At 50.5% G+C, this 121,896-nt stretch overlaps 3 protein-coding genes across 6 annotated transcripts; all 3 read left to right on the forward strand.

Moving 5' to 3' along the window:
- Positions 1 to 790: 790 nt before the first annotated feature.
- On the forward strand, positions 791 to 19,262 carry CARD10 (caspase recruitment domain family member 10). 2 transcript variants are annotated; one of them, XM_068942698.1, is made up of 21 exons: positions 791 to 1,098; positions 3,343 to 3,561; positions 3,924 to 4,061; positions 4,397 to 4,722; positions 7,009 to 7,191; positions 8,165 to 8,320; positions 8,449 to 8,574; positions 8,725 to 8,919; positions 9,018 to 9,140; positions 9,900 to 10,015; positions 10,244 to 10,284; positions 11,015 to 11,135; positions 11,622 to 11,802; positions 12,615 to 12,738; positions 13,105 to 13,345; positions 13,658 to 13,727; positions 14,072 to 14,171; positions 14,671 to 14,829; positions 17,215 to 17,336; positions 17,976 to 18,091; positions 18,341 to 19,262. In XM_068942698.1, exons 3-21 carry the CDS (start codon positions 3,932 to 3,934, stop codon positions 18,546 to 18,548), a joined length of 2,838 nt encoding a protein of 945 aa, XP_068798799.1. In that variant the 5' UTR covers positions 791 to 1,098; positions 3,343 to 3,561; positions 3,924 to 3,931; the 3' UTR covers positions 18,549 to 19,262. The 2 variants fall into 2 exon arrangements, with proteins under 2 accessions (XP_068798799.1, XP_068798790.1); XM_068942689.1 differs by lacking the exon at positions 791 to 1,098 and adding an exon at positions 1,156 to 1,317.
- Positions 19,263 to 24,566: 5,304 nt separating this feature from the next.
- MFNG (MFNG O-fucosylpeptide 3-beta-N-acetylglucosaminyltransferase) lies at positions 24,567 to 42,337 on the forward strand. Of its 2 annotated transcripts, none has more exons than XM_009665192.2 (8): positions 24,567 to 25,542; positions 31,759 to 31,807; positions 32,635 to 32,737; positions 33,030 to 33,183; positions 33,838 to 33,923; positions 35,303 to 35,468; positions 36,001 to 36,086; positions 36,912 to 39,754. In XM_009665192.2, the coding sequence occupies exons 1-8, from the start codon at positions 25,198 to 25,200 to the stop codon at positions 36,979 to 36,981; spliced, it is 1,059 nt and encodes a 352-aa protein (XP_009663487.2). In that variant the 5' UTR covers positions 24,567 to 25,197; the 3' UTR covers positions 36,982 to 39,754. The 2 variants fall into 2 exon arrangements, with proteins under 2 accessions (XP_009663487.2, XP_009663488.2); XM_009665193.2 differs by having other exon boundaries at positions 24,577 to 25,542; positions 36,915 to 42,337.
- A 17,392-nt stretch (positions 42,338 to 59,729) lies between these two features.
- ELFN2 (extracellular leucine rich repeat and fibronectin type III domain containing 2) lies at positions 59,730 to 120,094 on the forward strand. 2 transcript variants are annotated; one of them, XM_068942741.1, is made up of 4 exons: positions 59,730 to 60,214; positions 77,158 to 77,338; positions 99,063 to 99,191; positions 111,138 to 120,094. In XM_068942741.1, the coding sequence occupies exon 4, from the start codon at positions 111,802 to 111,804 to the stop codon at positions 114,205 to 114,207; it is 2,406 nt and encodes an 801-aa protein (XP_068798842.1). In that variant the 5' UTR covers positions 59,730 to 60,214; positions 77,158 to 77,338; positions 99,063 to 99,191; positions 111,138 to 111,801; the 3' UTR covers positions 114,208 to 120,094. The 2 variants fall into 2 exon arrangements, with proteins under 2 accessions (XP_068798842.1, XP_068798831.1); XM_068942730.1 differs by lacking the exon at positions 99,063 to 99,191.
- The last annotated feature ends 1,802 nt before the right edge of the window (positions 120,095 to 121,896 follow it).

The following is a 121,896-nucleotide window of genomic DNA, read 5'->3' on the forward strand; positions in this document are numbered from 1 at the left end:
TCCTAGGCATGGGGGCACACCTGTGAGATCTGAGATGTAATGAGGTTGTAAGTGATGAAATGAGAGTGAAATGGGTTTGCTAGAGGAAACGAATAAAGCCTAAGTCTTGCAGGGGGGAGCATGTGATGATACAGGGACTGAGGCATTGCGTCCAGTATAGCCCTCCATCTCTCCCAGACATCTCGTAGTCTCAGTGGCAGAGCACAGGTTTGGGCAGCCTGGTACATAGCAAGGGTGGAGCTTATCCTATGCGGGCTCTTATAGGATGCTGTGTGGATGCAAATCTGCTGCTGGGATTGCAGTGGCTGCTCAGGCCGAGGGAGAAGGAAAGCTTCCCTGCATCTGCCCCTGGCCCCAGGAACTCTGTGCTCCATCAGGTGGGCACAAGCCCCTGCACGCCTTGGGGTGGTCAGGCAGGAGACTTCTGCCGGGGGAGGGGGGGAGGGGGATGCCTCCACACCCAGCTCCACCCACAGACACTACTGAGGGCCAAAATTAAGACTGTCGGACCTCTTCTTGGCCTGGATCGGGCCTCTTGCAACCAAATCCCCACTCAGGCTCCACTTTCTCCCCTTACTCAAAACTCCCTCCCTCCAGAACCAGCCCCACACCAGGGGCGGCCAGGCCACCACTTGTGGAGCCCTTAAACCAAAGGCCCCCACTACTCCCATCCACCTCTCCTCCCCCTCACAGAGCTGCTCCCTGCCAGGTGCCGAGGTGCTGAACCCCCTGCCCGGGGGGCGGGGAGCTCGGGAGCTGAGTCAGGCCGGGCCCCCGCTTCCCCCCCACCGCTCTGTGGGAAGGTGAAGCCGGGTGCGTTTCAGAGGAGAAGTTGCCGGCGAGCCACATCCTTCCGGAGAGCAGCTGCAGGCCGGGCGGGGAGGGGGATAGGTGGGGGCAGAGAGTAGACAAAAAGCTTTCCCTCGGCTCGCCCAGGTGAAACGCAGCCGGAGGCGCTCGGAGACCGGGCAGGGTTGGGGTGCCACGGGCGGGGGCTGTGCCCCCCCCCCCCCCCGCTTTGCTCGGCTCCCGCCACCCCTCTGCTCCTGGGGTATAGCTCGCCTCCTCGGGGCCGGGGCCCAGGGGTCGGGCCCGCCGGTGAGTGCCGCCCGGGACCCCCCGGCTGCGGGGCGGGGGGAGCAGCGGGGCGGGGGCGATGGGCTGGACCGCGCCGCGCCGGCTCGCTTTGCCCCGGGGCTGCCGGCTCCCTCCCCTCGCAGCCAGGCGGAGGGAGGGAAGGAAGGAAGGAGGTAAAGGTGCAGCGGGGTGGGAAGAGCGTTTCAGACACACCTGGCGAGGCGGCCGCGGGCATGGCAGGTAAGGCGGGGAGCCCCGCGCCCAGGCCCGGGGGCAGCCGGCTTTGTCCCCCGTTGTGTCCGTCCCTTTGGGGCCCCGCTCCTCGCGGAGCCGCGGGCCGGGCCCTCGGGGGCGGCTCGCACCGTCCCCCCTCGCCCCCGGCTGCTGCCCAGCTTTTGCGTCGCCCCGGGGCAGCGGGGAGGAGGCGGCACTGGCACTGCATGTTTTTTGCACGGGCTCTGAATCTTGTCGGGGGAAGAGTAGTCCTTCTTCTTCTGCTCCTCTTTCCCAAGCTACTGCCTGCTCCTCAGGGCTGGCGTCCGGGTTGTCTTTCCCCGGAGTCAGGCTGTGCCTTCAGGCTTGCCAAAAGGGGAAGCGAACGGGCAGAGAAACACACCGCCTTCTCTTGCGCCCCTGGTGCCAGGACCCAGGCCTGGAGGGGCCACACGGGGTAGGAGGCAGCGGCACTGTCTCCCAGACCCCTCTGCCCCCCCCCCTCTCTGCCAAGCCTGCCCTGCCAAGAAGCTGGGTGCTGTTTGCACAGTTCTCCCTGCCCACTTGGGTTTTTTGGAGAAACACTTTGATTTAAAGACATAAATCTGCTGCCAAGGAGCAGAGCTCAAAACAAGAGGCAAAGCAGTTTGGAAACTAGCACACCTTCCTTTACCTGCTGTTGCATCCTCCCTTTGCGTACTTGTGCCCCCCTAGCAAATGAGTCTATCCCAGATGAGAGAGAACAGCTTCTGCAAGAAATGTGGTTTCCTTTCTTTTTTTCAACCTCCTTATCCATAGGACGGTCCAGATCTGTACCAATATTTAGGCTCCTAAGGCCTTTGGTGCTGAGAATCAGACACCTGAGTATCTTTTGTGGACTCAGCAGTTCTCTCTTCCTTTTATCCTGCATGCCACAGACCCTGAGCTATCCATCTCTCTACTTGGAGGATTAACTTCTGCACAGCTCTCTCAGCCATCCTCCTTGCCATGCTAGTTGGCTGTCTTAAAATAACATGGTATTATTCTCACCACAGGGAGGGTGGGAGGAGAAAGGAAAAAAGAGCGGGATATTTCCTTCTCTTTGCCTTCATGCAACAAGAATGTGTACACTGCCTCAGAGGCTGTTTGTGTGGCTGGGGTAGTAAAGCTGGACTTGATGCCAGCACCAGAGAGGGGAGGTAATGGTGCGCACATGGGAGGAAAAATGACTTCCAGGTCTCAAGAGAGCTTTGCTGTGCTTTGGCTTGTGAGCTATAAGGATTTGTGCTGGCCTGTGAAGCAGGCTTTATTTCTTGAGTGAAAATTGATATGATGGTTGAGTTGATACCCAGCTGGGAAAAGAACTCCTTGTTTGATCACAGCCTGCATGACTTAATGGAGCAGGTTCACCACTGCTGTAAGGTATTGTTGATCCATTGGCTTCAGGGGGTTTCTGTCTGTTTTAGTTTACAGAGAGATTGCCTTGTTGCTATTTCCAGTGCCCCAGAGTGATGTGTGGAAGATACAGGGAGCTCGCATTGGGAATTCCCCTTTGGCTCCAGTACCTTGAGCCAAGCTGCTCTGTGGCACGCTGCCCTTGAGAACTTCAGTTTGGTTACCAGTTCTTGAGGCACGCACAGAGGAAACGGATCCCCAGAGAAACCCACCTGTCTGTCCAACACCAGTATGAGAGAGCATGTCCTAGGCCATAAAAACTCTTGTTCCTGAAGAAGGGATGGGGAAAAAGGGAAGATGTGTGATGGTCTGGGGGAATTTCAGAATGTCTCAGGGGAGAGGATGGCCTTTTTCCTAGGCTTCCTGTAGGCAGAACTCCTGTAGGCACCGCTGCATTCTGCCTGCTGTGTATCTAAGGCCCCAGGCCGACATGCCAGGATTCAACCAGACAGGCTGGTAATGTAAATGGCTTCAGATGTATTTGGGTCCTGTGGCAGAAGAACCAAAGCATTCATGGAACCGTACCTTGATTAATGTTGTCCCATACCTGTGCATGCCTTTTTCCCTGTGCTCCTCCGTCGGTCTTCAGACTTTCTCCCTTTCCTTTTCTCCTTCAAGCCCTGGAGAATGGCCCTGTCCAGACCTCCAGTCTCTCAGAGCAGGAAGAGGAAGAAGACACCCTCTGGGAGAAAATTGAGAGTGCACGGCACCAGCTGACCCGCTCCCTAAACCCTGCAAAGCTCACCCCGTACCTGCGCCAGTGCCGTGTGATAGATGAGCAGGATGAGGAAGAGGTTCTGAATTCATGCCGATTCCCTTGCAAGAGCAACCGGACAGGTGGGAGAAAACAGACTTGTACAGAGTTGAGCCTGGTTTTGGGGAGAACCTATTTTTGAGAAACAGTGGTTACTCTTCAGTATGTGGTGTTCTGGTCTTACGGCTCCCTCCCACTGCAGTATTACTTGGCTTTATTGTTGACTGAGGTGCTCTGCAGCCAGACCTCCTCCTCATCCCCTCTGGTGACTCCCCCTGTGTGCATATGAATGCAGACGGCGCTCCTACCCCAGTCCCTTCTCCAACCTGTCCTTCTTGAAGAGAGAAGTAGACTTGGTGGAGATGCTATTTTGTATCATGAGGTTGGGCTATGCTGTTCTTTGGTTTGCAGGGAATTCATGCTACCTCTTTATCCCTTCTTCTAGGTTACCTGATGGATATCCTTCGGCGCCGTGGGAAACGAGGCTACGAAGCCTTTCTGGAGTCCTTAGAGTTTTATTACCCGGAGCACTACACCCGGCTAACAGGGAAGGAGCCAGCCCAGCGCTGCTCTATGATCCTGGGTAGGGGCAGATGCTCTGTTCTCCTTTTAGCTGCCAGTTGCATGGGAAACACCAGAAATCTGTGTATGTGCACGTCTGTGCGTAAAACCCTGGCATGTGCTACCTGCTTTCAAGGAACCCTGACAGCCCTGCGATCTGAATTTTGCAGGAAGGGGGCCATATGTATGTGTATGTGGGACTGGGGTGCCATAAGCACCAGGGTGAGGAAGGCTGCACATATCAGAAGGCTGTGTCACCCCTTGATGGAGAAAGAGTGCTGGGCAAATCTGTGGACGTTTTTTCGGGGTTGCCCCTGTCTGAGCAGCCAGGACCTGATTCTCCTTCCTCTCTCCCAGATGAGGAAGGCCCTGAGGGACTAACGCAGTTCCTGATGATGGAGGTGAAGAAGGTGAGGGCTCAGCGGAAGGAGCACCTGCTAAAGGAGCACCAGCTCCAGGTGAAAAACCAGGCCTTGGAGCAAGAACAGACACGGCTGGAGCAGCGGCTGCAGGAACTCCTGAAGGTGCAAGAGCGTTGTCAGCGGCTGAGAGAGGAGTGGGACTCCAACAGCATGGAGCTGCTGAGGCTGAAGGATGAGAACTACATGATGGCCATGCGCTATGCTCAGCTCTGTGAGGAAAAGAATTTGGCTGTACTGCGGAGCCGGGACCTGCAACTGGTGGTATGGCACTGAGGGTGCTGGGACATGTCTTATCAGCAAGGGAGGCAGGAGGCTAGGGATTTGACCGTTGCTGAGGGAATGAATGCAGTGGTGCAGCTGAGAAGAAGGCATGTGGATGTCTGTGCAGGTGGCGCTTGAGCATGAAGAAGCTGACCCACTGTACAGCCGAACATGTGTCAGGGTGCATGGATGCGCCTTGGCTGGCATCTGCTCTTGAGGGGGAGTGTGCCCCAAGCATGGTAGAGTGGCCAAGTCATGGGCATGGCATGTGAGACTTGTGCAGTTGGCTTTCACCTTGTGCTTTCAAGTTTTTGGTGTGTTTGTGCAGCATTGCACCCTGGCCTCACGTGTGCTGGGGGCAGCCAGTTAGCCTGAACTGTGGTCTCCTCACGGTTGTGCCTGGTGGCATGGGCCCCAGAACAGGAAAGAGGCAGTGATGCCGTGCTGTGACTGGAGATGTCATGTAGAGAGAAGCCTGAAACAACTGCTCAGAAGAGCTGTCAGGGTGACACCCTCCCCAGCGGTGGCTTTGTGGTCTTTCAGTCAGGCCACTGGTACCACGAGATGCCCTGTCAGCTTCTGCATGTATTTTCTGCCCTGTTAGCCTATGCTCCATGCTCCACCAGTGGGCGCCTGTGCTGTGTCTCATCAGCACAGATGTGCGGGGACAGCTAATTCTGTCAGGTTGCATCTTTTGGTGACTATGTTTACTACTTCCCCAAGAAAGGGCTTGCGTTCGCTTCTTTCTAATGATGATCGTGGCTGTGCATCTGCCTGCGCACAAGGCTCTAGGGACGTGCATGCTGCGTGGAGCTGCTCAGAACTCCTTGCTGTCCATAGGAGTGTTTTGTCCCAGAGTCCATCCCCCCACTCCGCACCGCTTCCTCATCGCTCTGATGATGTTTCAGAGACTCATGCTGCATACCTGGAGGAATTCATGACACTGCACTCCAGCTGCCAAGCTCTCACCTCCAGCAAACGCACCCATTTCCTGTCTGGGCAAGGACAGCCGTACTTTGAGCCTATTTATAAACCTGCTTCACCCTTCCTCTGCTGCCTTGTGGTATTCCGCCTGCCAGTCTGGGCCTGGGCTTCTTGCACAGCCCTGCAGCTACCTTTCATTCCTTCTCCCGGTGTGCCAGTGCTGGGATCCTCCCCTACCTTTTTTCCAGTATTCCTGCCAATACCGACTCTCCCGGGTCCCTTCTGTGCAGAGAGGTGAATTCCCTGTGGGTAACTATAGTGTGGAGAAATCCCACAAGGTCCCAGCCTTCCTTCCCCTCCTGGCTGCTGCCACTCGAGGGCCCAGAAGTGATTGGTTCTGGAAGCTCATTCTAGGTTCCTTGGCACAGATGTAGAAATAATCCAGTCCCTGAATTCCTTCTTGGCAATTCTGATAGCGCTTCTTAGTGCTCAGTGGCTTTAATATGTCCCTACCCCATATGCTCTCAAAGCCCACCTGGCTGTGAAACTCTTGTTTCCTGATTAACCTTGTCAGCCATTTCAGGTCTGTGAGGATCCCCCCTTAATCCTAAAAATAAGCAGTCTCCATATCCTGTGTCTAAGAAATGTCTAACCAATGAGCTTGGGCTCACGCCTCCTCCTGATTCCAGCCCCTGGGCTTCTGATCGTGGGTTGGACATGTGCTAAGGAGTCAGAGGGTTGACGTAAGAGTGGTCAGACAAGGCCAGCGTGAACTTCCATGTCACCCGGCACCCTGTCTCTAGTGACATGCTAATGGAAGAGTGTGAGAGCAGGCAAGTGTGGGATGATGCATCTGTGAAATCTTGCAGCCTGCAGTGATTTGATGCTCAAACACTTCTCAGGCCAGAGGTGTCCTCCCTGCTCTGAATAGCCTTCAGTGGATTTTTCTGCTGTGAGTTTTTCTCAGCTGTTCTAGTTTTTGAGAGACTGTCACAGTTGCTGGCCTTGGCAGCACATCAGAGGTCCCTGCTCCACCTGGGGTCAGGGTCAGCTGCGCTGTGGGTGCTCCAAGGTAGCAAGAAAGTTGTTGCACAAAGAGGGGCCCCTGAAACTGTGTGCACTTACAGAAAAACTTGGTGCAAGTGCATCTTCCTCCTCTGTCCTGCAGTGAAAACCTTGTATGTGCAGCTGTGTTAACTGTGCCTCAGCTGTAGGATACTCCTCCTTCACTTGGATTCCCAGCCTTCACATTTCTTGCCTCCAGACCACTTTTCTGCCTAGCTTCCTCTTTGTTTCACTCTCCTCTACCAAAGCGGTGCTTGTGGAGGAGGTGTCAGACTATATTTCTTCTCTGGGTTGCAGGTGGACCAGCTGAAAGGCAAAGTCTCCAGCCTAGAGGAGGAATGCAGCCTGCTGAGGAAACAGGCATCTGCACTGCCCCAGCGAGAGGCGGAGGAGCTAAGCCACACTGACACAGTGTCCGAGCTGTGGGCTGAGAACCAGCGGCTTACAGCATCGCTGCAGGAGCTGCAGGGCATGTTAAAGGTACCTGAGGGGGCAGAGCGGGCTACAGGCCACCTCCTTCCCTGATTGCACTTACAGTGCTGGTGACATGGGTGAATCCCCCCTGGAAAGAAGGGGGAAATCGCTGTCCCAGCCTAGCTGGTCCCTTCCTCTGGGCAGATTGCTTGCCTGTGGTGGCTGCTGTTGCCTCTGGGTCCGGGACAGTGATTGGTCCTTGTCTGCAGCTCTGTGACTCTTGCACGTGCTCACACATGTGACTTAGCACCTCTCCCTGTGGACACTAGGGTCAACCTTATATACTGAGAGGAAACAGGATAAGAGAGGCTGAAGCTGCAGCCTTCGTGCAGACGCTGCTACCTGGGGTCGGCCCTCATAGGGGCAGGCTGTATTTCGGTGATGGGGCTGGAAGGACCCAGCCCATGTTAAGCCTCTCTGCAGCACCTGGGAGGCCTGACCTCACGGTAGTCCCCACAGCTGGGTGCCATGGAGCCCAGAACAATGGAGGTGCCTTGTAAATCTCCATGTGGTGGGCAGCCTCACTGTCTGGTCCTTCACTTGATGACCCGTGGCAGAGCAGACCTTTCCCTGCTCTGTTCTGGGAAGAGACTTCAGAGAGATAATCCCTCTCCATTGCCCAGGGCCACTTGTGATTTTATAGATCTTGCTCATATTTCTCTCAACTGCTGCTTGGCAGCAGTTGCTCTCGACTTGGCACAGCCCAGCCTACTCATCTGTTCCCTGTAGGGGAACCCCTCCATACTCTGACCTCTCATCTTGCCTGGATCTTTTCCAGTTCTCCCGTCTCCTTTGAGGAGGTGGGAGGACTGGACCTGCACGCTGCAGTCAGTCTGTGAGTGCACAATAGATTTATACAGTAATGATGACTGTAGTAATGCCAGCCTGCCTGTTGTTCACCTGCTGAGCCAGGCGCTTACCCTGGTTTGGTGATCCCATGGTGCTTGTGTTGAAATGATGGTACTGTCTTGCCTCCTAGATGCCAGGTGAGGGCCCAGTGCCAGGCTCTGAGCAGATCTTGCTGGACATCCTGGAGCACGACTGGAAGGAAGCCCAAGATGACCGTCAGGATCTCTGCCAGAAACTCCACTCTGTGCAGAATGAGCTGCAGTGGGCTGAAGAGCTGAGAGATAAGGTAATGGATCCCTCACCACTCCCATCCCTGCACACAGAGCAGGGCATGGAAGAGAGGGGATGGAGTGGGCTGGGAAGCCACACCACTCACTTCTGGGAGGGCTAATGCTCGCTGATCGCTCTTGCTAGTACCTCCAGGAGGTGGAAGATCTGCAACTGAAATATCGGACGCTACAGAAGGACTGTGATCTCTACAAGCATCGGATGAACACGGTGCTGCTGCAGCTGGAAGAGATCGAGAAAGAGCGGGACCAGGTGAATTGTCTCTACCCTGGCTCTCCACCTCCCAGCAGGATCAGGACTTTTGTCTCTGCCCCCTCCTTCCCCAGTAGATCTTCAGCCATGCCAGGATGGGAGAGGGGATTACTGTTGCAATCCTCTTACTCACAGCCTGTCTCCTTGCAGGCTATCCAGAGCCGAGATGGGGTGCAGCTACAGTACTCCCAGAGCCTGATCGAGAAGGATCAGTATCGCAAACGTGTGCGGGCCCTGGAAGAGGAGAGGGATGAGCTCCTAAGCAAACTGAGCCAGGCAGAGGGACTGAACAGCACGCTGGAGGCCCAGCTACAGCGGTGCCAAGGCAACCGCAGCCTGGGCAAGGTGAGGGGGGGCTAAAAGGAAAGGGGAATGGAGAAGGCGGAGGGACCAGGGCTGTTTCTTGGGGGTTGCAATGGGATGATGGGACCCTTCTCTCCTAGATGTGCAGCTCTTCCTACTCCCTCTGCTCCAATCTCAGCAGCACCTGGAGCCTCATAGACAACCCTTCCAGCCTGACGAAAGGACTTGTGGAGGCACTGTCGGTTTCTGCCATTCAGAGCATGGTAAGTGCTTGACTATGGGATGCTGGCCCTGAGCTGAGGGCAGCAGTGACCAACACTGCTCTGGAAGGACACAGAGGCATTGAACTGGTCTGTGACTTGCTGGAAGATACGGAGTGGGACGATGTCTTCATGTGGGAGCAAAACCGAGGTGCGAAGCTTTGTCCGTAATAAAACAGCCAGCTCTGCACTGAGGTGTGCAGCACTTAGCTAGATGCCAAATAGGGGGGGAGTAAGACTTCCTTTACCCCATGTGACGCTCCAGAAATCGACAGTCCCATGTAAGCTGCTGACCTTTATAAAAAGCTATTTTATCTACATGTGCCAGGGGAGAAATCCTAGATCTTGTGAATCCTGTAGCAAACAATCTTATTGTCTTTAATGGAGTCATGTTCTTGCTAAAGTCCCTTTGACTCTTTGAATCCTCATCATACAGCACCCTAAAGTGGTTAGTCCTGAAGATTACTCTTGCCTCTGGGTGTGCCATAGCTAAGAGTGAGATATAAGAACCGGGAGAATCTGATCCCTTCATCTGATACTAGTCCTATTGCTTGTTCTTTGCAAAAAGGCAGGGATTCAGTGGCCTGCATCTTCATCCCTTTTCTCTCCTCTGGGATGGCAATGTACCTCTGGGTACTGGGAGGAATGTGGATGATCCCTGAAGAGGTATTGCAGGAGCTATTTGCAACCTAGCCCAAAGAAGAGGGAAGGGAAGTGCTGGGCGCTGATATTAGCAGGCATCTCTCTTTCACTCTGCTCAAGGGTGTAACGCCTGACAGTGAGAAGGATATCAATCGCCTTTCCACTTTCCCCTTCCCACCTTGCATCGGCTCCATCCTCCGGCGGCAGCGGGAAGATAGGTGCATGCCCTACAAAAGGTGACTTCTGGGGGCTGCTTGAGGCTCTGAGTATCCTCTGCTGGGATTGTGGGGGCCTGAGAGGCCTGGATGGCAGGGGAGGGGGAAAGCTGACTGGGAGCTACATCCTGGCTGGGAGGTGCTTTTGTGTCAGGGTGAGGAAGACGCGTGGGGAGGGGGTTGAGGATGGGATGCAAACAGGCTTTGGAAAAGCTGGTGCCTCACAGCTCACCTTTGTGTCCTTTCTAGCTTATCCTGTGGCTCCTTTAGCAGCATTGAAGATACAACAGGTACCATAGCTGGGGCTTTCCCAAAAGGGCTTAGCTAGAAGAAAGTTGTGGTTGTGGGAAGAGGAGGGTGGACAGCTGACTCTCGCTCATACCTTTGGTCTGTGTGGCTCACTGTGAGGGCTCTGTGCACAGAGTGGGGTGCCATGGGCACACACGTCCCATACTAGACTCTGCGAAGTACAGCAGCTGGAAAAGCTGGCTTCTCCCCTTCAGAATGTATAGCTATTCACATCTGATTTATTTAATTTGTGGAGAACTTTTGTTGATGGAGAACTCCATTTGGAGTTGGGGGAGTAGGAGCCAGAGGAGAGAAATGCCTGCGTTATTGGTGATGGGCTGTAAATCTCCTGCAGTGGATCTCTTGGTGCTGGCACATCCTGAGGGAGGTGCTGGTGGCTGAGCTCCGTGGGGCACATCTGGGTGGTCCTGGCTTCTGCTGTGACACAGCTTGTGATCAAAATGCTGAGAGAGGGATAAAGAATTGTTTATTCTCAGGAGACGTGGGAAAACAGTCCTAACCCCTCCTCTCCCTCCCAGAGAGGAAGGGAAGAAAGAGATTTCCAGGAGGATGACTGTTCAAGCCCTCTCTCCAGCCTCAATTTCCTAGTCAGATGCTGGAAAAAGCAGAGAAGGGAGGTGACAGACCTCAGCCACCCTGAGAATGTAGGCTCCCTGCAGTGCTCGGAGAGATGATGTGCCCTCTCTCTCTCCCTCTTACTCTCTTTCCTAGGCAGTGGTTTTGCTAGTGTGTCGCTTGGGGCCTTCTCCTCTTCTTCCAACAGCACCTACGCCAGGGTGAAGTCGGAGATCTGCTTGTCCACACTTCCCAGCTGCAAGGAGGTCACCAGGAGGTGACTGCTGCTCTCTGAAATAGGCACTCTGAGTCTGCTGCTTGGGGGGATGTTTCATGCTGCTGGGGGAGCATGCTTGGAAGGCCATTTCTTTCTGCCTTTCTCCTGTGGGCCATTTTCTGCTAGCAGGAGAGGAGAGAAATAAAGTTTCTATAGTCCTTGCTTCCCAGCAGGGCCCCAGTTATCTGGCCTGTTCCATGTGTTCTGGCAGCGATAGGAATGGTGCCCTGGACTTGGACACAAATCTATCTGATTTGGAACAGGACCAGGAAAGCCTGCATTGGGGCTGGTGGGGTGGTCGGGTGGAATGGGCCTTGGGTGTTCATAAGCTGTGTGCGTGTGCCCTGGTGATGACTGAATTGTGAGCTCCATACCTCATGGAACTCCATGAAAGAAACACCTTGTGGCTGGACACCAGGCATGGGGATTGGTTCCTAGGAAAGGCAGCAAACTTCACTGGTTGGACTTGGTGTTTCTCCTTGCTAGATCCCTGGTGGTGCAACTGTCTAGCATGGGGCACCCCAGCAACCCCTCACTCCAAGAGAAGAGGCTTGGAGCAGATATCTCCATCCTTGGAGGGAACAGGACAGGGATTTATGTCCAGTGGGTCAAGCCAGGCTCACAGGTCGAGAGTGCAGGACTCAGGGAAGGCTGCCGGCTCATTGAGGTAAGTCTGGGAATGGGGTCACTTTGTGGGATTGCAATGCACCTGGGACACAAGGAGTGTGAAACAAGCTCCGGTGCAAACTGTCCTCTGCCTGACTTGAGGTCCACCTCCGTTTCTCTTGTTTCCAGGGACTGCTCCCTGCCTACAGCTCTGTGCAGCATGAACAGGCATCCAGGTTGCTTTGCAGGCAAGCGTACCAGTGCATGTAAAAATGCTGAGTTGTCTTGAAACACTTCTTTCATCTGTGGGAGGGAAAAAAACAACAAGGAGATGCACAAATTAAGACAGTGATATGACTGTGTGTCCCTGGAGTTGTCTCTCACCTTGTAGTATTTCAGAGCAGTTTGCACACTGCATCCTGTACACGCCTGTTGCAAAGCAATCAATTCTGGAGTGAAATATCGCAGGCCTTCATGACCCTCCCAAGCTATAGAGAATAAATGCTCTGGAGAAAGCTCCTGGAGCGGGTAAGAGCATTTGTTTTGGCAAGAATTACACCATTTGAAATGCAGCTAAGGTACTTGAATTAATATCCACCTGTGACTGAAAATAAACCAACCTCCTCCTCCCCACAACATACACATATGTGCGCACACACGTTCGCTTCCATAACAGCCCAGCATCCAGCTCTGGCAGTCGCTGGCAGCAGGTATTTCAGAGGCAGAGCAGGGAACAAGGATGCCTTGTCCTCAGGTACAGCTTTCCCTGGGCCTGCCTTGGTCTATCTCGCATAACTTTGATGGGTGAGGAGCTGGTGGCGGTGGAGCCTGCTCTTCTAGCCCCTAGGTCTAATGCCATTCAATTCTTGCTAGCTGAGAGTCCCATCACTGAAAGAAGAGGTGCTTTCTCTGGAAAACTGCACCCGAGAGGTCGCCTACCTGAGCCTGCTGCATTGGGATGAACCCTCTAATCTTATCTTCCAGCTGGACCTGCAAGGTAAGGCCCTGGCAGCTGGGTCTCCCTTGAGCTTGGGCTCTCTGCCTCCCTTTCCAGGCCCTCCACCCAGTCCTGGAGCTAAATCTCTGTTCTCAGTCGTTCTCACTCCTCTCCTGTTTGGTCCTTGGCCACCACATGTGACACAGGGCTTGGCCATAGTTCTGGTTGTTTGCCATGCATACTGTGATATGTGCAACCCCTGAGTTACAGGATGGAGATACGGACCCTCTGTCTGTTTGCCTCCTCTGAACTCCTATCTGTAGCATCACTGCTGTGCTAGAGACTTGGCTATCTTGGCAGATTGTCTTGTTGGTGATGGTTGTCTCTTGTGTCCCTGCCTGTGGTGACCTATATGTTTTGCTCCAGGATACCAGCCTCTACGTGAAGCCTTGGAGGAAGGGAAGAAGATTTCTGGAGACTCGTTCTATGTACGCACCAATCTATCCCTCACAGAACAGTCAGATCCTTATGCACTGTGTGTCAAGTGTCGAGAAATCCTCCACATCACAGACACTATGCACAAAGGGCGGCTGGAGTGGTACTGTTCCCGTGTTGATCCCTTGACCATGCGGGACCTGGACAAGGGGACGGTGCCCAACTACAACAGGTAACAGGGTGAGGAGAAAGGCAAGGGGTCCCTGGGGTACCTGCCCCATTTTTCTGTGATAAGCATCCACTAGGAGTCCTGAAGAGTGTGGTTTGGCCTTTTCTCCTCATAACAGTGTGAGCTGTCCAAGCCTTGTATCAGGGACCAGTGCAGTGGTGTATAGGTGCCCTTGAGAGAATGGGTGCTTGAGTGAGAGATCTTTTATGCTTACCCTTCAGCAGCTCTCTATGAGGGTTGCAGAATAGGATCACAGCAGGCTAGGGTCCCTGAGGGCTCTAGAGTTGCTTGAGAGCAACCTCTCTGTCTTTTCAGGGCCCACCAGCTTTTGAAGATCCAGGAGAAGGGTCAGATGCCTGGGCAGCAGAGGGGCCACAGAAATAATGTAAGCCGGAGAAACCAGCCAGGAGAGCCGTGTGTGTGCGCCTACATTCACCCCTACACCTCGGCACGCAGTCTGCCCTGCTCTGTCAGTAGACCAACTCTTATGGAGGCGGCAGCTTGGCTAGCAAGCAGAGCAGGCTCTTACATCCCAGACAGCATATTTGCTCTGTGACTGTTCTCCTACCCTCTCCCTGTTTCCCAGCCTGAACTTGATGGTGGGCAGGCCTGGTTCCTTTCCATATGTGCCCTCCACCCCCTTTGCTGGGGAATGCTCTGCAGTCAGCTGTGTGTGTATGTGTGGAAAAGATTGTGCTTTCAGCCTTCGTGCCCTCACTTTCTCCTCAGCTAAAGAAACGGGCCTTGGACCAACTACGCCTGGTAAAATCTAAGCCACAGGGGAGCCCGGGACAGCCTCCTCAGCAGTTGTGGCTGGACCCCTGCTCAGGTGAGCTCTCACTCCTACATCTGCCCCATCAGCCTTGGAGACCCAGTTGTCTTCTGGGGGCACTGAAGGCACATGGGCACCTAGGATGCCTCAGTCTCTCTAGCTAGAATCCCTCATATTGCACTGCTGATGGTTTTCTGGGAAGCCTGAGCATATTTAAACCTTCTGTTCCTTCTCTCAGGCTTTCTGGGGCTCTCCATCATTGCTGCTATGGTTCTTGGGGTCACAAGCACATTATGGAGAGAAAGGAGAATAAAGTGATGTGTAACTCCAGTGAGTCCCTAGATGATGGGCAAGGGGTGGTTGCAGCTGAGACATCTGCCTATCAGGGGAGTGATGTAACCAGTGGAAGATCTCTCCTGGGATATGGGGTTGGTAGATTCATCCATGAGTCAGGACTAGGGGATGGTGTAGGGAGAACTGCAGGGAGTCTGGGCTGGTGGCAGCCCTATCTCCCATGTTCTCACCTTTTAACTTTTTCTTCATTCCTGTCTTCCAGACCCAAACAGGAGCCTGAAGCCTTACAACCTGGTGCACCCTGTGGTGGTCCAGACACCCCGTCCTGTGGTGCTGTCGCCTGATTGCATTGCACCACGGCTCATCAGGAACTTGCTGGACTTGCCCACCTCCCGCCTCGACTTTCATGTGTGCCCGGCAGGTAGGTGGCAATGAACAGTTAACTTGTCCAAGGATGTTTTCAGAGCCTGTGGCTGAGTGAAGTGAAGTACACAGGTGTCCTGCTTTTCAAGGTTGTCTTCCCATTTTTACCTCCTGCCATTTTTTCTTCTGTGGAGGTCCTGGTGAGTCCAGTTCAGGGAAGAGGTGCCATTAGCCTGGGAAAGCTGAGACATGGTCTCACGGGGCTTGGAGAGGACATGAGGCCTCAACAGCTAAATTGTGAGGGTCTTACAGTCTTCCCAGACGATACCTGTTGTCAGGTCACCTTTCAGCCATTTGGAATAAATATCTCCAAAGAGTTCCCTCCTCTTCTTAACTGTGACCTGACCCTTTGGCCCACAGGGAAGCCAGACCTCTCTTCTGGTCTTCTGAGGCACAAGGGTCTTCTGTCTTCCCTTGAGTGGGTGGTGATGGCATTGCCTTGCTACTCCAGGTGCCTCTTCCCAGAGATGAAGCCCCTGCCCAAGATGGGATCTGCAGGTTGACTTCATACTTGACCTGCCTCAAACAGGATGAGAGCATCCAGCCTTGGTTATGCCCTGCACTTCCTTCTGCCAGCAATGTGAGGTTGGCGCACAGCTGCAGACGCTGCTGGGGAGAAGATTTTTCTCCCACAGGGAATTTTTACGGAGGACAAATCTCTGTTTCTTCCCTTCTTCCTCCATTTTTCCCTATCCCTCCCTTCCACTGTATTTAGAATTCTTCCTTTGCCAAATGCAGAAATGAAAAAAGTCAGTGTTTTCTTTTGCGGAGGTGGTGGTGGTGAAAAATCTTTGCTTTTCTGAAAAGGGAAGGCTCTGCAAAAATAAATTTCTTCCACTGGGCTTGTTAGCCAAGTGACTTTGCCATATATCCTGTCCTACTAGGCCCTCTGCAGGGTCCCCCTCACATTGCATTGGGACATGCTTCAGAAGCTATTTACTGCAGCTGGGGACTTTGCGTTGAGGGCACAAACTCTATTCACTCCTGTCTGCTTTGCCTGTTCCATGGGAAAGAAGGTGATCTCCGGAGTCCTGAGCCATTTTGCTTTTCTGAATTGCCTGCATTTTACCTCAGAGAAATCCCCAGCCAGTGCAGAGTTAGTATAAGCCAGGTGATCTTCACTAGGAACTTGCTGCCCCTAAAGGAAACAGATGGCTTTATGGGAGCCAGCTTTACCAGGGAACTACCTGCGTGGCCAGGCAGAGTTAGCAGAGGATACCCAGGCGGCCTTGGGCTCAGGAGAAGTGGAGAGTGGAACGCGCTCTGGACCTGATCCCAAACATGCGTTACCCTGAATAGATTACATTATTTCTGCTTTAGAGGCAAAGGCAGCTCTTAAGAGCAGGGAGCCCTAACAAATCTTTTGTTATGTTTATTCATTCTGGGGATAGGCAGTATGGGCGATTGGCTAGGTCAGCAGGGTCAGCAAGTAGATCCCAGTGCCTGCTTCAGCCATGCTGCTGCTCCTAAGTGATGTTTGTATGTGCATGCGCGTATGTTGTCTTATCTTTTGATGAATCATTGCTTTGACCCTGTCAGACCCTGCTGTCCTGGTTGCCTCCAAGGCTCTGCCCTCAGTTTTCTATCTCAGTTTCACCTTTTTGCTGCCCTCCTGCCTGGTGTTGGGTAACCTAGGCCCACACTGTCTCTGGGAGAAGCATAGCTCTATTTTCCCATGTGGGATGAGAAACTTTGAGGCGGCTCTGCTTGGCCACTAGCAACACTTAAGTGCCTTGTGAGCTGAGCGCACCAGGACTCCTTGAGAGCCTGCAAAACATTTGCAGGCCCTGCAGCTCAGTTGCCATGTGCTGTCTCTCCAGACCCACCTGTGAGCACTGGGAGATAGTTCTGGCTGCCACCAACAAAAGGAGGTTCAGCTTGTCCCCCATCTCCCTCCTCCTCTCCCATGCAGAGATCACACTCCCACTGCTTCCCCAGCCCTGCAGCTTGCTGAAGCCATCTGTGATCCCATGCAGCTCACTAACCCTGCAGAAACCTTACCTGGCAAAATAAAGTGATTAGTTTTCTGCTGGATTCTGTCTGGGAGCAGTTGCAAGGAGGAGACAGGACAGTGAGGAAGGAGGGGATCAGGGCTGTGAGCTGGCTTAGGCTGCTGTGGTACTGCCACACAAGAGCTGCTTTTGCCCTGAGAGGTGTCCTCGCCTCTGATATGTTGCTTGTTCTGTAAGCAGAAAGCTACAGGAGATCTATGCCAACATGTAACACTGTATAATTAGACTCGCTCTCCAGAATCCATAAACACTGAACTCGATAAGTATCAGCACAGCAGCAAATATGCAGGATCTGAGGAAGAATGTATGTGCAAGACGGATAAGTGGCTGGTGTGTCTCTTTTCAAATCTCCCTTTTCTCTTGGATTTCAGAGAAGCTGGCAGAAGGGCATCCCAACACTACCCATGCTAAGGACGACCCGGTGTCTAGAAGTTCCCTGCAGGACCAGAGGGAGCCTGGGCGAATCCGCATGATACGGGAGGCGATGGAGAAGGTGCTGAGCTCTTTGGTGTGGAGAGAGAGGACAAGGATGAGGCGTCCCCTTTTAGATCCTAGGAGAAGAGAGGACAACAGAAGGGGAGGGAAAGGGGAGAAGAGTGGTGAGAGAAAAGGAGTTGCTTATTTGGCCATGTGACTTGGAGGGCATTTTGGATCCAGGTGCTGTGGGGCAGTGAAGCAACAAATATGGGCCTTCTCCTGAGTCTCTGTCCACTCTGCTGAAAGAAATGGTGACTGGGGATATGTGGGGGAGGTAATGGGAGATGCATTATGCTGAAGCTGCCTCCCGGCTCTTGCATTCCTCATTTTCAGCAAAGTGGCTGTGGCTCTGCTCATGGCAGACAGAGAAGATGTGGGCCTGTGGGTAACAACGGAGGAAGGGACGTGAAGACAGACTGACTGAGCAAAGGGTCTGGTGGGCTCTTGGGTCAGGTTGGCTGTGATATAGTGGATGACCCTGCTCTTCAATTCTTTGCTTCCCCCTCGGCCCTGGCTGTAAATCCCACATTTAATGGAATTACTATCGGAAAAGCAATGATATTTCACAGTATGAGGTTTGATTTAACGTAACTGTCGGGAACTGGGGTTATTTCTTCTCCATTTAAATCAGTAAATCTCTTCGATTTCTTTCCAGAATAAACACTGCCTGCTAGAGCTTGGAGTTCAGAGTGTGAGGGATCTAATTAGAAGTGAAATATATCCCATTGTTATCCATGTCGAGGTCACGGAAAAGAACATTAGAGGACTCAGGTAAGAAGAGACCACGCAGTGTGGACGGAGTGTATTACCGGGTAAAAGAGAAACCCTTGTCTCTATTCAAAGGAAAATACAAAAGACCTTTATGGAAGTAATAGCTGTGTGTGTGCACCAGGTGGGAAAAAGAGCAGGAAAAGCAACTTTGTATGTGTGAATTTCTGTAGGGATCAAGGTGGGAGCACTGGCATTTTTACGAACCCATTTCTCTACATGGGGGTAATATGTGTCCCTCTGTTTCCCCAGGAGCTTGCTGGGGAAGCCGGGCCAGCGGGACTCGGAGGTGCTGAAGGTGTGCCGTGGTGTGGAGCAGGCGCTTCATGCGCTGCCATGCTCCTGGGCTCGTGTGGATCCTCAGGCCTGGAGCCATGCGGAAGAGCTGGCCAAGGTGGTTCGGGGCTGCATCTTTCAGGAACAAACCCGCCCGCTGTGGATTGAGGAAGGTGATGACTGAGCCAGGACCTAGCAGAGCTGGCACTGTGCTGCCAGCTACCTTCCCCGAGAGCTATTCTCAGAGGCCCCTGCCACCCTGAACTCCTTTGGCAATGTGTCCTTTCTCCTGGAGGGGATGCCATCAGCAGAGGCCTCTGGGGTAGCCTTTCAGGTCCCCTTGAGGCCACACAGAGGTGGGAAGTAACATGCTAACTCCCTCGCCTGAGTTTTCCATGTTTTATTGGAGAGACGTCTTCCACCTTTATGCTGGAAACCACCCTTGTAGCTTATTCCCCATCACTTTGGCCTTACCCTTGGCTCTGGTACCTGGTTAGGTTGCCAGATTGAACACTTGAGGGAACTGTTGAAATCAGGGTGTATCGGAGTGGATCATACACACATGTGAGTGCGCACACACACATGTGCGCATGTCCATCCTTATCTTTTGGTACCTCTGAGGCCCTTTTCTCATCACCTCTGTCTTCCCTTGCCTGCAGCACTGTGTGCTGTAGGTCCTCTACCCCCACTTTCTCTGTCTACCTCACCTCCTGCCCAGAAGAGCGGGAAGCAGTGCTTGGTTCAAACACACCACCATGGCTGGAGTGACACTAAGCGGGTTTTGTGACACATCCTCAAATTTTATGGGAACTGTACTCGTTATTGCTTGTAAATTATTAATGGACCCATTTAATGGCACCTCACATATAAAGGAGAATTAAATACCATTTATAATGGGAATAGGTGGTGGGTTGTGGGTTTGTGTGTTAATGGAAAGGCTGGCTGATACATGATTTTTCTCCTTTTGCTGAGGCGACTCTGCACAGTTGTCTAGGGGAGAGAGGGAGCACTGCTTTTGCTGTTGTTGGGCAGCAAATGTGCTGCGAGAGGATGGGCTAGAGCAGGCCACAGATCAAGCTCCCTCCTGTCTCTGTGAGCCCACCTTTTTTTTGGCCCCTTTCTCCTCGCTCTCCCCAGTGCTGATGCTGGCAGGCAGCTGTGCTCTGGGAAAAGCTTGCTTGACGCGCCTGGCTGAGGTCCCCAGAGCTCTACGTTGCCTGTGCCCCGGTTACTGTGGAGTGACAAGCCGGCTGCCTCCACCGCCTGGGGAATGACATGCTACCAGGAGCCAGGGGTCCCCTTACCCCTCTGGCGGGGCCAGTTTTCACCCACACCTGAGACTGACCATGGCTTCAGGCTGACAGAGGGAAGATGTGAGGGGCTTGGGAAACAGCCTCTGTACTCACCCATTGCAGCACGCTCCTGGCTCCTTACCAATCGCTGTTATCAGCAGTCCTATGGGAAAGGGGTACCAGGATACTCCTGCCATGGAGAGGTGGTGGCTGGTCGTAGGTCTTTCCTGTGCAAGAGAGAGAAGGGGACAGTGGCACTGGGAGGCCCCATGGGGCGGGAAGCTGGGCAGAGGGCTGAGCCCACTGCTCTTGGGGCAATGGGAGAAGATGGGCTACCACCGCTAGAGAGTCAAGTCCTCCCTGTGTCCTCCTTGCCCCTGTGATTAGGGCACTGCTTGTGCCATGCACTTCTGAAGCTCGGAGCAAAGATTAACTTGCTGATCTTCATGGGTCCCCTGTGAGGTGTTATTTCAGGCTCTAAACCAGTTGCCTGTGTCTTTTATGAGGATGGGAGTGGGGGGAGGGAAAAAAGAAAAAGATTTTAACCTGCAGTCACTCAAATGTAGAGCAATGTCCCAGAGCTGCCCTGGAGCAATGCAGCTATGCTCCCAGGGAAGGGGGGACTGGAGCAACACACAGCTCTAGATGAAAGCTCCCAAATGACATACACTCTATGCCCCCCCCCGCCCCGGCATCCCAGCACAGCCAGCCCTGTGGGAGGGTTGTTGCCCTGCAGGCAAACAAAGCAGGACTCTTGTTGATCTGAGGAGAAGACAAGTCCCCAGGCAAGCTCCCCTCCACTGGGGCATGCATTTGCAGGGGATGGAGGGTAAAGGGATTAGAGCCTGCATGTTTTTAAGGGAAAAAAGTAGTGCTTGAGTACTTAGGGAAGACTCTCCCTGTGAGGCTCACTGATTCAGAGCTAGGCAGCTCTGTATCACCCCTCCTGGCACTGGAAGACATCACCAAGGTACCCCTTTTGGGCCAGGCTGAGTGTCGTAAAACAACAAGCCCCGCTTCTGGATGGACTGGCTTTGTCCACTGCGCCAGAGGGCCAGCAGCCTGCTCGGTGGCTGCTCAGCGCCTGTGTAACAGCCCTCCCCAAGCACTTCCCCGGGCCGTCAGCGTTGTCATCGAGAGGGAAACTGAGGCGAAGAAAGGTTGAGTTGGGGAGCAACCCACTTGGGGCAAGCTTGGCACTTCCCATCTCTCTAACCACCAGGCGGCACTCACTACCTAGCCCTCTTCCAGCTTTCTTCCAGGCCTGCTTTTTATCCATGTTGTCTCTCCAGAGACCTTTCAAAAATCCTGCTTCGACCAGTTCTGGCCGTGGATGAGAAATGGGGCAGAGGGCTCAGAGACAAACACAAATGACCCCCCCTGCCCTGCACGCCCCAGCCCACCTTATTTGTATCCCTGGCGGGGGTGGCTGCCTGCTCGGAGGAATGAGTCACGGGTTAGGTAACAGGCAGAATGCAATTAGCAGCCCTGGGCACCAATTACCAGCTGTAACAGCCGTGTACAAGCCCCTGTAAAGAGTCATTGAGAGCAAATTTTCTCCCTTCAGGGAGGGGACCGGCAAGGCGGCATGCGTGTGTCACTGTGGGAAGCTGCTAGCCCTTTCCATGCTGCCCCCCGCTGCTCCTGGCAGAGCTGTAGCAACATGGGGTCTCTTGTCTCCCGTGCCCTACTGGCAATGCGTGGGTCAGCCCCACTGTGGGGCAGGGCTGGGCACCGGAGGGTCTCTGCCCCCCGGAAACAGCTCTAGCAGAGCAGGCTCGTGGCTGTAAAGTGGGTGAGCAGAGTGCCATTTCCACCAGGGCAGTGACAAATGGCCCCGCAACCCAGGCACTGCAGAAGAAAGAGGGGTGTCTTAGCCCAAGAGGGTGGCTGTGCTCACTTTTAGCTTCAGGCATGTTTTGGTTTGTACATGGTTGGGTCTGACTCTTTCCCCTGCCCAATTCCCTGCTGTATTTGAATTTGAATTACATTTGCAGCCCCCAAAGGTTTCTTCTGGGGGCATTATTACGGATGCTCTGCCTGTGTCTCCCTTCCTCTCTCAAATGATGTCCTGGGCCAAGGCTGGGAGGTGCTGCAGGATGCCTGGGAGCTATGGAAGCTGGTCTGGCTGAGAAGCAGCGACTAGCCAGGGGAGCAATCACAATATTTAGCACAGAGACAGTGGATCAGCCATGCTAGCTTCACATCCCCACAGTAATGTAAGGCTTGAAGGTGAATGACATGCCTACCCACCCCAAATCAGTGTACGAAAGCATCGCTATTCAAAGGGATCAAAAAATAAAATCTGCAGGGACCCTACAAAGGGACATGGGAGATGCTCGGGAGATGTTCTTGCTTCAAGGGAAGGCCAGGAGCCTTAGAGCCTCGGAGACTCAGGAAGTACATGGGAGGAGGGAGAAGTGTATTCAGTGGTTTCTTCCTTACAAAAGAGAAAGTTGTAGTCAAGGACAGGGCTGGGGTGAAAGTGTGGATGAGGCCTGGGGAAACTGAGCACCTGTCTTTAGTCCTAGAGGGAGATCTTCCCTGCACTCCCATAACATGCCTGTTTTTGGACACATAGCGAGAGTGTGGGACAGAGGGACCCTGATCCCTGCCCTGACCCTCTTTTCTAAGTTCGCATGATCTGGCATGTGCATGTATGTGCATGTGCGAGTGATGAGCAGCCGAGAGATGGGAGGGCCTTTGTCACATGGCATATCCTGGGAGCCATGTCCTTCTCCTTTCCCAGTCCCCCTTTTTTTTTTTTCAGCATGCTCAGATTTGAAGCCCACAGCTAGTAGCTCCCTAAGGAAGCGCTCCGGTTTCAGCAGCTTATGTGGAGCATTATCATTGCGCTATTCCCCGTGCATGTCATCCCAGCCATGGGCTGGTTATCTCTGTACCGCCAACTGCTCTCTGAAGGGTCCTAAAGGTAACATGAAGGAATGGCAAGGGATCCTAGCAGTCACCCACCCTAATTCTGGCTGAACATCACACAGCAATCTGTGGTGCTGACCCCAAGATTTCCCATCTGCAATGGTCCTTGCCTTGGAAGGGCTCTCATATATCCCTGACATCCCCCTCCCTAGGGACAGCATGCTCCATGCAGGGCTTGCTCAGCTGTCATGCCCCTTGGCGCAGCCCCACACTAACCTTGTGACTGTGTGGGCAGCTGGTGGGCTGAAGTGAAGGTGACACCAGGGAGATGCATGACCCTACCTGGCTGTGGTATGGGGGGGAAAGAGATGGCTGTGCCAGTTTCCTACTCTGCCCATGGGACTGGTCAGGGATTCTCTGTAGGGGGAGAGGAGACCAAGCTTGCTCAGGGAAGGGGAAAAGGGAAAAACATCTTGGAAAGCACAAGAGCTGAAAAGGACAAGCTGCCGAACTGAAACCTGCTGGAGGGCACTGAGAGGCTCAGAGCACCAGACTGCAGCATGGTTTGGAGATGAGACAGGGACACGTGTGTCAGGGAAAATGGATATGACAATCCCAGAACCTGAGTGCATGGACTCCAGGAAAGCCCAGGTTGCAAAGAGTTTCCCGCTCCTGTAAAGTACCTTCTGTTTCTCTTGCACACAGTGTGTGCAGATCAGTGTCTGCTTCTGTGGTGAGTGTGTCCCTAGGACATCCTCCCCCCCCCCCCCCCACTTAATCCTCTGCTTAAGGAATGGCATTCAGGATGCTGGCAAACTGCTCCTTTCTGGGACATGCAATGGTGTGGCCTTAAGCGTGTCTTCTCTCCTTCTCCTTCCCCCCACTACAGACCTATCCCCATCCCATGAGCCAGAGTCCCTTTCCCAGCGCCTGCCCTGACTGACACAGGCTGACAGTCAAAGCAGCTGCTGAGTTCTCAACCCTCCTTCCCATGCTTCACACTTGGACAGCCCTGCTTCCCTGTCTGCCTGGTGGATCAGGGTCTCCAGGGGAGGCAGGGGACAGGTAGTGAAAGCACAGCTAGACTTGGCCAGCAGGGTAAAATGGGGCTGGAAGAGATCAGTCTTCCCAGTGGGTGCAGAAGCTAAAAGGGGGTGAGGCCCTGGGTGGGATATAAACCCAGCAGTGATGCTGAGGCACAGACACCAAAAGGGAGGCCCCAGGCCTCCCCTCGGTTTTGCTGGTGCTCCTGTGCCTATTTCTGTGAGCGTCACTGCCTCTGCAGCCACCTGGGCAGCAGACTGCCTTTGGGCTGGAGTCAGGCCTCCTGGATGGGGGGGTGTAATATGGGGGGGTTGGGCCAGGGGCAGAGGGAAAGGGACCTTCAAAAGTGACAGGTTTGGGGTCATGGTTTGGGGAAATAGGGGTTTCAGAAGCAGGGGTGAGATCCTAGTCTGAGCCTCCAGGGTATATGTGGAGGGGGCAGCAGGGGACATGTAGTCCTGATTTGGGGAGGCAGGGTAAGGTAAAAGGGCAAGGAAAGTAATTCAGAGCAGTGCCCATGGGAAAAGTTCAGGGGCATGCATGGAGAAACATGTTTCCTCCCAAGAACGTTTTAGGACCTCACGCCTTAACTTCACTTGCTTTGCTCCCTTCTGCCCCTCAGCCAGCATTTGGCTCCACTCCCCCGTTCTCCCCCACCAGCAGAGGGCTGAGCAGGGCTTGCACCCACGTCCTGCCTCCCCGATAAGGCAGGAAACCCCTCTTGCATGCAGAAACCGCGCCAGATTTTTGCTGAGTGGGGAAAACAATCAAGCAACAGGTTTGTCCTTGCAGATCAGCTGCTTTGTCACACGGGAGAGGTCCCAGCCTGGGGATGGCTGCTCTGGCACTGCAGATGTGACAAGCCCACTTTCAGGCTCAGGGCTCCCCCCTGTTCTTCCTCCATCCTCTCTTCTCCATCCTCTTCCTCCCCCCCCCCCCCCCACCGGGGGCTGGCGCCCCGCCCCGAGGCGGGACCAGGGCCGAGGCCGGGGCTGGCAGGGAGCAAGGGCAGGCTGCACGCAGGGAGCAGGTGGTGAGACAGCTCCGCAGCCCACCACACGCATGGCACCCGGCCCCTGCCCTGCAGCCCCGCTCCGGCCGTTTGCCTCCGCCCCACAGCCCCTGGCTTGGATGTGCGGGCTGGTGTCTGCTGGGGACCTGACGGCTTCGGTCCAAACGTCTCACTGATGGAGTCGGTCTCTTTTGCTTCTGCTTTCTACCCCTAGCCTGGGACTCTCAGCTTCTCCAGCGGGAGTGGGGATGCTTGCTTCCCATATGGCAGGCTGTGCCAGCCAGCTGCCAGTCGCCTTGGAGTATTTCCTGTCTCCTGTCCCTGCCTCGCTGGGTAATCAACTCTCCTTGGTCTGTAGAAATTCCCCTCTTCACCTCTGTGCCCTGGGGCTGTTGTCTCTTTGGCTTGGCCCTTGGGTCTCTGTGAATCTTCTTTTTTGCGTTCTGGTCCACACCCATCCCACTCCTTGGCCACATCCTATTCGGACCTCACTCTCAGCTTGTCCTGTCGGAGGCTTAAAGAAGAATGGACGGATTCACGTGGAGGTAGAAGCAGAAATTGTCCTTGTCTGATAGGCTTCTGGCAGCAGCAGGAACATTTCGGGAGCCATGGGCCGCCGGCTCATCCGTGGTCTCTCTGGAGCCACTATTTTCCTTATCGGCATGGCTCTCCTTTCTGTAAGGCATCGTGGGGCTCAAGAAACAGCCCCATACCCGGGGCTCGGAGAAGGGATGTCGGAGAATCCAGAGCAACAGGCCAAAGTGAGCCCAAAGGATGGTGGAGGTGATTGCAGGAGGCAGAAAGACCTGCAGGCCCATCCCCAGGATGAATACAGGACTGGGGGAGGCCTGAAGCTTCGGGACATTTTCATAGCTGTGAAGACGACCAAGAGATTTCACCAGAGCAGGATGGAGCTGCTCTTGGACACGTGGATATCCCGGGCAAGAGAGCAAGTGAGTGTGTGGGTTTGGACTAGTGCGGGGGGGGGGGTGGTGGCAGGGCAGGGATAGGATATCTGTGAGGAGGGATAAAGGCCAAAGGAAGTGGAGGCTGGGCACTGCAGTCCCCTCAAGTACTTTCTTCCATTTCCCCTAACTCTCACCTCTGTTCACATTGAAAGGTGGATGCTACCCAGCAAAAATGTTTCGCTGGTTCAACGCAAGGGCCAGCAGAGGGACTGAAGACGTTGTGTGGGCTCTTTGCAGAAAGGCTGGGAGGATGAGCGCTCCTAGGCAGGCATCAGCTGCCCCTGACATAAGCTGGACTCCTTGGGCTTGTGTGGGGGGAGGGATTACCTTTTGTTTTTTTATCTAGTAACACGACGGGGAACCACAGATTGCCTGGGCTGCGTCAATGAAAGCATAGACCTTCCTGAGCCTGTCTGAAATGGTGGCTTTCTATGTTCAAGCAACATGCGTTTGCTAGGTTTCGAGTTGAGTGGCTTCCCCCAGCCTTAGACCGTGATGCCTGCGTTGCGCCTGGGCACAGTTCACCCTGGGACGGCGCAGTGCAGCACGTAGGAGAGCGGAGGCTGGAGGACGCGGATGCGAGGGGAAGTGGCAGGAGGGGTGTTTGCAGCCTTACTCACTCCCATGCGTATCAGCATGATAAATCTCTTGCTTTCTTGGCAGATCACCTTGTATGCCCACTCTTGAGGTGATGTGTGCATATATTTGACTTTTTTAACTGGGCCCTGATGTTTTCCCACTTTGTTAAGGAGAGATTGGAGAGTTTCGCTTCCTGCTAGAAGGACTGATGTAGGGCATATGTATCCATGACTGGTGGTGTTATGCAGACTGGCTAACTGGTGGGCAGAAGTACCCGCTGTTGCCTGGGCTCTGCTTCCTTGCACATGGAAGAGTTGTCACCTCTGTACGCTGGTGCAGGCTCCAGGCTCTCTAGCAGCCCAGCCGGCTAGGAATCAGAGGCCTGGGCAATAAAATCCACTTTTAAATCAGTGCCAAATCTCAGGACCTTGGGGAAAACAGTACTTCTCTCCCTTGCCTCCCCTCCCTCGCAGAGCTGCTCCTAAAGAAAGAAAAAATCCTGTGGCTGCCCCCAAAGGTTTTGTTGTTTCTGCCTGTGTGTAACATGTGGGTAGTTCTCAAATTCAGGCCTCAGTGAGGAAGGGAGATGGGGGCGGACGTCTCGGGTAGGAGAGTGTTTGAAGCGATGCAGGGTTTTCTGGGTAAGGGTGGTATTCCACTTTACGGTGCTGCAACTGTTTGGTCTGCTGCGGTTGTTGCAGGAAGTTGTGTCCTATTTTGAGCACACTTCCTCTCCTGTATGTGTGTCCGTGTTAGCATCTGAGATATCCTACTTCCTCCTCAAGATGCACTTCTCCTCTCTGCTCTCTCCTGCTTTCAGCCCAGCGGCTCTTTGGGGAAACCAAATTCAACTGTGTAGCTGTGCTGTGGGATAGGCTGAGCACCGACAGTAAGATATTGAGACTGGGGCATTTGGAGTGGGTTTGCAAGAAGTTCACCTTTCCCTCCTCATGTATTTGACAAAGATACATCTGGCCATCCTACTGATGACAAGAACTCCTCTGACCCACTGTGTGTGGGATGTATGACGGACAAACTATGCCCAAACCTGTGAAGAGCTTCAACTCCAACAGTGGTGTTGAATTTTCGGTGCTTTCCTGGTTTTGCTGCAGGAAAGCTTCACAGCCTGAGGAGGAAAATGAGAAGGGGAGGCTAGAACTGAAGGCTTAGTCATTTTTAAACAGGGTTTTTTCATTATTATCAAATTTTACTGCAAGTTCGATATTTTCCTCTCTTTTCACTCTCAACTTTTCCTCTTTTATTAAAAGTTTTCTTTTTCTAAATGGCCTTGAGGGCAGGGGAAGGGAGAGGGTAAAGAAAAATGCATGAAAATTAAAAGCCTTCATTTTGTGTTGGAATAAACTGCTGGAAGGTTTTTTTTTTTTTTAGAGGTCGACAAAAGTGTTAGATTTAAAAAAACAAGAAGATAGAAACTCTTGCTCAAAAAAAAAAAGAAAAAAGAAAAAGAGAGCTCTCAATTTGCAAAGGATATTTGATAGCTGTGGGGCCAGGGACAGAGTACCAGACCTCCTCTTAATGAGGCCTTATGGATAAACAAAGACAGAGCTTTAAGTGACAGTCTCAGAGACACCCAGGTCTCAGAAGCACTGACTTGCAGAGATTATCTCCTCCTCCTAGGGCTGACGTTGGTTTTGGTATCTCACTGGCCATAACTCATGGCTGCATGCTGATCCAGTGAGACCTTCTATGCAGGTGGCTGGCTGGGAAGTTTTAGCATCTGGCTGTTCCTGATGCCAGGCCTTGTTTCAGAGCTGATTGTCTGCACAGCGTCCTCCTGGAGGAAGCAACCTGGACCTCAAAGGCCACACAACAGGAGGCATGACCAGCTGTGATCTTTATAGTTAGAAGAGAGTCCAGGGGCCCAATTAAGAATCCTATATGTTGGACTCTGTCAGGTACACAATAAAACAGAGAGATTTCCTAAAACTATTTTGTTTAAATAGAAGAGAAGATAGGCAGCTAATGGGAGACAGGGACAGGGAAGTAGAGGATGGGTGCTCTTCACTAGATGCTGGACCATGATCTGTTTCTAGAGGACTAATCCATGACAAACTTTCCACTGGAGCTTGATAGGGAGGGTATTTCAATGAAAGGACTTTTCACTGGGAAAGGCTTCATCTAAATGTAACTATCAGTTTTGATGACTGTTACAGCTGGAAAGCATTTTGACATTCTTAGCCTTAGTAATTTTGAGAGAGAAAGGCCTAGGTTTCTGGTCTGAAATAGCATTTTATTTGGTGACATAAACTGATTTTAGTACCCCTCTCCTTTTGGAAATCCAAACACATAACTGTTTGAAATGAAACCTTTGAACGACCCATCCTGAAATGTTTTTCACGTTTTCAGTGTTGTGAACCCATTGGAGATTTCGAATCTCAGACATGTTCTCCAGGCGGGGGAATAGCTTCCTGCCCAGCTGCACTTTCAATTCTGCTGGTATGTTTGCATTTTGAAGGCTGTTTCTGCCCAGAGAAGGGATATCCTGGGAGCCTGGGAGATGCATGTGGCCCTGGACTACCAGGTTCCACATATTTATTCCCTTTTTCCTAATTTTTCCTTGTTAGGCTACTCTGCAAATTTGGGCTGAGCAGGCCTCAAAGCCCGGTGTTTACCATTACATGGGCATGTATGTTCATAGACAGCTGGCAGGCAAGGCTGTCTGACACCAGTGGCTTCAGGTTTCTGCTGGCGCTGGCCATCTGGCAGGTATCCTCCTCCCACTCAGCTGTCCCAGCTCATCCGCTCTGGAACTGGGGGACGTTTTCCACTCTGCACCACTCCTCAGGCCCAGATTGGGTCCCCTGCAGCAGAAGTGATCGCTGTCGTGGCCAGCTCCACACGTGCGGGAGAGAGGGGTTCTGAGATTCCCCTCTATGCCGGTAGGAGGGACTGTGCCGGGGGGGACACCAGGCAGGAGGGGAGCAGAAAGCTGTGGCTGAATGGCTGTGCTGCGAGCCCGCTGGGCCGCCTGCCAGAACAGGCTCTCAGGTAGTCCCTGAGCGCTGAGGCACCACAATGAGAGGCACCATGGGAGACCATGCGTGCGTGGATCCTCTGAGAGTCTGGGGAAGCACAGTACAGAGGGTATGGTGGGGAGGCTGCTTCTGTCCTCCCCCTTTGCCTGCAGAGACACCTCTGCTCCCATGTCCCCAGCAGGGAGAGCAGGTCTGTGTGCACAGAGACACACAGGGACACCTTCTGAATATCCTCCAGGCTCCATTAGGATGAACAACAGTGGCTGGTGTCTCCTTGAGAAAGACCTGCATAGCCAGAACAAATCGCATCTGGGCAGGTTTTTAGCAGGGCCCCTCCTCTCACTCTCCCATCCTGGCCATCTGATGCGGCTTTGCTGAGGAACGTGCTGTGGCAGTCGCTCAGATGCTGGCAGCAGCTGTTGTTCCAGGTTCCCTGCTCTCAGAAGCATGAGGGATGGAGAGAAGAGAACGCAGGCAGATGCCTGTGCTGCTGCACTCTCCTCTAGGACAGAGCCAGGGGAGACACTCCAGCATCCCTGGAGTAGTATAGCCAGATGTGCCAAGGAGGTCAGGGCTCAGGGGAGCTGGAGAAGGCAGACTTGCCTCTCCTGCTCCCCACTCATGCCCCCCCCCCCTTTCACATTTCTTTTGGAAAGTCCGGTGTTTCCCTTGGTGACAATGCTCCTTCATCCTGGGGTTCCTGCAGAAACATATAAGGTATCTCCAAGAAACCTTCTTCCATCTTGCATCAAGAGGAAAGTGGGAACCTCAGAAGATTTTCACAAATAGAAAATCCGGGAAAAGAAAAAGGTTTCTATTTTAGGTCAATTGGAAGATGATGTTTATTGTGTACATGTTTTCTACTTGGTCTCATATGTCTAAGCAGGTCATTTCAAGCAGCACTGTTTCTGTTTTTTTTTTTTTAATGTAGGAAAGTTTCAGTGGTTTCAGATTTTTTTCTTATGATGAATTATTTTTCACAGTGGAAATTTCTGTCTTTGACATGCTCTTAAGGAAAATCACATGTCATTGAGAATTCCTGCCTTGCCTGAACATTAAGTTATAGTCACCTGATCCAGAGTACCTGCTTTACCTGAGACTTACCTAATTGCTTCCTGTCCAGTGATCACCTTGAAAGTGGTTTAAAATAAGGGATTTTACCGTTGGAGTGGGGTAGGAATGTATGCACAGTCAGTTATTGCCATTCAGCTGTTGGAAGGTAATTCACCAAGTCACTGCAAGTCACACATTTGGCATAATAAGACCGTCCTCTTAATTCTGGTGCTGCTGTCTCTTCCAGAGCCAGGTGGTCTCTGAGGGTCCTTCACTGCCTTCCTTTTGTGTTTGGAGAATTTCTCTTCCCACACCTTTCTCAGCCCGAATGCTGGGTAGATGTCGGGAGATGTAGAGGGAAGGACTCATCTCCTTGTCAGAGCCTTCTGGCGCAATGACAGCTCCTAGGAGCTGTCATCAGTCTGCCTCTTCCCCTTTGTCCCTACCCAGGTGCTGTGTTTAACCAGCCTGTGGGCAGCTGGTGGAGAGACAGTTTAAGGCTTGTGACTCCTTTTTGTTTTCGTGAAAGCTCATTTTCTGCCTGAGAGGAGCTTTTCTCCCCAAGCTCTGATCCCTGCCCGGCCCTGAAGAGGGGGAGATATGCTGCATAATGGCAGTGAGAGGGATTAGAGAGGCCTGGGAGGTGGAGGAAGAGAAGGCAGCAGGGAAGCAACAGGGGGCTATACACACTTAACACACAAACAGATGTTCTCCTTTTAACCTGAGCTGCATCTGACCACAATGCTTTCATTTTTCTACAACCAGCACCTAAGCCAGCCTCCATCACATCCTCACGCACTGTTACAGGTCCCCTTGTCCCAAGGCAGCAGACCCCTGGGAAAAACGAAGCAACACAAGCACGGATGGTACTGGCTCAGGGCAGTGGGTGCGGTGACAAAGAAGGCACTGACCCTTCTCCTCGTGGCAGGCCCTCGTGTGCTGGGACCAGCCTGTGGGGCTGTCCAGGAGCAAGCAAAGCTTCCATTCCTGCGGTCTCACCCAATGCTAACCAGCATACCCCCAGGAGAGCCCTGACATGCTCTGAGAGGGTGACCCAGGCTGCCTTGCTCTGCCTGTTCCCTTGCACACCATCTGGCTGAGCTCATCTTGCAGAGGGGCACTTGGGGACTTGAACCCCTTTTCCCTTTGCTCACCCAAGCCAAAGGGAAACCGCTTTCCTGGTCAAACTGGCCCCTCCCTCCCCTTTCTGTACATGGGGAAGTGGCAGCTTGAAGCAGTGGGAGGGCAAGGGGGGCAGTGTGGGGGCCTGTTTACACCTCCTGTGAGCATGGCGGGAGGCTCTAAGAGGATTAATTGGCTGTGAAAGTGAGAAGAGGGTTGGCGCTGTGTGGGGGGAGGGTACAATGGGGCAGCCAGCCATCTCCCTGCCTGGACAGGGAGACCAGCTGCTGCCTGGTGCCTGGAGGAGAGCATGGAAGCAGAGGCTTGCGTGGGGTGGGAGGGAGGCTACTGCAGTGTGTGTGTGTGCGGTGCTGAGGGGAGGAGCAGGTGGGCAGCCAGAAGCAGCTGCAGCTCCAGGCCTCAGAGTGACCTCCTTCTCTCATTTCCCCAGACATATGTCTTCACTGATGAAGAAGATGAAGCCCTGAAAAGGAGAATGGGTAATCACCTTTCCTATAACATCATGTCCTCCTCCTTACCTTGAGCCTTTTAACTTTCATGGACTTTGGAGGGGGTCCTGCGTGAAGGCTGGCTCTCCTGTGCGAGCTCTGCATGGTGGAGCGTTGCCTTTGCCATGTCCCATAGGAGGGCCCCACAGAGCTCCCAGGGTGGAGCAGTGATGATTTGCTGTGGTTTGACTTCCCCCAGGGCACATGTCTATCTCAAGGTAGGAGACCGTCTGCCTTAACACATCCACAGTCAAAAGCCACTCAGTACAAGCAGCCTTGGAGAAAACTCTGCAGTCCCTATATCCTGGCTAGCAGTGGGCAGGATGGAAGTGTGGTTGACAGGTGATTTGGCAAAGCCAGGTTGTAACCTGGGCTAAGATGCTTCACTTTCCCTGGGTATCAGCTCCTAGTGAGGGGAAAGATGGGACTTATGTGTCTTTGAAAGGTGCAGTGATGGCAGTGGGAAAAATAGACTGATAAGCTGAAGAGTAGACTCTTCTCACCCACTGTGCCATTCATGGGGTGAAGTCTAGCCATGAAGCAAAAGAGCAAGGAGTGATCTTCAGAGCAAGACTTGTGTGGAGTGAACAGCCTGGGGTTTGTAAGGTGAAGAGCTGAGCAGGTGGGAGAAAGCACCCATGTGGCAGTGGGCTTGGATGCCTATTCAAGGGGCTGTGAGGAGGCTGGCCTTGTACAGACTCTCCTTCCCTTCTGCCCAGAGGGTTTTCCTCTCCAGGACCACATGAAGCAGGCCAGACCAGAGTGATAGCCTTCTGAAGCAGGCCAGACCAGAGTGATAGCCTTCTCTCTCCTTGCAGGCGACCACGTGGTGTTCACCAACTGCTCTGCTGAGCACAGCCACCTTGCCCTCTCCTGCAAGATGGCTGCAGAGTTCAATGCATTTCTGGCCAGCGACCAGAGGTGAGCTGGGGCTGCCATGGGCTGCTGGGGTGGCATGGTTGTGAGCTCATGTGGGCAGCCATTTACTGAGGAAAAATATCAGTATGAGGCTGAGTGGAGAGGGAGAATGGCACTTTATCCCTGTTGAATAAAGGAGGAAAGGAGGGAGTCGGGCACTGAGGGTGTGATTCCAGGTGCTTTGAAATCAGGTCAGTGTGCTGCTGCTTAGCACCTTTGCGTGGCAGGCTCTTGAGAGAAAGAGGCACCCTCCTTACTGAAATCCTCTTGTATCTTCGTTACCATCTCCCTCCAGCTGGTTTTGCCACATGGACGACGACAATTATTTGAACCCTCGGGCCCTCCTGAAGCTCTTGTCCTCCTACTCTGCAGCATGGGATGTCTACCTAGGGAAACCCAGCCTAAATCGACCCATCCGGGCCTCTGAAACATTGCCTAACAAAAAGACGGTACAGCCCCTGGCTCGTGGCAGGGAGGGAGGGGAATGGGTTGGTTTTAATGCTTTGGCTCATTGGCGCTAGCTGTACCATGATGAAAAAGGCCCAAAGAGCCACAGGCATCAGCTGAAAACTTGCTGATCTTGTCTGAATGTTGTAGCATTGATGGGAGCCCCCCAGAGGAAGAATAAATGATGGTCCATGTTGCTGCTGTGCCTTTGGGTACCCATCTGCAAGGAGATAAGTCTGCATTGGGTGGCCCACCTGCTGCTGTCAGCAGGGACTTGATTCCTCCAAATTGGCTGGCTCTGCTTTAACAAGTTGGCGGGGTTGAGCCTGGATATCCAGTTAGCCTTCTTTAGCACAAGTGACGTTATTTGGCCAGTGGAGTCCCCATCTCTGCTTGCTCAGTTTTCCTTTGGCTGAGAGGGGAACTGCAGTGCTGTGTTAGCAGCCCTGGTTATCCTGGCTTCCCAGTCACATGAGGAAGTCAAAATCTGTGCTGTACTACCAGCAAGGCCTCGTTTAGGGCAGCAGTTAGGAGGATGACAGTGGGGATCTGTTTATCTCTGCATCAAAGCTTGTTTTCTAGCATTCCCATCTCAGGGAGTATGGTTTTGTCTGAAGCGCTGCTGTTGACTATCTATCTCTGCTGTTTCTCTCCAGAAATCTGTGCGTTTCTGGTTTGCCACAGGAGGGGCTGGGTTCTGCATCAGTCGCAAGCTGGCAAGCAAGATGGTGCCTTGGGCCAGGTGAGCTGTGCAGTTGGTGGGTATGTGAACCCTTGGGGATGAGGAATGGATGCGTATAAATTCCTGTCAGTGCAAGACCTGGAGCTGTGTATGTGGTGTTTGTAAGGGTGCGGAGTGCAATGTGCTACACACCTGCAAGCATGTGGGACCAGAGGAAGGATGTACTGGGTAGGTCTGCCACCTTATTAAAAGCAAAGAATAGGCACGTCAGCAAATAAGACGATAGGATGACATACTCCCCCTTCCCCAATTCCTTTCAGCTCTTGGTTATTCCCCCACACTCCTTCCTACTTCTTTCAGGCCCCTGTGACTCTTTACTAAGTGCTTTCCCTGCCTACCTATTTCCTTTTCCCTTACTGTGCTTCCTTGAAACCCCCTCTGCCTTCTTCTTGAGCTGATTTCTCAGTTCCTCCACCCAAAACCCTCTCCAGCTTCTTCCACTTTCCACTGTCAGTTCCTCAACTTGGTGCATGGAGAACAGAAGTCCTGGGATCTTCTGATAGCCCAGCCTACAAAAATTGTTAGTGCAAGATGATGTTTTCCAGGATGCCCTAGGTCATATCGCAGGCCATAAGCACGAGCATTCATAGGCAATGACTGTGCCACTCTTAATTGGATCTATGCATACCCCGAAAGACAGATCTGATCCACCCCAGGTGGCTCCTGATCCTGTTTGCACTGGTTTCGCTGAAGCCCATGATGTTCATGCTAGACCCAGACAGGAAGACGATCTGTGATCCAGGGTGAAATTAAAGTGGCATGGATAGATAATTCCTAACCTAACATGAAGTCTGCCGCTACTATATTAGAATGTTCTAAACATAGTAGGACTAGCTGAGGGGTGTTATAGTAGATAGTGCTTTGTGCCATGTGGCTGTTTCCAAGCAGCTTTAACGCTGGGTTTACCCTGTCGTTAAACCATGGCCAAGAGCGTGGTGTTACATTACAGTGGAGCCAATGGATGGCTAGTTCCTGCTGAAAGAGACTGCCCTGTTCCCTTTTCCCTCCTCGTGCTGGCCGTGTGGTGCCACTGCTTCTCTTGTGCTAGTTTGTCAGACTCCTCAGTGAATCTGTGCAGCTCACCAAGCAGGCAGAAAAGTAATTTGGCAAACTGTCAGCTCTCTAAATCAGCTGACTGAGGAGTTGGATAGGTATCAGACACAGCACTGGACAACTGGTGGGACAACGTGGTTGGGGGTGATTGAAGAGCAAACGCATCCCCACCTCTTTGCGGGCAGGACTCAAGGATTTCTTGCATATTTCCAATGTTTACTTTGGTTCTCTCACTTAAGTCCTTCACCTATCTATCTCCACCACAAGTGGATGCCTATGTATCCCTCCACCCTTGTCCTAACCCATGCAGCCCTGCTTTCTTCCAGTGGCAGGAACTTCCTGAGCACCTCAGAGCTCATCCGCTTGCCAGATGACTGCACCGTGGGTTACATCATTGAGTGCAAAGTCGGTGGGCAGCTGCTGTCCAATGCACTCTTCCACTCTCACCTGGAGAACCTGCAGCTCATCCCCTCATCTCAGCTCACTCAGCAGGTGAGGAGGGGGATGGGGCAAGAGAGAGGTGTGTGAGGAAGGATAGATGGAGGAGGGGAGCTGATTAGCACATTCCCTGGTTGGTGGCAGTGATGTGAATTGATTCAATTGCCTGCTCTTTTGAGGAGGCTTTCCTGAAAAACACTTCCCTGAAGGAAGGGGCAAACATTGCCAGTAGCACAGCTGCCAATCACAATGCATCTTGGTTTGGTGGTGGGGAGCATGTTTATGGGAAATGAAGGGAGGATTGTGGGGGGATTCCTGAGGGGAACGTGGCACCAGGACAAGGAGAGCTTGGGGAAGGGGCTTTGCACCGTGTCTGCCTCACAGCAGGAGATAACAAGAGACATGGAGGACGTAGAGAGGGCAAAGGGTTGGCGTGGTGGACCATTGTGGGAAGGAGGAAAGGAAGGTAGAGGCCAAGCCAGAACAGAAGAAACAAGATGGGAATTCTGTAGCCCAAAGCAAGTTCCTTGCTCCTAAACTCATCACGTCACCCTCCCTGCTCCTTCCTCCCCACCCCTCTCTGCAGGTCACCGTCAGTTATGGTGTCTTTGAGAATAAGCTCAATGTTATTGAACTCAGTGGCCCCTTCTCACCCCAGGAGGATCCCTCAAGGTATGGGGCATAAGCACTCTGAGGATTGCTATGATTTGAGCCATCAGCCAATAGGCTGGGAGTGGGAGGCAGCCAAATGGGATGCAGGAGGTCTAGAATGGGGGACAGAAACCTTGCAGTCACGTGGCTTACTGGGTGGAGGCACAGCTTCAAGCTGCTTGTGAAGGAACCCTTTTGGATTACTGGGAAAAAGAGGGATCAAAACATTTTATTTGGACAGTTCCAGAGCGAAATGTATTGCTGGTTTACTTCACATTTTGAGGCTGAACAAGCTAACCTTTACCCTATGGGACAGGAACTGAAATGTTCTTTTGAACTCAGGAAAGGAAATTCTTTTTTTTGTTTTTGTTTTGTTGAGAAAACTGAAGAGAAAAAAGAAAAAGGTTCATTTCAGGCTGACTGCAAACAAAAGTGTTCTTTGATTTATCTTCTCTGCTTTGGCAAGAAAACCTAAAGCTGTTGTTTGAAGAGCACTAGTAGGAAGTTCCTGGCTGCAGATGGCAGGGTGGAAAGCAGTGAGGCAATGAAAAGAACATCAAGAGAATCATGCAGTGGTGGCTGGTGCACTGCCGATCTCATTGCTTGTGTCTGGAGTGAGCCATGGACTTGGGCTACATGGGCCAGGGCTGGATGCAGTGTTAGAGTGAGGCTTGGCTGCTCAGCTTTGTCAAGATGAGACATCCTGAGATGTACAATGAGTCCTGGAGCACTGCAGGGCAGGGAGAGCATCTAGTGTGGGATGGGACATGAGAGACAAGTCCTCCATTCTCCTGCTTTGCACTGTGGTAACAACTATCACCTGACCTTCCTTTACTCTCTCCCCAGCAGGTTTCGATCACTTCACTGTCGCCTCTATCCGGACACCTCCTGGTGCCTGCAGCCTGTTGGCCGGTGATGCCTGAGCCTCAGCAACAGTCTCCTGGTGACCTCTGTTCACCTTGTGCATGTCGAGGGTGGGACACTGAGTAAGCTTGGTGCTCCCAACTTCCCCCTTGCGATGATGGCCTTGGGGCTGTGTGATGACTTTTTGGTCTTTGCTGAGTCCTGGTGACACAAGACAAGAGAAATCTGTGCCAAATATGAATAACATGGGCTGGACACATGCATGTGGCTTTCCCTCTCTGCTGAGATGCTTACAGGGGATGGGAGCAGTATGCCTTCCTGAACAAAGCAAGGCTTGGGTGGTGGCTGCTGGGCATCTGGATAGAGATGGGGACCTACTTCCCCTTGCTGTGGATTCATCCTATTGGACTAGAAAGGCTCTGGGTCTGGGTACCCAGGGCCTGACTGAGAATCACTGATACCGTATCTTTGCTCCAGCCTCTCTGAGCAGGCCCTCTTCCTCCACATCTGCCTGTGCTTACCCCATTGCTGACTCTTCCCAGCCACAGTCCCTTGTCTGAGTGTCTGCTAAGTCAAGGTCTGATTCTGACCACCCTTTACGGAAGGAGAATGTGGCCATTTCTTCTGAATTAGTGCTGGAAAGGCACAGTTCTTGCCCTGTAAAGGAGAGATGAGCAGAAAGTACAAAAGAATCAGGAATTCCCCTCTGATGGGACAAAGGAGAGGGTAGGGGATGGCAGGGGACAGGAGGAGAGAGACAGAGAGGAAGATGGTTCCTGCACTGAATGTTGAAGGCTTGCTCTTTTATGGCCCTGCATTATTCCTCTCTCTTTTTACCTTCTTGATATGGGGTCAGGATAATCTTTTGCTCTAATTAACAACCTGTCGTTGGAGATTAGACTCCAACTCCTACCTGTGAAAGAAGAGACATAAAGGATTAGAACTGGCTGAAAGAGAGAAGAAAGGAAGAGATGGAGAAGGAATGCTCAGGAGCGGATTAGAGGTTACAGCTTTATAATCTTCCCTGTGCCCCTGACCAAAAAAACTTAAGTCATGAATGAATGGAAAGAGCAAGGCAAAGAGCTTTTTTATCTTTGCATTTCTTTCCTGTAGACACTAAGAGCATCTTTCTCCTTTTCCCCTGCCCCCAGCCCTGCTGACTGCAACAGGGAGAAGGAGCAGTCCCAGATAGGTTACAAGCTTTGTGGCACATTTTATGGCAGAGTTTCTTTTCCAGTATAGAGCCTAGCATGACACCTGGACAATTCTCATCACCAGGAAATGAACCCTAGTGACATTTTTAACTTGCACATATGGTTAAACGGTTGGTGGAGAGTGTTCCTTGGAAAGCTGGAAGGCAAAGGGGCGGTTTTCAATGCCAGCAGTGCCACAAACAGGTACTTCTCTTTAAAGAGTATTTCAGAACACACTGCTGTGGTCTGTGAAAGTTTCCTGTAATCTCCAGATGAAAGGACAAATGCCCTTTCTCCAAAGAGCTGCTCAGCTTTGATGCTTATGATGTGACTGCTGCAGCCAAGGCTGCTGCTTGGCTTAAGTGCCAAGGGGGAGCATCACTGTGTCTCTACCATTTTGAAAACTGGACACATTGTCCCCTCACTCCTCCCCACAAACAAACACCAGCATCTCCTACACAGCATGCACAAGGTCTAAAACAAACAAAAGGCATCAGAGAGGCCTTCCACCTCAACAAAGAGGGATCTAGAAATGAACGAGCATTTTAATTTCTGGAGAACCAGAAAGCAGGGGCCTGTGGAGCTGTTTCCCAGTCTGGTCATTCTTACAGGCGTTAGCCAGCTTGTGAGGCGGCACAGAGCTCTGCTTTCTTCTCTTGCACAACGTGTTTTTGAACTGGAATTTTTTTTTGAGCATGGACAGGGACTATTGATGCCAATGACCACTTTTTGAGGAGTGAAAAACACTCCTCACACAGCTACGTGAAGCCAGGAACCATGTGGTTCAAAGCAGAGACATCCAACTCTTGGAAGACAGGTGCAACCTACAAAGGAGTTTCAAGTCCTGACTATAAGACAAATGACTGGGTTTAAGCTTAACCAGAAGATGAAAAATGCTTCCATGAGGAGAAACGAGAGTCTGCAAGAGAAATCTACGGTACTCGGATATTTTCCTTTCTCTCCATTTAAACTGTTAGCTTTCTTGTTAATCAAACCTTTAGGTTAAAAAGCCAGTCCTATTTGTAGAAGTCCTGATGGCAGTCAAAGCACAGTGTGATTCATGTGCCTGAAGAAGAAGCTGATACAGCAGACTCACTTTCTTGTGGAAAAGCAAGATATAGAAATCAGAAGCCCACTTTGGATCCCGGCATCAGCCAGTCTGAATTGGCCTGTTGCTGTTTGCATGGCTGAAGATCTGGTGTTAAATGGGTCGAATCGTTGAGTGGCTTCAGGGGGGACCAGTCTAAGACAGGGGGCTTTGTTGCTGAAGCAGTAGGTACCACTTCTGTGGAATATGCCTTCTCTCATAAGGAAACTAAGAACAGATGAGAAGATGTCTTGGGCAAGACATGTCTTGGGCTGTAGAAAAATGAATGACGGAAAGTTCTGTTATGCCTGTGATGACAATGCCCTGGAAAGAAAACTGCTTCTCAGAGCCAACAAAAGGAACCAGGATTTCTATAAGAACAGAGAGGCAGCTTAAGGGGACATTCTCCGCTTGAAATCTGATCAGTGTTAAAACCTGAGTTAAAATTAGTTTCAGGAATGGTTCCTGCCCTTGGGGCTTGCTGTCAGATGTTATGATTTTACAGTCTTGTTTTCCTAGTTTATTAAAATGTTTAGCTGCTTGGGAAAATGAGAAACAGTCTCATGTGAAATTTTTCAGGAGACTGTCTATTTTTTCTTCCCCTTCATGATTTTCTGATGTAACAGCTAAAGATTTTGGAAAGGTTCCCCTACCTCTACTGAATTTTTTTTCTTTCTTTTTTATTCCCCTCCCCCCCTCCTTTGCAGTAAAAAGCCTATCCCAAGAACTAGAAGGGATGGAGACATGTTTTTTTCTTTTTACTGGGAAAAATGGGGCCGAAGTCAAAGGTGTTGGCATGACCCTGCTGTTGTACAACATTAAGTGTAGTTCAAGGTTTCAAGTACAGAGATCTCAGGCTGCCCAACACCATAGCAACGAACAGCATTAATTGTGTTTAAACTGTATCCTGAAGATCTAGAAAAAGGAGAAGGAGGGGAAAAAAGCAGTTACAGTATTTGAAATGTAAAGTATTAAGTGAGTCTTTCATGTTAACAATGCCTTTTCTTCACTTTCCCTTTAGCTGTGAAGAATTTTTATAAGGAAACCCATAGCTGACAGTGCAGAAAATGCTAATGACTATCCTTTCTTTAGAAGGAAAAGAGAAGTTAGCTGAAATAGGTGGGAAATTGCAGTTGTTGCTAAAGGCTTGAAGGGGATAGAGAAGAATAGGGAAGCTAGACAATGCTTCTGTCTCTGGTGCCAACTCCTCTTAACAACTCTGCTGCCGAAGGAAAACAGATTTCTTAGCCTCTGGGAGATTTAGCAAACTTGTACCCCGATTACAGCCTTCAGCTCTTTCTGCAGGCCTCTTGCAAAAGGTGCAGCCTTCAAAAGACTAGCAGTTTACTAAACAGAAGCCAAAAGGTGAGAAATAGGAATGGAAAGCAAGGAGGTTGGAAGGAAAGAAACCATCAGCTAGGGCCTAGGAGGAGAACATGGGAATTTAAGCTCTGCATTGAAAGTGTTTTTTGGGAGCTGCCCAGCAGCAGTGGGAAAAGGGGTGTTGCCTGGACCCCCATCTCTGGATGTCTTTGTGATCAGAACAATGGTAATCCTCCAATGCCACAGTGGATGCCAGTCTGTAGGTGAGAGTTCACGCTGAAAGAGGCGGTAATCAGGACTGTTCAGTCCTATTGGCCCCCCATTTTTTTTTTCAAATGAATGCCCCAGAAAAGCTAATATGTTTTCATCTGGCAGTTATGCTTAATTCCTAACAGCAGTTTTGGCCTCTGAACCTGCAGCTTTCCTCTACCCTTGCTTACAACACTGGCTCTTCAGACAGTCCAGGGTTGGGATCAGCAGCTTTTTTCAGCCATTCATTTATTTTTTGTTCGCAATCCTTGAATAACCCTAGAAGACAACTGGGTTGCCATTTTGCGCCCCTGGCCACCTGCGCTCTACACACCAGCCTTCTCTGACTCCTAGGCACTACATTCTTGTTTACAGTAAGGTGACTGGATGTACGCTTTCAAATGAACTCAAAACAAGGCTTGAACTCCTATTTCTGTATCTATAGTGATGCACCTTCATGCCTGTGCTCTGCTATGCACTCCTTTCCTAACTGTCCCCCAGTCATTAACAGTAAGCAGTGGGCTCTGTGTGTAGTTAAACTATGGAACTCATTGGTGCAGGACAATGAGTCAGTCACAGCTTTGAATTAATTAGAAAGAAAGAACCACACAATGAGTGGAAGTAAGCTCCTACTAAGTCCAAGCTGATGATAAGATCTCTCTGCCCAAAAGTAACTCTAACCATCCCTAGAAGGAACCAGGAGGAGTCCCTAGAGGGACAATCTCTGTTTCTGAGGGTGCAACTTTATGAAAGGTTAAAACTATGTTTTTCAAACTTTTTGTCTGAGTTAGTTTTCAGCCTGTCCAGCTCCCTATCCAAAACTGTCCTCTAATATAGCTATGTGAAAGATTGTGCCAGCAGGAGGAAGGATCAGAGCACACTTCTGGGGGTGGATGCAAAAGTGAATGGGGGGTGACCGCTCCATTCAGTTATTGCAAGGGCACAGAGAAACATGAACCATCCATATGTTCTTCCCCTAGGCACCTACTAGCAGCTGGTGCCAGAGATAGGATCTGATGCTAATTGGGACTTTCTTCTGTCCCAAATACCGCTGGGCTTATGGCTTCACTGAAGATGATGTGACTGTTACCATAGACATAAGCAAGGCCAAGAAGAAGAGCAGTATCACAAATGTACAAATAACTGTTTCTGTTCTCACCAGCTGATGTAGGAACTTTTCCTCTAGTCTTTCCTGGGAGGTTAAAGGAGTGCAGGGCTGAGCTGTTGCTGCTCAGTTGGCATTGCCTCTTAAAGACTGCTCCTTGACAGCCTGAATTTTCTGTTGCTCCCTGTTTGATCCAGCTTGGACTCCAAGAAAGCTGGGAACTCATCTCTCCCTGTTTGAACTGTATGTGATTAATTATAGACCTCAAGAATGGGCTGCTTGTCTATCTCTCATGTTTAAATTGCCTTCTAAGATTTTGCAAGGCTAAGGAGCCTCTTTCGATGTTGTGCCTGACCGTGCTTTGGTCAAGCATCCCTTGGTTTTGCTGGGAGCTGCATCTGATTCATAGTGAACTTTGAAAACAAATTAAACAGAGTGCTTTGTACATGGATTCACTGGTCCTGACCTTTCTTCTGCTGTTTGAGAAGAAAACTGTTGATTTTAGTAACAGAAGAAGCAGGTCTAAATAGTGCAATTGGATGGAGAGAGATGCTGCTAGTCTTAGTCCCTGCCTTCCCCATCCCATCTTCAAAAGTGGGGCAAAGGGAGAACTGCACCTTGGTGCCTTTGGCCACAGTTTATCATGCAGGGGATATGCCATGAAATATCTGGTGTTTGCACTAGAGGGAATCCAGTACAGCGGAAGGGGAAGCAGAGCCCCTCCATACCCCCCTCCCTTTCCCTCAGCACTCAGCTAGTGTTGGACGGTGTCTGTTTTTAGAAAAAAAGTGGCAGATTCAACAGCTGAGCTGATTTTCCAAAGGGACACATAAAACAAACAGCCTGCCATCTGCTCTATTGTCCTGGAATAGTGACTTGGGGGGGTGAGGGAGAGGGAAGGAGGAGAATGGAGGGAAGGAGAAATGGAGGTGGAGGGAGAAGGTTGGAAGCAGGGGCAGAGAAGGAGAGGAAAAGGTGGAAGAGGCAGAGAGGTGAGGAAGAGATCATGGGAGTGAGGACAGTAAAGGTGGAGGCTATCAGGGAGTTAGAGGAGGAGGTAAAGAAAAAGGGGAGCTGTGTGAAAATGAGAGTGTGGTGAGGGAGAGGTGGTGAGGGGAGAAGGCCAGGGGACAGGAACGGGGGCAAACAGGCCCTCATTAGGATCGCCCTGGCTGGATCTGTCTCAGCACTGTGAGCCACAGGGGCAGCAGCTCCAGCATCCCTGACCCTGTGTTATGCTGGAGTGAGAGCCTGACTGCAAAAGAAGCAAACTGGACTTAGTGGCCTGGATAACCACTCCCCTTCCACCCACACAGCCCTCCCTGTTTGCTTGGCATACATTCCCCCCCTCTGTGTTGGCTTTTATTGAGTGCCGCAGGGCAGGGTTTGAACTCCAGGTTTGGCAGCAGAGTAAATAACAGCAACATTGGCCTCTTCAGCCCAGGAGGGAGGAGGGCTGGTTTTAATCAAAGGTAAATAACAGCCGGTATTCTCTGACTCTTAATCCAATTTCCTAGAACTGGAAAACAATGTTCCAATTTAGACACGTGGCCTTGGCCCATGGGAGAGGGACTGTAGAGATGACAACTCAGCCAGGCAGCTGCTAGGCACTGCACAGCCAAGGAGAGCAGAACTAGGGAAGATGCAACAAGGCAGGTAGTTTGTTCAGGCTGTCCTGGGATTAAGTTGTTCTTTTCTGAATCTTCCAAGTGGATTTTACTGGCTATAATCATCCCAAGAGGTGGGACAAGCTGGCTGGTAGGCAGCTTGTCCTTGTGCAAAGTGGGCCAAGATGGTAGAGGCTCCCTGATCTGCTCTGTTTTCAGGAGAAATGGGGGCCAGCTGACACCCTGCATCTGCATCCCTGAAGGGTATTTTAACTTTCATGGTGACCTGGAAAATGTTCACTGTGAGGTCATGCTTCCTGGCATATAGATGTGACAAGAATTACCATGTATCCTTGCTACATGGCAAGTGTGAGCAAGTTTTCAGTGTCTGAAATAAATGTTTGTGTTGTGACTAGTCTGGTAACACAAGGGTCTGGGTGACTGGATGGTTTGTGCTCTGACTTGATGACATATTGGAATCACAAAGAGTTAAGGAGCTAGTGTTATCTAGCTATCAGGATGTTTTCTAGTCCTGTAGCAGGCTGGACTGCTTAAATCCCACCTGACAGATGTTTTTCCAGCCTACTCTTAAAATCAGGTTGTTCTGGTTCAGACAACTGGAGTCAGATTGGAAAACAAGGTTGCTGGTAACAAAGCACTGGTACTAAGTTGATCCTGGAAAGATAGGTTTGTTCTGCAGCTCTCTGCCAACACTAATCTGCGGGTGTTCATGGAGCAACCCTTGGGCACTGCTTTCTCCTCTGCAGGGCAGCTGCTCTGCAATTCCCTGGCACAAAACTGGCCTGGTGTGGCCAGGTCTTGTTTGAAATGAGACAGACACATACTTGAGCTGAGGACAGAGGAGGCCAGTTCCTTTCCAGCCTTTTCATCTTGCAAAATCACCTGGCAGCCCATGACAGATTTCAGCTGCAGTGGACACAGAGCACATGTCCATCCTGTGGGTGGACTGGGCTTTCAAGAACACTTGCAGACTAACCTCTTTGTAAATCTCAAGGGCATGGAGAGAAAACACCCCATCAAGAGCTCCCTAGTGAGGGATGTGCCACAAAACACACAGTGGTTGTGTGAGTACCAGTTCCCAGTTGTATGATCTGGTGTAGGTGAAACAGCTGTCTCCATCCTCCCATCTCAATTTCTGCTATTCCGATATGGATGCTTTCAGCTTGGGCCTCAGCAGCAATGGGGACAAGGAGCACACAGAGAAGGCTAGGGCACCACAGGTGAGGGATACTGAGAGTCTAGCCTGAGGAAGAGTGAGGTATGTCCTGCACAGAGGGGCTAGGAGGCATGGATGGCTGATCCTTACGTTGTCCTACCCAAACAGGACAGAATTCCCAGAATTCCTAGAACAGGACAGGTTCTGGAGGTGCCTCATGTTGATTCAGCTCTCCACCCCTGGGCACATGCTTTGTTACCAGTCAGCCAGCCCTGCTCTTACAGGATCCAGCCCCACTGCTGAAATTACTGGTGGGAGAGAGGAAGGGGTAAAATATCTTTTACATCTAATTGATTGTGCATTTCTTTTCCCTCTGTTCAGCTCACTCCAGGGACCCCACTGTCATTTTAACTATTTGAAGACTGAGGAATGGCCACAGCCCTTTGGGCCCGACAGGAGGCAGAGTAGAGGAGAGGGGCTGTGGGGCCTGGGGCTGGGAGTCTGCAGGCTCTGGTCAGCACCCTGGACAAGGCCAGTCCCTGCCATGGCCTTGCCTTGCCTTGCCTTGCCCTGCCTTGCCTTGCCTTGCCTTGCCTTGCCCTGCCTTGTCTTGGCTTGTCTTGCCTTGTCCTGCCTTGCCTTGCCTTGCCCTGCCCTGCCCTGCCTTGCCTTGCCTTGCCCTGCCTTGCGTTGCCTGCCCTGCCTTGCGTTGCCTGCCCTGCCCTGCCTTGCCTTGCCTTGCCCTGCCTTGCGTTGCCTGCCCTGCCTTGCCTTGCCCTGCCTTGTCTTGCCTTGCCCTGCCTTGTCCTGCCTTGCCTTACTTTGCCTTGCCTTGCCTTGCCCTGCCTTGCCTTACCCTGCCTTGCCTTGTCTTGGCTTGTCTTGCCCTGCCTTGCCTTGCCTTGCCTTGCCCTGCCTTGTCTTGCCTTGCCCTGCCCTGCCTTTCCTTGCCCTGCCTTGCCCTGCCTTGTCCGCAGGCTAGAGGGTAGCATCCTAATATGGCAGAGCTTTGCCTTACCTTGCACCCTGCACCAGTCCTCTTTCGCTCTCACTTCAGAAGAACTATACAGCGCTATGGCTCTCTATGCAGCTGCTCTGAAGCTGTGGCTTAGATTTGGGTTATTTTTTGCTGATAAATCCTCTTTTCTATCAGATTTGACATCAGGCAATCCCTCCAGATCCCTCCCCTTCTCCCTCTGACTTCCCCTTTCTCTTCCCTGCCCTGTGTTCTCTTTCCCTTCATCTGTGTCCTTCCTTCTATATCCCTCCCTCCCCTTTTCTTTCCCTATAGCTAGCTCTTTGTGAATATCATTTCATCTGCCCTCTTTCTCCTGCTTCACTTCTACACATTGCTCATTGTGTCTTTGCTGCCCTCAGATGTATGTATTTTACTGCTTTACTGCTTTACTCTCTGCATCCTTTTTTTTTTTTCTCGCTCCCTCCTCTCTCTGTTTCTCAGTGATCATTTACAAGGCTCTGTTTCATTAGAGAGCTGTCTCTGCCCTGGAGTTCTACATGTTGTGATCAGACTCAAAATCCCTAGTGGGTGCTCATCTTTTGGGGTCCAGCTACCACTGATGGAGCTGGGGATCCTGTGCAGGAGACTTAACTGTTTCACACACTGTTCCTTGCATTCCAGATGATCGAATGAGGAACTTCCAGGGTGGCGGAGGGAAGCAGCAAACCTAGAGAAGGAATCAAAGACACAGGCAGTCTGGAAGAAAAGTGAAGTCACTGACTAATAGATGGATGACCTGGGTAGGCTCCTGATAAAAACAGTTCCCACATCATGGACATTCTTTGCTCTTTCCTTTGTTTCCTTCCCAGTCTATGCCCACTCAGAACAATGAGCATAAGAGTGGGGGAGAAGGCCAAACAGAGACCTGGAGCGAGTGAGAAAGGTTGCAGAGAGCTGTAGCCAAGGCTCATTCCAGGAATCCGATGCAGATTCCTATTTTCCTTCTCTCCTTATAGGATTCCAGTCTGAGTGGCACAGGAATCCAGCCTTGACTTCTCCCTGGGGGTTTTGCAAATCCTGAGATGCCCCTGAAGCTTGTCCCTGTCACAGCGCTGCAGGACACCAACAATGTGCATTAACTTCTTTGGTAGGAGCTAGTACCTAACGGGCAAGAGAACAGGCTGAGGGCATCTGTGCTACTTGGAAATGATCCACTTTGAGATAACGGGATTTCAGTTTCAGCTGCAGAAAAGCATTTTCATTTATAGTAGCCCAGAGAACTCCCAGACTGACACCCCCTTGGCTGAGATTTAGCCTGGAGAGCATGGAGAACAGGATCCACGCCAACACCTCTAGGTATCTGGATTTGGGCAGTGAGGAGAAAGGAAGGAGGAGTTATTGGCTGCCTTTCACTTGTTTTGGTGTCTTTAAAACTGGAGCCCTTGTGGTACTGACAGGGCCATCCACAGGTAAACAAACTCTACAGAACTTGGGGACTGAGTAAATGGGTCTGGAAAAATGCAGTGGCGTTCCAGCTTGCTTGCTCATCAAGTAACACCATGGCATCCAGAATAGCTCACAAACTGTTTGGAAGAGGCAATGGGTTTTCTGTCAAGCTGGAGTTGTCCTCTGTAAAGTGATGTATTTTTAGCAGGCAAAGTTTTTCTGGCCTGTGATTCTTCCAGCACTTTAGGTTAATAGGAGCAGAGGCTGGCTCCACATTGTCTGTGGCTCGACGTTTAGATGGCTTTGGGAGGGGGAAGAGAGGGCAGTGGTTTCAGCCCATCTTTAATGAAAAGCTGGGGAAAAGGAAAGCCTAGTTTTTGCTCCACCCTTAATGCTATCATTTTATTTCTTGCATTACTCTAAGGCCAGGGAAGAACAATATCTGCTCCCAGCACCTTTCAGGGCAAACAGCTGCCATATGTGGCATTTTAAGGCCACAAGCAGTTCCATTGGCTACACCATGTGTTGGGCCCATGCTGAAATCTTTTGTTGAATTGTATATCTAAGCAATTTCAGTGTCTTCTTCCAGTGCAAGACACAGCGCTGTTTCACTTGCTGAAGCTGCAGAGCACCATTGTTTGCCCTTCTAAGAACAAACTCCTTTCTCTGATTGTGTTTTTTGTTGTTGCTGCTGTTTTGTAATATCTACAAAAGGCAAATCCAGATGGAAGTTCTCCTCAGGGCTCAGCTGTCTACCCGCGATGTGTGGGAGGAACATTCCCTCAGGGATGCATCCAGTGCTCATCTCAGCTCCTTCAGGTCCCTGGTACTTGGGGTGTCCAGCACTTCACTGTCTCTCTCTCATAGGCCCCTGAGACTCTCAGCACAGCACCCCGGTATCATACCCAAGCCGTCTCCCCGCATAATACAGTTTCCATTACCTGTTTCCAATTTACAATTGCTCTGAACGGTAACCAGACCTAGTATTCAGCATTTCTGCAGCACTTGAGCGTGGAAGGAGCTTGAAGGGAGCATTGCTAATTAGCTCACATCTTATCTGTCAGCTTGGAGTTATCCCTGCTTGAATGAGTTTGATACCAAAGCTCAAAGTGACCAGCTCTACAGAAGGGCCTAAACGCCTCGAATTGTAATATCAATTTCTCCTTCTATCCTCTACTGATTTCAATAGAAGGTCACCTTTGTAGTTCTGGAGCTGAGAGATAATGTGTCAGGTTTTCTGCCGGTGTAAATCAGCATAGATCCAAAGGGACTTCAGATTCATGCTCAGTGTCCACCATCCAAGGACGTTTCTTAGCACGACCTGGGACTCCACTGGCAGGTCTGAACCTAGGTGTTCTGCCTCCAGGCAGAATGATCCCTGTCAATTTCACCATGGCAGACTGGGGCTGCTCAAATTTAGGGAGATATCTATGGGATCTCCAGAGGAAAACCTAAAGTGGAGCATGAAGGCGTGCACATCCCAGAGTGATCACAGGCCTCCCAGCTGTCCAGAGTAGATGAATGGCCAGGATATTTTCCTCCAGGTCTGTGCAAACATAAGTAAGGGGACACTCACTCAAAGTGACTTGTTCTCCATGCTCCCCTGGCTAAATCTCAGCCCTCTCCCACCACAGAGTCAGTCATGTGAATGGCAAAAAGCCTCCAGGGAGACAGTGTGCTCCTCTTCAGCCCCTTTCTCCACACCTCTGATTTTCTTCCTTCTCAGAGCAAAGGAGCGGGAGATGGACTTTTCCTCCCACAGCATTAGGACTGTATCCAAAAAGCCCCTGGGAGTCTCTGCCACATCTCTGCAGCAACACTCGCTAAGCAAGAGAGCAATGCTTGCCCCTCACACCCATTCACCCACACGTGCAGAGCCAAACACTGGTTTATCATCATTTTTGCCCCTGCTTCCCCATTATGCTGGCTCCTTGGGGGTTTTGGAGGCAGCACTGACTGGACTCCATGCTGCTTGTGGGCTGGCTCTAATTGCCACTGGAGCGGTGCCCACTGTAGCGGGGGTGTCAGGGAGTGGCAGGGCAAGCTGAGACCCAACTTTCCAGGGTAGCATGTGTGAGGCTGGGGGAGTGCAAAGCTTGGACAGTCCAGACAGTTCAGAAACGGGGCCAGCAGAGGGCACTCCGATACCACCGCTCACCCACTGGACCAAGCCCTTGGGCCAGAGAACACCGCCACCCCTAAAGCTCTGTATCCCTTCTGGGCTTTGCCCTGGGTGTAGGAGGCAGAGGGATCAAGAGCAGGATGAGAGCCTGGAGCCCAGTTTGCTTCTCTGCAAGAAGGGGTAGGAGAAAATAAGTGAGGAAAATGCAAAGGAGAGACGTCCCAGAAATGTCCCTGCTCCTCAAAGTTGGCCCCAGTCAGATCACAGCAGTCCCTTCACAGGGACGCTGATGGTGGATACAGTGCAGGTAGCCCTGGGTATTCCCCGATGCTCTGGATGCAGTGTGGCTCTAGTACAAGGGCAACTGAGGGCGGACAGTTCCTTTCAGCCCTTGGCAGGATCACAGAACCTCAGACTTAATCCTGGTGCACCTGCATGTCCATCAGTCCCTGGGGCCTACTGCTGGCACTGTTCCTTCCTTCCCCAGCTGTCTATCCTGGCAGTATCCCTGCCACGCAGAGGCACCAGCTCTGGGCATGTCTCAGCTGTCTCCACCTTGCAGGCAATCTGCATGAGTGTGTCCAGGGTTGCCTTTCAGGGAGGATGCTGGCTGAGGCTGGTCTGCCTGGGCAGGTGTGAGGATCTCCCTTACCAGGGAACATAGCAGGCATTTCAGAACTTCTGCAAAGAGGTGACCGTGGCAATGGAGAACCTCTGACGGGCTGAGGAGTTCTTGTGAGAAAGGTGAGGGACCCATTAATAAACTTTTCTGGAGAGGATCTATTTTGAGTAGGCCACAATGCAGCAAAACCTTTCAGGAGACCTGCTGGCAAACCTTGGAGGAAGCCAGGAATCGCTGCTGTAAGCCCTTTCCTATCTCTCTAACACCTGGAAGCTCTTTGCAAACAGCTCAGAGTACTGCACGCCGGTGTAGCAGGGATCACTTGTGCTGCCTTCGAAGCAAGACTGAGCAGCGCATTGGAGTGCCTCACAGACATCACTCTCTCTTGTCACACTGGGCTGAAGCCACAAAATCAGAGGTGCCTGAACTGGCCTGCTGTTTGTGTGTGAGGTCTAGGCACCTTCCACAGTATAAAATAGTTTGACAGCTACCTGGGAAACTAGGATTTCCCAGAGGTCTTGAGGAGGGACTCTCCTGGCTCCTCTGGGGAGATGTCAGAGAGCAGAGCACCTTACTACGTGCTCTGGGAGCCTGAGCGCCTTGCAGTTTTGCTGCAGCTATAATTCTGGAGCAGCTGGCTGAAGTTCCTCCAGGGTTCATAAGAAAACACATCCAGCCTGATGCGTTTTGTTTGCCTACTCACTGTGTTTCTAATCGGGACGTTTGTAGCTTGCTTCTTGGGGAATTGCTTCTTAGACTACAGTACCCACAGTCCTTTGCTGGCAGCTTAGCATAGCCTGTTTGGGGAAAGTAAAATGCAGACCTCTGAATTGGGTCTTTCCTTACCTGATCCACTGAGGAAGCTGGAGGTCTTCAGTACAGCTTGGCCTATTGGCAGATGCACTTCCTTGGTTCATCAGGAAAAGACTGGTGAGCTCTTTTGGCGAGAAATGTGGTTATGGTTCCTTGCACTCTCCCAGAGGCCTTTCCCAGATTTCGATCCCAGCAAGCAGGGGCTCCTGAGTCTGTTTCTCTTCCATTCCTGCAAATCCCTGTCCAGAAATGAACCCTGAAGACCGGTTTGAGAGAGATCACAAGGCAGAAACAACAAGCATAATGAACCATATTTAAAATTATTTTTTTTCTGCCTTTGGAGTTTGGTTAATTTATAATCTATAAAAGTCTCTGCATAATTGTGTCTTGATTAAAATGGTATAATTAGGCGCTCTGGATCTCTCTCCCCTTTCCCTAAGATTATTTCTGTCTAATTGCTTTAATCTGTGTTTTCATGCACCCACTAGAAAATCAAAGCATGCTCCCATGAGGATGCGGGTGAGAGTGAATAAAGCTGACGACTCATTAAGTGCGGCGGAGAGAGGAAACTGCATCTAAATCACAACTACATTAACGAGGTAAAATAAAAAATCGAAAAGAATAAATAACAAAGTGAGAAAAGATTTAAAAAAAGCAGCAAAACAACCTGACATAGATTTTAATATTAATTAATAACATACTGAATAGCAAATTGTCTGTTGTTAAAGCCATCTTCCTCCATTGCTGATGGAAAGAAAAAGGTCTGGGAATTTTAATTCCTGAAATCTGGTGGTGTTGTTGAGGGGGGCAACTTGTGCAAATATAGCCCTGCTGAGGGATAGACTCAAGTTCCCTGGGTGGGGATTGAAGGACCTGGATAGGAAGGATATCAGTGCAATCCAGCAGCTTAAAAGCAGTGCCAGCATTAGCCTGGATTTGAGCGGGAACTGGATCGGAGCCTAAGGAGAGCCACAATTGGACTCCTGCAATAGGGACAGGATGGATGGATGGGTGGATTGTTAGGGTGACCCGACAAAAGACTCAAGAATTCACCAAGTCTGTCCCCTGCCCCAAGACCAGAACAACTGCACCTCTGTCTTCCTTCCAGATGACTTTCTGTCTTATTATCAATGATGTTCAGGCTACAGATTCTGCCACCTTCCCGTGTAGCCCCAGTAGCCCCCAAATAGGTCACTGTCATTTCCCTCCAAGTGAGGATTCAGATGTAAACAAGGTGTACTTTAAAAGCTTCTGGCTATGTTTGTGATTTGTTAACATCTGCTTTAGTCTCCTGAGGATGACAGAGCCCAAGACAGTGCTGTCCTCCGTTCTCTCTGGCTTGCTGTAGTTCTTACTTGCAAGGGAGACTGTGCTGTTTTTTATTAGCCTAATTCAAGTACAAATGCCCACACGATGCAGCATAGAGATGCTGCCTTGCACATCAGATGCGATGGAACAACTTTAGCACCAGGCTGTCTAGAGCACTGTATATTTTCAGGAATGCTAAGCAGCGTGGGCAGGTCATTCTACAGATACAGCTGGTCTGCTCTGGGACCCAGAGCTTTGCATGGTGTGGCTCAGACATGGTCCATGGCAGGGTTGGTAGTGCAGCAGCCTGGAGGATAGATGGGCCCTGTGATTTCATCTCAAGTCTCCAGTACCACATGATTTGCCTTCAACTCATCCATCACTTCTTCATTAATATGGGGTGGCATGAAAGTGTGCATTTACATGTGGTTCTCTAAAAGTGCTCAGCCAGCTGCGCTGGCCAAAAACTGGTTGGTCTCTGTCTCCTTGTGACCTTCGCACCCATTCCTATACCCCATATTTTTTCTGGCCATGAATATACCGGTTATGGAAAGTGAAGGTGAAACATGTGTGAACAAGGCAAGGGAAGCCATGAAGAGCCTTGCTTGCCTGGCAGATAGGAGCTGTTTTCTCAGCAGAAAGCTCATCTTAGCTGCACCCTCTGGATCCCAGCTGCAGGCTTGGCCCTCATTGGGGGAACGTTTTGTCCCTGCTCTAGCAAGTAGGCATTTCAAGTGCAGGGTTGGGGGCACATAAGCTATGCTGGGTCACTGCCTCACAACAGCTTCTTGTCCCCAGGCTTCCCCTGTCAGCACCCCCTTGAGGCCCGGGCATGGAGGGAGGATTCACCTCAGCATGGCAGCTGACAGGATAATACTGACAAAGGAAGGAGGATCAGCTGCTCGCAGCCTGTGAGTTCAAGAAGAGCCTAATCTAATTAAGTGGAGACCACTATTAAATTATCAGCTCTCTTTTAACATAGCCATTTTAAGTGGTATGGTGTATTTATAGTAGGTGAGTTAGGGAGGGTTTGTCTCGAGATTTTGCTTCTGAATAAGGGAGAGATGTGTAATGTCAAGACTCCTGCTCTGAATTATTTCTCATTCCTAGCCTGGAAAGCATTGTGCACATGCTTCAAGACACTGAAATCTGACCAAATCTGACAAAAAAATCTGACCAAAAACCCTCCTGTGCCTATGGAGGGGATGTCTGGGTTGATTTTTTCTACTGCCCCAAGCCAGCAGCCCAACTGTTTCCTTTGGGGATCAACCTTTTCTTAAAGCAAGTATATCTTGTGCAAGTATCTCAGGTCAGTCAGTAGCCTTGAAAGGGCAAGAGGAGGGGCTGGGTTGCTGTGGTCAGAAATTGACGGCCAGTTTGCTGTTGGATTTGATGGGAGCTGGGTGGATCTGTCCCTGGTGGTTAGAGAATGAGTAGAGAGGCTCTTGGCCCCACAGCCTGGCATAGGCTGCTGGTTGATGGAGTCCCCCCAGTTTCTCTTCCCCTTATTACTGTCTCCGGCAGCCTGCAGCCCTCCCTGTTATTCTCCCTGTAATTCCATCTCTGGGGGAGTTCCTGTGCGGCTGGATCTGTGTCAGATGATCCCTTAGGCTCGCAGGAGGGAGGTGGTGGGAAATGCTCGTTAGGAGCTATTTCCATGCATAACAACAGTAATAATCCTTAGTCCTTTATCTAAAGCTTTTATGAATGTTAATTCATTAACGTCTCACAATCACCCTCCAAGGTAAGGACTATTATCCGCAGGATTGAATAGATGGGGGAAGCTGAGACAGGAAGTGCCCAGCCTCAGGCTGTGGGTGGGACAAGGTGGTCCGAGTGCCATTAGTTCTTCTCTAATGCTCCTAAAGCTTCTCCCTCCTCTCCCTAAGAGGGATGGCCTGGCCTCTTCACGACCCCCAGGCTGTTACAGGCACAAACCTTTCTGGCAGTGTTTACTGTTCATCTCCAGCTCCAAAAGAGCCTTTTGTGACAGTTTAAAGTACTGAGCCTTGTTTTTCTCCCCTGCCCCCCACAACTGTGACCATGAGAGGGCTTAGCTAGCATTGCACAGAGGCCATGATACTGCAGTTTTTTCTGGTGTCTAGGCCCCCAGTATGGTTCGGTGTCTGTCAGGCCACTATCCAGAATATTACTTGAAAGCAGAGAGGAGAAAAGGAGGAGAGAGAGAGACATGGAGGAAGGGAACAAAGCAGAAGGCCTGGAAATGAGAGACCTTTTTGTCTTCTTTTGCCTTCCTTATCTCCCTTCCAGCTGGGATTTCTTCTCCTCTTAATGTTGTGTCCTGTCCCTGATGTGAAAGATTAAAAACCAAGGGATTAAAAGATTACACAAAGTGGATGAGACAGACTTTGCTGCCTCCCTCCCTCTTCCTGGGAGAGACCTCTGGGAAACCTGTCTCTCCTGCTCTCCCCACCTTCCATCCCTCCCCTTCTCTGCCCCCTCCCTTAATCTTTGGAGATCAAAAGATCCAGACTGCACATCTTCAAGACCACTCACTGATCCTTGTTCAGGGGCAGATGGGAAGAGAAAGGATGTGTGTGTGAGACTAGGGAAGCACTGACATAATGTCCTCTTCAGTAACTCTAGCATCTCTCTTTTCTGAGATACCCTTCTTCTCCACCTGGCAGTCTACCTTGATGGAGAGCTTTGTGACAAAGCTCCAAGGCATCCTATGCCCATTAAGATGAATTTCCAACCCATGGCAACATGAAGCCCCTCTTGGAAGGTGAGCAGGTGGAAAGAACAAACAGGGTGGTGCATTTCCCTGGATCTTTCTCCTCTTGCAGGACAGGTGGGTACTCCTGACAGCACAGCTGAGGCCTCAACCCTGCCCCTGAGTAGACCTTCAGCCCTGATAAATGTATTTCTCAGCGGCATGTCTCATAGAGCAGAGATCCGCTCTGGTTCACTCCCCAGGTGTTGTGGGTGTGGAGAGGAACATGTTTAATGCACTTTAGGTTGGTTCTACCCACACCCCTCTTCCATGGGACACCAATTGCTCCAGCCTGGCTACTGCTAATGGGGCTTTTTGAGAGCTTGAATTACTACGCTGTGGTTCCAGACCAGGACTGGAAAAACCAAACCTTTCTGTCCTTCTGAATGTTGCAGAGGATTTCACTGTGGCCTCCTTGGTTGAGTTTGCTATTGCTCCTCATCTTGATGGCACAATAACAAACAGATTCAGGACTGAGCCTGGCTCCACCTCGGCAATATCCATTTGTAATGTGTCTGTGGCTAGGCTAGGGAAGAAGATCGATTCCATGGTTGGACATGCTTCCTCATCTGAGGAGGACCCACTAGCTGTGACGTGCTCAGAGACCTCTCATTCGGATGGCGATAGCAGCATGCGACCACTGTCCTCTCCTCTAGCTCCACAGGTGTTAGAGGTGAACCTGGAAGTGCTTCCACCCTGGAGGCTCTGAGCTGGTTAATATCCAATGCACTTACAGCATGCCACTGTAACGAAAATGGGCCCCCTTCCTTTCAGCAAAGAATAAGGCATCAGCATAACAGTGTGAAAGCGTTCATACAATGTAACACTTATACAGTGCTTGCCGTCTCCCACAGACATTGCATGCAGCTACCGATGTAAAAGCATCCTCGTATCTTTATTCTTGACAGCTGTCAGTCTCCAGAAAACAATCCCTTCTCTCCCTTCTCCTGGAGTCCTGAAGCCAAACTGGGAGGCTGGGAGCACACGAGCAGGAAAGGAAATCTGACAACTCTGTGTTTCTCCCTCTCACTCTTTCTTCAACTGCCGGTGAGGAAGGTTGCAGGAAAATAATGAAATAAAAGCCAAGGCCCAGAGAAAGCTGATTCATCCACAGCCCAGGGCCAGCAGCCGGCTCCAAGCAGAGCTGTAAAATCAATCTGTCACCGCTCACCGCAGTATAGATCAGTGGAGAGATTCTAACTGCAGCGAAGGCAGAGCCCAGCCTCCTCCTGGGGCCCTCCTTTCCCAGCCATGGGACCCAGTTATACCCCTGGGGCAGACAGACAAATGGATAAGGAAAGAGAAAGAGAGGGAGAAGGAGAGATCAGCTGGCTCTGTGAGCTGGAAACCCTCCCAGTGAGACTTCCTTCTCTGGCAGCACTCAGCATGCACCGAAGGCAGCAAACTCAGACTGCGTGGCTGCATTCCCCGCTTGCCTCTTCCTTCCTTGTGCAGGCACCTGGCACAAGGACTAGGTGATGGGGGAAAGGAGGGGAAATGGTTGTCTTCACTCCTGCCCCTAGCCTCCAGCAGTGCTATTCACGTTGAACGTTAGTTCCTGCATTCCCCAGCCTAGGAGCAGAGGGTTAAAAATCAGTTTTATTGTTGCCGTTGTGAAGCCCAGATTCAGGCCAACCTGGGGCTTAACAACTCCCTGGCATATGTTGGAATAACACTGGGGAATTGCTCTAATAAGGGCAGCTCCCTTGTTCACCCCTAACAGCATCTCCAGTCTTAGAGGATGTAGCAGCCCAATGCATGAGCATTAGAGGGTGAGCAGAGCCACGTAAACCAAGGTGATTGTTGGGACCGTTTCCATTTCCTTTTAAGGGAGCTGAGAGAGGTCAGGCCTAGCTGAAGAGTGGTGGTCTCAGAGACATTGGCAGGGTAGAGTTAGGAGCTGTTTATCCTTTTGTAGCACTGGACAGAGAGAGTAAAGTGTCTCTGCAGCTGACCTAGGTGGAAGTGTCTGTGACGTCCCTATGAGGATTTTCTGTTATTGAAGGTGAGGCTCCTGTTTTTTTTTTTCCTTTGTAAGTGAGAAACAACCGAGTCTTTTCAGGCCTTTTAGCAAGGACAGAGCCTCTGAAAAATAAACGTGGAGGTGATCTTTTTTACCCTGTGGGTGATTATCCGCAATGGCATCCAGGGCCTGGTTTTGAATCCGATCAAGGACTCAGTTGTCCCACACTGGTGGGGATGTGGTGCTTGCTTTTGCTTGTCTCCTGGAACTGTTCCATTCTGCCCCATTAAAGAGCTATTCCTGGGTCAGTGGGAGTGTGAGTGAGTACCAATGGATCCCTGTGGGACATGGCAGCACAAGGATCCTGCCCTAGCACTACTGAGTACAGAAGGTATCTGTGCCAGCAGGAGAGCCTGGGAGAGACCATCCCAAATGGCCTGTGAGATGATCCTGGAGGGAGTTAATCAGGAACAAATCCTGCTCTGATTTGGGGTTGGGAACCTTTTCTCCCACTTCAGCACCCTCCAAGATTAGATAGTGTCTGTTCTTGGAGGAGGTACAAAAAAATAGAAGAAAGTCTTCTTTCCTCTAATTTTAAATTTTAAAAGATCTTGGAGGAAAAAAAATCAGAGTCATAACCTCAAGAAATGTTGAAGACAAGGAAACTAGAAATGATGGTTGCCACAAGAAGCTCCCTTCTGATCTCATCCCCAGTGGAGCGAGTGGCTCTGACATTTAACCCACTGGGAACAGACATCTCCTGGTGGTCCAGGGAGCATCCAGAAGTAGTGTCCTCAGAGCTGCTCACCTGCTTGTCTTTCTGAGGAGTGTGTCTTTGTGTGTGCTTTCCCTCTTGGGTTGGTAGGTGATGGGTAAAGGAGAATACAACAGGCTTCCTGTGAGGCATTTTTCACAGGGCCGATGCACTTGTGTGTTTGTGTAGCAAACCAGACGGATATGTCTTGCCATCTAGGCAGTGTGTGAGGCCTGGGGCTAGCTTTGCTACAACTTTGGGATCTGATTTTGAGGAATCTGGCTGGCTCCTTGGCATTTGTTGCCTGTGTTTGTGAGGGAGACAACTCATTTCTGTAGGGCTGTTTGCCTGTGTGTACAGTTTTTGTGGGACTGACGGCATTTCCTTGAGGCTGTTGCAGGCATGTGAGAAGGCTAGGGGCAGTCCCATACTTGCTGGGTTTGGATTTGTGTGATGTGACTTCACTCCCAATAGTTACAAAAATGTGCAGGAGGTCAAAGGAGCTCAACCCCCATAGGCCTGTGTGTGTGAGACAGATGGGGTAATTGCATTGTTTTTATATTTCTACAACACCTAGCAGGATGGGGAGCTGGTCCACAGCTGAGATTCTTTAGACGCAGCTGGAAATCACAGTATTATGTATTTAATAGTACTATTGCTTGTAATGGGGTGTGTGTGGCAGGGTAATTTCTCCACAGTTCTTGCCCTGCATGAAGAAAGTCACTATCAGCGGTTGCATGTGTTTGTGTGTTTATGTCCATGCGTGTGTGAGCACTGTGAGCAGCAGAGAGGTGTCTGTTTTCCTAGAAGCTGTTGCATGTTTATGTTTATGCTTAGGGATGTCTTCACCCAGCTGTTGCGTGTGTGTCTGTCTGTGGGAGGAAGGGATGCAGACGGCATCTGTTCAGCTGCATGTGAAGGTTTCAGAGCATTTCCATTTATTGCTGCAACCTCTGTGTGTGTTTGTGTGAAGGACACAGTCAACTGGCACAGGAACATGTGGGTGTGAATTGGTCATGAGTAAACGTAGGTGTTGGGGCAGGTTTCTAACATCAGAGCAGTCAGGGGCCAGAACAGTCTCTGTGCGGGGAGCAAATAGCCTCACAACGCTAGGATGGACCTTGAGACATTTCTGAGCAAGATTATATGATGTGGTTGTCTGGAATAGCAGGAGACTGGATTGCACATCCCAGGAAGCCAGTTCCCATCCAATGTCCTATGTTCCTAAGTTTCTTTGCAGCTGTTGCATGTCTGCGCGTGTCTGAGTGAGACAGACAGTCCCTCTCCAGCTGCGGTGAGTGTGAGGAATACATATCATCCCTCCAGTTGTGGTTTGTGTGTGATTTGTGCAGGAGGTTAAAGGCAGAGATTATTTGTGTCTAGCTGTCATGTATGTTTGTTTTTTCTGTACCTGGGCTGGGTAATTCCTTAGGAGTCACCCTATATTTGCAAAGCTGGTTTCCTAGCAGATATTGCCTGTGTGCATGTTTGGGTGCTGAGCTGTGGCTGGGTCCCCAGCAGCTGATGCACATTTTTATGTTTGCTTCTATCTGTGGGCAAGACCTCCATCAGTGATGGCACATGTGCCTTTGGGTGCGGGGAGATGGATTGTCTTCCAGGAAGCTGTTGCATGTGCATATGTTGGTATATGGTTATGGGTGATTTTTTAGGAGCTGTTGCACTTCCGTGTGTGCTAATTTGAGGAGGTGTATGAAAGACAGATAGCCTCCCCAGAGCAGTCGCATGTGTGCATAGGTATGCAGATGGAGGGTCCCTCCCCAACACCTGTTGCATTTGTGTGTGTTGGTGTGCATTTTCTTAGCAAGTACTGCGGGGGCATGTGTCCAGGTTTAGTCTCCTGCAGCTGTTGCATACACCTATGTCTGTAGGTGTATAGCTGTTGTATGTACGTGTGCATATACGTAGCTCCTCAGAAACTTGCTTGTAAGTGTGTGCGTAGGTGTTTTTCCTAGAAGCTGTTGCATTTGTGTGTAGATGAGTAGATTCTGAATGGCTGTAGCCTCTGTGTGTGTCTGTGTGTGTATGTGTGTATGTGTGTGTGTGAGAGAGAGCGAGAGAGAAAGATTCCCCAGCAGCTGTTGCTTGCATATGTGTGTGTGTGTTCCTGGGAAGCTGTTGCATGTTGTGTATAGCTCTTCAGCAGCTGTTGCAAGGGAGTGTGTGTGTGTGTGTGTGTGTGTGTGTGTGTGTGTGTTTCCCAGCAGCTGTTGCTCATGTGCATGTGTGTGTTTAGAGGTGTGCAGTTGCCCAGCAGCTGTTGCATGCGTGCTCATGTCTCTCGTGGAGGCCCACCCCTTTCCGCCTGCACGGGAGCCGTGGCTGTGCAGGCAAGGAGAGCTCGGAGCTGGCTCCATGGGAGAGGGACCTTCGCCTGTCACAGCCTTCCCAGCCGGGAGAAGCCGTGCCGGCTCTGGCCCCAGAGTCCTATCAGCCAAGCCCGTGGCGAATTAATCACTTGCGTTTTAAATGCCAACGCAGCCCTTTCTGCCTTCTTCCCCCAGTGATGCGGATGCGGCGAAGGCAGCAAATCCTCCGGCTGTGTGTGCCCTCCCTGGACTGCCGCTCCATCCCAGCCTGTCTCGCTCGTGTGTGCGCGTGGCTGGGAGCGCTCCCTAGGTGCAGCCAGGAATGAGACAGCCGTGGGGCAGGGGACAGCCCAGCCTGGAGGGGTGACACAAGGTGGGGGATACCCCACACATCTGCAGGGCTGCGAGTTGCTTTGAGACAGGGCTCTTTTGTGCCTCCACCTTGTCCCTGTCATGCCACGCATGGAAGTTGGGAGCGATCCCCCCTCCAGAAGCAGGTATGTGTGTGTGTGTGTGTGTGTGTTACGTTTTTCCTTGCAGTCCTTGTGCAGCTGCCTCGCGTGTCCTCGGCTCCCTGCTGTCGTCTGTGTCGCCTCTCAGAGAACCGGCGGAGATAGGAGGGGGAGGACTGAGGGGGAGAAAGGAGGATGGATGGACTGCCTTTCTCCTCCAGCCCGTGCATGCACTTCCTGAGGGGTGGATGTCTCTGATCTGAGGATGAAGGTGAGGGGTGAGTGCAAGGAAGATGGAGAAGTGAAGCGGGGGTGGGGGGAAGAGATAATGCCCCCATGGGGAGAGGGGAGGGAGAGAGGTTTGGAGAAAGGTGCTTCTTTTCTGTGTGTGTGTGTGTGTGTGTGTGTGTGTGTGTGTGTGTGTGTGTGTGTCCGTGCATGTGCGCGTGTGTGTGCACCCTCTTGGGATCAGGATGCTGAATAGGTCCTGGGCTTGCTGCGCACAGCTGGGGTCAGCTGGTCTGCTTCTATCCAGACCTTGCAAGAGGAGGAGATATATATATATATATATGTATGTGTATGTATGTATATGTATGTGTATGTGTGTTTATGTATGTTTACATATGTATGTATAGGTCTATATGTATATGCACACACATGCAAACATGTGCATATACAGATATAGGCATACATACATATATGTATACTGCTTGCAGTTATGGTGGGGAGAAGGAGACAGCCTCCTCTGATAGCCCCTGCTCCCTGCCTCTTTGCAAACTTCATTAGGGAGCCTTTGCAGAGCCTGGTGTGTGTGTGTGTGTGTGTGTGTGTGTGTGTGTGTGTGTGCGCGCTTGTGCGTGAACGCTTGCCTGTTTTGGGTGCTTGGGAGAGAGTAAATCTCTGCTCTGCTTTTACACTGCTCTGCTAGGAGGCTGACTGGCTGCAGAGGAGTCACTGCATACTGTCTGTCGAGCGTGTGAGCGTGTGTGTGTGGGTGGTGGGATCTGGATATTTACACAGGGGCCCAGGACAGCTATTCAGATACATATGTATCCATTGCTTGCAGGGTGTCTGCGTGGCCATTTATTCCACCAGAGAAAGCATGCCCACATTTTTATGCATAAGGATCCTCCTGTTTTGGGGCATAGGATGGGGGGAGGAGAAGCTGAATGAATGAATGGGAGCAAGAGGAGGGGGAAGGAGGAGGCGGGGGGGGGGGTGAGGGAGAAAGACCAACAGACGCATCTCATTCTCATCCCAGGACAGGCAGGAGTGCACAGCTGCTGCTGTTCCCATTCCAGAGCTTGGATCTGGCTGGGGAAAGGCAGCATAAATCTGCTAATGCTGCAGCAGGGAGCATATTCTGGAGCTGCTGTGCGTAATGCCGTCTTATGTATGTGCTGGTGTCGCTCCCCCCCGCAACCTCTGTGTGCATGCATGAGAGCACCCGTGTGCATGTGTGTCTGTGCATGGGGGCAGGGGTGGGGGAAACTGTCTGTGCACAAACAATATGCTTGTAAACATCCTTGCAAGCAGCCGGGGAATGAAGTGTTGATGGTGGGAAGGAGAGCATCGCATGTGCACTGCAGGCGCGTGCATCTTGCAGTCGTGCACAGCCCATGGGCCCTTTCTACCCACTCTGGGCTCATGCACGTGTGTGCTGGTGTATGCACATGAAGTGAGTGCACACACGTAGGCCAGACTTAGGAGCTGCTCCCCCTCCTGTTCTCCTAAAGGCTAGAGAGCACAACCTTCCTCCCCTTCCTGGAAGCAGGAAGCTATAAACCAAGCTATGGGGCAGGGAGAGGATTGCTGAGATTGAAGAAGGGGAGCAAAGATTATTTGTAGGGAGTGTGTTTGGGGAGGGGTGGTCCATGTCCCTGGCGGGAGTCTAGGGGACGGGGGGGGCGGGGGGGGGCTGGCTGCATTGCGTGCTGTGAGCCAAGCAAGGCTTTTGTCATGCGCTGGGAGGTGGGAGGAAGCGGGGTGTATGTGATGTGGGGGAGTTGGGGTGCAGGGGGACAAAGGGTCCTATGCCTAGGTATGAGGGGTGTTTTGGTGATCAGTATTGCCCTCCCCCTGTCCCGTCCCCACACACCCCATCACTCTTGGGTCCTGGGAAGTGCAGCTTAACAGCATCACTAATGCAATATTCAATGGAAGCTTCATTTGCATGGAGCATGCATTATTAATATATTTAAATACAGCCCCCCTCTCGCCTCCCTGCTCTGTGCAGGCCGTACCAGCAGCAGTGAGGAAACTGCAGGGACCGAAGGGGTTCTGATGCGGTGCTGAGGGACAGAAAAAAATCTCTTTAATCCCACTGACTTCTACAGCCTAGAAATCCTTCCCCCAGCCCCTTCCTCACCTGCCATCCCCCTCACACCATTTTTTCCTCCTTTTCCTTTGCTACCTGGTTAGATTGGAGGGCATCCATCCCATAAGCATGCAGATTTGCTGGTAGGAATGAAGCTGCCTTCATTGCTCTCCCCCCTCGAAAGCTACAACACCAAGGGAAAGACTGGATGCGTGGCCTTTCCCACCCTTACCCAGCTCCAGGCAAGTGGGTATTTGGGAACGTGTTGTCTGATCTGCCGTGCTGGTGCAAAGCCAAGCCATGGAGCAGGAGCTCCTTGTAGGGCAGAAAGGGCACGTGGGCAAGAGGGGCGTACAGAGGCGTAGTTTTTGCTGTGGGGCAGCTTGTGGTTAAAATCGGAAAGGTAAAATCACAGGCAGAGTGCGAAGGCAGGTGGGAGGGGGAAGAAAAAGATAGTTGGTGCTGATGTTTGTGATGCTTGTTCCTACCTGGGTCATGTCAGAAGCCAGATGCAGCTCCAGGCAGAGTGCAGCTGCCTCACGTGACCCTGTTAAAGAGTTGTAGCGCGCACAGCCCATCTGGAAAAAAAGCTAGTGGTCACACTGGGCCTGTTGAAACCTTCCAGTGTTGTCAGCAGCCGTGTCGGAAAATATCAGCACACCACTACTGAAAAGAGAGACCTGGCTGCTCGCCCCCCCACCCCAAATATTGCGTTTTCCCTAGGTCTCCTGTAAGTGAGAGCCTGGGCTAGCTTGTTTCTTATATTAATGCAAAGGGGCAGAGGGTGTGCAGAGATCACCTCTGTCCGCACACTTCTGTGAGCTGATGAGAGGTGCTTTGCTCTGGGAAAGGGATGTAACATCCAGCAAAGGCGCTTGAAGCCTCCATCCGTGCCTGGGGGCCAGGCTAGGATAGGAGCAGCTCAGAAAGGGTGCAGGCCAAGTGTGCTCCAGGAAAATATCCCCTTTTCTGGAAACAGAGGAACTTTTGCTTTTGTCCTCCATGGAGGAGCAGAGCTGTCCTAGGCAGTGAGGGGTCACTGGCTGTTGGCAAGTGTGGGGAAAGCTGTCACTTCCCCGGCAGCAGTGTGGGATCTGCTGGTGGGGATTGTCCATCCTGATGCTGAATTATGATGGTTGCCTGTGCCTTCCTTGGAATTTGCCCTGCACCCTGTGAGCAGGGGAAAAGCTTAGCATGATCTGATGGGTGGCAGTGTGGGATGTTGCCTCAAGGAAGGAGGATGTGGAGTTGAGCCACTGAATGCACATGAGCCAGTTCCAGCAGGCTGTGTGGGTCCTTGAGGGATCAAGTGCTCTATCTGGACTGGAAAAGGAGGGTTCAAAACTCAGGGACCAAACCATACAGCTGTGATTCACCTCCAGCCCTTTCTCTCAGGTTTGGATGGCTTTCTGCAACTGTGAACCAGAGAAGTCTGTATTCAAAGCCCCAGACGAGTGAAGCTTGACACTTGAGAGGTGACAGTAACTGTGGGTCTGATGTTATTGTTGCTTTGGTTGCAAGATAGTCTGGCAGTAGTTATAACCATGCTTTAGTAGAGCTGTGTTTTTGCCCTGGCTTTCCTGTGCTCCCCGGCTGCTGTTAGTGTTGTGGCTTGCTTTGTTGTTCCCTGACCTCCTCTTTAACAGAACAGGGATTATAGGAGTCTCTGGGTCTCCTGAGAGCTCGGAACTACCTAGCTAAAGCCTCAGATGAACTACCTTGCTTTCCTCATAAGCAGAGCTGACCAAATAATTTTCTGTCGCTGAGGAGAAATGACCTCATTTACTCAACACTTATAAGCCAAGAGGAAGCCCAGTTCCAGCTGACTGGCTGAGCTACAGGAAGAAGGGGGTGGGTGGGCTGTTGCTGTTCTGCCCGCACACATTATAAGGGATGGGAGCCAGGCTGAGGTGAAAAACTAGAAGAGTTTGCTCTCTAAGTGTGGCTTCTTGCAAGGAGTCCTTAAGGTCTGCAGGCAGCCCTGGTTTGTGCATATGTGGTGGCTACATGGTGCTTTTTAGCTTAGCACCAGATGCTGTGGAGATAGGCACAAGATCAAAACGCTGGAGGAGAAGTAGTCCTGCTGTTGAAGTTGAGGCCCATCCGTCCTCCAGCACTGGCTCAACTGATGTGCTGGGCTGTTCCTTCCAGTCTGCAGTCAGGGGAGTGTATCGCCTGCTTTTCAGCCCCTTAGCATTGAATTTTATTCCAGGTGATGTTTAGCCAGCTGATAGTGAAACATTAATTTCCCCTAGGTGAGAAGAGGCATCTGGGGGTCAAGACCCCATATTCTTCTCTGTGTAGAGGCATTCACACATACGGTTAATAACTATCTGCTTTTTGGTAAGCTATAGGGGAAGACATGTTTGCAAGGAACCAGAAATGTTTTTGGCTCATGTGGGGGTCAGTTTTTCTGATAGCAGGGAGATGAAGTAGATACTGTTGTGAAGGAGGGTCATCAGTAATGTGATGTGTGGGGCAGCGGGTCAGAATAGCAGAATAGACCCCTAGCCCTGCCACAGCTGGCCTGTGTGACCTTGGGGAAGTCTCTTCCCCTCGGCACTCCCCAGCACTTGTCTCTCTTTTGAGTAACTTTCCTTATGAGCTTATCATGATGGAAGGTACTATAGTTGTGCAGACTGTGTCCCAGGATGGAGTACGGGCTACCAGTTGCCTTAAGGCGAGGTATCATATGCTTGTATTCATTCTTTCCATGGCTCATGTGCTCAGTCAGTAGACCAGATGGGTCAGAGCGACCTGTATATTTTTAGGTATTTTTAGGCTATCCTTCCCCTAGGAACACTGATGTACGCATGAGAACATGTATGTTTGTGAACAGGGAGAGAATTGCTTCTTTTTGCTAGGCTTTGTCTGCCCTGTCCTCTTGTACACACAGGCTGCACTGTGTGCACGCAAAGTCTGTGTGTACATATATGCCATTTCTTCCTTCTCAGGTTCATCTCTATTACCCATGCGTATGTATGTCTGTGTGCATTTGTGTATGTGCCTGTGTGAGACGTATATAATTGTATGTGGTTTTATTTGTGTAGTAAACATATATGTCTGTGTGTTTATATGCACCTCTTCAATCTCTTGGACTTGCTCTCGCTCCTCCATATGTGTAGTTGTGTGTGCAAGTGTGTGTAGTTGTGTACCGTGTTCAGCTGGATACCATTCATCCTTCCTGCCCATGTATCGTCTTCTCCCATCCATTCTAATGGAGCTGTTTCTTCAGCCCTCTGGGGAGAGGTCCTTTGCTTTAAGAGATAAGCTCTTGAGTTGTATTCCCTGGTGCCACATGTAGGAAGTGAGTTAGCCCTCCTAACACCTGTGTATAAAAGTTCATCCAGAGACATCAAGACCTGAAGTGTGTGTGTGTGTGTGTGTGTGTGTGTGTGTGTGTATGGCAGGGGGGCTGATTCCTGCTGTTGCCAAGGCAAGACCCATCTGGAAAACCTGGGTGCTGTGCTAGCTGAAGGATAGTGATAAATTGGAGGGAATTCAGAGAAGAGCAACAAAAATGATGAAGGGGCTGAAGGGACTGATTTACGAGGCGAGATTAAAAGAACAAAATATGTAGAGCTTGGCTAGATGATGATATGATAACAGTTTACAAGTATTTGAGGGTTGTAAACACCAAGAAAAGAGAGGGATTATTTGAGGTGGCACAAGATGGGCAAAGTCAGTATTAAGGGATGAAGCTGAGCAAGGTGGGGAAGTCTATCTGGCTCTGAGGACACATGCAAGTTTTCTGGTGTGAGTGCTCAGACAGGCTATGAAATAGTCTCCTGGAAGATTAATGGAGATGCAATGGCTTGCAGCAAGGGAATATATGAGGGTGAAAAGGAGTGGAGAGGAACAAGCTGGGCTTGGTCAGTGGTGAAGGTGGAGTGATCTGTGAGGCCTCTTCTGGATATGTAGGATTGCCAAGGAAATTCTGAGAAATGTTTGCCTGACTTTCACCTTTTATTGATTTCACTGCTGAGGTGAACCTGCAGACACTGTTGCTGCGAGAGCAGAGAGGTGATGTGGAAGGAATGAGTAAACTGAATCTAATGGATGCTGAGGACCTTATTCCCTTCTCTCCTTGATCCTCTCTGGGTGGAGACATAGTCTAGGAAGCAATCCTGCAGCAAGTGGCCGAGAAGGGGGAGGAGGGCTGTGAGTGAAGAGGAGCTCTGCTACAACAACTTCCTAGGATAGTGCAGGCTGGACTTTCCAAAGCAGTCAGAGATGGTTTGGCATGGGGACAGTGGGGTCAGGAGGATCAGCCTTTCTTCCTCTGACTTCCTAGTCACAGATGGTCCAGAATTGGGACAACAAGGTCAGAAGGATTAACACCCCTCCTTCTTTTCCCATTGCGGTCTCAAGCTAGGAAAATTGAGTCAGATCATAATAAAAGGATTAGTGAGGAGAGGCTGTGGTGAACGCTGAGATAGACAGGTCAGGAAAATGGAAGAAAATACAAGGGGGTTGGCCCTATTACAGATGGCCTGCTGAAAGGGCTCTGCATTCAGTGACAGAAAAGGGATTTGTTCTTTCAAAGCCTGGAATAGTGCATTGAGGGGACTAGCTCTCAAGCACAGATATTACCCTGAAGAAGGAACTGTGATGGGATGACTGGTTGAAATAATCTGAGAGGTCCTTCCAGCTTTAAGGTAGCGGGAAAAGGTCCCTTCTTGGAATGGGCTCTGTTGTTTGCTCCCTTGTCCATCTTCCTCCAATATGATCTCATGCACCAAAATGATATTGTTCTTTCTAGCTACTATTTGCCAGTGACCCCACTTCCAGGTCAATCTGGCTATGGAAAGCCATAGGAATGTAAGAAGGGTCCTACCAAGTCAGGTCAGAGACACTTCTGGTCCAGTATGTCCAACAGTGACTAACAGAGAATGCCCAGAGGGAAGAGCATAAGGGCAACTACACTACAGCTACACAGTTGCCCTGTGTAGTGACAATTCCTCTGAACGCTCTTTCAGCCTCCAGTGGTGTGTGATTGAGATGCGATATGCTGGAAGACTTGTCATACACTTTATAGGTCTCTTGATTTTTCTTCTGTGGGTTTGTCCAGCCACTTTTTGAACTCAGATAAAATTTTAGCATCTGCAAAATCTTATCGTAGAAAATTCCCCAGCTGAAACCTGCACTGTACAATCAACCACCTCCTTTTGTTTGTCTTGGATCTGTTAATTTCTGGTTTCATTTCCTGCCTCTTGGTTCTTGGGTGGGAAGAGTCAGTTAACACCTGTCCTTTCTACCCTTCCTGTGCCATCAGTGGTTTTATAGACCTCTCTCATATTGTCATCTCTTTTCCAATAGCCCTCCACCTTTCTTATTTCTGCTTCAACAGCTCTTTCCCTCTTGGCCACAGCAGAGCAACTTTGTAGTGACAGGGGGGCATGGGACATTTCTAGGTGAAATTAGAAGTGATGTGGCAGAGAGAAGCTGTGCCAGGTCTCACGCAGGAGAAAGCTTTTGGGTCAGCTGTAGTAGCATAGTGTTGAAAGAGGGGAAGAGGCTGGGTAAGGACTCTGAAACCAATTGAGTTTGCCCTGGGCTATTAAGACAGGACTGGGAAGGGCCCTAGGAGGCTTGAAAAAAAACAGGAAGGGAATTTTGAAGTGCACTTTAGGGTGTCAGGTTAGCTTCTCCAAGCATGGGCTGTGGCACTCAGCACAGGCAGGAGTTGGGAGTGGTGGAAATGGAGCAAGTGAGAGAATTGAAAGGCCAGAGGTGATGGGGATCTGGCTGGAGCTCTGGTTTGGTCATATCCACAAAAGCAGAGAGGAAAGGGGTGATAGATGGTGGATTAGTCTGTAGATAGAGGAGCCCTGGGAGAATATGGATTGGACAAACCTCTGGTGGAGTGGGCAGTGGAGGAAAGCGAGGGGAGAGGGAAAGAGGAGAGAAGGCTTTCAGGCCTAAGCACAGCACAAGGATGTCTTGAGCCATTTGGAATTGGTATGCAAACGTCAGCTCCTAGCTCAGGACTGGACTCTTCTAAAGCAAGCTGAGAGATTTAGCCACAAAACTTTTACTGGAGTTAAGATCTTCTCATGTTTCCTAGTGAGCTGAGACCAGGTGGTAGAGAAAAGGTGAATGAAAATGAAATGTCAGCCATCTTGTGAGGGGTCTTCCAACAGAGTAGGTTCAGAGGGAGGAAACAGGCTCATACCGAGAAGAAAAAGGCCTTAGAAGGGACTGGGAGAGGGCAAAACAATTTTGTGGGGATAGGAGGATACAGGGAAAGAAGAATATGCCTTCAGTAGCCCTTTGGACATCTCCTACAAAGGGAAGCTGTCTCCTGAGTAACCTTGAATTCAAGGAATCAAGGCTATAGGGGACTGAGGTGAGTGGTGGGAGGCTGGCTTCCTCCTGAAGCTTCAAATGCGACCTAGGCCAGGGTGGGCAGTGGGGGGAGTTAGGGACAGTACTGGTGTCAAGGGGAGGAGATGACAGGACAGGTTTGATGTGAAGGAAGGGATAGACAGAGGGTGCTTAGTGGCAAGGGGCCAGGGAGGAAGGCCTGAACATCACTGAAAGGAGAAGCAAGTGGTGGTGAGGGGCTGGGGCAGAACAGAGCTGGTCTCTGAAGCAGCCATGACTCAAGATCCCAGTCTGCTCCCCACTGAGCACCTCTCATGGGACAGGGAGCTCTTCTCCAATCCAAGCAGCCTGTTCCCCAGCCTGGTCACAGCACAGGACAGTGCAGCAGCCTTGCTTTTTGCTATAGACCAGGGAAGGTGGAGGGACATGTTTCACCACACCATGTCCTTGTAAGGCTCTTCTGCCAGTAGTGAAGAGTGGAGATGGTAAGGGAGAAGATTTTTTTTTCTGCCTCTCCTCTCACTTTCTGTCCTTTTCTTTCTTCTGTCTCCTCCCCCATGCCTGTTGTAACCTCTCTTTTTGACTTTCCCTAGTGGCATCCTCCTTCCCTGCCTGCCCACCTAACACTAGCTGCACCCTGTGTCTCTGTTTGTTTTTCTTTAGTCTGTGTGATGGATCAGTGACAGACCCCCCCCCCACTGTAATTTTTTAAAGCAAAATTTATCTTGAATTGAGCAACGTTTAGGGAAGTATCTTAAGGCATCAACCACATTTTCTATCTCTGCCTGAGAGCAACTTAAAGGATGGCTTGACAGGATTAGTAGCAAGAGTAAGATTGGACAAACAGATTTGGCAGGGACTGGCTGGTGGGCCTGAGGGAATAGGAACTCGCTGTGCTGGAAAGTGGGAGAGCTAGGCTCTGCTCAAGGCCTTGACCATTGCCTGCTGGACCTTTGGGCACATGGAAGCAGCTGGGCTGATGCTGAACACAATCCTAGACACTGTCCTGGGAGACAGCAGTCTTACCCTGCAGGGAGGTTCTTTGCTAAGCAAGGCTACTCAGTGCTGGCCAGGTGCTTCAGAGTCAGGGCATGGAGGATATTACCATCTGCTTCAAGGAACATTGCCCCAAGTGCCAGCAATCTCTGCAAAGCCAGGGCCTGGAGGGACATGCTGGTCGCAACAGGGCTATGTACGGCTGGAATAATATGTGTCAGGCCTCAGAAACAAGCCAAGATGCCATTCCCTGTGGGCCCTGGTCCCTCTGGCAAGCTTCCTACTCTTTCCCCAGCCTTCTGGGTGTTGCAGAAGGTGTGAATTAGCAGTCTAGAGGCATGGGGACACCCTGTCATTACAGCCTGCTTCCTTGGTTTGGCTTCTTATGCTTCCTTCCTCCCCTTTTTCTTTTTGTGCTTCTGCAAGTGAACGTTTCAGAAGCAAGTGCCATGCTCATGGGTGACAGAAGGGCAGCAGGCCATATAGAGCTCTCTTTCCATAGCTTGGCTGCCACACTGCACAATCCTATGCCCCTTGTTCCCCCACTGCTTCCCTGCTGCTGGCAGCTGTCCTACCATGCAGCGTGCTCTTCTTGCCCAGTGTGTCTCCTTGCCAGAGAATGGTTTCTCCTGCCTGGAGCAGTAGAGGGTATGGACTTTGCAGTCTGTACCAGGCTGCCCATTCAATTCTTTTCACTGGTGATGGCCAGGATGATTTGACCAGCCCCCTGTGCCCCCAGCTATCAGCTATATATCCCCAAGAGGAATCTGTATCTGCACTGAGCCAAAACCCCAGTTCATTTGTTCTCTGGTCCCACAAGTGACTGCTTCCCTCCTTTGCCTGAGATCCCCTCTATCTTATGCTCTATCAGTGTACTGGGGCTCTGTGATGAGAAAGGAGCCTTGTGGGGAGCATCTTTCCCAGCTGCAGCCAGGTACCACTTCCTGTTCCTAATTAGGCAGACACCCCTTCCTTGCACATCGCGTTCAAGGGCATATGTCTATCATATTTTCCTATGTGCATACATATGGCAGCATGAACTGAGCATCTAAGTGAATGGAGATTCGCACAACTTTCCCAAGCCTCCCAGACAGCCAGCAAGAAAGGATGGCTGGATTAGCCTGGGCAATGATTGCTCATCTGCAGTGTAAAGATTTCCCTAACAGGACTTGCCACACCATCGTCCTCCCATTAGCAGCCATTCTTCTTCACAGCAGATGAAGGGTTGCCCTGGGAGCAAATGAGTTCCCTTTTCCTCTCCACCCTCCTCCTGCACCAGTCTTGGCAAAAATCCCAGAGCTCAGCTTTGGTCTGGGGCACCTCAGCTCCACAGTGTGTGCTGCCCATGGGGCAATCTCACACAGTTTCCACACTGAAGGGGATTTGCATGCATGGTAGGGGAGAGACAGCCTGGCCTGTTTATTCTTAATGCTCTGTATCATCTCCATTAATAATGCCACCTCTGCCTCCCATGCTAATTAAGACTCAAGACTTGTTAATGTAATAGGGAATTTGGGCAGAGACCACACAAGACTGGCTGGATTAAGTTAACCTTATGGACTGTTAATGGATGTCCTGGAGGGGCATTTCTGCCTAATGAGAATCCGGCTTGAATGGTAATCAGAGGCTTGTTCTCCACATGTTTAACAGAGGCCTTTAGCCAGAAAAGCTGGTGAGACTGCAGGGCAGGAGACAGGAAAGGCATTGGCAAGAGCTGCTTGAGGGAGAAGGGGGAGAAACAGAAGAGAAACGAGAAGGGTGCAAGGCTGGGTGGAGAGGTGCTGAGATGAGAGAAGAGTTGAGGCAAGCTGATGGTATGAAGAAGACTAGGCTGAGACGGGAGCAGTGATGTTGGCAGATCTGCATATGGGGAACCCAAAACAGGCACTGAGGCTGTCCTACCCTGATTGAAATGAGCTTTTAAATATTAACACAAAGCTCTATTTTTCCTGGTCATGATTGCCAGAGGAGAAAAGGTTATCCGAACTACGTAAGCAGCAGGCAGGGTGAGGGGTTCTTCTCTGGGGGGAAAAAAATCCAGGAAGATCCTGACCTGGCTCCCAGAGAACTGCACCATGAGTCTTGGCTGCTGCTACCCTAGAAGATCAGAAGAGCTGGATTTTCCCAGCCTATTTTGTTGTATGGTGTGAGGAAAATATTGGGGAAGGGCTCTGGCACTGAACACTCTTGTTTGTGAGGAGTTTATTGCCTTGCTGGTGACCAAAAAGGTGAAAGGCCTGTTCCTCTGTGCAGAATAAACCTGGAGATAAATTAAAGGATAGAAAATTGAGGCTGGACCTTCAGTGTATAGTGAAGTTTGAGGATGTCACAGATTTGGGATTGCAGTGGAGGCCAAAGAGATGAAACTTTAGGGGTAAGTTTCACTTCCAAGACAAAAATGTGGGATTCTGGGCCTGGATAAAACTGTGGAGCTAGCTGGGAACCCAGGAAGCCTTCTAAGGAAGACCAAGCAGTTGCATTTCAATCTGGGACATTGAATAGTTTGGGTCAGCCCTGGAAAGAACACATGGAGCTCAGGGTACAATGTTTGGGTGAAAGGTAGTGATCTGCAGAGTTTGGTTAAGGCAATACAGGAATGGCCTTGGGGTTTTCTTCCAGCAAATTGCTAAAGGCTCACTGCCCCAGATAGTCCTCTAAGTGGGCAGGGTCCATGCTTTGGATCCGACTCTGAAGGTTTCTCAGTATATGCAGGGTCTGAAGGTTTAGCGTTATGCAGCAGGAGCAATGACAGAGCAACTAAGACACGTTGCTCTGGCTTGAGGCATGAATCTGAGCTGTGGTGAACGCAATTTGTGTTAAAGGTTGCTTACACCAAACCCAGCCATGGGTGGTCCTTGCAGGGGGACTGAAAGTCAAACAGATGTCACTGTAGCTGTAGAAGTCTCTTTATATTCTTGGTTGTAGGGACTGCTGTGCCCTAACTCTATTACCTCTGTGGGCTGTCTCAGCTTTGCATGACCCACAGGTTCAATCTGAGCCTTGAGTCTAGTTTGTGGTGTTCAGGGTTTGAGGGTGGAAGTTTGTGGGTTGGTGATGCAGTTCCTGGGAGACAGGGATGTGGGAAGAGAGTAGACTCAGTTCAGGTTGCCCAGCGAGGTTTTCGTTTGCTTTCTGGCTCTCCGTACAGGGGAGATACCAAGGAACTGTGAGGAAAGGAGTTCCCTTGTTGTGTGTTGTGTGGGAGTTGGTTCCCAGGGCAGAGTACACTGCTGCCAGGGAGCGATGAGAATTGGGGGAAGGTGAAGAAGGAAGAGCAGAGACCAGCAGGAGAGGCAGTGCAGGAGCCAGGCAGTTTGACCCAAGAAGGAATCCCTTCCCTGCAAACGTGTACACACCCATGGGATCAGCCTGTGTGATCACACAAGAATCCTCACACTGCATGCACGCATTTACACACCGATGTCTCACACACACACATAGATGCTGTCCACAGAGAACAGTCGCACCACACATTTTGCCACAAACCTGTGGAGGACATAGCTCCCTGTAACACCTCACAAATACATCAGTGTTTTCAGCAAAGGGCAGAGTCACACACACATGCACCTGTTCTCCCTGTAGTACAGCACTTAGATACACACATATATACATATACATGTCCCAGACATGAATGCATGTAATCCTCTGCCCAAAGAGGACACATACACAGCATCAACACACAGATCCGCATGCTAACACACAGATGCTTTCTAGGGGCCACACACTCATGCAAACCTATGTGCACACATCACACAAAGTTATCCCCTTTCTGCATTTTCCCATGGACACATACTTACGGGCTCACTCATGGCACCACTGACATACACACGTTTTTGTGTCTTCCAGGTGTCCTCCTTTATCAGCACAAAACAGTCATGTGCAGATGAATGAGAGATGCTCAAGCACAATGCACAGATGTACATGTGCAAACATATATATGCATACCCCTTGCCTCCTGTTTGCCTTGACTCCTCTCTCCCTTGGCCTTTGTTTAACCAGTGATGGTGCTTCTTCCATGCCCCTGAAGCACAAGAGCAGATGGCTTGGAGGTCAGTTTGGGAAAGTAGTTCCCTATTCCACTAGCAGCTTTTTTCAACTGCTTAGCTCAGAGATAAGCATCTCAGAGGTGGAGTTCCTCTTTGCCTACCCACACACAAGACACCTCCGTGTTACCTCTCAGCTCCTATTAGAAATTCTGAGTCGGAAGCCCTCTGTAAATTGCCCTCATGACAGCACTTTAACCCAAGTAGCACTTAAGGTCATGGTGGCTCTTCCAGGTTCAACAGCATCTGTTAGCTTTGGCAAAATGAGGCACCGCCATCTCTGCTCTGCTCTGTACATATTGCTTGCTGAGGCCCAGAAGACTCTCTCGCTTGTCCCCTTTCAGCCTGCATTATTCATCTCCAGTAATGCACAACTGATGTTTGTGGGAGGAGGCATGCAGGTACAATCAAGCATAACACTGAGGAAAAGACATTCCTAGCAAGCTGAAATTGCCTGGGTGCACGGGCCAAGTTTAGCTGAGAGAGGGGAAATTTTTACTCCTTCAAAGCACATTTGAAAAGCGAGTGGTGGTGGTGGAAGGAAAGAGGAGGTGGTTTGGAGGGGGTTGAGGTGGTGGGGACTTCCCCACATGTTTTTTCTGGCCCCTCTTGTGCTGCCGCATGAATGTGCGTGTGGTGCGCACGTGGGAAGGTGGGAGCGTTGTGGAGGAAAGTGTGAAGTAGGTGGCTTTGGGGAGAGGAGAATTTACACGCCAGCGTAATGGTGGGGAAAGTGTATTTGCATGTGCAGGTGAGGAGGCTGGGAATGTGAGCGTTTTGCGAAAAGCTGTGGAAGCAGGCTGCTGGGGTATGTGTGAAGGCATGAGGGTAAGTAGTTCCCAGATGAGGCTATTTGGATATGTACTTCACTAACTTACACTGAAGTGTCTGTGTACAGGCTCAGAGCCCATGCCTGTGCAATAACACAGGACAAGAGCTTGTAGGTCTCCCTCCATTCTTCCCGAGAAAATCCTGTGGGAGTCAGGGATAATCTGCTTCCTTGGGAGTTGTCAAGAGGAGGGCTGGGAAGGCCTGTGAGCGGGGCCCACAGCCACTAACCCCTGCACCAACTGTGTGCAGTCTCACCTGCACCCAGCTTCTTTTCCCCCCAGCACAATCCCATGCTTTCTCATAGTTCTCCCGTTTTCTGCTGGCACACAGGGGCGTTCCTACCCTCCTTCCACACAGCCTCACTTACCCTTTCCATGCAGCACGCACATGTGGGCATTTCCTTTTCCCTGCATGTATACTGCCCTGATGCTGAACCCTGATTGTGCTCTGCAATCCACTCGCGGGCTCACACTGTGACATTGCCAAGCTTGTTAAACAAGCCTCACAGAGCGCTCTTCATGCTGTCCCTGGTGTCTGGCCTGCCTGCGCACCTTCTGCCACCCCTTCCTACCCATCTCGCTCATCTCCTTGTCTCTCCTCTGACCTGGTTGAAGTTGGGACTTTCCTCACCAAATCTCTGCTTTCCGTAAGGTTCATGTACTTCTTCACCATGTTTAGGTTTTGCAGTCATGTTCCCTGATGCTGCTGCCAGCCAGTTTCAGAGCACTCTGGGCTGCTGAGGCCTTACGCTCTCCTTTGTGTGCAGATTGCACACATCGAACATCAGAAGAAAGAAGGAAGGGAGAAAGGATGAATGTGGATGCATTTTACATGCTTTCTGCTCCAGAGGCTTTGCCCCCAAGAGTTACAACATGTGACGGTGGAAAGATATATGGGCTTTGCTGGGAGGTGGTAAAATAGGAAGAACTGGAGAAAGTGCGTAAAAGGAACGTCTCAGAGATGGAGGCAGTTTAAGCAGTTTAATTGGTAGTGTGGTGTGCGTGTGTGCGTGTGCGTGTGCATGCACATAGGTACACAGAGCAATACAGCTGTCTCCAAAGTGAGCTCCAGCTTTGTAACTTTTGAGGATGTCATTTTTGTGTGAGTGATGCTGGCTGGCTGCGTTTCATGTGTAGTTTGTGTTTTTCTGCCTGTGCTGGATGTTGATGAGTATTTGTGTTTTCCATGTGACAGAATATGGCTAGTGTTTGATGGTGCTGGGGCTAGCGTTTAGGATCCAGAAGGATGGTATGCCACTGTGTGGGTTGAGTTAGGTAGGTAACAGTATCTGATGCTAACAGTTTGTGTGCTGCAGGCAATTTGTAAGCATAGTATTATTTGTGTGTGATATGCAGCGGGCAGTACTTGCTTGGCTTATGTTCTTAAAAGTGTGTGAGGATGGTTTATGTGATTTTGTTTGCTTACTGATGTGTGTGTTGTGATATATTGGTGCAGTGTTTGCACTAATATAGATGTTTGTGTGTGTGTGTGTGTGTATGTGGCATTTTTTCTCGTCTCTGATATGGAGGTAGGTTTATCAAATGATGTGCATTTGTGTGTTTGTGTGACAGCTGTGTATAAGCAGTTAGGTGTTTGTGTATGGTAGGTTCGTTCAGATATTCAGCATGCGTTTGTGAAGCGGTCGATTTTGATTGTGCTGTATTTAAATGTAGTTGCTGTTTACTTGTACAAGTGGTGGTACAGGCTGGGTGCAGCTGATGCAGTTGTGTGAAGGTTGTCTGAAACCATCACATATGCATGTTAATACAGCTGTGCAACCTTGCAGGTGAAGGATGTTAAGAAGGGAAGTGAACATCTCACCCTTTGGAGGGACGGCGAATCATTAGACGATGCATGCAAGGTGGTGCGTCAGTCTGCGTGGGTATGAAGAGGCTAGTGTGTGTGTGTGTGTGTGTGTGTGCGCGTGTGTATACAGCATGTGTGTAGCAGTTTCAGTGTGGATAATATGTTTGCACGGGTGCATGTCTTGGTGATGTGAGCAGGGCTGCAAGGTTGTACATGCACGTGGGTAGGACTGCATGTGTAGGCACACTTCAGCTGCTTCCTGCATGGTCCCGACAGACAGTTGGCTTGCCCCATACCGGGCCAGGTGCTGTCTCCTTTTGTCTCTAGCAGGGCAGCTTGGCCCTTGGGATAGAGGCCATCCTCTTTCCACGCTTAAAATCTCTTTCCATCAGTCTGTCTGTCTGCTCTGCAGCCCGTGTCCACTTGTCTCTTCGCGTAATCACTGATACGCCCTTACTTGCTCACACCCCACACTGCCTGTGGACTCAGCAGCTGTGCATCTCTCCGTCCCTCCCACACGCACACATTCACACACACACACACACACTGGATCTTCATCTGTGGTATATTCAGTTGCCATTGGAAACCTAAGAAAGAAGTGAATCTACCCTTCAAGTCTTAAGCTGGTGGTTTTTTTTTTTCTCTCCCCTTTTCTCCTCTCCTCACAGAAGGCGAAGTCTTTCGCAATGAATCCATGGCAGCTTCGATGGAGCCGTGAGCTGGAGCACCTACCTACGGGCCACTCCTTGATGTGACTGAAAAGAGGCCTTTTCCAGCACTCTGAAAGGAGAGTGGGGCCGTGGATTTACCTCCTGCGCACCCGGGCCCCCAGAGTACATGCACTGCGAGGTAAGCGAACCTTGGCACTTGTGTGTGTGTGTGCGCGCCTCTCTCTCTCTCTCTCTCTCTGTCGCTTGTTGCCCAGAGGTGCGAGGGAGGGAAAGGCAGGGTTTTCTGCCACACCATGGCTGGAGTCTAGGCTTTAGTAAGATGCCCCTTAAGGAAGGACTGCTCCCCCCTTTTCCTTGCAGCTCTGCATGCATGTGCGGGGAGGGGTTGTTTGCAAAGCAGCAAGAGGAAATGCTGCAGGCTTGCTGCATGCAGTTCTGACTTCTTTCCTCTCCTTCCTGATTCCCCGCGCCCCCATGCACATACCTGTCTGCTCCTTCCCTTAAGATCTTTTCCTCTCCCTCTCCTGTTCCGTGGGGAAAGGGGCAGCTGGGATGATGCTGCTGAGAGGTGGTGGAGCAGCCCGCTGGCTTGACCAGCAAAATGGCAGGGCTCTGCAAATGTGGCCTGGGTCCCCTCAGGGATGTGGCTTGCAGCAGAGCACTGATGGACATCACCGCTCCCAGGAGTGGGGCACCCTGGAGGGTTCCCCCTCCCTCTTTAGCTCATGGATATTTTGGGTATAACAATTCCCTGAGGAGGGTGCTGGCCTCCATTTCTTAGCTCCATTTCTTCCTCTGAATAGCCAGCCCAGCCTGGCACAGCTTTTGGGGTGATGGGCATGCTCTTTGTCACTGTCTATCTGGGTGCTGTCCCTTGGTGCCCCTGCCTGACTGCAAGAGATATTTCCCTGCTGGAGACAGTGTGTTTCATAAGCCGGGAACGCTGTGTACCCTGCACAGGCAGCGAAGGACCCCTGTGCTGAGCCTGACCCATTTTGGGGCGCAAACCTCGTGGGAGCTCCTGAATGGGCTTCCCGTTGCCTGGGGCTGCCCTCTGTGCCCCTTTCCACAGCTTCTCTGCAGGGAACCCAGCAACATCAGCTGCACAGTTTCCATGCCTTTTTTTTTTTTTAATGCTGATGGAGTTGCTGCGGCATGAGGAAGGGAAGGGAAGGCAGCGAAGAACAGCTGCTTCTCTCAGCGCCTGGGCAGGCCCAGTAGTGCTGTCGGTCCTCGAGGGGTGCAAATGTGCCTGGAGGTGTCTTTTTCTCAGAATCAGCTCTTAAAACATTGAGCTCCTGGTGAGGAAAAGGGGAGAGGGCATGCTCACAGGAGTGGGTTTCGGGGTGAAGGCTTGGGGGTTCGTGCTTGCCAGGCTCTGCACGGAGTCTGGCAGGTGCCTCAGTTTTCTGGCTGAGATGTGGGGGCTGCTGCATGTCTCCAGGCCTGCAGGGCCTGTGCTTTAGCGCAGCCCTGGCAGTCGTGCTGGTGTGGCAATGGGCTGCTCCCCCCACCTGTGTCACGCCTGGTGTGGCTCCGTGGTGCTGGTGAGCCCTGTGGACGCCTGCCATCTCTAAGCTGCCACGGTGGGAGCCTGCTGTGAGCTCTCCCCCAGCTGCGGCTCCTGGTACCCCTTTTTCCAGCTGCCCCAGCAGCTCAGACACCTCCCCATCCACCTGAACTGCTTCTGCCTAGCAAGAGCAGTGCTGGCTCTTTCTTGTATCTTTCAGGGATACCTTGGTCCCCTGTTTTTCCCTTTTTTCAGCAGCATCCCTTCCTCACCCCCTCTCCAGCATGTCCCTTCCCCTGTGACACCTCACTGTGCTGTTCTGGGCAGGAGCAGGGCTGAGGAAGACTTGGGACAGGCCATTCTTCACAGCTGAGATCACTTCTGAATTGTCTTGCTGGCTGACAGTACTGTGAAGTGATCTTTTCCCCTATGGTTCACACCCTTCAGCGTGCGTGTGTGTCTGCGTGTGTACGTGTGTGTTGTGGGTGGGGGAGTGGCTGTAGCGTTGTTGTGTCGCTGTTCCTCTTGGCTGGGACCAGGCAGGGAGTGTGACCATGCAGTGGCACTTGGTGTCATTATGGGGGTTTGCAGAAAACGAGCTCCTTCCGGATGGAGCCTCTGAAGCCATTTGGCACTGGTTAAATCCCTCATCCCTCTCCGGGCATTGCTTTGGCACTGACTCTGAGTGGACAAGACAATAAATCCAACTCTGGGAAGCTTGCTAGTGGGTCAAAACTGCTGTAGCTAGAACTGCTGTAGAAAATGCTGATCCAGTATGAACTCACTCTGCTGGTTCAGATTTGTTTAGAAAACAGTGATGGCTTAACTCTGTACTGGCAAGGTTTATGTTGCATTGGGTATTATCTGTCTGCACTGCTCCAGCTTGATGCTGGCTCGAGTGTTGTTTGTCCTTCCACATCTGGCATGAACTCCAGATCGTGTGTGCTCCGGCTAATTTGACAGATGCAATGCATGCTGCAGCCAATCTGGTTCAGTCCCTCCTGTCAGACAAGCTGGTTTGAAAGAGGGTTGAATTACAGTCTTAGCAGGGAGCAAGCCTTGTCTCACATCATGAAACTGCCCTCCCCTTTCAGGAGTTACACCATCCCTTGTCTTCTGGATGCTTTAAGGAGTGCTGCCTGCTGAGGTTGGACACCAGCTCTCTGTAGCTCCATCTCTCCTAGCCCCACACCAGGTTCAGGGAGCTCTTAGAGAGAAGATCGTGTCCTCTGGCTGGTGGCCACATCTCTGCTTGGCTCCCTCTGTGGGCTTTTGAGCAGTGTCTTTCACTCTTCATGCTCCCCTGGAGAGTATGTGTATGGGGATGAGAGATGATCACACTAGTTTGGAGAAAGGCAGGCTCCCCTCGAAAGGGAAAGGATGGGAAGCGTTGTCTTGGCAGGAGGATGTTGCTCTCCATCCCTGACTACTCCACAGCCCTGTAGCCAGTGTGAGGGGCCTGTGGTGGTATTATTGTTCCTCACAGGGATCACATGTCAGCAGAAAACTGGGTTGCACTGTGGTGGAAGCTGAGGTTACCCCATTGGAGACATATGTTCACTTGGGACAGGGTATGAGTACAAACCCTTATTGTTACGTTGCAGGGACTTATTCCAGATCTATCACTCAGAGGCTTGTGTTGTTGAGGGAGGTAGTTTTATTTGCAGGGGAGAAAAAGTCAAGAAGGTAGTGCTGAGTGGCTTACCTCATGCTTGTGTATGGATATGTTCAAGCCTCTGATGATAAGAAGGAACATATGCTGATCAGTGTGGAACCAGCTTTTAAGCCCAGCAGGATGAGGCAAGGAGCTCGGGATCCAGTTTGTGGGGCGAAGCCAAGAGATGTTACCACCTACAAAACTTGTTGCTAAAGACTCCTGAACCCTAATCCTGGGGAGGCCTATTACCTGTCATCATACTATGTCTCAGTTTTCCCTACCTTTAAACGGAGTAGGCTGTAGTCACTAACACTAAGGAAGAGGATGTGGACAGGGAGGAAGGAAGAGAGGGCTGGTTGAACAGTTTGCATGGTGCTTCATGCTGTGCAGAGGAATGTTGTGGGGAAAGGGAGTTGCAGCCTGTGGACCCTATGCTGGCATGGCTGCACACTGGCCTTTGTGGAGGACCGGGTGCAGAAGGCAAATCTCTAATGGCTGGGATGGTGCGTGCCAGGACTGAGGCAGTGATTCACTCAAGCCTCTGTTTGTTTGAGAAGAGAAAGGGAGTTTGTGGCCCGCCGCTTGGGAAACAGCGTGGGGATTCAGCAGCTGAGGGCAGGCTTCTTGGCTGAGCCTCCCCAAGCAGCCATGCAGCCTGTGTGTTTCTCAGAGGAGCAAAGGGGTCCCTGGTACAAGCTATGATGGCCAGCCAGCTGACTTCAGCTGTCCCTTCACCACACCTCTACCTCTCACCCACTGCACATGTGCTGTTGGGCAGCCAAGTACAGCCTCAAGATGTACATGCAGGACAGACCCATGTGTATGAGGAGAGCGGGAGGAGTAAAGAGCCTGTTAGGAAGAGCAGCTGGGTTTGATTCATGTTACCTTCCTGTCTCCTCCTGCCAGGCTTGGGCCTCCTGTGGCAACACAGCAGATGCGCAGGCGTCTGCACTGCCTCAGATGTCCAACAGGGCTGTCCAGTCCGTGCTGGCATCTACAGCGCGGTGGTGCCTAGTGTGTAGAGCCAGGACAGAGACCAGGGAGCTGTGTTGGACTAACTTGAGGGATGGAGAAGGCCTCTTCCTCACATGTGCTCCTCCCCATCTCATCACTGAGGTGCCTGCTGTGCTTTGTCAGGCATGGGCCATGACTCATTTCTAAGAGGTGGAGACCTGCAAGTAGGCTGGCAGGGGAGGGAGGTGTGCCGGAGGGAAGGGAAAGGGGATTGTGAGGCACATGTGGGTATGGAGGGGATAGAGGCCTAAGAAGGAGGGAGGACCTGAGAGAAAAAGGACAAAAGAAGCAAAGAGAGGGGAGGAGAGGGAGGCATGAAGAGAGCTGCATGCCACTGTGGTGAGGGGTCCTTATCAGGAGGAGAACGTAGTGTGGAAGTCTGTTATACAGATACTACGTGCTAGAGTTTTACCTGACCACTTTTGTACTGGACACAGATATGACCTGAAAACCCATGCAAAGAGAGCCCAGCTCTGCACAGGAGAGAGCTCATCTCCTGGCCACCTCCTTAACCCAGGGAATAACCAGCCTGAGATTCCCCCTTCCTGCCTCTGAGCTGCTTTCTCCAGTGCATGTTCCTCTGCCCTGAGTTGGAGGAGGGACCATGACTGAGAAACACTTCCTATGCCAGACTTGTCCACTGTGTCAAAGCAGAGAGCTCCCAGTAGACAATAGCAAAGCAAACAGATTAGTGAAATGCAAAGGAGAACCATACTCCCATACCCTTGGAGGTGGTCATGAATGGACTGGGATGTTCAGCCAGCCTCTGCTGGGTTCAGCGCTGCTGAGGGGGCCCAGATCTACACGGCCAGTGAAGAGATGTCAGCAGCTGTAGCCCTTGGACCTGGCCTTGCGGAGCTGGGGGAGCTGAGTGCACTCCCTGGCACTGCTGAGAATTGCCTTGCTCTGCACTGGAGGGATGTTAGTGGAGCCTTAGAGGGCCACAGACTTGCTAGGATACATGTGAACAGGACATTTACCTTTAGACTGCTCCCCAGAAATATTTATGGCCACATTACCTTACTTAGGCAGTGTCTGCAGGCCACGAACTCAGTGAGCCACAGGAGGCTGCATTGTCTCTGCAGTTCCCCCATCAACATGTCCCGTAAGACCTGAATAGCAGTAATTAGGTAAGAGGAGTTTTATGGAAGTGCCTTGCAAAACATACCTGAGTAGGTGTATCAGGTAAGGTAGGTATACCAAGTTTGTCAGAGGGTGGAGGCAGATTTCTTACAAATGTTCTGAGTGTGATTTTTGATGGGAGTATGGCAGTTGGCAGAAGGCTGGACTGCCGGCGTTGGCTTGCAAACATGCATATGCATGCTTAGCTGTGCTGGACGCATGCTCATGGTAGTGTATTTGTGACACAAATGTGTGCGTATTTCTTACGTATCTTGAGCAACCCCATCCCTATCCCTATGTTGTAGGACCAATGGGTCACGCGGCTTGAAGTCAGTGGCTTATCAGGGCCATCAGGCTGTGCCCTGATCTGAACTCCCATGCCTTTTAAATCCAGCCGTATCAAGAGCCGGGCTGGCACAAAGAGAGAAACAGTCATATAATGGGGCTACTTATTTGAGTTCCCCAGCATCTCCCATTGCGTTTCATGTCTTGGGGCTGATTCACAGTTGAAAGGCAATCAATGGAGCTAACAGCTCTGCATTGTTCTGCTCACCTTCTGATTTACTTCCTTTCATCCTCACAGGGTTTCATCTCCTCCCAGGTTCGTGCATCCCCCAGCATTCAGGTCACTTTCCTTTTATTGCACCTTAGGCTCTATATAATCAAGCTAGCTCCATCCCTGCCCTGAATCTTTTGGGGTCAAGACGGAAATCACTATGCAGCAAGAGACCCAAACAAATGAGAAAAACTAGCCTGGTCGGTCAGAACAAGGTGGAAGTTATCCAAGAAAACTCACACTGATCAATTCCAGTCACCTCCTGTGTTTAAAGTGACTCAGTATCTCCATTTTTAGGATGTTGCTGGGGAGCTGAATGATTTCTCTTATATCAGTCTTCCCTACCAACGGTGTTAGTGAGCTTCTTTTCCCATATCTGCTTAGATGAACTACTGTTGGAAGTGATGCTGGCAGAATAATGGGTGCTGGGACAAAGCCAATCATTTTAAAAAAAAAAGCCACTCCCCTCCCCCACCCAGAACAATAAGTTATCATGTCCAGATGGTTAAATCTGAGATTTTGGAAGGAGCTTAAGTGATTGAGCTGCTAACAAAAATATGCAATCGCTAGTGAAAAAAAGCTACTGAGTCGGGGAATTGGAGAAGACCAAATGTTGTACCTATATTTAAAAAAAGGCTCTGGGGTGATCCAGGAAATTAAAGATCAGGAAGCTTTGCATCTCTACCTGGTAAATTGGCAGGAATGTTAATTAAAAAGTGGTGCTAAAGACATCTGGAAGATTGTGACCTGATAGGGCCCAGCCAGCACGAGCTCAGCAGAGGAAAACTGTTCTTGCTAATCTCTTAGAATTCTTTGAATGTGTCAATAAAGCAGTGGATAAAGGACAACCAATTGATATAATGTATTTAGACTTCCAAAAGGCTTTTGAAAGATCCTGCACACGAGCTACTAAAGAAGCTAAGTAGTCAGTGAGAGACAAAATATTGACAGAGATCAAAAACTGAGTAGGAGACTGAAAAAATGAAGGGATTAAGCAGTCAAGTTTCACCATGGCAAAAGGTTAATGTGGCCTCCAGGTTCTTTTCTAAATCCCATATGATTTAGTAGGGTAATGTTTAATGACTTGGAAAAGTGGGAGGAGAGATATGCAGCATGAAAATTTGCAAGTTAACACAAAGTTATTAAGTTAGCTATGACCAGAAAAGGTTGTGAGGAATGCCAGGGAAAAAGAGCTAAGTTAAATAACTGCACTGCTCTGTGGCAGATGAAACTCGATGTTGATATGTTCAAAGTCAAGTGTATTGCAGGGCAGACTTTCAACTCTTTAGATATCCCCAAAGATCCTGAATGAAGTGTATCAGCCAAATGAAAGTGAGGGCAGGTGCCAGGGAGCTTGTTGCACAGCTCTGCCTGGTGTTCTGCTGTCCTCAAAGAATCAAACTAGCTGTTTGGCTCCAGAGGCAGTGGGTAGAGATTGCTCTGAAAGAGCTGTGGGGGTCTTGGTATGCCTGTGGCACAGCCTCATTTAGAATTGCACACCAAACTAGCATCAGGCTGTTTCCAAAGTGATGCTGAAGAATTCAAGGGATTCTGAAGCCAGACATAAAGCCTGTGAATACCCCTGAGTGAAGAGATGGAGGAGTCAAAGGTTGCAGGCATTAGACAGCTAGCTGACCGAGAGGGGTCTATTTTATAGAAATAAAATGATGAGACTTGTGGGTAATTCTGTCCTCCCTTTCCTCATCACACAAGAGTGAAGGGATATACGATGCAATTACAATGCATGGAATTTAGGTGCACATTGTGGGACCGTGGAGCTCTTTGTTACGCGATATTGTCAGGGCTAAGAATTTAGCAAGATTCATAGTGGGCTTGCATATTTTTATGGAGTACAAAAATACATGGATGAGCTTTAGCTGATGACAAGTCCTGTTTTGGAGCCTGAACCTTGGCCTTTGGAACTTATATTAACTCATAACTCATAGAGACTAGTGAGAAAGCAAATATAGGAGCATGTTGTCCCTCATCTGTGTGCTTTGAGGTTTTTCCACCTTTACCCCCAAAATTCCAGTGATGGCCTTCATGAGAGTCAGTATGGTCCTCTCCCTGATCCAGAATGGCTGTTCCTCAGGGTGCACCTTACCTTAATAACACTTGCTGAGACATGAGCAGGGAACTTCTGTTCGTGTTCTGACTCATCCTAGCATCACACCTGTTCAGAGGTATCCTCAAGCTCAGAAGACTGGGGTCAGATTCCCTCCTGGCATTAAATGGCACAATCCTGTTGAAGTCAATAGTAAGAGGCAGCATTTTCATCCTCTGAGTTTGAGTTCAGTTACAATGAAAACCAAACCAAACTAAAAAACCCCAACAACATTCTGAACTCTTGAAATTATGTGAGATCACAAAGCTGAGCTACAAAGTTTGCAGACATTCGTAGGAGGAATGCCCATGCTTCCACTTCCCATCTTAGCTATGGATATTGGGAGTTTAGTGCCAGGATAGCAAGGTATTGCAACCTCTCCATTCGCCAGGCTAAGCTGGAGCTCAGAGCCAAATTTCTGCTGGGGGTGAAGGGAGAAGAAGAAAGAGGAAGCCCTGTGGCTATAGCAACACCCTGAGACTATCTGATTATTTCCTCCTGTCTTCATGTGAGGACCTGAGTCCATAAACACCTCCTCCCTGACCTATAGAGCTCTCTGCCCAGGAGCAGGGTCTCAGTCCTAGAGATTTTTTACTGAATACACCATAGAGGGTGCTGAAATCACTAACAGCTTGGCTAACTGAGCCTGTTCAAAGAGTTTGGTCTCTAGCTATTTTGTAGTGCACTCAAATCTTAGACTCCTTGCAAGTGTATCTCCTTCCTGGGCAAGTCATGAGGTGTGGGTGGAGTGACTGCTTTCACAGGGAAATGTTTTTAAGCCAGGAAAATAAACACTGAGGATCATGTTTGCATGCTGCCCCTTGCTGGATTTCCAAGTTCTCTTGCATTCTTATTTTGTTTTGGTGAATAGCTCAGAAGTACCCTCACTGCAGTTGATAGGGATAGAGTGGAGGGAGCCAGGCTCCCATCCCAGTGCAGAGAAACCTGGAGGTCAATATCACACCTTTCCCAGAGAATAAAAACTCCTGTACCACCAGAGGGCACTTTGGCAGTGTTTCAAATCTGACATCATCACAGCCCCTGCGAACCTCTGGAGTTGAAATGACATCTTCACCACCGCTCCTAGAATCCAGGAGCTGGGGACTGTGGGGGCTGAGAGACACTGACGTCACCTCCGCTGCACACCAGGAACCTCAAGTCTTGAGAGATGACTTGATTGCCACAACTCTATAATAGGACCTAAAAAGACCTCTGGGATTGGAATATGGTTGCATCTCTCTGCTCTATTACAGCAAGCAATGAACCTCCAGGGCCAATGGATAAATGCACCATCTCTAGAGTATTATAGCACTTAGAAACATCGCTCATTGATTCACAGCTGTCTTTCCCCCTCCACCACCACCATCTTAACTTATTTAAGCATCCAATCACCTACTGCGCTGAGGTACAGCTGGATAATCCCTGCTTGATTACAGTATCTGGCTGTGTGCAGCACTGAGATGAGACCACACTACCTTTTGACTTGTTACAGCACTGGAGAACCTCAGTGTTGTAATGCATTTGCTAGCCCTTTGCTCTACAGGTGCAGCAAGGGGCCGCTGCAGTAGACCCTTTCCACTCTTAATGCAGCATCTGTGAACTGCTCTGCTGCTCTGCTGTGGCAAATGACCTGCTCTTGCCTGCTACAGGACTGGGGCTCTTCTCACACTGATATGGATGTTTCAGAAGACAGCTCAGCACCTGGGAACAGCCATGTAGTATCAGCAACTGCAGCTTACAGACAGGAAGGGTGATACTTTGATCATCTGGTCAGTGATCCTGGCATTTAGAAAGCACAAATTAATTTCTCAGATGCTCTAGAGAAGTGCAGTTCTGTCATGTTACTAACCTGACTTGTAGATTCTGGGTAAAATCCTAAAAGCTTTTGGTAATAGAGGTTTTAGTGAGTTTAATGCCAATGGAATTAAAAGTCTCTAGGCACTTGCCGTGAATGGATTTACATCAGGGAGATTAGAAAAGAGAAAACATTATTGGTGTCCAGGAAACTCGGGAGAGCAGCTGTCAGCTGGTTTAGATGGAACGTTCCCCAGTGCACAGACACTCTGACAGTGACACAATGCACACACCCTGTGGGGTTTGCTCTCATGCACTCGCAGGCTGGGTCCACTATGAATCCACTTCACACATGAGCTCTCATAATAGACTGTTTGCACTACCCAGTTTGTATGGATACTTTGAACATGAGCACTCATGTGCATGCAGTCGTGGTCTCCCCATTTAGGTTGGCATGCTGTTGTTACATGGATAGGCCTTTTACAGCCCCCTTTCTTCCCACCAGAAATGCACCTGGAAAGTAGCTATAAAATGCAGCTGTAAAGTGCATGTAAAGGGGAGATGGGGCAAGATTCTGAAAGAGGAACTTGTTGAGGCTTAGTGAATTCAGAGGGACCACATCCAGCTCAGGAAATGCTTGGGCTTCAACTTGCCAGAGACTAGGAGAATAACTTGGCGAGGTATCACTGTACATTTGCTGGGTTCTGATCCTTTTTCCAAGGCCTCACTGTTACTGATGGAGAAAGCGTCCTAGGCCAGATGGACCTTGTTTGTGCTCTGAGGTAAGGAAGGGGTTATCTTATGGGTTTGATGTTTCTTGGGCTGCCCTGCTAGGACTGGTCTGCAGTGGCTGCACTGCTTGCTGAGGGACAATAGAGGCAATAGAAGAAGAGCCACAGAGAGACCAACAGGGAGAGTAAGAAGGGTTTTGGCCTTAAATATATGAGCTTGAAGTATTCCTCGCAGAGAGGCTCTGAGAGCTGATTTGTCTGCTTTTCCTCTTATTTGTCTCTGAAGTCCTCATTACCTATTGGTGCATGTTGTTGAGAGCGGAGATCAGGGTTAATTTATCCCGGCTTGCTCCTGAAGTGGGACATCATCAAGCTGAGGAGTTTCTTCAAATATGCCTTCAAAGATCTTTATCTCCTCTGCAGCCTGGGAGAACTGACTGGGAGATCAGGGAGGATTTGCTAATGCAGAGAGCTCCCTTCCCCAGCAGAGACTGGCAGGAGAGAGAGCAGGTACCCTTCCAGGGCAGGGAGCTAAAGAGAGACAGGGAGGGACAGAAAGAAGGACTTTGAGTCCTTGGCACTGAGATGTCCTGGGGAGCTACATCCCACACAGCAGACTACCTTGTCCCTGCTGGGGCGAGTCAGTTTCTACCAGTGTGAATGCAACCTTTCCCGTGTGGGTCAGGGCCTGCTCCCCTCTGAAGAGCCTGTGGAGCTGTCACACTGCTGAGTTTGCAAACCTTTCTCTGCCAGTGCCTAGCATCTTCTCTGAGGTCCTCCAGGGACAGCTTCAACTCCTACAATAACCTGAATTTATCACCTAGGTGCTTAGAAGCACTATCTCTCCCAGCACGCCAAAGGCAGTGTTGCCCCCTGCTTTGCAGGGTGGAGATAATGCCCTGTCCACAACATGTCGCAGAGGGCTGGGATCCATGCCAGGGTCTGTTCCTCCTACACAGCATGGGTCGCTGCCTGTTAGCTTTGAGGGGGGTTAGGAGGGAGGGAAAGGCTGCTGGAGTAGCTGACAGTGCCCTCAAAGCAAGGTACCAGGTACTGAGTGTCAGGGACAGGTAGGCCCAATATCTCTGATGTCCTGATGTCCCCCTCAGTGAGCGGGTAGATGGTTTCAGGGAGTCTTCAGAGGAGGAGGAAGGAGGGACATGAGAAGAGTGAGTAGTCTTAGCTTCTCCTCAGGGTGCACCTCTTGTGCTGGCAGGATGTGGTGGGAGTGCAGTCAGAAAGGGAAGGTGGGGAGGGGGGAAACTCTGCTAGCACTTGGTGAAGCAACAGGGAGCAAGTGGGTATTGCAGCAGACATCCCTTTTCCCTGGGCGTGGAGGATCCAGTTCATTAGTCAGGAGCTGCAGCTTGGATAGAAGAGGAGCTTTTTAAAAGAAAGCACAGGAATTAGAAGCAAAAATAATCATATGATGATTGGAGACAAGGCAACAAGCAGTGAGGGATCAGCAGTGATTGGTGGGCAGGAACTGGGGCTACTCCTGGAGGTGCAGGCCCAGTCTACAGTGGGGAAGAGGGTAAATCTATTGCCAAGACTACTTACTCCAAGAAGGTGCCTAGCCTGGCACTGCTGAGGATATACTTGTCCTGCAAAGCATATCTCATCTCAGTTCTGGGCATGCAGACTCCTGCCTTTGCACGAGTACACAGCAAACTGGGGACACACTTCTGCATAGTCTGCATCTGCACTGGCAGAACCAGAGTTAGTCCCAATGTCTCCAATTCTTATTACCTTTTTTGCTGGAGCCACTCTAAAAATGGCTTTGCAACAGGCACTGAAAAAAAAATTGCGTCCTTCCTGAGCCCCTGTGTGAAATGGTTTCTGTCTCACCATCGTCTGCCTTGAGATACCTCTGTCTCTGTGTCTGTCCACCGGTGCTTAGCTTAGCGAGTATCGGTGCAGGTGCTCCCACCCTTGCAAAACAGAAGTTCTGGCTGTTGCAATAAGCTCATGCAGGCAGGAGGTGTTCACCCTCTGTAAACAGTAGTCATTGTGTATTCCCAGGCAGAACAATGCTTCTGGGGCACATCTAGTGCAACTAACTCCTCATGACAACCAGCAGCAACCTCAGGCTGCTTTCACAGAGCTGTTTGTGGAATCACCTCAGCCCTTTAGCACAAGATGTACAATTGCAGGAAGCCCTGCCATTACAGAAGATAGTGGCTTCTGCTTTCTGTTAGTAGTGTGTCCCTGGCAAGTGTTAGTCCATGGCGAATATGTTCTGTGCTGACATGGCAGCTGTCAGGGCTGTTGCAGTAGCAAGGGGTAAGTTAATTTGTGCTGTTGTTGTGGGCTTAGCTAATGGGCATGAGATGGGATAAAGGGGTTCTTGAGCCCAGTGGGACCAGTGGTAGCACATGGGCTTGTCAGCTGCGAGGACCTCACAAACATGCCAGCTGCAAAAGATGCCAGGGTCTTCAGGCCTTGATTGAGATGAGGGCAGGTTCATGGACAGAAGATGGGGTGCTCACCACTTTTTGTGGAGACAGGAATAGTTATCTGAAGGCAGCCCCTAAGATTGTCATGGTCTGTCAGTTGCTTTCTGGGGCTGAGGAAATCTGGCATTTTGCTGTTGGAACTAGCAGAGACCTGAAACCCTCTCACTTGCATTACTAGCAGTGCTTGTGCTCACTGTTTTTTCAGGGACTGCCCTGCACATGAAAGTATATCCTCACCACAGAGCACTGGGCTGAAGGGAGTTTGAGGGTGGAGGCCAAGTGCACCTTTGATTGATGGGAAGAAAATGATACTGCCTGCAAATCCACATGGATGTCAGCATGGTTTATATTATCTGCACTGTGGTGGCATATTACGTTCTCACAACACATGCAAGGATGAGAAGGGGCAGGCTTTTCATGGGGAGCTGTCTCTGGGCATTGCTATTTTTTGCTTCATCCTTGGAGCTGGTGAGCCTGGTCATGTTGCAGGGTGACATGCATGAAGATACCTGACACTGAGCTGGAGAACCCATAAGGCTGTATCATGATGTGCAGCCAACAAAGCAAGCTGTTTGCTGTTGCTTTGATGTGATCATATGACAATTTGATGCTTTATTCAAAGCACTGGATACAACTTCCTTACTCTTCTTTCCCAAGCATTTTGAGGTCAACCAATGCATTAATAAATTAGAGGGGATTAAAATAAACAATGCTTTGAAAAGCATCAGGCATCCCAAATGCCGGGAAACAAACAACAGTTGAAGTAAAAACACAAAATGCAAATAGGCTAAGAACTGGGCCATAAAGCATTGCAACCTAGCCCAGGGACAGCTCTGAATAGGAAAAATGTGTTTATTCCCTTGACCTCTTTGAGGATGGGACAGATGAGGTAGCACTGGGGTACAGTGAACAGGGAGCAGTCTCTGCCCCAGTTCCTGCAGTGGTACAGAGCTAGCCCCACCAGTGGCTTTTCTGGCTGCAGAACAGGGGTATGGGGAGGCAAGACCACGGGCACCAGCCACAAGGCTGGAGCTGAGGCAGGATCGGAAGACTGCAGACTGGAGACCATCTGCGTGAGCAGCTGTCCTAGGCAGCTCCTTCTGCTGTTCTTGGTCCTGACCCTCGCCCTCCAGGCACTGCCTACCCAGTTCTCTCCTCCTTTCAACTCACTGTCTTTTTCACTCCTTCTCCTGCTCCTCCTTCCTCCTCTGGGGGTTTAGGGACTGGACTGACCCCACCAATTGCCACAGCATCTATTTTATTTTCCGTCAGTGGTATCAAGGCTGATCCCCCAAGTCCTTGGTGGATACGTCAGCAGAGATGCTGGCTACTGCGAGGGCAGTGAGAGAGCATGTTACTCAATGCCCCTTCCTTATTCTGCATCCTATCTGGGGTGACACATCTATTGTTGTGACCTGCCTTTTCTATCAGTCCGTGCCAGCTCACAGACACTTTAACAAGCACTGGCTGAATAAGGGATCACAGTCCTCAGGGATATCACGTGGGGTCCAAGCAGTGGGCGGGAGTGTGGCTGATGTTCTGATTGCCATGATGTTTTCAGTGGTGGTTGTAAGGGAGTTCCCTGACATGAAGCACAAGAGATCTCTGGGAATCACTGTTTTAGGGTAACACATATCTTTAATGTGTTTAAAAACTGAAGGGGTCGTTCTTAAGAAATGAAGAGATTGAGGGAGAGAGCAATCAAGCTCAACTCTGTGACCATAGGATGATTTCAGACCAAAGAAGTGTTGAGAAATTGTAACCGGCTGCAGCTCCCAGCCCAGCAGGGAACAGGGGGATCCTGTTTCCCAGGCGGTTGTTAGAGATCCCGTATTTATGAAGGAGATATTCACCGCCTGCTGACTGAACAGCATATCGGTACTTGGAGAAGACGGTGTACTCTGGAGGAGGAGGGGGGAGCTGTAAGATTAAGGAATTGCCCTAACCGTCTTGAGTTTTTCTTGCATGACAGGCTTCTCAAGCATCACTGGCCAGGGAGAAAACAGTCAGACAATAAGAGGAAACTGGCCTAGGAAAAAGCAGAGCCTGGCTGATAATTGAATACTTCTCCCTGCCTGGCCAGCATGCTGTGAGTGGAAGGCATTGTGAGGCCAAGTGCCTGCCATTGCCAAGGGACTTTTCCCCTCAACACAGCCACTGGGTTTTCTAATCCAGGCTGGGTAGGACAATGCTGTCATGTTAGTAATGGTATAACTCTCTTAACAGTCTACTGGTGTGACAGAGTCACAAAGAGAACAGTGTAGGCTGAATATGCACTCTTACTCTTACTCTTAAGCCTGTAATCCCAGCTTTGATTCTCTCTCCTTCTCTTCTGATTTTTTTTTTAATAATCAGTTCAAACTTAATAAGAGTGATGCACTAGTTGCCTGTTTATCTGTCTTTGGCATATCATCCAATTTGGATCGCACAGGGTAGAAGGATGGAGAGGAGAAGGAGGAACTGGGAGAGGAAAGGGGAGCCTGGAGAAGGTCCCTGTTTCCTCTCTCCACAGAAACTAGGGCTAATATCTTCCTATGAACCTGAAAATTCTGGCTATTGTTTCCCTTGTGGTCAGAAGAGTTTGATGATCAGCCCTGTTCTTGCACTTGACTCCTACTTTCTGTGGCTTTCTTACTAAAGGTTGGGAAGTGTTTGGTGGCTGGAAGGCAGCAGGGTACATGAGTCCTCCGGACTCATCTGGACTACCCTGTGGCTGCTACACATGCATGAGACAAGAGTCACTGATGAGGTTGAGCCCCTCCAAAGCTGTCTTGTCATTACACCCCAGACTGCATCTGCACCTCCCTGAAGTTAATCTTTCCCCAGCAGATCCTGACAGACCCCATGATGTTCTTCAGTCCAGGCAGCTGCAAGACCTGCTCTAGGGCTGATTCTGGCACTATAATGTGTTTCTGCAACCTAATTCTTTTGCTTTTATTTGTGTAGGAATCAGACTATTTTTTTCTCAGAAATCACTTGGCTTAGGCAATGAGATTTGTAGTCTGGTATACTAAATAGGTAGATGGGGAGTTGCTGGATACGCACCTGAAGTATTTTGCCCACAAGCTGGCACAAAGAAATGACTTACACTGCTCTCCTTGCCCTGGACTGCCTCTGGCCTGAGCCACACCTATTACCCTAGGTGCTTCTCCTAGAGTGAACTTCCTTCCTCTTTGTCTCAGGGATAGGCACAACCCTGTTGTACTGCTGTGGGCAGCTGGCAGCTGTGCTTTTGGCTGAGAGGCATTGGACACCTGAGACATGGAGCAGGTCATCTGGAATGAAGGGTTAAATGGTTAAATGTTGTTTGGTGCCTAGGAGGGTACTGAACAGGAGAGGGCAGAAAGGTCAAAAAAAAAAAAAAACACCACCCTACAGGCCTGGAGAACTGTGAGGTAGCGTTAGAGGACTATTTAAAGGTGAGTGCATCTACCTTGCCTTTAACTTCGCCTTAGTTAAATATTGTGTACCAATTGCTCACCCTGACAGGAGTGGTCCTGGCTCCAGGACAGTTGTGTTCAGGTTCAGCCACACATGGTGTGAGACAGCCTGGTGTAGAGCGTGCAGCTCCCTCTGAAGCCCAGAGGAGCTGTGGGGCACTCTGACACCTTGCAGTTTCCTCTCTGCGGTGCTGAGCGATGGCAGGAAGCATGCTGCCGTATAGGATCAGCAAAGCAGTGCTTCTTCCTCAAGTTCTCTGCTGCTGTAGCTCTGTGTGAGTCTTTTTCACCTACTCCTCTTTCTCATGTGCTTACATCACATCTCTCTTCTTTCCCCTCACTTTCACTCTGTGACTGATGCATGTCCCAGTGAATGTAATTCATAGATGTCCCTCTGCTCTCTCTCTTTTCTCTTCCTCATTGTCTTTTTCACTCATTCTTTCTTCCTATCTCTCACTAACTCTCTGTTGCTCTGTCTGTCAACTTATTCTTCTCTTTCCTCCCACACTCTGTCCTTGTTTAATCAGTCTTAGCATAGGCTTGCTTTCCACTACAGCTACTGTTTCATGCTTACTCCTGGGGCAGGGAGGGTGGACAGGCATGTGATTAAGGTACCAGGTAGGAAGCAGGACTGCTGAGCTGAGACTCTCTTGTGTGGCCATGTCTGAGTCACGTAACCTATTCCGCCACTTGGCTCTCTCCCTCCAACACAGGAATGCTACAGCTATGAGTCAATCTGCAGGCCTCAGAGGTTGTAGGACCGAGGTCTGTGAAGCTCTGGAAGTGGGCTACAGCTCTTCAGGTCCTTGCATAGTGCTTGTTTTTCACTTGTGCCCAACTAAGTCCAGAGTCCCATGTCCAGACTGATATATTGGAGGCACATCAAGCAGTCCTCTCCATCATCCTGTTCAAAAAGTTTGCACCATCTAGTCTGTGATGAGAAATAATCCCATGTGACACAGCTGACAACTCTCAGCCATAGTGTTTTGACCTGTGGGGATCCTGAGCCTTTTGTCCAGCAAATTACTGGAGAGTTAAGGGCAACTCCTGTTCCTACAGGGGCTTCCTTTGCAAGGGATCAGTGTGTGACCCTGCCAGTCACACTGAGCCACTGTCTCTCCCCTTCCAGCTCTTTCTCTGCTTTTCTCACTTTCTTCTTTGCTTTGTGTCCTCCTTTGCTCCTCTTCTGCATGGTGTCCATCCATTCCCAACAGGAGCTTTTCCCCCTCACCAGGGCAGTGCACACTTGGTACCAGAGCCTGCCTTGCCTGCTAGTGGTTGAAGGTTTGCTGGAAGCTGCCAGATGCTTGCACCTTCTTAGCTCTCATGGGTAGGAGTTGCCATGGGAGACAGGGAGAGAGAGAAAGTGCCTTCCCCAGCATCACTAGGAGCCAGAAGTCTTCCATTGAGTGGAGAACACCCCCCTCTTGTGTTCCTTCCTCCCCTCAGCCCCCCTTTAGAGAGCACTATGCAGAAAGCTGCCTTTGAAGCCCCGTAATTAGTGTCCCGTGTGTCCTGAACGGAGCCCTTCATTACCACCAGCGAGAGGCACAAATTGGCATGTGTTTCAAGGTTGGGCTCAGAGCCAGAATTTTGTTCCAGTCTCCTCCCTCCAAACCTTTCCAGCTTCCCCCCTTCTCGACAGACACACGCACACATACACACACTCTCACAGAAAAACACATGCACAGAAAAACACATACACACACAAAGGATCCTGCCAAAAGGAGACATCCCCCTTCCAGCATCCCAGATTTGAGGGGAAAAAAACCAAGTGTCAAAGGCTACTCTGCTCCCTGCCTCTCCCTGGCTTGCTCTTGCCTCTCCTGACCCATCAGCATATGCAGTTGCAGGTCGGGGGTCATTATCAGCCCCAGAGTATCTCACACAGTCTGTATCTGTGCTCAGAGGGTGCTAATTAGTGAGAGAAGGGCTGATTAGGTTAGAAATTAAGTGTTTATTTTCTCCTATTTTTTGTGCATGTGTGTTAAAATAAGACAGCCGACAGCCAGATGGAGTCTCAGGAATGATGGGAGGAAAGGAGTCAAAGGGAGAGAATCTATACTGCAGCACCACCTCCTCTGCATGCACAGGGCCTGAGGTGGCCAGCTGCTCATCAGATTTGCAGCATTCCTGTAGCACACATGTAGACACCACACATACCCTGGGGCTGTCTTGTCCTCTTTGGGACTGAGCACAATGATGTTGTGGAGAATACTTTTCACGTCTGGAGTGCATCTCATCTCCATCACCCCATCGCTCCCAGCTCACCCCAATGCCTTTTTTCTCCCTGCTTTTTATCTCACTCTCCTTCAAGCCACTACCAGCAGCATTAGCCAACAGATTATGGGCACCACCACCCCTTTTGGTGCCACCCCTTGTGTTGGCAGTGTCTCAGACCCCATGTGCACTGCTCCCATAAAGGCACCCCACCGCACAGGCTCTTGCACTGCCAGGCTGAGGAAATTCAGTCTATCTATCTCCTCAGGGACTTTGCCTCTCCGTTGCAATCGTGGTGACACAGGACTTCCAAAGCTGGTTAGGAGTCTGATTTCCAGGAACACCAAGGCCTCTATGCCCAGGAAGCCAAATCTAGTTTTGCTATGCCATCAGAACTGTGTGAGACATTTCTCTCCTGTGCTCATGTTAGACTCACTGTCGTGGTGAATGGGCTGTGGGATAAGGAGGAACAGGTCGAGATGCAATTGAATAGCCACTTTGCCTTGCTTATAGGCTATTCTCTTCTCCCAGCTCTCCAGGGAGCAGCTCAGAGGCCATGAAGGGCAGCAGAAAAATCATCTTTCTCCTTCCACTTGACACTGAGGCGATAGCTGAGACCGGTACTCTGGACCCATTAGGGGCTGAGTCCTTCTCCAACGCCACAGTTTACGTTGAGCACTCAAGCCCCAACAGGCTGGAGGGGAGGGAGGGAAGGAGGCAGTATCTAACGCTGCTCTACAACCTCCCTTTCTGGATTGGTGGCTGTGGTGGCAGATCCATAAGATGGTGGTATCTCACTCAGAGGGTAGTATCTGCAGTGCACCAGTTTGTTACCTGAGGGCTCACTTTGCAGTGGGGAATGGAGGTCATCTCTCCTGGCTGGGCACATGACTGTTGAAACAGGGCAGAGTTTGTGTTGATCATCTTGGAGGGAAAAGCTAAACAAAAGGAGTATTTGCTGGAGGAGTATTTGCAGGGAGAGTATTTACTCAGCAACCAGTGATGTGTTTGTGACCCCTCAGCATCATAACTAATTGAGATCTGTGGACCTCATGGCAGAGGAGAGCCTCTTGTTGACACTAGCTGTGGACTCCAGCCTCTCAGCTGTGCTTCAGAGCCCTGCTACAAAGTATGTGGTACGCAGGGGCTTTGTACCTACGAAATAAGGAGTAGTCCAGGTTTGTGGGAGAGTGGCCATGTGACTCCCAACCCCAGAGGTGTATCTGTGTGGTAGGCAGAAACTGCATGAGTATGTGCTAGCGTTCCTCAGGCTGAGTGCTGTAAATGTGAGCGCACGCATGACTGTTTTGGTGTTGCAGGAGGGGAGGGTATATTTATCTGGGTACAATTCAGGCCCCGCTCCCTTTTCATCACGACAGTGCTCTTTTACCATGTGGCTCTTGCAAACAGCCAAACAAACAAACACACACACGGGAACCCAAACTCCCTATTACCACCACATTACAGATGCAGCCTGGTTTGGCCTGTATTTCTCTTGTTGCCATGGCAATGGTAAGCCAGGGAGTAGATCAAAATATCCTCTCTGGCGCTCAACACCCCCGTATGGCAAAATAATAGTGACAGTATAGAAAGCCTGCCTGGCCTCCCCTAACTCTCTTTCCCAAATACAATTCAGCAGAGACCCTCCAGAGTCCTGTCATATGTCTGCTGCAGCCCCGAGGAGGTCGCAAGGGAGGAAGGGAACACCATCTTTGCTGTCACCGGGAGTCACCATATTCCCTGCCCTGGCTTCTGTGTCTCCCGTGGCGGGTGTTTAGGTCTGAATCAATGTCCAGTGTTCATAGTCTCAGCTCACTTGGCTGTTAACAACACGAGGCCCGTCATCTCCACTGGAGAGCAGACAGCATCCAAACCAGGCTTAGCAACCTGCTTCTTGCTTCAGCAAACTCTGCTTACAGCTGGGAGATACAGAGCCTTAGAGAGGAGCAAAGCAATCAAAGCACATTTAGGCCAGGACCAAGACTCCTGTCCAGCTGAGCTCAGAAATATGCTCTCTGGGACAGCTGCCAAAGGCCTCCACCAGCTACACTTTATGCTGGCCTTGGGCACTTCCAAAGTCATCTATGTGCTTAGGAGAGAGATCTGTCTGCCCAGAAGGAAGAGTCCTTGGGAGGAGATGAAGGACTGTTGTCCCTGCGATGTGGGGCAGTCCCCTGGAAGGAGGGGAAAAGCTAGGCTTGCATTTTCTACAGCAGCTCTTTCTATGTACATCCTAGTTCTGGAGATTTCTAGGTACTATAGAAGCCCTGGAGAATGTCCTGCCTCCCCCTGTTTTGCCAGCAGGCAATTATACTGCATCCATCGCTTACACCTCCCCCAGCTTTGGCCATGACTACCTTCATTAGGAATCTCAGTGTGTTCTTTGGCTGGATTTCCCCCGAGAATCTGATTTTAAGGCTCCTCAGTGATTGCTAATGTGTAAATACAGTGTGCTTCAGCATGGCAATGCTGTCTCCCCAGTGGATGGAAGCTGTTAACTCTTCAGTGGCTAAAGATCCTCCTCAGGTCTCTCTGCTGTGACAGCTGCCTTGTTTCTCAGAGAGATGGTTGGTAGGAGCCCAGCCTACCTCTAGGCATGCTTATGGAATGGTGTGGATGGGTGGACCTGTAGGTCTCCTCACCTTGCTGTGGAGGGGAGGAGAAGAGACAGGAGCAGCCCATAGAAAATGCAGAGGGGCCAGTTGATGATTAAATGCTAGAGCATAGCAGCAGTGTAAAAATATACATATATCACAAGCTTTAATTAACACAAGTGAAGGGAAAAGAAGGAAAAAAGCCACTTTTTAAAGATTTCACAGAGACTATAAACTGGCAGCAGAGAAAAAAAAACCATAATACATGCAAATTAATGGCATAAATTTAGGGTTACTTAACTTCACAAATGTTAACAAGCTCATAAAAAAAAAGTTATTCTTTCCCAGTTTCCTGTCACTGTTTGTTTAATTCTCTCCTTTTTTTTTTTCCATTGAGAAGATTATGTTTTCAGTATATTCCTCCTAAATTAATTCTGGCTCTCCCTCTTCCTTTTCCCTCCCTCCTTCATCTCTGTCTCTTTCTCTGTGTCTGCCTCTGTCTGTTTGCCTTCCTTTCCTGCCTATCTATCATGTCCTTAATGTCCCCATCATCATAATATCTAGCCTTGGATGCAATACTGTCTCATTTCTCTGCCTTTCTCCTCCCCCCCCCCCACCAGCTCCCCCTTTCTCCTGTTTTTACTGTAGCAGTCAGTATAACTCCAGCCTGGCAATGCTATACACAACACTGCCAATTTCCATAGGTGCATTTTTCCCTACCACCAGCAGACAAAGAAGGGAAGAAGCAAATTAAGTGGTCACCACTGAACTGCTCGTTTATCAACCATCTGAATGGCTGTTTGTTGCTGCAGACCGTATAGCCAGAGACAGAGGTAAGAGTGTGTGGGCAGACTGGGTCGGTACACCACAGTTCCACTCTGCAGCAGCTGTACAACTGTGGATAATAAAGGGCATGGTAGCTCCTTGCTGAGCCCAGGAAGTCATGAGTCCCTGAGGTCATGGTCTCTCTGCTTCCCGCATGTTTCTTGCTTTGCTTACAGATAAAACTAAGTTTAACAAACCCAAGCAATTGCCAGTTTAGCTCTGCCAAAACTCATTTCTCTGGAAGGAGGGCATGTGCCTTTTGTTCTGCTTCTTTTTAAGTCACCAAGGACACCCTAAGTTGCATTATCCATGACGTAACTTGTCCTGTCCGTGATGCTACAGCATTCTGTTCTTAGGCTCCTGTTCTCATTGCTTAAAGGGAGAATGGTTAAAAAAATCTCATTTTGACTTATGGACCAGACTGAGTCATAAGAAGACATCATTAAAAAAAAAAGAAAAAAAAGAGGGGGTGGATATTATCATTTCTGGCCACAAGCCAACCCTGGAGCTTTCAGAAAAAGTAGCCTGTAAATATTATTGCCAGCTCTGTTTCAGTATCACAGAGAGTGGCCCTGGCCAATGGCTTTTCTCCTCAATGGCTTTTTTGGTATTTGAGAATAGTGGAGAGCAGAGGGGGCAGTCACTATTTTATTCAATGTAGTGATCTTGGGAAAAGGGAGGTGAAATTACAAACTGGAGTCCCTGGGCAGCACACACACACACACACACGCAAAATCCAAGCAAGCAAAGGGAAAAAAAGGAAGAGTCTAAATTTCTCAAAGCAAGAGAAAGGATGTTGGTGGGTGGGTAACAAAGAGGCTAGGAAGAGGAGGCACAGAAGGAGAATCTGTTGTGTTTGGAAGATGTGGGAACCATCAACACAGATGTTGCACAAGAAAGCAATTGCAAAGCTGAATGGGACTGTGCATAGGTTTACAGTTGGGTGCATGCTTAAGACTGTTACTAAACAGAGACCTGAATGAGTGAAAAGGCAATAAGGAATAATCATGCGGGTTTCCCCATGCATTGTCACTCCCTATCCAGATTGACATCACAGGCTTCCCCACCGATTTAAATCATTGCTCTTCCTGGGTAGGAAATGAGTCAGGGTGACTACAAATCTTAGGGTATGGCCTATGCAGATCAAGAGGAGTAGTAAGGAATAAATAAAATATGGCATATGCAAGGGTGACTAAGGACTGGAAGAGAAGCAAAGAACACAGTGGGGGAGAAGGAATAATGGCTATTGTAAAGAATGAGGACTGCCATATTAATTGCATACTACAGCCATTTGGAGAAGTCTCTGGAGAGAGATGTAGAGGGGTATGGGTTCACTCCCTGGGCCTGGGGAGCAGAATCCCTGGGTGAGTGCACCTCTATTAGTTAGGGTGATATTCCTTTTTTTCTGTCCCTTCAGCTTGGAAAAAGTCTTGAGCAAATTTTTTCTCTCGGTGAGCATTTTTACAGCACCTAGCAAACCAGAGGCTCAGTACAAATTGCAGCCTCCATGCAGTACCACATCCCTGCTACTAGCAACACGAGAAGAAACAGAGCAGTTAATAAGTGGGAAAAAAAGACTGAAATCTGGACTGAGTGAAAGCAAAGGAAAGGGGGTTATATACTGGGGTCTTTTTTTAGTCAAGCTGTCCCCTATTTTTGATTGCTTCATAGCTTGATTTAGCTTTGCCCTACATAACTAAAACGGAGGATGACAGGCTACCAGCAGAGACAGTTATTTTGTTGGGTTATTTTAATATTGATTCCTTTTGCATAGATCGTCTCTTTGTTGCATTGCTGCTGTAGGAAATGCAGCACCATGAGTAGACATATATAATTCTAGACAGAGGGAATGAATAAATGTGTTTCAAAGAACAAGGAGAATTCTAAATGTCAGCAAGGGGGTATATGAGTCACTCATTGGGAAAATACTATTATTGGATAAGTAAGTAGGACTGTATAAAGCACTAAGAGGAGGGATGCTGCTAAAGAAAAGGAGGGAAGCTACTAAAGAAAAGGAAAATTAATAAATAAAGGCAGCACTGGGATAAATGACGGTGAATGAATGAGGAGATGTGCTCCAAGTGCCATAAGCTAACACAGGGTCTGGAGTGAAAGCAAAGGGAGAATACAGGGTAAGAGTGGCAAAAGGATAAAAAGAGAGAGATCATGGGAGACCAGGAGGAGCATTACTGGAGACTGCTAAAATACAATGGAACGCATGAGTGTTTGTTAAAAGACTCCATTTGGCTTTTGGCAGAATAATGGTGACAAAGTGTTTCTGTTCTACTGAGTTGGGATTAAGGGAATAAATGGTGTGGAACTTCATGGGAGGAGAGGAAATGGCTGAGAGACTGCGCTGAGGATACAGGAGGAGGCCTAGCAGTCAGCTGGGGCTAGCCTCCGCAGTGGTGGGTTCGATCAGGGCTGGGGCTGGGATGAGCTGTGTGGAGGAATACTGCCCTGTGCACACAGCTGTTTTTTCACAGGGAAAAAGCAGTGTTTAACAACTGGTGTTATCTAGATTATGGACTTGGTTTTAACGAGCGGTGCAGGATCAAGACAAGCCAGGCACAGAAAATAATTGACTAATGCTCCTGGTACATTCACTGACAAAGTTGCAGATTTATTGAGTCCAAAACTTGTTTAACATGAAACCTTTCAGTTGCCTTATCCAGGCCACCATCTCAACAGACCTGTTCCAGATGTCTGGCTGGTAATCCCAGCAGCCTGAAATGCTATCTGCTAGCATGTCTGCCTAAGCAGAGCCTGAGATGCGCAGCGACTTCCGTGAATGCATCAGTGCAGTTTGTAGCCGGGGCCAGGGGATCCCCAGTCCTGGAGGAGGAGATTGAAAGAGCCTTTGGTCTGGGTCCAGCTGGGAGCGGCACCCATTCTTATTTTGGTTTTGAAACCCCAAATTTCTAGCAAGCTGCTTTTTTGGCTGGCTTGGGTTGATTGAGCTGAGATGAGAGAGACAGATGTAGGTGGATAATGGGGAGAGGGGGTGGTAAGTGGCAGAGCTAGTGCCTTAGCGAGAGGGAAAAGATGCTGTATAAGTACTGCCAGTCCCCATTCAGTGAGCAAGTGGTGAGTCAGGGGCAGATACTGAGTCAGCAAGAAGGCGGATGGGTAGGTGGGTGGGTAGAACACCCTGGCTAGCTCAGTATAAAACACTCAGCCACACCGTGCACTCAGCTCGCCATTGGAAAGCTGCCGACAGTGGTTCACATCACCACATCCCTGTTTCTCCCATGCCGGTGCAATTCCATGGACTGCCTTCCTGAGCCAGTGGGGCGTTAGAGGGGGCCTCTCATAGTGGCCTCTGGTGGGCCAAAGCAGCTCACAATTTTTTCCTGCCATGTTTGCACTTCTGCTTGCAAACGCTACCTCTCTGTGGAAGGGTGATAGTAAAAGGGAAAGAATGAAAACAGCTGATGAAGGCAGAGAGAGCCCTTCAGCCTGTCTCACCCCAAAGAAATCACTTTGGCAGCCAGGGAGCTGGTGAAGGGTAGGAGGGGGAGAGGGAGAAGAAAGAAAGGAAAAAAAAAGAAATGAGGTAGAAACGAGAGTGAGAGAGAGAAAATATTTGAGAGATGAAAAGAAATTACCATACGGCAGGATCCTGTTATTCAACCTAATTTTCAAAGGACTGCAGCTGTCGCACTGAGATAATCTGTTAATTATAACAGTCATTGTGTTTTGGCAATGGAAGAAAAAAACAGGCTCTAAACAAGGCAAGGTACTGGGGAAAAGAGAGGGGAGGCAGGGCTGTGTCAAAATGCATGTCAGATATTAGCTTGAAGTGTAGGTGGGAGAGCTGGCCGGGGGGAGGGTCCCTTGCTGAGCTGTGCCTTTGCCCAGGGTGGGGGATGGAAGGAAGGTGGCAGCAGCCATGTGGAAGCACAAAGTCCTGTCCTGTGTGGCATTGCTACTCTCTCTTGCTGAATTCAGGTATGCATTGACCAGTGGAAGAGCTTTGAGGGACTGAAGCGTCCCCATTAGCGCCTGCTGCCAAGCATTTCACTCCTGGGTCATCTGAAACAACTTCCCCATGTTCCCCGCACTCCTCTCCTCTCCTTCTGCCCCCCAGCAGATCAGGACTGCATCTGCCTTTTTTTGAACCACTACCTGTAACTGCTTTCTTCTGCTCCCAGTTGACTCTCCATTGCTGGAAACCCAAGCACAAAGTCTCTCCTATCTTTTGACATCATCTAGACTAATGACTTTGGGTGACAACACATGACTTGCCCAGGTCAGGGATGCCTTGGTCGGGAATGCCACGTAAGGGCAACCACTTCATCTCACTGGAGAGGTGCCTTGGTCTCTGGAGTTTTCTTGCTGAACTTGCACTGGGATGGCTGCTTGTCCTACTTGGAGAGAGGTCTCACTACTGGTGAGGGAATCTCTCTCAGTTACTGGCCTAGGGGAAGGCTGGCTGGAAACTGAGAGCACGCTGAAGGATGCTGGAGTGCTGACGCCTCTGCCTCATAAGAGTCCGTGGACATAGAAGTATTCTCCACAGGTAGGCTGGTGGCCAGTGTACCTTGTGAAGTAATTGCTGCCCTGAGCTAGCCCAGGACCTATTTGTTTCCTTAGGATCCAAATCCCTCCAGCAAGACACAGTAAGGAGCTGTATAACACAAGGACTTATCCCTTTTGTGCCCTTTCCCCACCCCACCTGCAGGGTAGCTTGTTTGGGGCACTCCAAACTGGCACCAGGGCACTGGGCACATATTTAGCATCCAGAAGTACTGGGGAGATGCTTGGTTTGAGTGAGGGTATCTCCAAAATTGTTTGTGGACCTGCTGTCCACAGTCAGCCAGTGAAAGCCAGGAGCTGCTGTTGTATGAAATAGGCCAGCAAGGCCAGCACAGGGCAACAGAAGAGTTAGCATGACCCTGCAGGAGTGGGGGGGTCTTCACAGTGACCTGTACAGCCCACAAATTTCCCCTGGCCTCCTGCAGGACACATTGCCATTCCCACTGCCCCCTGCAGAAACAGAGCCCATGCTCCCCGCAGCAGCTCCCTCCGATGCGCCCAGGGCCAGCACACCTGCCCTGTTGCCTGCAGCAGCTCACACAGACGCACACGCCTGCGCTCCCTTCCCTTTCCCTTCCAGGCTCATAGAGGGCAGAGGTCCTTCTCTGCCCTGTGCAGCGCCTCCCTCCCGCACGCACATGCACAGAGCCAGCCCTCACCCCCTGCTCCCCACAGTGATTCGCATAGGGGCACACAGGCAGAGGCAGCGCTCCTACCACCTTCCCTACACCACTTCTCCTCTACGTGCACTCACACAGCTGTGGTCCTCTCCCGTCATCCACACCCACCCACACACAGCCAGCGCTCCCACCCCATTCCCTACAGCACTTCACATGCAGCTAACACTCCCACCCCTTTCTCTACAGTAAATGCTTCATGCAAGCACACATGCACACATACAAGCACACAAAATCAACACTCTGCTCCGTTCCCTATGGCAGATCCCTCTTGCACAGGGTCAGCACTCGCTGTGTTTCGTAGCGACTCACACATGGATGCCCAGCCTGCACGTCAACCCGATCACCTAGGGCAACTCCCTCACCTATTTACCCTGCACCCCCAGGAGCCACCACTGCCACCTCAGTCCCTTTGGTGACTCACATACGTGCACACACATGCACACACACATGCAGAGAGCCATTCTGGCTGTCCCACTCACTACAGCAGGTCTGCGCAGACGCTCGTGCAGAGCCCAGGCTCCCTCCCCATTCCCAGCAGGAATTATTTCTAAGTCCTTCCAGTGCCTCCTGTCTGGGCTCCGTGGATGACACTGAGGGGAGTGATGTTTCCCAGGCCCCCCTCTCCCCTGAAGGGAGAGTGATCCAGGCGGCTTTATCGCTGATAACATTTCTAGGGAACCTGTAATCTCTCGACATCCTCTTCTACTTGGAGAAGGCTGTTCCACAAGCCTACCCCCATGCAAACACTCCTGTGGGTAGCTGCTGAGGGCTGTCTGGGTGGAGCAGGCTTGATGCAAATCCTCCTTAATCTTCAATAATCATATTAATGTAAAAGGTAACCATTTCACTTTGGAAAACAAAGGTATCTCTCTGGCCTGCCAGGGAAACGATGGCATGTGAAAGACCTTTCTGCCAGTATTTATCACTCCAAAATAAGATTTACTGTTCTAAAGCTCTATCTTCTCTTTCATGCTCCTGAGCTGTTTCTTTTATCTCCCCCGAGCTTTCCCATTTTTTCTTACCGCCTAACAAATTAGGCATCTAATCGCTGTTGGGGAGGGGCAGTGGGAGGGCAAGGGTTTATATACAGCATTGTGGATTTTTTATGTATTTATTTTTTTACTGTTAGTCTTTAAGCTGTTTGCCTAGTAAAGGTTTGGAGTCAATGACTGTACATTTTCTTGAGCCTGGGCATTTGTGTACGGCAGACGGTAACTTCATATTAACACCTGAGCTCTTTCTGTAGCCAATGGTGGGCAAAGAAAGGGCAGGAGTGCTGAGCAGCATTTCCTTGGGGCAGTCTTACAGGCTGTATTTCAGTCCTCTATCCTTCTTCCATACAGGGCCCCACTGGGCTGGCTGGAATTTGAGCACTGTGAGTTTCCTTGCAAGAGTGTCCTGCGAGAACCAGCAGGGACTGTGTATGGTTTTGTGGGCTTCCTCACTGCAGTGTCCTACTGAGATCTTAGCGCTGTGGGCTTCCTCACAAAAGTGACCTGTCCGTGTCAGCTAGAGTTTAGGTGCTGTGAGCTTCCTTGCCAATCATGGCAGGGCATACCCAGCTTTCAGAGGGGTTAATTTTCTCCCAGCAGGACTATGGATTTGTGCATGGTAAACTGAAACAGTCCAGAATTGAACCACAAGATATCTCATACAGTAGCACTCTGCCAAAAGTCACTGAGCCTCTAACATTGAGTGGCCACTGTTCAGCAGGACCAATGATACCAGTCCAGCCCCTGTAAGAATGGAAGGTTTTGTCTAGTCAGTGACATCAAAACACCTTTTGCCACATGAGTTTCCATGCAAGAGCCCATTTCAAGCCTTATCTGCAAGGAGAGGTGCCTCTGTAGCTTTTTTCTTTCTTCCTTTCTTTTTGCCTAAATCAGTTTCCCCTGTCCCCTAAACATTTTGAGCCTATAGGGCCAATTTCAAACAAATGTGATGATGTGATGGAGATCTCAAAGATCTTAGTGTGTTTTGTGAAAAGAGTGGAATGGAAAAAAGAATTGAGAGATAGATAGAGATAGAGAGACCTTTACAGAGCCCCACTGTAGGACTTCTAGGGCCACAGATTTGTTGCTGCCTGGCTTGATGTGTCTCCTGTAATATGAGCAGGGGAGACAGAGAAGGAAGGAGGTGCTGTTGTGCAGTGCCACACCTGTGCTGCGAGCCTCTCCCTGAGCAGTGCCTTTTCACTGCAGCCAGGGGCAAAAGCAAGGACCCTCTCTGGTCATCCTGATAGGACAAGGGAAGCACAATGGTCTGAAGCAGTTGCAGTGATGCCAACACACCGGTGTGTATTACAGAAACTATCTAGCAAGCATGGAGACTTTTAGGCAGCGCTGTCCCTTCAGGTATGGCATCAACTCTCAGTAGCAAGTACCACCAGAAAAGGCAGATCCCCTCTTTTGGGAATTGGTTAGAGAAATCTCAGAAGGGTCTTGAAGCCAGGGGAGGAGAGCCAGTGCCCCCTTGGGGATGGCATTTGTGCCCTGAGGCCTGCCAGTAGCAGGCAGGGTCCTGAGCTGGGAGGAGGACTGATGCCCAGCTTCAGTAAAAAAAATGAAGAAAGCAGCAGGAGCCTTGACCTGGTTTTGGGCTGTCCCCAGAGGAGCCAAGAGTGTTTGGCAGGTTTTTAATGCATGCATTTCTAACGGGATGCTCTTAGCACCATTTAAGCAATGGTAGAATTAAGTGCTGACTTTTACACTGTGTCAGGCCCCAGGAGGCCAAGGCTAGCAAGGTCAGGATTGCAGGCCTGAACTGCTGCCATATGTTGCTTTTCTGGCTGCCTTTTCACATTGTGCCCCCTAGGCCTCCTATCCCACTCCCTCAGTCATGGTCTTTCCAACCCTCCTTTTTGTTTCTGTCCCCCATACCTTCCCTGTCTATACTTTTGGTAGTTGCATTTTAACCTGTCCTTACACCAGGCTATCTGACTAGTGCCTGTACTCCTGTGTCAACACCTGTAACACCTTGGTCCCTTAGCCAAAGGGTTGTCTGTGGATATCAGGACATCCTGCTCCTGACCCTGATTCAGGGCTCTCCTGAATGCGCTCTCCTGGAGACGTTTTGCTCTAAACTTCCCTGCTCTCTCCTCCTCAGAAAAGCACAACCATCTCTGCAGCCAGATTTTTTCTGTTCTCCAAATATTCTGGTGCAAGGAAATGCCAATTACATTGGGCCATCCTGTAGTGGGGAATAATCCAGAGGAAAATCCTGCGGAGTTCAGAGCTCATGGACTGACTCTGTGCCAACCCAGGAGGGTACAGCCACTCATGGGCACAATGCCACTGCTGTTCCTTGCTTCTCTTGATGTGTGACAATGGCCAGGAGCCAAGGGACAGTTGTAAGAGCCACCTTGGGTTACCCACTGAACAGTTTTGGAAGCCGATAGCTGGGCAGGCCCAGCACGTGAGGGTGGTGGTCTTGCATCTGCCCTACAAAGCATTTCCCTTGTCCCACCCTTTCCCCTCACCAGTACTGACAGACTCCATCCAGACCGGGCTCTCCACAGCTCAAACCTCCCCCTTCCTTGGCTTTCTTTGGAGCTGGAGGTGCTTGCTCCTTCTCTCTCTGGCATCCTCCATCCCTGCATTGTCTTGCTGTGTCTTCTGAGAAGCCAGGGAGGGACATGCCAAGTCTGGTGTCAGCACCTTCTGGGCCAGCAGTAAGGACACTGTGTTGTTGTTTCCTTGTGTTGTTGGACTCTGATGGTACCTGATTTACGTTCATTTGGCTCTGGATCGCTGAGGGAATGGATGGTGTTGGTCCCATCCCTGGCTCCCCTTTCTTGTGAATGCTAGTGTCAGGGAGCCAGGAAGTCAGGTCAGGATTAGGCCCAGTGAGGGTAACCAGAGTCAGACAAAGCCCTGTGATTCCAGGTAGGACCATGGTGATGGAGCCAGGCCAAGGCTGGGCAGTTGACCTGGCAGTCAGGAATAGGATCGGTGGAGTTCAGGGCCAGGCAGGGGCAGGGCTGTGGTGGAGGAGGGGACTGGCATCACTACGCCGTTGCTGGGGCAGGGACTGACAGCCCCAGGCTGAGTTGAACTGGGGTCCTGGGCAGGGTGGAAGGAGGCCACAGGGGAAGCTAGGCAGGACAGAAAGGCTGGATAGTGCCCTCAGAGTCCTGACAACCAGTGCCACGTCTGGGAGACCGGCGCAGTTGGGGGAACAACAGCAGGTTCTGCATGGTTTTGTATGACAAGCAACTTGGGAATCCAGGGGGCTGACAAGTCTAGCTTGAGGCCATGCTGATCAATCTGAGGATGTTTGGCTCCTTCTTTGGTCAGTGGCTGAGGCGAGTTGTAGAGCCAAAATGGATGGAAGCAAGTCTTCTCTCCGCAGTCCATTTGTTTTTTTGGCACATAGCAAGCAGCATAAAAAGCACCTTCATTTCCTTCCCTCCATCCCTTAATCCAGCCACCTCTTTCCTTTCAACCCTGCCGGGCTGTCTCCCCTGCCAGTCCTCCCCATGCTGCCTGAACACAGCTCCCTGAGTGGGTCAGTGGTCTCAGTGACAGCAGGGGCTGCCACAGAGCAATGTGGTGCTGGCCTCCTAGCTGTCGCCTGTGAACTGTGGGCAAGCTGCAACAGGCAACTGTGACTTCAGTACAGCATTTGGAGCAGCCTGTGCTCTCAGAAGGGGTCAAAGCAAAGGGGCTTGGCCCTCCCTGCATGGAGTTGTATGCTGTGCAGGGCATTTGGAGTAGAGATACAGAGAGGTCAAAGCATAATGCTCAGAGAGCAGAAAGCATAATGCTGGCTAGAAAAATCCAGGCAAAGCTTTCCACTGCCTGCTCAGGTGCTGCCCATGGCTGCTTCTGGAGTCGACATACTTTGGGTATCACTGTGCCAAGAGCATGCTAGTACCTGCTACTCTTTTGTTCTCTGGAAGAGACATGGCAAGGTGAAAGAGCATGAAAATGGAAAATAGAAGGACAGAGACAGTGTGGGATATTGGCTGTATCTCTGCATGGAGCCACCTCTGGAAACGGTGGGACAAGGCAGGGGACTGGTCCTGAGGAATATCAGAAGTTTGTGGGTCCTGGCCTGTGGAGAGCCAGATGTGCCTCCTCTCTGATGCACCTGAGGAGGATGTTAGTGTCAGGAAATTATTTCTCATTGGATTAAAAGGCTGAGAAACAATGCGATAGACTGTAAAAACCTCTGCCTTCTGCTTCAGTGCTGGCTGATGCAAAGCTGGACACAAGGCAGCAGCCAGAGGCCATGATAAGACAGTCAAAAATGACATGAGTTTTACAGTCTTGGCCCACTAGTGGTGGGGAGCAGATGCTTTCTCTCTGTCTTTTCCATTGGTCAAGCTCTTCTCTCCCTCCCCTTCTCCATCTTGGCTTTCCTTTCTGGATTATTGAATGTTTAAGTGTTTCTCTGTGACACTCTCTCTGATCCTTTAATCCGGCTGGCCTAGTAATCCCACAGACCCAAATCAGCTCAGATTTCTACACAGACGTAAGCCTTGTTCCTCAAGGGTTCACTCCTCCTTCATTTATCTTCCTTCATTTTATTTCTGCCCGTTGTGTCTCTGTGCTAGAAACCGGTTCAGCTCTTACAGCAAAAGCTTTGGCAGTATCTTTAGGGAGCAGCTTCCCCTAAAAATAAAAGGGGCAAGAGAGGATGTTTATTCTTCAGTAACCAAGAGTCCTTTTCTCTGTCTTTTATTGTTTTCCTCCTGCCTCCACCACCAAATTAAAAAAAAAAAAAAAGCCCTGTGCCCATATCTTTTCTCTGCTGTATGAAAATATTTCCTTTACATTGCCTAAGGATGCTTCTGCCAGGCTGTGCCACAGCATAGTGGGAGAAGGGTTGAAGCTGCAGCCAGAAGAAAGGGTACTCCAGGCTGCCCTTTCCAGTGAGTGCTAGGAGCTTGCCTAGGACCCAGAGATACATTGAGGCAAATATCACTTTGCCCCTGATTCCTTCAAGGTGTCCTGTCCCAGGAAGGGACAGTGTTCACAGATACCAAGGAGAGGTGGCAAAGTAAGGAGGAGGAGGCTGTGTGCCTCTCATTGGTGAGGGGTGAGTGGGAGATATCCCTCAGATCAGGACTGTGGGATTGCTGGGCGAGAGACTGGAGGCTAGTATTTGACACACCGCCTACCCCTCTTTGCGTTCAAGCCAGGCTGGCTTGCCTCAGCAGCTTTGTCCCTGCACGGAGAGACAGGAACAATTTTTAGAGCGCAAGTGGTTACACGTGGCTTGACTTATTTATCCCTCTTGCTTCAAGGAAGGGAGGAAACAAACAAAAAAGAGGGGGGCTTGTATGCATTTTTCCATGCCCCATATAGTCTGTGCACATGATTTTCAGATAGCTGAAAATCCTTGGCTTTGGCTGTGCTTGAGGCTTGCCCTTGTTTATACTAGGAGTTTTGAGCTGATTGCAATACAGCCGTATGTTTCTCAGCCTTCCTCCCATTTCCCTTCTACCTCTGCTCAGCCACCTTCCCCCACGTCCCCAGCTATGATTACATTACATAACAGTGCCCAAGTACCCTTCTGCATACCCCTGATATGAGATTACATGTCATGAGGGTTCCCTTCTCAAAGACTTATCAGCACAGCAGGCAGTCCCACTCCTCCCTTGCTTGCACCCCCAACAATGCTGTCTCTTCTCCATCTCCCCCTTCTCATGAAACCTCACAGTGTATTTTCTTATCTCAGATCCCCCCCAGCTGATGCCTCTTCTTGTCTGCTGTGTGCTTTCTTTTCCAGATTCCAGTGACAGATGGATCTCTCTCGTGCACACGTGCTCTCTCCCTCTCTGTATTTTGTTTTCGACATGTTTGATCTGAAGTTCTGAAGCTTTTCAGAGGGAACCCGGGAGAGAAGGAAGAGGAGGAGGAGGAGGAACCAAGGGAGTGTGAGCGACAGAAGAGGCAGCCCTGTTCTTCCAAATCACGCTGTGTCGGGGTGGGGGGGAGGGCTTGAGGGGGGAGGGTGGGTTTGTTTTGGGGTGGTTTCGGTGTGGGTGGGGGGTGGGTGGGAGGGAGGAAAGTGGGAAAGGTGAGGGAGTCTCTCCTGAGCATCAAAGAAGATCTGTTGTCAATGGTCTGAATTTTTATTTAGAAAAGAAGCACAAGGTACTTCCCTTCCAGCCCACCCTTCCTTTGTCCTAGATTTTTGGTGCGCTGGGAGTGGATTGCATGTGTTCCCCCTGCTCTGTGCTCCTGGCTTGACCCAGAGAGCAAGAAGAAATGATGATGACGACACCCAGTAGGACCGGGGTGCTCATGCCCTTCCACTGCTAAACCTCTAGTAACTGGCCCCTTTCTCTTCTCTCTGCCCCTTACTTCCCTTTTTCTGTGGTCGTGGGATTTGGGGTTTTTTGGGTTTTTGGGTTTTTTTTTTTGGCCTGCTGAGGGAGCCACTGCAGACCATGATGTGCCTGGGGTTGTGGGCAGCTGCCCTGCTCTGCTTGTTTTCCCCTGGCACTGTGCAAGGCGACTGCTGGCTAATCGAGGGGGACAAAGGTTATGTGTGGCTGGCCATCTGCAGCCAGAACCAGCCCCCGTATGAGACCATCCCCCAGCACATCAACAGCACAGTGCACGACTTGCGTCTGAATGAAAATAAACTCAAAGTGGTGCTGTACTCCTCCCTCAACCGCTTCGGCAACCTGACTGATCTGAACCTGACCAAGAATGAGATCTCCTACATTGAGGACGGGGCTTTCATGGGCCAGTCAAACCTCCAGGTCTTGCAGTTAGGCTACAACAAACTAACCAACCTGACGGAGGGCATGTTGCGGGGCATGGCCCGGCTCCAATTCCTCTTCGTGCAGCACAACCTGATTGAGCTGGTCACCCCTACTGCCTTCTCCGAGTGTCCTAGCCTGATTAGCATTGACCTGTCTTCTAACCGTCTCAGCCGCCTAGAAGGGAACACTTTCACCAGCTTGAGCAATTTGATGGTGTGTGAGCTGGCTGGCAACCCCTTCAACTGTGACTGTAGCCTCTACAGCTTTCTTAACTGGCTGGCGCTCTTCAACAATGTCACCAAGAACTATGACCGGCTTCAGTGTGAGACTCCACGGGAGTTTGCCGGTTACCCGCTCCTGGTGCCTCGGCCCCACCACAACCGCAATGCCATCACCATCTTTCAGTCTATGTGCCGAGGCGGCACCATCCCCTCCCTGTCCAGGGTCAACCCTACCCCTTATACCCCTGACTCCCAGCGAGACCTGGATGAGGGCTCAGCCATCAGTCCTGGGGACTTCCTCTCGGTCAAGCCTCCAGCCTCTTCCACCACGGACTCCTCCTTTAGTCCCAGCATCAAGCTCCATGATGTTACCATCACTTCAGCTATCTTGATGGTAACCATCCCCATGCCCTACAGTAAGATGTATGTGCTGGTCCAGTACAACAACAGCTACGTTTCTGACATTGCAACACTGAAGAGCAAGAAGGAATATGTCACTGTCAATAAGCTGAAGGCCCACACTGATTACACTTTCTGTGTGGCCTCTATCCGCAACAACCGGCGCTACAACCACACTTGTCTGACCTTTGCAACCAGGAGCAAAGGCAGGGAGGACCCTATCTCCAGCACTTCCACTACAACACACTACATTATGACCACCCTGGGTTGCCTCTTTGGGATGGTCATTGTCCTTGGGGTGGTGTACTATTGTCTGCGGAAGAGGAGGATGCAGGAGGAGAAACAGAAGTCCCTCAATGTCAAGAAGACCATCCTGGAAATGCGTTATGGATCAGATATTGATACAAGTACCATGGTCCACCCTTCCCAGAAGCTGGGTGAGCCACCAGTCATCCCTGTCTCACGGATGTCCTCCATCCCTTCCATGATTGGAGAGAAGTTACCCCCATCCAAATCAATGGAATCTGGCATGGAGACTCCTAAAGTCACTACTAAAGGCAACTACATTGAAGTACGGACTGGTGGTGGGGATGGGCTGGAACGGACCCAGCGGGATGAGGACCTGAGGGAGCTTGACAATGGGCAAGGCTCAGCTGCTGAGATCTCTACTATTGCCAAGGAGGTAGACAAGGTCAACCAGATCATCAACAACTGCATTGATGCTCTCAAGCTGGACACAGCCTCCTTTCTGGGTGGTGGGACTGGTGTTGACTCAGACATGGCCTTTGAGTGCCAGTCCATTCCTGCCAGTTCCTCGGGTGGGCTAGAGCGGCCCAGCTTTCTTTCCCCACCCTACAAAGAAAGTTCCCACCACCCTTTGCAGCGCCAGCTGAGTGCAGATGCTGCTGTGGCCAGAAAGACTTGCAGTGTTTCCTCTAGTGGCTCTATCAAGAGCGCCAAGGTCTTCAGCTTGGATGTGCCTGACCACCCACCACTGAGCAAGTCTGACTCCAAATACATTGAGAAGGGCAGCCCACTCAACAGCCCTTTGGATCGTCTTCCCTTGGTGTCCCCGGGCGCCATCCACCATTTGGAGGTCAAGCCTTCTTACCACTGCAGCGAACACCGCCACTCCTTCCCGGCCCTGTACTATGAGGAAAGCGCTGACACCTTGAGCCAGCGGGTGTCATTCCTAAAACCGCTCTCCCGGTCCAAGCGAGACTCCACGTACTCCCAGCTCTCCCCCAGACACTACTTCTCGGGCTACTCCTCCAGCCCAGAGTACTCATCAGAGAGCACCCACAAGATCTGGGAGCGATTCCGGCCTTACAAGAAGCACCACAGGGAGGAGGTTTACATGGCGGCTGGGCATGCCCTGCGGAAGAAAGTCCAATTTGCCAAGGACGAGGACCTGCATGACATCCTGGATTATTGGAAAGGAGTCTCTGCTCAGCAGAAGCTGTGACTCCCTCGCTCTTTCCAAGGAAACAATACAAAACAAGAAATCCCCAATGACCTGAAAAATAAATACCACTTGACTGTGAAAAATAAACCGACAACAAAAAATACTCCCGACAAATACAAAACTGACAAAATCATTTCTTAAAGTTTACAGCAACAGAAAACTCACATACACACAGAGACACACTCACACACACACATACTGAATTGTTTCTACTGTGTTACGGGGACCATTGTTAATGCCTGCAGATGGTTGCAAAGAGCAGCCTGCTCTGATACTGTGGTAACAGCACTGGAGTGTGGAGGGATGGGACTGGCCCGGGAGGGGGTGGCAGCAGTGGCAGTGGAAAGGCAGGGAAGGACACTCACTGAGCATGAAACTCGGCTGTGAACTATATTGCTCTTTCTGTTCCTGTTGCTACTTGAGGGCTGATTTTTCTTTTGGGTGGGAGGGGAGGACCTTGAATTAGTAGGAACTTCTCTGCCCACCTCATAGACCTCCTTTTCCAGATCTTCCATCACACTACTTTTTCCCCTCTTTCCTGTGGCAGTGGAGACTTTTCTCACCCTCCCATCCCCTTCTAAGATAGGTGGGATTTGCTGGAGAAAGTTCTCTCACTCCATCTCCTTTTCCTCTTCTCTACTTCTCTCTGTTAGGGCTCCCTAGGCTTGTGCTTTCTATCCAAATACTTTATGAACCTCCACCCAGGGGAGGTATGAAGGGCAGAGGGAGGAAAGATCTGCCTCGCAACAGTTTTTATGTCCTTGCTGCTCTGTCCCCTTCTCCCACCATGTTATTACTGATGAATGCCCAGAGAGTCTGGAGTGGTGGGCATTCCTCAGGCCTGCCTAGAGCCAGTCATCTGCCAGTGAGGGAGAATGGCAGGGGTATGACTGTGCTCTTTGGCAGGGCAAATCAGGTCCTCAACAGGAGGAGGTAGAGGAGGAGGCAGGAAGGTCCGATACCTCCGAAGTGTGAAGGGTTCCTCACCTGTCCCTGTCTCCCCATGGATGTCACAGATCAGGGGTCTGTTCCTCCCCATGCACACTCATGTTTAGCCTGTCCTTGTGCAGTAGGTTTTGTGCTCCCTATTTATGCATCCCTTCGTATGAGGAAGGGATCTGGATGTGATCTTCTGTAGCCCACTCCAACTGACCCCCTCCCCGCCATGGGGGAAGGGGAGAGCATCTCCCATCCTTCTTGCTTGCCTGGAAGGGACAGAGCAAGAGGATATGAAAAGTAGAATTCCTGTTTCTTCACTCACAAAGTTGATTAAAAAAGCCACTAAATGGCTTTCCCTTGAATGAGATACCCTGGCATGGATAAGGGATAGCCTAGGGTGAAGGTGGAAGCACAGAAAATGAAAGGCACATGAAAAGGGGTCTTGGAGAAGCCCAAGAGGGATGGCTCCAGGAAAAGCCCCCTTTGTGTGTGCAGCTATACTGGGAGTGCTGGGATAGAGGAGGATGACACCCCCTGGATGGCACTGTTCCCCTAGATACTTAGAAGCCCCCAGGAGAGTCAGAACAACTTTTTGCCTCCTCAGTCCTCCATCTCCTTGCACTCAGGTGCCACAGACTCTTCTTTGGGATTTTTTTTAATGTCCTGGCAAAAACCCAGTTTCCCTTGCTAGCCCTGACCTCTGTCCCTGGGATAGGAAACCTACTGCAGAGTTAGGAATAAGCCTGCTGCCTTTTCCACTTTGTCCTATTTCTGAACATCCCAGAAAAGCACAATCTTGGCACCTTCTCCCCCAAAGTTTGCTTGTCTGGCAGGGGTAGCTGCCTGCTGAGTGGATCTTAACTGCAGCACAGTGGCCCTCCCCTCCATAAGCCGCACACCCCAATCATCTTTGACAATTTTTTGTCCCTATTAGGCTGAGGAAGAGGGCCTGTGTTGCGCTGGCCTCTCCCATTGGGCTATTTCCTTTATGAGAAGCTACTCTGAAGCTCCAGGGTGTTTGGAGGCCCTAGGAGAGGGATGAAGGTGTAGGAGCTTCTGGGAGGGATTTATGTGCTGCCTGCAGGGAAGTCGGCCATCATCTGTCAGATAGCAGCATTGCCAGCTGTGAGAGCTGGTTTCTACGCTACAGATGGCATGGCTTCATCTTCTGTAAGAAGGGAGCTGCAGTAGGCACAGCCTATTGTGGGAAAACCAGAGGGAAAATCCCCAGGGTCTAAACTTGCGAAGATCCTTAGGCTTCCTTCGTCGTAGGGATGCTGATGGTAACAATCCTAAGGCATTCCTGGAGTACCATATCTCAGTCCCCTTTACTATCAGCCTGCTTTCCTCCAGTCAAACATTGTGTTGCCTTGAGTTGAGGCCAGAGGTATTCATGGATTGACTCCACCCTGTAAGAGCTGGTGCAGCCTAGGAGAATGGGAGTGTTTGCACACATGTATGTGCAGGGGGATGAAGAGAAGTTGCATGACTGCTGCCAGGGTGCCTTCATGTTGGGATATTGCAGCAAGTCAAGATAGGAAAATGCTGTGACAAATGCTTAGACACAGCAGAGACCTGTCCAGTTACCACACGGAGCAAGCCCAGTGGTCTTCCAGCATGACAACCATCCAAGCAGGAAAGGCAAATGGCTGAGGGGCAGAATTGGACAGGAAAAGGAAGATAACAAGCATGGGGGGAGGAAGTCCTGTTCCTCTCCCCCTTTTCCCCCCTGCACTTCCCCTCTGCTGTGTGGTCCCGTAATCAATTCCACTCATTCTATAGCTTGGGGTGGGAGCCTTAACCTGTAATGGTTTCTGCTCCTTCCTCCCTTCACCCCAACAAGGCAGAAAAGAAAGGTCAAGGATATATCTGTTGTCAGGCCCTTCTTTTGCCTGTGGTGGGGATAAGGCTGGGTAGGGGGGACAAGCCATTTCTGTTCCCACTGTAGCCCCCCACCTCAAATCAGTGGGTGAAGTTTGCACAAGATGGACTGTTCTGTGGGAGGAAGAAGGCAAAGGAGGGGAATAAAGTGTCCCACCTTCCTTCCTCCTCTCTTCCCTGTCCTGCTCCCTCCCCAGGGACAAGGGCTCGCGAAGTGATGCCAGCCCTGTTGGAGGCAAGCAGATTTAGCGTTCTATTTGCATGATGATTTTACTGTATTTTTCTCAGCAAACACCTGTTGTGTATGTGCCAGTTTGTTGGAAGTTATCCCCTTTCCCTAAAGTCTCTCTTGCCCTTGTCCTTGTTTTCCCTGCTTCCTTTCCTCATCCCTGATGTGATTTTTATGAGAGACTCCCATCAGTTTTGGAGGGAACACACTCTAAAGAGAACCCAGCTGAATCAGCCCCGTAAGAAGCAACCCTTCCCCTTTCAGGTGTCCCCGTTCTCTGGCTCCAAACGTCCTCTTTTAACTATTTTTCAGGGTTGCATGTGTGAAGGGGAATGTGTTGTACATCAAAGACCTGCTCTTTCTAGTGGTCGTCGTTCCTCCTAATTATTTAGAAACGGGAGTGAGTCTACAAGCAAGGCTGTTCTTGGAGAAACAAGGAGTGCCTCAGCTGCAGAGAAACCTCTGATATAGTGAAAGCTTGATTTGGAGCCTGTTGCCATCACTAGAAACCCCCTCCACTGATTACAGGGGGCTCTGGATTAGGTCTGTCCTACCGCTCTTCCCCTGTGGGTGGACCTTGCGGAGGGCAGGGTGTGAGGGAACCTGTAAGGCCTCTATGCTGGGGAAGAGTGTGGAGAGACTGTATGAGGCTTCTAAGCTCTCTGTGGCTTAGCTTTGGTGAGGGCCCTTCAATCCTGCCTTCCTCCAGAGCAAAGTGGATCCATGGGTCAGAACTAGGACCGGCTCCCTTCACATTTTGTTTCTGGGTTGGTGAATCTTGGCAGGGAAAACAATTTACTTTACTTCACAAGAAAGAGAGGGAGGTGAAGAATGAAGGTGGGTGTCGACCTGTCCTCTCCCCCAAGGAACAGGCTCAGGAGGAGCCTGGGCTGGACTCTTGTGCTCAGTGGAGTAAACATGAGGCCCTAGTATTGCTGTTGCCATGGGGCAGAGTCTTTTCGCTTCCCTGCAGGTGCTGCCTCATCTTATGCTGCAGTGCTATGTTCCCCTCTTCAGTTCCCCACTCTTCCATGCTGAATAAATCCCTCCTGAGGCAGGTGTGAAATATTCATGACTAACAAATGAAGATTTATGTCAGTCTGAGGAGGTCTCTATGTGTTTGCAATGCTAATCAGCCTCCCTGCCTGGAGGAGGTTCTACCAGGCTAGCTTGGGGAAAGGAGGAGGAGACACAAGAGGGAAGGGGTAACATGAGCCGTGAAAGGGAGAAGTGGGGCTGACACAGCAGGGAAGAGGAGGGTCCCTAAAGGGACAGAGGAATGGGAGCAGGGATAAGGAAGAAAAAGATGGAGGGAGATGAGGAACAGATTGGAAGGAGCAGGGGTAAGAGGTAGCTGCACAAAGAGTGCTGGGGTGATACAAGTAGAAAGAGAAAAGGGAGAGAAAGGGTTGACTGGAGGGATGGAGGTTCTCTGAGAGCAGGTGGGGAGTAGGTCAGCAGTGCCTGAAGAGAAAGCTGGATAGACTTCAAGAAGAGCTGTGGCCCCTCTCTGTAGGGCAGAGTGTAACGCTACAGGGTGGGCAACTGCCACACAGGCAGGAGCTGGAGCAAGGGCCCCGAAAGCACGTTTGCCATGCATGTTGCTGACTGGAAAGCTCAGCTGCATCTGGAAGCACACATGGCCTCCAAGAGCCTGGAGAACTTCCCTTCCACCACCACCTCCTTCAACGCAAGCTGCCCTCAAGAAGACCCTCATGGAGCCACATCCTCTTGCTGAAGCCAGCCTGCTGCTGTCGCACCATCTGAGCAAGAGGAAGCATCTTTGGGATGGCCTGGTATGGGGTGGACATGGAGTGCTACCCTCCACTGGGCTGTGGGGTTTTGTAGGGCTGGAGGGGCCTGACCCACCTCAGCTGCCCACTCCCTGCCCTCAATAAGGCAGGTGTTTTGGGGTTTTTCCCACGCACTCTTATACCCTATGACTCCAGCTGCTTTGGCCTTGTACTGTGAGGGGCTCTCTTGGTCTGTGTCTCCTTTGCCTCCTCTACTTTGCGCTATGAGGAGCTTTCTCCATACCTCTCCCTATTCACCCCCAGCAGGGTAGCTCTCTGCAGGGCAGCCCCAACCCATCCTGTCTGCATCACCCTCTTTCCCTAGATGGAGAGAGGGTGATCTCTGCCCAACTTCCCCTTCTCCCACTGGGTGAACACCTCCCTTACTTCTTGCCCCTCTGGGAGGTAAATTACCCCTTCCCCTCCTTTTCCTCCTTCCTGACCCTCTCTCTCTGCCCTATCCTAGCGCATTTGGCTTGGCCTTTGCCTCCCTGATACTACCACCACCACTGTGAGGCCTTGCTCTTTCAAGGCCTGCTCCCGCAGCCTGCTCTCCCACTTCCCAGGGAAGAGGAAGAGGCTGGCTGAGTCAGGCAAAGATCCGCCAGGGCTGGTACTGCTGGTCCATCCACAAGCACAGCACCTGGGGCGAGGGGTTGGGAAGGGGTGGGCAGCTACAGGACAAAGAGCCAGGGGTTTTCCCCTTGAATGTAATGAAAGGCCTTGGAGGCAGCTGCTGGGATTGGCTCCTTGTGGCCTCTTTGGTGTTCCCCTTTCCGTAACAACCTTGTGACCCCCTTGGTTGTGTATGGACAAATTTGAGTTGGAGTTATGTTCTTTTCTTTCTTCTTTTTTCTTTTACAATTTTCTGTTCTCTTTCTTTCTTTTTTTTTTTCTTTTCTTGTTTTAAAACTGAATGGCACGAAATCGTTTTTCCTCTACTCGGAGATTCCTGTATGGAGAAAATCAATTTCTATATTTGCAATAAATTTCTTATTTAAAAAAAACCAAAAAACCCAAAAAACAACAAACAAAAATATGAAAACCTGCTTCTGAGTCCATTTGTCCCAGCCTTGCATTGGGAAGGAAGTGATGTGGGATGGGGAAGAAGGGGACAGGGGAGAAACTTTAAAAGCTGGGGAGACACATCTATGCCAGGGAATGGTGAAAGATTCTGGATTCTCCTAAGCTCCGCCTGAACACACTGGGAGCTTCCTGCTTCTCCATCCTTGGATATTGCCTCGTTGTGAGCCCTGTTTGGACATATCCTCATTCTGCTAGGTCCTCAGCTTTATAATGGTGCCAGTCCCCTGCTGTACCACTTGGCACTCGGTTTATGTTCCATCCTGGGCATGCATATACTGTCACCTGGGCATAGGCAATGCTTGCTCTCCCATCATCTACACAACAAACCCTCAACTGTGGTGAGAGGCATCCTCTGCCCAAGCTCCAGAATCGTCTGGAGGAAGGCAGTCTATGTGAGTAGATCCCAGGTGATGTGGCCACGGGTAGAGACCGAGCAAGCTGTAGCCTAATCCACCAGCAGATATTCTGACCTCAGCTCTTCCTAAGCATCAATATTTCAAGTCCAAACTACAGCCAGCAAATCCATGGGTATTAGTGTACTTATGTAAATAAGTAGGCCAATTTGTGCATGGTGACATAACAGCCATTCTCTTACAAGTCTTGTCTCACCCCACCTCCTGTTTGTTCTCATTTCTAGTCTCTTCAAGAGTAATACAGCTGCTTGGCTTAGTGGGCTGCTTCCTTTGCCCTGGTGCATCCAGCTTTGATCAGACAGGCCTAATCATGGCTTCTGAGCTTCTTTCTTGGACATGCTGAATTTATAACCTTAGGTCCTAGAGTGGGGGTGGCAGGAAGAAGAAGTATTCTGGGGACTGTGAATATGGGTGTAATAGTGACTTTCAGCTCCTTGATACATATTCCACAGTAGCTGGAGACTCTTATTATGCATGGATTGATTTAGAGCAGCCTTTGAGGCAGATGCTTCTACAGGCTGATGCCTTCCACTCTCTCATATTCTTCCTTGGACTTGGGAAGCACGACTGAAGCATGGTGCTGGGCTCTTCCTCTCTGAAGGATAGAAAATGGTGCATGACAATGAGGAACTCAGCTAAGGTTAGGCAAAACTTTGTGTGTTTGGTGGAAAGCTGGATCCCTGGGTCAAGGTGGTGTTCCAGGCATCCATATCTCTGCAGTGCAGGGATATGGGCCTTCTGAGGCAGAGAAACTGAAAGCCTGGGAGGAATTAATGCATAAATTCCAAACAGGCATAATCTAATCAGAACAGTGTCTCCATGCTGTTTATTTTGCTGTGAAATTCAATTTTGTCTCCATAGTCCCTGCATTTCAGATGGTTGTTCCACTACACGGATGAAAAAGGACAAGGTGTATTCGCAGATGCTGTCTAGGGGGAACTGGAAGCTTTGGGAAGGAAACACTGTCAGGGTTTGAGTAATCACAAATATCTTGAAGCCAGGTGGGGATTTTTGGACTGGGGGGACATGGAGGTACTGTAGCCAGCCCTCTGGGCCAAAATGATCTGTGATTAAAGAGTTAAACACTGCTGGAATTTAATTCTGATTCCAGTCAGAAACCATGGGAGTCCTCTGCTCTGCAGATGGTCATGTGAGTCTGTGTGTGTCCAGGAAGGGGTGAGGTGTGAGCTGCACCTGGGAGTGTGCTTTGTTCTCACAAGTGCCTCTGCATAATGAGGAGTTTCTGACTGACTGACACAATCCCTGCAGCAAACCTCACTGGCCTCTGCCTCCAGACCCTGTTTGGTGAATCACAGATGGCGGTGTCATAGATGGGAAGAAAGGCCCA

Source organism: Struthio camelus, chromosome 1, assembly GCF_040807025.1.
Source record: "Struthio camelus isolate bStrCam1 chromosome 1, bStrCam1.hap1, whole genome shotgun sequence".
Lineage (NCBI taxonomy): Eukaryota > Metazoa > Chordata > Aves > Struthioniformes > Struthionidae > Struthio > Struthio camelus.

What these genes read in the sequence shown, in the direction of transcription:
- CARD10 (XM_068942689.1), top strand. An exon ending in TTGCAAGAGCAACCGGACAG is followed by an intron (nt 3,562 to 3,923) that starts GTGGGAGAAAAC and finishes CCCTTCTTCTAG; the next exon opens with GTTACCTGATGGATATCCTT. An exon ending in GCAACCGCAGCCTGGGCAAG is followed by an intron (nt 8,920 to 9,017) that starts GTGAGGGGGGGC and finishes CTTCTCTCCTAG; the next exon opens with ATGTGCAGCTCTTCCTACTC.
- MFNG (XM_009665192.2), top strand. Translation starts at nt 25,198, where the DNA reads ATGGGCCGCCGGCTCATCCGTGGTCTCTCTGGAGCCACTATTTTCCTT. An exon ending in TATCCCGGGCAAGAGAGCAA is followed by an intron (nt 25,543 to 31,758) that starts GTGAGTGTGTGG and finishes TCATTTCCCCAG; the next exon opens with ACATATGTCTTCACTGATGA. An exon ending in CCCCAGGAGGATCCCTCAAG is followed by an intron (nt 36,087 to 36,911) that starts GTATGGGGCATA and finishes CTCTCTCCCCAG; the next exon opens with CAGGTTTCGATCACTTCACT.
- ELFN2 (XM_068942741.1), top strand. Translation starts at nt 111,802, where the DNA reads ATGATGTGCCTGGGGTTGTGGGCAGCTGCCCTGCTCTGCTTGTTTTCC.